At 40.8% G+C, this 142246-nt stretch overlaps 8 protein-coding genes across 10 annotated transcripts in view; 6 read left to right on the top strand and 2 right to left on the bottom strand.

Moving 5' to 3' along the window:
- Window positions 1-29212: 29212 nt before the first annotated feature.
- fsip1 (fibrous sheath interacting protein 1) lies at window positions 29213-80437 on the bottom strand. 3 transcript variants are annotated; one of them, XM_023298397.3, is made up of 10 exons: window positions 80142-80437; window positions 79999-80065; window positions 79751-79920; window positions 77640-77721; window positions 77437-77526; window positions 76652-76791; window positions 76309-76428; window positions 72674-72835; window positions 59667-59819; window positions 29213-49217 (listed from the first exon to the last, which is right to left on the bottom strand). In XM_023298397.3, the coding sequence occupies exons 1-10, from the start codon at window positions 80301-80303 to the stop codon at window positions 49110-49112; spliced, it is 1254 nt and encodes a 417-aa protein (XP_023154165.2). In that variant the 5' UTR covers window positions 80304-80437; the 3' UTR covers window positions 29213-49109. The 3 variants fall into 3 exon arrangements, with proteins under 3 accessions (XP_023154165.2, XP_054861869.1, XP_054861870.1); XM_055005894.1 differs by having other exon boundaries at window positions 77640-77718; XM_055005895.1 differs by lacking the exon at window positions 59667-59819.
- On the top strand, window positions 38324-45657 carry LOC111588169 (thrombospondin-1-like). The gene is made up of 22 exons (XM_023298375.3): window positions 38324-38484; window positions 38574-38657; window positions 38918-39477; window positions 39569-39647; window positions 39744-39833; window positions 39945-40054; window positions 40401-40526; window positions 40954-41050; window positions 41142-41315; window positions 41410-41586; window positions 41669-41842; window positions 41937-42217; window positions 42303-42521; window positions 42626-42733; window positions 43138-43297; window positions 43401-43519; window positions 43958-44192; window positions 44318-44545; window positions 44635-44906; window positions 44995-45092; window positions 45198-45337; window positions 45428-45657. The coding sequence occupies exons 2-22, from the start codon at window positions 38594-38596 to the stop codon at window positions 45433-45435; spliced, it is 3519 nt and encodes a 1172-aa protein (XP_023154143.2). The 5' UTR covers window positions 38324-38484; window positions 38574-38593; the 3' UTR covers window positions 45436-45657.
- Window positions 80438-80520: 83 nt separating the features above from the next.
- LOC111588179 (sushi domain-containing protein 4-like) lies at window positions 80521-91589 on the top strand. The gene is made up of 11 exons (XM_023298396.3): window positions 80521-80677; window positions 81945-82086; window positions 83411-83602; window positions 83851-84042; window positions 84397-84588; window positions 88187-88387; window positions 88635-88826; window positions 89245-89439; window positions 89514-89646; window positions 89772-90166; window positions 90253-91589. The coding sequence occupies exons 2-11, from the start codon at window positions 81969-81971 to the stop codon at window positions 90276-90278; spliced, it is 1836 nt and encodes a 611-aa protein (XP_023154164.1). The 5' UTR covers window positions 80521-80677; window positions 81945-81968; the 3' UTR covers window positions 90279-91589.
- A 128-nt stretch (window positions 91590-91717) lies between these two features.
- On the bottom strand, window positions 91718-98616 carry LOC111588196 (hepatic sodium/bile acid cotransporter-like). The gene is made up of 6 exons (XM_023298418.3): window positions 98377-98616; window positions 94832-95268; window positions 94512-94716; window positions 93886-94064; window positions 92228-92427; window positions 91718-92081 (listed from the first exon to the last, which is right to left on the bottom strand). Exons 2-6 carry the CDS (start codon window positions 95218-95220, stop codon window positions 92059-92061), a joined length of 996 nt encoding a protein of 331 aa, XP_023154186.2. The 5' UTR covers window positions 95221-95268; window positions 98377-98616; the 3' UTR covers window positions 91718-92058.
- Window positions 98617-103964: 5348 nt separating this feature from the next.
- Window positions 103965-110097, top strand: LOC111588183 (protein max-like). The gene is made up of 4 exons (XM_023298404.3): window positions 103965-104144; window positions 106732-106839; window positions 108333-108456; window positions 108764-110097. Exons 1-4 carry the CDS (start codon window positions 104109-104111, stop codon window positions 108946-108948), a joined length of 453 nt encoding a protein of 150 aa, XP_023154172.3. The 5' UTR covers window positions 103965-104108; the 3' UTR covers window positions 108949-110097.
- A 1201-nt stretch (window positions 110098-111298) lies between these two features.
- Window positions 111299-119508, top strand: LOC111588191 (ras-related protein Rab-15-like). The gene is made up of 7 exons (XM_023298413.3): window positions 111299-111508; window positions 115911-115971; window positions 116069-116129; window positions 116214-116291; window positions 116495-116584; window positions 118195-118260; window positions 118389-119508. Exons 1-7 carry the CDS (start codon window positions 111385-111387, stop codon window positions 118545-118547), a joined length of 639 nt encoding a protein of 212 aa, XP_023154181.1. The 5' UTR covers window positions 111299-111384; the 3' UTR covers window positions 118548-119508.
- Window positions 119509-119626: 118 nt separating this feature from the next.
- On the top strand, window positions 119627-121295 carry gpx2 (glutathione peroxidase 2). Its single transcript, XM_023298381.3, has 2 exons — window positions 119627-120088; window positions 120513-121295. Exons 1-2 carry the CDS (start codon window positions 119867-119869, stop codon window positions 120870-120872), a joined length of 582 nt encoding a protein of 193 aa, XP_023154149.2. The 5' UTR covers window positions 119627-119866; the 3' UTR covers window positions 120873-121295.
- A 2426-nt stretch (window positions 121296-123721) lies between these two features.
- LOC111588168 (signal-induced proliferation-associated 1-like protein 1) overlaps window positions 123722-142246 on the top strand; it is a 36221-nt gene continuing 17696 nt past the window's right edge. Inside the window, exons 1-2 of the mRNA XM_023298372.3 lie at window positions 123722-123986; window positions 140977-142246. The exon at window positions 140977-142246 is cut by the window's right edge and continues 418 nt beyond it. Coding sequence (XP_023154140.2) covers window positions 141173-142246 — 1074 coding nt within the window. The 5' untranslated portion in view covers window positions 123722-123986; window positions 140977-141172. The remainder of the gene's footprint in view (window positions 123987-140976) is intronic.

Below are 142246 nucleotides of genomic sequence, written 5' to 3'. Positions count from 1 at the left end.
CATATGATGAAATAATGTAAAGCAGGCTGTGAAAACACTATGGTAAGGTTTTCTTTGAAAAAAAAAATCATCATGAATTTTGGCCCAAAAAAAACGCCTTACTATACTATGTCGAAAAAAAAATGCGATTTTTCAACATGTTGTAAAAACGTGCCATATGATGAAATAATGTAAAGCAGGCTGTGAAAAAAACTCCAGAAAGGTTTTATTTGAAAAAAAAATCATCATGAATTTTGGCGCAAAAAAACGCCATAGTATACGATGTCGAAAAAAAAATTCAATTTTTCAACATGTTGTGAAAACGTGCCATGTGATGAAATAATGTAAAGGAGGCCGTGAAAACACTATGGTAAGCTTTTCTTTGAAAAAAAAATCATCATGAATTTTGGCCCAAAAAAAACGCCTTACTATACTATGTCGAAAAAAAAATGCGATTTTTCAACATGTTGTAAAAACGTGCCAAATGATGAAATAATGTAAAGCAGGCTGTGAAAACACTATGGTAAGGTTTTCTTTGAAAAAAAAATCATCATGAATTTTGGCCCAAAAAAACGCCTTACTATACTATGTCGAAAAAAAAATGCGATTTTTCAACATGTTGTAAAAACGTGCCATATGACGAAATAATGTAAAGGAGGCTTTGAAAAACACTCCAGAAAGGTTTTCTTTGAAAAAAAATCATCATGAATTTTGGCGCAAAAAAAACCCATAGTATACTATGTCGAAAAATGTCATTTTTAACATGTTGTAAAAACGTGCCATATGATGAAATAATGTAAAGGAGGCCGTGAAAACACTATGGTAAGGTTTTCTTTGAAAAAAAAAATCATCATGAATTTTGGCGCAAAAAAACGCCATAGTACACTATGTCGGAAAAAAAAATGCGATTTTTCAACATGTTGTGAAAACATGCCATATGATGAAATAATGTAAAGGAGGCCGTGAAAACACTATGGTTAGCTTTTCTTTGAAAAAAAAATCATCATGAATTTTGGCCCAAAAAAAAACGCCTTACCATACTATGTCGAAAAAAAATGCAATTTTTCAACATGTTGTAAAAACGTGCCATATGATGAAATAATGTAAAGCAGGCTGTGAAAACACTATGGTAAGGTTTTCTTTGAAAAAAAATCATCATGAATTTTGGCGCAAAAAAATCGCCTTACTATACTACGTCGAAACATGTCATTTTAAACATGTTGTAAAAACGTGCCATATGATGAAATAATGTAAAGGAGGCCGTGAAAAACACTCCAGAAAGGTTTTCTTTGAAAAAAAAATCATCATGAATTTTGGCGCAAAAAAACGCTATAGTATACTATGTCGGAAAAAAAATGCGATTTTTCAACATGTTGTAAAAACGTGCCATATGATGAAATAATGCAAAGTAGGCTGTGAAAAACACTATGTTAAAGTTTTCTTTAAAAAAAACTAAAAAATCATCATGAATTTTGGCAAAAAAAACCAAAAAACGCCATAGTATACTACGTCGAAAAAGAAATGCAATTTTTCAACATTTTGTACAAACGTGCCATATGATGAAAGAATGTAAAGTAGGCCGTGAAAAACACTATGGTAAGCTTTTCTTTGAAAGAAAAATCATCATGAATTTTGGCGCAAAAAAACGCCATAGTATACTATGTCGAAAAAAAATGCAATTTTTCAACATGTTGTAAAAACGTGCCATATGATGAAATAATGTAAAGGAGGCCGTGAAAAACACTCCAGAAAGGTTTTCTTTGAAAAAAAAATCCTCATGAATTTTGGCGCAAAAAAACGCCATAGTATACTATGTCTAAAAAAAAAATGCGATTTTTAAACATTTTGTAAAAACGTGCCATATGATGAAAGAATGTAAAGTAGGCCGTGAAAAACACTATGGTAAGCTTTTCTTTGAAAGAAAAATCATCATGAATTTTGGCGCAAAAAAACGCCATAGTATACTATGTCGAAAAAAAATGCAATTTTTCAACATGTTGTAAAAACGTGCCATATGATGAAATAATGTAAAGGAGGCCGTGAAAAACACTCCAGAAAGGTTTTCTTTGAAAAAAAATCCTCATGAATTTTGGCGCAAAAAAACGCCATAGTATACTATGTCTAAAAAAAAAAATGCGATTTTTAAACATATTGTAAAAACGTGCCATATGATGAAATAATGTAAAGGAGGCCGTGAAAAAGACCCCAGAAAGGTTTTCTTTGAAAAAAAATCATCATGAATTTTGGCGCAAAAAACGCCATAGTATAGCATGTCGAAAAAAAATGCGATGTTTCAACATGTTGTAAAAACGTGCCATATGATGAAATAATGTAAAGGAGGCCGTGAAAAACACTATGTTAAGGTTTTCTTTAAAAAAAAAAAAATCATCATGAGCGACATGCTATACTATGACGTTTTTAAAGCGACATGCTAAACTAGGACGTTTTTAGAGCGACATGCTATACTATAATGTTTTTAGAGCGACATGCTATACCATGATGTTTTTTGGACGACATGCTATACTATGACATTTTTTGGGTGACATGCTATACTATGACGTTTTTAGAGCGACATGCTATACTATGACATTTTTAGAGCGACATGCTATACTATGACGTTTCTAGAGCGACATGCTAAACTATGACGTTTTTAGAGCGACATGCTACACTATGACGTTTTTAAAGCGACATGCTAAACGATGACGTTTTTAGAGCGACATGCTAAACTATGACGTTTTTAGAGCGACATGCTATACAATGACGTTTTTAGAGCGACATGCTATACAATGACGTTTTTAGAGCGACATGCTATACTATGACCTTTTTAGAGCAACATGCTATACTATGACGTTTTTAGAGCGACATGCTATACTATAATGTTTTTAGAGCAACATGCTATACCATGATGTTTTTTGGACGACATGCTATACTATGACATTTTTTGGGTGACATGCTATACTATGACGTTTTTAGAGGGACATGCTGTACGATGACATTTTTAGAGCGACATGCTATACTATGACGTTTGTTGGGCGACATGCTACACTATGACGTTTTTAGAGCGACATGCGACAATTTTTTAAATTGACATATTACTATGACTTTTTTTGTTTTAGTTTTTTTTGTTTTTTAGCAACATATAACAATTTTAACAGTTTTGAAAATTACTATACTTTTACTTGTTCAATGAAATATTCTTTTATGGCATTTTTTTAGACAACATACTCTGATGTTTTCTTGAAAAACATACTATTTTGACAATATGCTGCACTATGACATTTTTTGAACCACATATCATACATGACAATTTTAAGCAACATCCTATCATTTTGCACTTTTTAAACCACATAATAATCAGTTGGGTTTTTTGCCGACATGCTATACTATGAACTACAGGCCATACTATGTTATTCTTGAAAAGTATACTATACTTTGACATTTTCTGATCTACATCCTATACTATGGCATTATACACAGAGTGCTTTGGTTACATGTTGATTTATAATCTAGATTTTTTTTCTGTTTTGTTTTTTGACGGGATTACCATAGACCTGACCATGAACACCATTGACACCCACCTGAGGGAGACGCTGCCTAAGATCTCAAGGCTGCTTGGTCGTGGTCTTTCTGGTCCTGCTCCAGAACGCCTTCATCAATTACGTCTTCTTTTGAAGAGGCCCTCAGATGCTGCAATATCTGACCTTAAGGAGGAACTGCTACTTTCACTCTGTAACGAGACGGCGGTTATTTTAAAGACCCAGCTCCTGGCGGCTTTGAGTGAAAGTTTAACACCCATCAAAACGGAACTACAGACAGTTAAATCTGAGCTGTCAGTTAGTATTTCAAACATCAAGCCCGACCTGGCTGCCCTAAAGCACGCTGTGGGTGAAACGGAAACTTCACTCTCCACATCACCGACAACATCATCACACTCCAAAGCAGAGCACCTGAACAGATGTGATCAGAAAGAAGTCATTTTCTTTTTTCTTTTCTTTCTGGTTGACTTGATGCTGTCAGATGCAGATGTTGGAGCTGATTCTGATCTTTCAGGATAAAAAAGCTGCTCTTCCTTCACAGACTTTTCAGGAAATTATTCTCTCAGGTTTTCTCTGCTATTTATATTTTTATTATCTGTGATTATTTCATTATTTCTGTATTGTAAAAATAAAGTTGGAGGCATAAAGACTAATTTAGTTATTTTAATCCTGAAATCTTTCATGTAGCAGAATTAAACTTCCATTTTCCTTCTTGTACTTCTGATACTAGAACTAAACGTATCTTCAACATGGATCATTCAGCAGCAACATCACAACAACAAATGAGACAATTTTCAACAAATTAATGAAACTGATGTCATTTAAAACTATCAGTCTGTTTTAGTGTCAAATTAAAGCTGATTACTGACAACTAGAACATTAACGTTACTGTTTTAATCACATTTAAGTTTCCTGAACGTTACATTAATGTCAACCAGCCACAGTTTTATGAACTTAATGAACCACATTACAGGAACACAACACACTTCAGCTGTTTACATGAAACTCAACATATTAGCTTGATGCTACGTTAGCTTTAATCAGGCTACGACTGAACAGCTAGCTCGGCTAACATTAAAGCTAATATTTACTATGCTAACTTTCTTCTCTGGTCAACACACACTGAAACAAACTCCACCAACATCTGGAGTGCATGGAACACATTACATCCGACACTAAAGCTGCATATAAAGTGCATTAAAAGCGGCACCGATACGAAAATAAACATTTACTTACCGAACTATCAGAGTCCTTTCAGTGTCTGCTGGTAGAATCAGCCGTAGAAAACTCGTTAAAACAAGCCAACGGGCAGGAAAACTGTCTGTGGAAAATGTTGTGCTGCTCCACCGATAAATAAACCAACAGTTATTATATCAGAGTTAGTCCAAACGAGGAGAGCAGAGTCTCTGCTGCCTCCTCCATAGGACCTGTCAATCATTCCAGACCGGACTGTCAATCAAGTAGTCCCGCCCCCTGGTTTCGCAAAACTTTAACGCGCTATAAAAAAAATCAATATTGATTTATTTAAAGATCGGCCACCTGATCTCTCATTTTGACCATGAAAACTAACGAAAAAAAAATGTATATACAGTCTATGCACCGTACTCAGTTTGGCTCCACACTTGCTGATGACCACTTCCGGTCTCAGAAAATGAAAAAACGGACCTTTTTTCGTTTCTGTGTCTTACTGATTTTACTTTCTTGTTATTCTAAACATAAAACGAAAATCAAAGCATTTTTTAAAAAAATCGTATATCCCTTTTTGATCATGAAAAGGAAAAACGCCTTGTATTTCAATTTTAATTTTTGTATTTTAAAACGAAAATCAAATAACCACTCTTTTTTTTCAATACCCGTTTCAGAACGGAAAATCCAATTACCAGATCTGTACACGGACCATGGTGGATGTCTGGTGTGTGTGTGGGCTGTGTGTCTGAATGTTTTTGTAAAAAAAAAAAAAAAAAAAAAAGTGGGACTGAAACGAGTGAGAGCATCTGTGTAGGCTACAGCCGAAGTTGCCGAAGTAGTTGTCGGCTGAAAAACTACAATTCCCGGCAACAACGTCACTTCCTGTTGATGGGGACGGGAGCCTCTCGGGTATGGACACATAAGAATCATGTGACAGGTCATGGGCACAACTTGATTACGCTTATTTCAACGTAAGAAGTCCTCCAAATACCGGTGGTCTGGATTATAAAGAGTTTTGTTGTGTGCGCTTTATTGTTTATTTTTACAAACCCATCACTGCAACGAAAAAGCACCCTGAGACCTGGCGAATGTGTGAAATGTTAGTGTAACTCCCCAGATTTTATATGCAAAAAGAATTATCGATCTATCTTATCTGGTTTAAAATCTACAGCCAATCAAAAATCAATATGCAAAACGTAGCGCCGGCGCTACGCTGGGTTCTAAAGGGTTAATAGACAGTGAATAATTTGGATGTTGATGAGTGGAACATTTTCTCAAATTCTGATGTGTTTATGGCTGCCCCCCTCTTCCTCTTATTAATATAATGGATGCAGTCATCCTCTGGGGGAAAAGGCCAAACCACAGGGCTGTTCATTCACATGCTCAAACCTCACTATAAATGTTCACGTCTGCAGTGTCTCAAATGACTGGATATTATGAGTTATTAATCAGTAAAAATAGGTTTATACGAGGAGGGTGGAGAGCGACATTTTTCAGCATCAAAAATTCGAACATCTATAAAATAGTTATATTTCTTTACCATTCTAAAGAAGTTGCTTCTAATGAATTTAGTGGGGAATATTTCATTTATTTCATTGAATGTTACAATGATAATTAATTATTAACCAGCATCACCTTTTAAATATTCATTTATTAGAGTCTTTTTGGTCATTTTGGTGCAGACTCAGATGCAGGTTTTATATTTGACATCAAAAGGCTATAATTAAACCTTCAGTTTGTTGCTTTTGTCTCCCCCTTCTGGCAGTGAGAGTAACGACACAAACACTGTCAACATGTTTTTTGGATGTATGCCATGTTTCGCTGTAATCTCACCTCTGACATCTGAGTTTCTTTTTTATTCGGAACATCAGAGGCTTTTCTTGGATGCTTTCTAGTTTTTTTTACAATCGTCCTAGTTGCTTATTTTGCCTCTATTGCTTTGGTTGATAAACTCTTCAAACCAGTCTCTGCTAGTTGAATTTAAATGCATTGCTACTGATGCTCAGGTGTGGGAATATTACCTCAGACACCAGGTGTTTTCTGGGTACAGGTGAAGAGAAGCAAGAAAGGCGGAAGAGAGAGAGGGGATGTTGCAGCTCTTTAAAAAGATGAGTCAGACTAAACCAAATTGGTAGCAACAAAACCAGAACAATGAATTGAAACACACTAAAATGTTCTATAGAGTTCTGTAGAAACTTCAGTATCTGGAGGTGAATCTGTGAGAATGATGCTACTTTCATTTTATGTCCATTTTGTTTATAAAATATTTATTATCACAGTTTTATTGATGCTCCTGTCATCCTCAAAGATGTGCAGGTTAGGAGTAACATGAGGTCAATGGCTTTACCATCATAATATCTGCTGTGGTTAAGGTGAAATGTGCTAAACATAGAACATCGGATTCACAGAAGTAGGCGAAAGGCAACGTGCCGTCCTCTGTGAATGAGCTGATCAATGAAACACATGTTGTTTTGTTAGCGAGGAATGGAATAACTGATATGTAGCCATCAGTTGTGATCTGGACCTGAGTGTGTATTGAAATGTGATTTCCTTTTGACTCGTGATATTATTGAGACAACAGATGGGGAACAATAGTCTCCCTTGATTTGCTTCGTGTGGTGTCTTGTATCAAGATCCTGTTATATGAACCACAAAATAAAGCATTACCAGCCAGGTTTGGTTTGAGGTTGAATGGTTACTTCAAGCAAACTCACAAACAGCCACAGCGAAGTAATCTGTGAACCTCAGACATGACGTGTTGGAAGCAGATTATCCATTGAGAAAGCTATGGATGTTTATTAATGAGCCTGTCAGACTCACCACAATTATGCTGCTGGATGCTTAAAAAGACATGATCTAATTCTGTAAACTTCTTAAGCACGTCAGATTACAGCTTTACTCTTCCCTACACCGCCTGCAGATCAGTTTGGAATGCCGTATAAGATGGTATTGTCACAGACGTTAATCGTCATAATAGATTGGGAGTATTTGAGAATGAGGTAGTGGTGACATTCACTGAGTTCTCCTGGCCTGCTGAGGAAGTTGTGTTGGAAATATTAACATGATGGTGAGGCCAAATGCAAGTCAAAATCATTAACGGTCCAATACCCAGCATTTGCGGTATGGATATCTCTTTCTCTGCGTCTCAAGAGCGAGATCAACGCAAAGGCAGCAAAGCTATCGGAGCACTAAGTGATTCAGCAGAAGGAAATTGGTTGTCTAATGTCTACAGAGAGGTTTGTGCAGAGGTATGCTCGCAAGTTTTCCATGATTACATGTTCAAATCACAATAAATATCCCTCTCTGTTGAGCTACTGAGTCAAAGGTAAAATGTTCTGTTCCCCTGCCACATGCAATTGCCATTTGGAGAGCCTGGCGAAGTGCTCACAGTGTAAAATACCTGCAGCGGTGCTTACTGCTCTCACCACTAGGGGGGGAGGAGGGGGGGTCTGGGATCTGGATGCAGAGCCGAGAGAGCTGATTCATTCTGAGGCCGAATTTTTATGAGCACTGTCTGCTCGGTGAACCACACCAAAGCGTTATCCCCCACACATCAGCCATAACATTAAAACCACTGACAAGTGAAATTACAATAACATTGATCATCTTGTGAACAGGTGGTTCTTGAAGTTGGTGTGCTGGAAGCAGGGAAAAATGGACAAGTGCAAAGATTTGAGTGACTCTGAGAAGGGCCAATGTGGGATGGCTGGACTACCGAGTCAGATCATCTTCAAAGTTGGAGATCTTGTCGGGGGTTCCTGGTATGCAGTGGTTAGTGTTTACTAAAAGTGGACCAAGGAAAGACAGCCGGTTAATCAGTGACAGGGATATGGGCATGTAAAACTCACTGAGGAGGGAAAGCAAAGGCTTGCCTATGTGGTTTGGTCCCACAGAAAAGCTTCGGAAAACCTTATTACTGCTATGATAGAAAGGTGGTAGAACACGTGAATCGCAGCTTGCTCCATTTTGAGCGACATAGCACCAGATCAGTCAGTGTCCAAGTTAAACCCCTACCAACCACCAAAAGTAATTACAATTAGCACACGAACGTCAGAACTGGACAATGAGGCAATGGAAAAAGATGGGATGCTCAGATATGTTATGTTTTTACAACATTTGGATGGATGCGGGTGTTGTTTACTTGGGGAAGACATGGCAGCAAGATGTACTATGGGAACAAGACAGGCTGGTAGATGCAATGTGGTGCTCTGAGCAATGTTCTGCCCAAAATCCTTGGATTCTTGTATTTATGTGGATGTTACTTTGACGTCACCTACCTAAACACTGGTGCCAACCACGTATACCCCTTCATAGCAACAGTATTGCCTGATCACAGTGGTCTCATTCAGCAGGATAAAGCTCTCTATTGCATTGCAAACATTGTTCAGGAATGGTGGAGGAACATAACAAAGACTTCAAGGTGTTGGCTTGGCCCCCAGTTCTTCCTATCTCAATATGGAACAAGTTGAACTCATGGAGGCCACAATAAGCAACAGGGTTTGGTTGGGTCTGATAGTGCACGACACCTTCAGAAGTCTTCTGCAGTCAGAGCTGTTTGGCATGAGTGGCTAAGTACAATATCAGACAGGTGGTTTTGTTGTTTTGGCTAATTGATGTGTATACATTATGCAGAAAAGTTCACAAACAGTGCAGGCATGTTTCCTCTAATCTGGAGGAAGTAGGTAAATATCTCCATTTTAAGCTTCCATTTATTTAGCTTGCTCTCTCCATGTTCTCATAACGAAACAACAGGAGAATTTTCCTCACTCTGCAAGAACCGTGTCATAAACTCAGCCTGACGGTAAATGATATCATCGGAATAAAGACGGAAACGAGGTACGAAAACGGTTCATAGCAGTCTTCAAATTCTTTTTGCTGTAGATAATTTGCAGTGCAGACAGACACCATATGGAATTGTGTTTGTGGGGCTATAATTTCAACACAGCTACCACAGAAAAAAAACCAGTAAACTTTTGCAGTTTTGACTTTGTGGATAAGATGGAGACCAGAGAACACTTTGGTTCAGTTTAAATTTTTGCTTGGAGGACCCATGAGGTCAACAAAACAAGAGAAAAGAGCTGGACACAGGAGGCTGCTCTCAACGTGCTAATCCCAGAACTTTCCAGAAGACTTTTTTTCAGCTCGGTTGAGTAGACTTTTGGCTGTTAGGTTCTCTATTACTGCAGAGGTATAGACACAATCAGTTTTTCCATGTGGTGGACATTCCAGACCACATCTGCTTTCAATATACGCACATGTCCAGCTGTTTCAGCCCTATAGGCTACCAGTCTTTTCCCAGTCAGTCCGCTCAAGCTTTATATGTGAATGGCATCACTATTCTACAAATGCATGCACTGTTGTGTCGTCATTGTAAGAATGGAAAGTAAGCAATAAAATACTGTATATAATACTGTATTGGGAGCATGCACAGTAGGATGTCTGGTCTGCTAACTGCAGCCACATGATTTTGATGAATTTTTGACATCTTGCATTTGAACCAAAGCGTCTGTAGCTGCTGTAAAATGTGGCCATAATAAGCACAGCATCAAGAATTAATATATTTTGCTGTTTACATCTTACTCAACACCATAACCATTTTGTTTTTGAAGTGGTATCCTGAGGATTGTCATGTGCTTACAGACGTCTGAGAAATTACAGCTCTCTGTGGAGGAGGAGAGCCTACATCCTACAGAAACATCTGCCAAGGATGTACATTTTAAATCAAAAGGAACAACCATGTCTTTGCTTTTCTGACCACAGCTCCGTGACCAACATCAATGTGTTATTTCCTTCGTCTGCACGTGCACTGCAACTGCACTGCAACTGCACTGCAACTGTACTGCGACAGAGCTGTGGGGAAGGGTTAAACTCTGAATCAGATAACAGGGGCTTCAGGCTGACATCTCTCCAAAGTTAAACTGCATGGAGACGAGGCATGAGCATATAAAATGAACAATTTCATTAAGATTCGGAGGCCTACAGGGGAGTTTTTGCTCATCTTTATCTGTATACAGCCATCAGGACCAACGGTGTTTATTTGAAGTCACCATGTACTTGAAAATGTCTCTTTCATATCATTACCCCTTTTAAGTTGGATGTTTGGCTTCATTGTCTGAATTGATATATGTGGAGAGTTTACAGAAAAAGGATGTTTTCACAGTCATCTGCTGATGTTTATCTGTGGTCACCGTAGCCCTGTTTTGGATTGTCTCATCCTCTGTGTGGGAGTCACTGCAGAATGGCTTCCAAATAAAAGCTCTTTATCAGAGGTGAAGACATTAACCAGCCAACATGTCAGTCTCCCTGTTGTATAACCCACAAAATTCCTGATTAAAAAGAGATAAATCTCGCCTTAATGTCACTTTGTACAAGTTTTTTTTACCCGTGGGCCTCTTCTTGGGCCTAGAAACCTTTGAAATAAACAGTATATGCAAATTTATAGATTTCATTTATAATTTATCCATGAGGTGGAAAGAATAAATAGAATTTTTGAATTTTAAATAAGAAATGTGACTTTTTGTGGAAAATTTGTATTTAAGTAGAAACAGACAGCTTTTCAACATTTCAACATTTGAGTGTTTCCAAGAGGTATTACTGTTGGCGCCACTGTCACAAAGACTGGACTGCTTTGTTTTCCTCAGAGCCTCGCAACTACCAACTCCTGGTTCATTATCTGGCTGCAAGCAGCAGCATTAGCAACATGGCTGCTGCTCACAGCATGGCTAACGTCCAAAGCAAGAAACAACTCAGAACTAAGAGTCACAATTTTAAAAAGATTCCCTGATCTCATTGCTATGAAAAAGAAACAGTTTTGACAAAGGAAGTTTTGTTACCTAATGATCTAGTAAAAATAATGCCAATAATGTTAGCTAACCCACTGCTATGGCTATATTAAGAATGCTATCCGAGGTTCACTCTTGTGTTGCCATTTGCACCTCAATTGCGCTCTTTTTCTTTTGCAAAGTAGAGTTTCCACAGTTACCCCATTTGATTTTTAACTGTAAATCAAGTCTCAATTTTTCAGGGAGATTTTGAACACTGTAGCATGATAAGATGAAGATAAAAAACTTCTCTATAACCACTTTTAATACAAATTATTATCAAGTGAGTCCAATTATAAGCTATACAGCAATTCTATGTGGGGGATCTTTGATAGTTTAAAGCTAAAGTGGGCAAAAAACAATGCAGAATTTGAGAATACATCCTAACAAGCCAAAAATTAACATTTGCTTGTGACTTTGCACCAGATTTCAACCCAGCTCTAAAATGCCATTCAGCCACCAGGTCCTGCATCCAATGTCACTTTATGCTGTTTCTGATCTGGCTCAAAAGATCCCTTGTTTCCTAAAGCCTGAAAATGCAGTCAAGAGGAGGTCCAGAAGTCTACTTTCTTTTCACACTAAATGAATTACAGTATGCCTAGACATTATTATGGATTTTTTGCACAATGACACTAAAAAAATGCAGCCTACTCCAGCTTTGTATGCTGTGTTTTGTTTCCCATAATGTCTGAAAGTGGGTTATGAACCTTTTATGACAAAATTCATGATTCCAGCGTTCCTAAAAGAATTTTCCAAGAACGAGGTTTTATGTAGATGTAAAGTTAGAGCATTAAAAGATGCTTTGATGCATCAGATCTGAGCGCCAAAGTCCTGTTTTAGTCTTGCACCACTACCCCTCTGGTCGGACCCAGAGGAGCATCTCCGATGATTTGTTACACACTGCTTTAGACGAAGGTAAACACCATGAACAGAAATTTGATGGTTGTTCAGCCGGTGCATTTTAAAAATAAAATGAAATCACATGTTTCCACTTTCCCTGACTGGTTAATATGTGAATTCATGTAATGTGTGTTTTACTGTGTCCCTGTCTGATCTTTGCACTGACTGTCAGGCAGCTATTTCCTCCCAACATCAACTTAAAATAGCCCTTTGCTACTTTCCATCACAGACTTGAGAGTTCATGCAGTGATAGTCTGGACTCATCTGACCCTGGTTTTCATCTGGACTTTGGAAGTGTGTCAAGCTGCCCTGGAGGGGAGCTGCGAAGGCCTTTGCAAAGGCCCTTTCCTGGGGTGCTGCAGAGGGACTACAGCCAGTAGTTCTTTAGCTGTTTATTTGTCTTTTCTCTTCCAGCAATCTTTCACACATTCCTTGACTTTTCCCATGTATTTTTGTGTTTGGTTGTTCAAGATAAGACAAATTATTACATAGTTCTGCCTATTGCACAAATGGCTGGTTTTAATCATCTGGTGGTCAAATTAAATCACACAAGCCTCAGTCCAGGGACCCGATGTCTGATTTACAGTAGTAGACAAGCTCTGCAAGTGCACATCCAACCACGTAAGTCAGTAATGTCTTGATCTGCTTCCAGCATTGCCTCCCTAATGTTAAGCCGATTCACAGATGAGAAGCACAATGCTTGCTTCTTTGTATATAAATTTGCCCCCTGCAGCAGCGTAAGCATTTTCAAGTTGACAGCTGATGCACACAGGTCAAGTTCTCTGGTGTGTTGAGAATGTTTGCTTTCAATCAAAGGGGTCAGTCTCCTCGCTGAGCCCTCAGGCTGCAGCTTCCACTGGTCAGTGAACATGTGAGGTTTTCACAACATGAAGTTTTCACCCAAGAGGCTTGATGTGTTGTAGACATAATAAAGTTTAACTGTAAGTCAAATGGATTTAAAATAATGTTTCAGGGATGAAACGGACACACACAGAACCGAAAGCGCACTTTATTGCACTCTACTCCAGTGCATTTTATACTCAGATGATTTTCAAAGATTAGGGTAGACAATAGATGTAAAGGGTTTTCAGCTGGAGAGACGTTTTAAAGTAAAGCAGAAGAACCGTAAAGCAGCTGCTGTGTCAGCACTTTAGAATCTGAATTCCAGATAAAGAGTACTCCCATCAGGAAGGAAATTTCCAGCTTGGAAGCTACTTGCTTTTGGCTCATTAAAGTGCTTGTAAGTCTAGAAGGATGTACAGCATCACTGTTTTCTTACTCTGCAAGGTGTACAGATAGAAACTGCTCCCATTAAAATGTAGGGTAAAATGAGGTAAAAGCTGTAGAGCAGTGCTCTGCAATAATAATGAAAGATGACTGAGTGTGGTTGACACTTCCATAAGCCATAAACAAAATATTTACTAAATTACAGGTTTTCAGACATTCTTGGCCTAGATTTGCCATCCAGGCTCTAAACAAAGTGTTATGTTGTTTTTTCTTTTCAAATATCTGTTCCTCCACTCCAAATACTGTCCTAGATATTCTTCCACTGTTCCATTTATGTGCAGTTTTGCAGAATCCATGCCAATACACAAGGATCGATAGCTAGACTCTTCTCTTCCGGTTCCCCGGTGGTGGAACGAGTTACCAAACTCTGCTGGATCTGCACAGTCCCTCTCAATCTTTAAGAAAAGGCTAAAAATCCAGCTCTTCACTGAACACCTTTGCAATTGACAGACTGAAAAAATAAATCAATAAAAAATCGTATTACGTCTGCACTGCCTGTAGACACCAGAGCCCTGTTATCACACTTGAACTTGTTTCATCTCTTATGGTTGGCTCTTTTAGCTCTTATCCAGGTTGCTTTCTCCTGACTAGGTCCTTGCTTGTGTTGTATCTACTCTGAGACGTATGTTGCTTTGGATAAAAGTGTCCGCTAAATAAAACTGTAGAATTGTAGACCATCAGAATCATAAAGATCAGTGTTCAGTGGCATGAGGACTCCTGCAGCCTCAATCCCAACTAGGGGTCGACTGATTTTGTTTTAGTAATCAAGAATTCAAATAACTAATATGTGGAATCAATACATGTTTGCAGTAAAAATGAAAATCCTCATGTCAAAATTTAGAATAACACAAATCCTCTTCAGAATGTCTTTGTTGATTTATGTTTTACACAAGTTTACATACTAGAGAATTTTTTATTTTTCAGTGCTGAAAGGTTTTTAGCAGTGACGGATAGTGGTGTGTGTGGGGCAATGCTCAAGACCATAGAATGATTGCAGATAGAGGAAGATGACTGCATCAGCTGGTGCATTTTTAAATAAATTTTACTGAGAATCGGCTAAAAATGATCAGAAAATTACAGACTGTTGGATCCAGTAATCAGCTAATCTCTAATCTCTACTTCAGGGAGTCAGTCTGTGATAACTGAAAGACACTGAAAACACTAAGATCACCTAAATCTATGGAAGAATGATGACTTCTCCAAGTCAGGAGTCAACCAGAGGAGAACTTGTGCTGCTTTAAAGGCAAAGGGTGGTCACACCAAATAATGATTTCATGTAGAATTTTGCTCACTTAGTGCTTAAAACTTTTGCAAAGCAATATACCTCTGTGGAGATGATCAAAGGTATTTACAAAAATCTCTTACTGGTCCTCAAAAACCCCTCAGCTTAAAAGATGAAGCTTGTATCAGAGTATCTTTTTCTTGTGTGAAGCAATCCCATGATGCAAAAAAGTATTTGTCTATATAGTTTTATATTTAAGAAAGATGAAATCATTTTATGAAACACTACAGAATGTATACACTGATCTAGTGAGCATTTACAACTTTATGGCAATATATAAATGAAAATAAATATAATAAATAAGCCACAGTGTTTGTGTTCATTGTACTGAAGGAACATGACACATTGTAATATAATTAATACAAATTTAATAGGTTTTGAATAGTGTTGTTTTTGTGTTTTTTGCTATTAAGTTAAAAAAATAAATAAATAAATAAATAAAATAAATTTTGGCAACCATATCCTTTAAACACAGAAATGCACTCGTGGTGAAGTTAAAACTGTCTTGTCATCCTTTCTGTCAGCACCTTATAATGTTTCCAGGACCGTTTGTAATTCATCATTTTGTGATTGCTATCCTGACACTGGCACTGAAATACGAACCGACCCAGCTATCATCCAAACTGGAATGTCCAGAACTCCAATAATTTCCAGTTTGGAAAATTAAAGGACTAAAGCCACATAAAATCCCATCCCTGTATTTCTACAGTTGCATAAAAATATCACTCACTCTTGACCACAATTCCTAAAACAATATTATGATGGAAACTGAGCAATACTGCTCAGTCTAAATTTGAGACTTGAAGGCTATGAATTTTAGGGTGACGTTCTCCAGTCCCACCAACCCGTTGTTCCTTTCACTTATTACAACCCAACTTAAATTATTCGTACATAGCCATACATTTCAAACCGCATTCGCATACCGGTGGATATTTTGGCAGATTGGAAGCTCAGTTTATCCGCCAAAGCTCACCTCATCAAACTTATGCTAAAGTTCAAGCACTTCTCACATCTGCCGGATGTGTTGCTCAGTGTTAACAGAACGAAGATCAGAAACTGGAGTTAAGACACAGTAAAAGAGCAGCTATTTTCTGATAGTAACAGATGTTAAAGTGATCTAAGTGCTGATCAGGGATGTGAAGTACATTTATTTGTCCTTTGTATGTCTGCAGTGTGATGCCTTCATCAGGCCTCTGTCCTGCCGGATAGCTGACATTCCTTTCTGTCTCTCAGATCTTGGATCAGTCAGACAGGATCTGCTCACACACAAAGCTACTCTCCCTTAAGAGGACCAGCAGGCCTTTTGTGTTAAGGTTTTTATTTTATTTTATAATGTGCTCATGGTCATGGAACATTTCCTGCCTTCTGAGCTTCTCAATGATACAAAATCCCTTTGTGATGTCTGGAAAACCTTCACTTCTTTTTTGTGGAGAGTGAAATCAAAGGAGCCAAAATCAGACAGTACTTGAGTGATTCTGGATTAATATTTAAACATACCTGACACTGTTTATTTTGTAACCACTTACAAGCTCCATGCTGACAAAACTCTATCGTATCTATGTGTGAAACCCAACTATAGTAAAGGAAAACCGCATGATGTGCTTAATGTTGCAGAATTTTTTTTAGATGATTTCAAATCAAAGATACATGAAATCTAAGTATTTAAAAGAACGATAAATCAGATGTTGAATCTGAATTCTAGAGTCAAGAATATTTCCAGGTTCCGTATTTGAACATATAATATCTGTTTATGCAGACCAGACAATCTTCTATACACATGGCTCTTCTCCAACACAAACTCAGGGTTTTCCCAAATGTAGAAAGACTTCAGCTTCAGAATGAATGCAAAAGCAACAGTGAAAGTTAAACAGACAGGCGGCTTGATCTCAAATAGAAGGGGAAGCTGGCAATAAGACTGATATGCCAATCAACAATAAGAGTCTGAATGAAAGTTTGTGTGATTGGTGTATGACAGACGCTCATCCAAGCTAATCAAACAACGCACAACATATTTCTCTGTACTGTTACAACTACTGGCTCTGATAAGGAGCTTCCAAGCTGTCGATGAAGTAAGCCTCGACAAAGAATGAACTTCATGAACTTTTTTATTTGGGAGTCATTTTTGTGGATTTTAATATCAGTGAAAGCTGATACAAAGAAGATAAATGCAATGCAGCCAATTTGTTAAGTAAAAAACTGCTAACCTACCTACATAGACATTTATGAAGTGAATCTTAACCACTATCACCTCCCAGAACTGCAGACTTTATATAAACGATATAGACGAAGCCTTGAGATCAAAAAGAAAAAAAAAGTATGTTTAAATGGCCTAAACCTACAGTTTTTCTATTGGCCAGCAGGGGACGACTAATTTGATTTCAAAACAAAATCTGACTGCATAGAACTCTATGAAAAAATGATTCTACTTCTCACTCGATTTGTTCTTGCAGTAAATGTTTTCCTAATCAGTTTATGGTCTCAGTTGCTATTATAAAATCTGTCTCAACACAGCATGGTGTTATTTTTTAAAAATTCTGATCCCATATGGAACAAGAAAAACACTCAGAGAGCGCAGTACTCTACCAAGGCTGCTCAGTTGTCATATTGTTTCCCATGGCTGAAATCTTAAAATATACGATAATGCCTAGTGCACTTTAGGGCATGGCTATTCACTGCTGCACTGTGTCCTTCAGTTTTTAGTCAGATCCACCTCTCATTTGTCACATCCACTTTCAGAAAACCAACATAGTGACGGCCAAGTTCCAAACTCAGGGTCCTCAAAATAGTAGTCTACAGTCTTCGTCATGGTGGCTACATCCATCTTTTATGTATAGTTTTATCCTGGAGTCGAGAGTTTTATCCTGGAGTCGAGTCAAGCTCTGTGAAAACTTCAGGAAAACCCTGCAAGCTAGGTCTAGATAACAGTACAGCCTGTAATGTTTTATGTCAGGCACACATAACCTCCAGCTGATTCTTAAGAAGAAAGTCCTTAGTCTCAAGAAGAAGTATTACAATAGTTAAACTAATTCAGCCAGTCAATGATTCATCCGTGCTTTGTGCTTCTTTGTTAGGCTCTTATATAACTTAGGGTGGTGGAAATTTTCACAAGCTAATACACGATTCCTTGGTATTCAAAGGGGTAAATACTCAGCAAAGCAACACAGGATGTCTGAACACTTAAACACCTGACTGGATGTGAAGAACTTAGCAAGTTCTCTGGGTGATAAAAAGAATATATGAAAAATTAGCAGGTGTTGTTTAAATGACTTAAAAGAAAAAACAGACTAAATGGACTCAAATAAATGAAGCTGAAGTTCTCTGATAGAAGTAAAAAATGGTATCTAGAACAAAATGACTGCAAAATGATATGAAAAGCAGAATTCATGCTTATCTAGACTGGTGAGTTTTAGATGTCTCTTTGAAATAGTACAAATAAATTACATAGATGATGTGATAAAAGGCATGTTTCATCTTTTGATTCTCACAAAGCATGAATCTGTGCATTAGCTGGTGGTGTACTTGTCTAAGTCAGCTTCCGTGGTGGGCCACACTCAGGGGCCTCACGTCTTATCTACGTCCATCAGGCTCCATTTCACCCAGAGGGTCTGTGAAGCATGCATTCTCTACAACACAACCTGAGACAGGGTGCATGCTGCTTGAGAAGTTGACAAAAAAGGCAAGACAGATAAGTGTAAATAAACTCCTTTTTACAATCAGTGAACAGCATTACACAGAAGTGACTCAGTGAGGGAGGTGTTGGCAACAGGTCTGCCAGAATACTCAGCATGTTACTCAGAGCACAGCTGCCAAGATCCACTGTCCAAGTCCTTAAAAAACAAGTTACAAAACAACAATACACTTGTAAGGATTATTTAATTTATTAAATGTAATGTCATCATTCATCTTCTGAGCTAGATTATTGTATTAGTATATTACTAGCAGCAGCAGTTTTACTGCGACTGTCATTATAAAAAGAAGCAACTACATGTATTGACCCAATATCACTGTCCTAAGAGATATTATATTTGGAACTTTTTGCTCAAAGGTAAAATTTTACACATTTCTGGCCTTGCAAGTTTAAAAAAAGCTGCAGCAGATACACGCTCCTCGAGGTTGAGGTTGTTAGTGTTGCTGAGGTGTACAGTAGCGGCAGTGCTGTACGGCGGCTGGATGGGAAACGTGAGAGCCCCTCAGGAGGAAAATGGGATTCTAATAAATCCTTCAGCCGGGGGAGAGGGAGCTCTATAAAAACTGCCCTCCACTAAAAACACTCAGCTGTCATGGCTTGTCTTTGTACTCAGCACTGAGTGATTTCACTGTCAGCCTCTGTGCTGCTGCTGCTGCTTTTTCAGGAGCAAAAATGAATAGGGGAATTAAAATGCCTATTTGTTTAGGCAGTACTAATGCACACTTTGGGCAGCGTGGCTAGTTATATAATTCCATGTGATCAACCTAAGGAAATTAGCTCCATATTTCTGTCTATAAAGTGAAATATTTATATGTGAGGTGAATTTGGAGACACATAGCACTTACATAAAGCTTGTGATACAAGGACGCCTGAAGTTAAAGAATTGTCAAACACTCAAGAGACATCTGGTCACACTAGAGGGTTTGTTGCTGTAAGATTATAGCCATAAGGGCTAGTTAGAACATGCTATGTAATTATTCAGTATTTAGTCACAATAGTGCACTAAACTGCTGCTTTCTGTTTTCTTATGATAGGGTTCTGGCTGCCTATCCTAAATGTAGCTTACAAAACGAGCGTTACAGACTGAAAGCTCTTTTGAAGCACATCTCCATGGGCCTGTATAAGGAAAGCAGCAGAAGTCTATACTATCTGCATTCAGGCCAAGCAGCAACCACCGCAGTTAAAAAATAAAGCCAACATGAAAGTTCCAAAACTGCAGTTCCCCAAATGGCCAATCGAGGCTGGCTGCAAAAGGGAGTCAATTTACATAGAACTCCATGTTAAAATTCCCAAAAAACACAACATAAAAAACATGTTTATGGACTAGTAGAAAAAAAGGCTTTGGTCTCTTTAGCTAATTTTCCGATTCATGAGAACTGGACAGTAGGTGAATCTTTGTATAAATTGCCCGTTTAAATTCTATTAAAGCTTAAAATGATGTATAGTTGAGGCAGTGTCAGGAAGTGACAGGAGGGTACTGTCACTGTACAGTCAGGGGTCCAGTTTAGTTTACATCTCCTGTCCAGCTCCACTCATGCTCCACCTCTTTGCTCATTTTTGGATTAGCTGGGAGTTAAACATTGATCGTGCTGCCCTGCAGGTGCAGACATAGCTGCAGACCCACGCTGCCATCTCATATGTTTATACTCTACTGGAGTCCGCTTGGAGGATTCTGCACCATACAAGCACAGCAGGTCATATCTATACATTCCATGCATGCACAATATTGCTAAGCACACTATTGTCCTTTGTAGCATGGTCGCTGCATGAACGCAATTTTGGGCTGCACGTGAACGTGTGCAGAGCAGAGGGATCTGTGCAGATTCCCACGGAGATGAGAAAATTTACATCATGTGGACCACAGCGGACTGTCACGTGCTCGTAAAGTATAACACTGGCCTTAGAAGGAGTTGGGCTCAACCAGCTCGAGCCACCACACTGAGCTTCAAAACCACTGTTCAGGAAACCTCTGGGTGACTTCATAGAGAGTTTGCCCATATTTATAAACAGCCAGGGATATTGTAGACAGTAGGTCACCAACATTTCAGCCGCACACAGAGCCTAATGCAGAAGAAAATAGATTTAAAGCATAAAAATGTGAGTGACTATGTAATTAATTATATATTACAATCGTGACACAAGACATAAAACAGAAAGGCAGCACTTCCAAATAATTGCTGTGTAGAATTGCTGAAAGCGAAACTTTCTATGCTGAACTGTTATTCGATTTCACTCAAAATTTGTCCAAAAAATAGACCTTTGAGTGATCAGATCTTGTTTTGTATGAATAAACCTTTAAGCGATTGCATTCCAATTGTCTTGAGACATGACAGAGGCAACAGTTTAGAAGCTCTTGAGCTTCACGTGATCCTCCTGATGTTTGAAACCACAAACATGAGTTTTATTTTAGACTGGTCAGCCAGAACATGGGTTTAGAGCTGTTCTGGATTTTCGACCACATTAAATGTCACCTATTGAAGTGCTGAGATCGAATTGCAACATCACACGTGCTGTTTCCTAAGAAAACCTGCTCTTTATGTCAGTTGTCATCTCTCTGCATCCCGTTGTCAGTTTTCTAAATTGCTTTCTCAGTAATTTGTCACAATCATCCAGTAAAGCCTCCAGGTGATGAGCTTCAGTAGCTGGAAAGTAACCACGCAGTCCTGTCTAAAGACTGGGCCTACTTTTCTTTGATGGACATTTTTAAGTTCACATTTACTTCAGGACACAGTTTACTAATGTGTTGTCGCTATAGTAACCCATTATTCAACCTCACATTCCCCAGTGGCACTGAAATGGTCAGTTTTAATTACAGGCTTTCTGGGATACGTCAGCCAGGAAAGCAACATGTACTAAAATATTATGAAACCTGGTAATGAGATTACAGTGATTTATAGAAACTAATTGGGTTCTGTTGCTATTATTACGGACTAAGTCTCCATGATACATTGACTTCTTGACATCTGCATAACTTGGTCAGTGGGCTTGTGTGTCGAGGCCTTATGAGTGACTAACTAGAAGTATTTTTTGTATGACTCATTAATAAAGTATATGATTATTCCTGTTATTATTTCCAGAATTGCCACTTTCCACTTAATATGGTTACATCATTTCCAACAAGTCAGCATCAGGGTTCAGTATTGTGTCAGCTCTATGTGTTTATGACTGGATTATTAATTCAGGAAATGCTCTATTAAACTTAATTACAATCTTTAAAAAACAAACTCAGTTGTGCTATTCTTACTCCTACATTAATCTTGCAGAAATGGAAAATTTAAAAAAAAAAATAAAAAATCATGAAAACAGAATAATATAGGACCTTTGTTTTTTTTCTGCCGAGCATCTCAGCCCTCCCAGCAGCTTTTCTTGGCTCTGTCTGCCTCCTGATGGAGTCTGGAAAACATATATCCCTGCACGAGGCTCCACTAGATGCTGCTGCTCATTGCTGCAGCCCAGCAGGCAGCGCACCCCCGTATTATGCCTCCCAATGGGAGCACCGCCGGAAAGTGTCAGTCACAAGACTTTGGCATCTGCAACCTGAGGGAAGCAAAACACTTAAGTTCTGTTTCTCCACTTCTCCTGACACAGCACATTGCCAGAGGCATGTGCCCAACTGTGCAGGACCTCCAATGGAGTGTCACACGCCATGCACATCGTAGGGAAACGCTGCTGGGAGCTGGATGTGAGTAAGTTGGTAAGTTTGAGACCGGCTCCTTTGGAGAAACTTCCCTGTGTCCTGTCATATTCAAAGTCTCATCTATCATCAGCCTCAGTTGGCTCGTGCCACGTCTCCTTTCAGCAGATGACAAAATACCCTCCTAGGGCCAATACTCACAGGCCCCGCTGTCTGTGAACACAACACTGGAACCACTGCATAATAGGAGTGTCAGCTTCACTGTTTCTTTGAGCCACACAGAGCTGGTATCTCTGACCTCTCCTGGAGCTGCGGTGTTGGTTCTGGTGCGCAGCGTGGAAAGCCTCCCAGCCTTTTGATGTGAATATCAAAATTAAACTGACATTTCAGAGGAAATATCCTGAATAAATGACAGGACACGGGGGTGAGATATTTCCTGGCGCACTTGTTGTCAAATCAGTGCTGCTGAGTAAAGTCGTCAGGAAAACAAAAGGTCTTCAGTGCAGGAGTGCAGCTCAGTGCAATCTCTGATTGATTCGGCAGTTCGTATTCATCAGCATTTAGAGGAGTTTGATGAAAGGTGCTCTGACCTTTCTTTCTTCCTCTGATTTGGAACATTACTCATCCCTTGCCATTTCTTAAAGCTTTAGATGGAGGCTTCTCTTCTCTTCTGTCTGGAGTCATCTGCTAAAGAAATATCTCTTTAGACTTCTGGAAATGGTTTTGGTTGGTGAAGCTGGACAAGGACGTGCCACAGGACCTTAACTGAGACAGAAAACAGAGATACACTTTGTCCTACTGTTCAATGCAAAATATTCAGTGAAATAAGGACCATTCATTTAAACAAGTTTGAGTTTCAGATTCCAACCCTGCCATTGTGCACTCTTCAAATATTTGGACAAATTACATCTTCATGCTTTGGCGACATTGTTTCCTGAAACATTTTATGCTAGCAAAGCCTTTTAAATTGAAATGAATACATTTTGCAGATCTGACAAACTAAAAATAAACTGTACAGTAGCTGCTGCATACTATAGCTCAATAAGCCCAAATAAACCTAAGGATTCAGCTTTTACAACCAGCAGGAAACAGTGGGGCAAATGCAGGAATGTGTCTGAGCATATGTCTTTGTTTAGTTGCTCTATCAGCTTTAAAAAAAAAAAAAGGACAAGGATTACACTGATTCCTGTCCTGCTCCTCATCTACGTCCAGTGTCAACCTGCATCAAAATCCAACTGAATAAATGCACATGCAGCTCTCTGATGTGTTCACTGCCTTTTAAGTGGGTTCATGTTTATGTTGTACAGCCAAAGCTCCTGGGTGGAAAATGTTGCATGCAGCTTTCGTGGTGACTGGTCACAGCGTTCCCCACATGCAGAACGAATCACACAGCAAAATAAGGTTCCTAGCGTTTGTTTTTGGCAGTTCATCAGACATTATCTGATTGCCAATAGGAACTGCTGTGCTGCAAGTTGAGATCTGTGCAGATAAAGTGTCACAAAGAACATGGGCATATTTCCACTTCACACTTTGAAAAAAGAACTTGTTACACACTGTACAGAAGCTGTAACATTCTATAAGCTGAAATGTATTTATGCTATGGTATGCAGTATAATCATATGCAGCTGCAACAGTACTGCAGAGACGACAGTGTTCGAAACTCTTTTTTCTCTTCAGGGAAAGCCTTTCTGTCCAGACTGACGCCCACTCTCACCTGACTTCAAAACAGACAGGCAAAAAAAAAATGAGGAGTCTACATTTGGTCCCCAGAGACATGGCTCGAGCATGCTTCAGCTTTACCGTAAATACTCAGACATGACAGCAAGAGTTACAACTTTACCAGCGGAGGGAACCTCCGATTTGAGGGGGCACGGAAATAATGTGTGGGAGAGGGGTTCCCGTCACTCTTAAAGGGTGATGACCTGACATTTTATCCCCTTTTCTGAGAAGTTACCATCTTTTGCTCGTCAGTGAGAGGAAAAACCCTGAAAATGTGTGGGAAATTCCTCAGATTCTTGGTTGTTCTAGGAACTCTGGCTGAGTGTTCAGTGTGTTCCTCTATTCTCAACTCTTTTTATAGCACACGTGGTGTTTGTTTCCAAAAAAATCTCCTGCCACACAATTATGATACAAAGGCTTGATAAATCTCTTGAAGGTATTTATTGACTGATTACTGAGGTAATCCACCATGCATGTGGTGAACACATGGAGAGGGAGTTAATCACCACCAAACCTGTAAAGAAATGAAATGACTCTTGATGCAAATATTTACGACTGATCCCATTAAAAAATTAATAGATTATAGTTATGATTAAAAGGATATTTTGTAAATATTTAACAAAATCGCCCTGACATTACCCCAGTTAGTCTGTTGTGATGTACATGACGTACGTAAATTACAGCTTTGACTCTTCCAGTGAACATCTGCAAGTTCTGGCGTGTCCAACATTACAAGTGACTGGAAGTGATGCACACTCCCTCTGAGACCTGCAAAAAATAAAACTTTGTTGGACCTTAGAATTCATTTGTTTTCACAATATGCGCGTTGCCCAGATTGCAGCCGGTAACCGAGTCATCTCTATGGCTCGAAGCATAACCTACAATTCCAACTAACTATGTACTTTTATGGATGTGGGGTTAAGATTAGTCAGAAAATAGCAGCTCCACGGGACGCTTCACGAAGAAAAGTAACGCAATGTCCTGTTGCAGGTAGCACCTGTTATTGCTGCCGTGTGGAATTTCCGAAAATATTTACCCTGCTAAATGGATTTATTCTATCCCAGGATTTCAAACAGAAGCCATTTTAAATAGTTTGGCAGTGAAAAAAGCGACTATATATTAATTATTCTCCACACATGTCTGAAACTTTGTATTAAATGACCATTGGCAGAGAACATGAGAAGAAAATACAACATGCTACACTTTATTTTTCAACTGAACATGACTGATTACCCAATAGTCATGCTCGGCGCTATATTTATTGCACTGCCGTATTTTAAACACAGTGTGGCGGTTCACTGATGTTGAACCACAAGAAAAATAATCTGTCATGGTCTGTTTTAGTGCCCTCCTGAGCAACCGGGACAACATGAGGCTCAACTCGGACCCCAGACTGCTGCTGAACAGGACTCATGTTTAGATGAGTTATTGTATGGGAGCTGTTCAACAGCTGAGCCTGGCATTGCAATAAATCACCCACATTTTGACTATGTTGATCATAACAATGAGAGGGGTCATCTTTTACGGTATATATTTAACCCATTTTGCTCAGCAGTCGATGAGATGCTGGAGTCACGCTAAACTGCTTGCAAAGCGTCTCTTTTTCATCCTTGTTGTACAATAAAACGAGTTAAATGACTGTGTTTACAGTACCAAGCTAAAATGAATTAAATGGTGCCCTAAAAACTGCTGTAGTAACTCATCTTTATGTATTCTTGATGCCTATAGATGGGAACCTTCAGCTCTCAGCGACCCCCTGCAGCTACGGCTTGAAGAAACAATGCAGTGATTGATTTTCAAGATGTAGGGACTGCAAACAGTAGTCAGCATTTTCTCTAAGTGCTCTCCAAGCTGTTAGAGGCCCTTGAAGGCAGAGTTTAAAATTAAATAAAATTTTAGTCAAGAAAATTTCTGTGTTTGGGCGCGTTATTCCACACCATTCCCAGACACCAGCAGCAGAAAGTCGGAGACAGTGCTGACAAATGAAAGATTGTCAAAGCAGCTGATTGACGAAAAGAACAAAAGGTGGTATATGGAACAGATGAAATATAGTCAGAATCTTGTTTGAATCAAGAACTGCACCCATGCCACATAGCAGAAGAATCTTGTTGAGTTAAACATCCCATATGGTGAGAATCCATTTTCCTTTTGTTTTATAAGCTTTATAAAGTTGAAGGTGTAAAATAAAAGCTGAGAAACATGGAGACATGTACTACTGCCATTCTTCTAGCAACTCCCCACATAGACACACAGCTTTACAAGTTAGGAAGAATCTATATCTAGTTTCTACATAATAAATGAGGAACGAATAGCCATTCACCTTAAAATGTGTATAATCATGCCCCCTCACAGTCCACTGCTGCTAGGTGAGGTATTCAGAATGAGCAGGTTGCAGTATGCCAAGTTTAGTTACTTTCTAATGCTGCCTATGCTAACTCAAAAATGAAGAAATCACACCAAATGTTCTGCTGTTGGCTGCAAGAGTAACGCAAGAGTCTTCGTGGACTCCTACCATATGAGGAACTGAAGAACCAGTTGATTACCTTTATTTTAGAGGGTCATTTCATCAAAACAATAGAAAAGTCATAATGTGATCAACGCTACCATTAGCTTTGATCATATATTCACAGGTCAGAGCTCTGTAAAAGGCTTAGGGTTACAATCAGAGATGCTGGAAACTTGAAGGCCAGTGTTTTCAGTTGCCTGTTGTGCTTCAGTGCAACTCAGCCAGTGTTTGCTTCTCTCCTGCTCTCTGTGCTCACATATGCTGCATTTTAAAAACAGCCAAATTCCCCTCAAAGCTGCTATCATGTATTTAACTTTATCTGTCTTTGTTGTCAGACAATGAAATTAGCATGAAATAGGAACTGAAATGTGCCCATCAAAGGGTTATGATGCATAACATGGGCCAAAAGTAACCCATATTCAATGAAAAATGAGTATCTCTTGACCCATGTTGTGCATCAAAGGGTTAAGACTACATGCTAACCAGCAGTCACTTCGGTGCTATTTCCAAGCTGCAGCTCTGTAGCCTTTAGATACAGATTTTATAACTACAATGTTGTCTTACAATCTCAGCATAAACATGAGTAAAAACATTCGCTGCCGTGAGTTTAGCAATATTTCCATGTAAAATGATTGGCCATTGAGACAGGTAGTAGCGACAGAAAGTCCCACGCACGCATTCATGTCTATGTCGGCTGCTGTGTTTTGCTCTGTACTGTTGATCATAAATGCAGAGAGAGTCTTATTCTTTAATAGGATGTGGACAGCAGCAATTTAGCTTCATTCAAAGTTTCAGATTCTGAAACAGCCAGTTTTAAGCAGGGATACAAATAGGGTTATGTAGTCAAGGTAAAATTGACCATATTTTCAGTATTTTGAGCTAAAAACTGAAAGATGGGGATGAGGACATTCAATAAGTGTGGTGAAAAAAGGTGCACAACATGGGACCTTTAAAGCTGGCGTCTTTGATACTTTGCCTGTTAGACTAGGCAGACATGTTGCCACTGACTGGAAGAAGCAGCACAAGCAACAATAAATTCTTTATCAAGCACAAAGATGATAATAAAAGAAACTACTGCCATTAATTAGTTTCTCCACTGTGACCCCGACAGACTCTGTTGATTGGTTTCCAGGAGAGGAGCACTGGAATGACTCTAGATGGCAAACTCCCCGGAACACAGTGGACACTTAGTCTACGCAACCAACTGTTCTGAGTCAGCAGTAAATACTCCATGGTACATTTACAGACCTTAAAAGTGATGCCAAATGGGGGAAAAAACTCAAAGTAAATGCAGCAAATCTGCATGCAATGAAATGCAGAGACAAGGACAACAAACACGAAAGGTTAATATTTTTGCGATGTGTATATTTTTTTTTATATATATATATATATATATATATATATATATATAGATAGATAGATAGATAGATAGATAGATAGATAGATAGATAGATAGATAGATAGATAGATAGATAGATAGATAGATAGATAGATAGATAGATACAAACTGCATTCAAAACTATATACTTTTTTATGAGGTGTTTGAGGCTATAAATTGTGCAGTGAGAGGTTAACTGATTGTGTGCAGCACGAGTTGGGAATTCCGGGACAAATCAAGCTGAAATGTATAACCTATAGCTTAAGGCAAATCTGTGCAATAAGGCTACTGGAAAATATTAAAATCCCACCTGGTTCTACTCAGCAAAAACATCTGTAAGAATGTAAAGAATTCCAAAGATAGGGCAGTTTTTGCCTGAAAACCCAGCGTTTGACATCATAAAAAAGATTTTAATTTGTGTCTAGCATACACAGACACTATTTATCTGTGGTGTGACTCATGCAGAGCACCCCAGAAATTGCAGACGATGACAGCATTGCATTTTTAGAATTTTATTTATTTAGGTCAAAAATGAAAATATAGCGTTTCTGTACATGTGCAGCACAGCAAAGGAACTTTTGTTTCTCTTGTGTACAAAGTAGGTCAGGCATGTGCCACGGTTCGTAAAAGGAACGTGAATGACACATTTACCTCCGAATGTTCCCGATTGCACTGAGGGGTGAAGCGAAGGAGATTCATGTCTCAAACTTGGCCTCTCGGGGGGATTCTCTCTGATCATGTTCTCAACTTGATTTTCACGCTGTGCTCTCTCAATGCACACGTGAGTAAGTCTTTACACCTGGGATGAAAAGTGAGTCTCCGAATCTGGTGCCCAGGATTGCAACATGTATGTACAGCTACTCAGCAAACTGGCATGTGATCTATGAATGCATGCCTTGAAATGCAATTATTTTTTCTTGAATTATCTCCAAATTTGTTGCTAGGAAGTTGTATATTTCTTTGCTACAGATTCAAACTGTATGCCAAAACATAAGTGTGCACTAGTTTTGAAATGACACAGAAACCTCTTAAAGGTTCTTTGACCTTTTGAGTTTCCTTTAGGCTACATTAAAACTTCAAGAATCGAATCATTGCAATGAATGCACAGTGTTTTAGCATGTTTCAGCTCATTGCTTTGGCTTTCTAGCAAGCACCTTAACTGTTTTGCCAGCAGCTGTTTTTAATAAAAAAGTTGTATACACATTTTAAGCCAACAGACAAGCACCAATTGACAGGGGCAACATTATGAACTCTCTAATGACCACAAAGCAACAGTGCATTCAGCAGCTGAAGGTCAAGGTTAAGGTTAAGGTCTCTTTATTAGTCTCCCTTGGGAGAAATTTGTCTTGGACAGATGGGGTCTGCTGCACAGACAACACATACCACTCTTTCAATAATAAAATAACAACCACCCAGAATAAAAAATAATAATAAGTGAAATCAAGAGGATGTTTGCTCACATTGTAAGGAGATGAATGCATCAAAGCTGTGTTTACAGCTTGTTGCACTGACCCTGTGTGACCACAAGAATATGCAAATGGAGATAAAGTTCAAATTCTAATTTCAATTGATATGAGCAGAAAGTGGTGAAATTTAGCCAATTGTACACAAAATAGTTTTGAACTATTCAGATGCTGACAAATTCTCAACCACTGAGTTAATTAACACTGCCGTCATATGTGGCTTTAAAGGACGATGACCAGAACAAAGACACTCCTTTAATCAGCTTAAACTGCAGCTTTATTCAAGTAACATGATGCCACAGATGACAAGAGAAAGACGACAAAGGCCTGTTGGCTTCTTGGAGCTGGCATGGTCCTATTTCCCAAAATAGGCTCCAATTTCACCAAGCGCTTCAGAAAGAGTCAGACAAAATTCCACAAGCAGCATCAGCAACCTAATTTATGCCATGTGTCACAGATGTGTGATTTGTTACTAATTTGTGATTTCTGCTCTATGACTCCGCTCTGTATCTGCCCATTATCATTCCCCATATAATGCATACTTGGTTGTTTCATGACGTCCATTCTGTTGTAGAGATGCCATGTACTGCAACAATAAACACTTATTCCATCCATCTATCCATTATCTATGCACCACTAAATCCTCATTAGGGTCACAGGGGGCTGGAGTCTATCCCAGCTGACTTAGTGCGAAGGCAGGGGACACCTGGACAGGTCTCCAGTCTGTCACAGAGACAAAAAATCACACACATTCACACCTACGGATAGTTTAGACTCACTAGTTAACCTCAGCATCATTTTAGACTGTGAGAAGAAAATCTAGTGCTACACAGGGAGAACATGCAAACTCCACACCGAAAGATCCCAGGCTGGGACATGAACCTGGGACCTTCTAGCTGTGAGGCGACAGTGCTGACCACCGAGCGACTGTGCACCCATTACACTTAGTACCCCATGTTAAAAAGAATGGATAGCTTTTTCTAAGATATAACATTCTGCAGTTTTATATGATGCTTCTTGTGCATCACATTCTACATATTTACATGTCATAGATGTCTTTGGAAACCCTGGGACCTCCAGGAGAATTTAAAGATTAGATTGGATTTAGCTGCACAGCGTGATGTTGGAAAATTTTTAGGATTCCTTACTTAAAAATTAATTAGTCTGTCAAAAACGTATGCAATATTAGCCAACATCAGCACGTTGTGCAGTAAGTAGGTCAAGGGTCACTCAGTTCAGTTTGTCTAAGCTCAGTTTTCTTGTAAAAACTCAAATAAAAAGCCCTGGAAGTGTTTAAAGTTGCACTGTAGCAGCACTGAGCAGCTGGGCTCCCTGTGGGTTTATGTCCAACTCTGTTCAGTTATTTTGACAGAATTAGACCCCATGCATCATCGCAGACCCATGATGTCATGGGAAAGATGCAAAGTGGCACACTGCGCTGTGCTGTAAATGGCTTTACAGTATCTGGGGAGGTAAATGGCAGCGTGGAGGCCTCACCTGGCTGCCATCACCGAAGGTTGTTTCACTGGAAGTTTAATATCCTTCAGGGTCGACATGCCGAGAACACACTTCCGAAAATCTGTGTGGAGAGGGCCAAGAAAAGCATAGCAAACTGAACTGGAAGTGTGCATGTGTGCGTGGGAGGATGAAATACTGCTCTTAACTTTTCGTTTGTTCTGTACAGGCCTATGCAGAAATACCATCAATGAAATATTTTCTTTCTTCATTTTCTACTGTGGAATCGTGGGAGAGACAGGCTCCAGTGGTGCTCTGCTAAAAGACCAGGTTCTCCTCTCATTAACATCACAAACCATTTCCATGTAATGTTGAAATTACAGTGAGGTCACATGAACCAAAACCTCATCCACAGTTCCCTGGTGGTCCTTCCGAAGTACTTCCAAAAGAACAATAATACAATACAAAGTATTTTTAGTGAAATCTTTTGCAATGGTACAATGGAAGTGATAATTTTTTTTTGTTTTTGACAGTAAAACAAATGTTACATCACTGACTGTCTTGGACTGAATGTTCAGGTCTCTTACTGAAGAGACGAGAAGTGACTCACTGAATTGTCATCGAGCTAAAACCTGGAGCTGCTCCACTTGTTCTTGTGGACTTTTGGGTTTTTACACACAGATGCATGTAATTTCCATAGACTACAAATATGTTCTTTAAGGCGTATGTCAACATTCTGGGAAAACATTTTTTTGTGTGCTTGCTGAGAGACAAATGAGCAGATACTACTCCTATATCTATAAAATAAATATGAAGCAAACTTTACAGAAAGTTACCTTAGGTTAGCATTAAGGCTGGAAACAGGTGGAAACAAACAACCAAAAAACATAAACCCCACAAAGTACAAGTGAGCTTTCAATGTGCAGATAGGTACACCTTTTTCGACTTATTTTTTAACCTTTAGAAATGCTAGCTGTGGGTGTGATATTCATGGACAGTATCTCAAGGCGCTGCCGGGGTAAAAGGCGCCCAAAAGTCACGTCTCTCCTTTTTGCAGATGATATGGTTCTTTTGGCTTCATCAAGCCATGGCTGTCAGTGTGCACTGGGGGTGGTTGGCAATCAAGTGTGAAGCGGGAAAAGACTCAGCACCTCCAAGTCTGAGGCCACAGTTTTCTGCCAGAAATTGGTGGAATGCTCCCTCTTGGTTTGGGGTGAGCTGCTGCCCCACACAAAGGATCTTAATCGTGAGTGACTGGAAAACGGAACTTGAAATGGACTAACGGATTGGTGCAGCGTCAGCAGAAATGCAGACATTGTACCTAACCATCTTGGTGAAGATGTAGCTTTTAAAAAGCTTTTAATTTACCAGCTGGTATATGTCCCAACTCTCACTTATGCTCCTGTGACAGAAAGAACAAGATTATGAACACAAGGGGATTCTCTCAGTTGGACATGCCCAAAGCCCAACAAAGGACGGCACCCAAGAGGTATCATAATCAGATCCCCAAAACCACCTTAGCAGATGCCTTTGGAATGAGGTTTTGGGAATATCCCACTGCCTAAAGGGCAAATCCAGACCCTGCAAGAGGGATTACAAATGTAATTTGCCTGGTAACATCTTGGGATACCCCAGGAGGAAGTGGAAAACATCTCTGGGGCACGGGATCTCAGGAATTCTATGAGCACTCCGGTGCCACTGCAACTCGACCCCAGTTATGTGGAAGAAAATGATGGATGGATGGAAATGCTAGCTGTCAGAATGTGGCAGACGACATACTAACTATCTGGTAAAAATTGGTACTTAATGAAAGTCAGCAACTAGTGCAGTAGAGATTTTGGTCAGTTAACAGTCAGATATCCTCATCACTAGTTGGTGAAGACCAAATCAGAGGAACTAGAGAGTGAAACCTGACTCCAACTGACTACTGCAACTCTGTATCTGCTGGATGTGTAAATAAGCAACTGTTTGCTGAAATGCTGTCCATAACAGATCTACAAGCCATTATCACCCTCCACAAAATCTCAATAAATAACCTCTTGACAATGCAGCTGCTGCAAGTTTCCACTCTTTTTTACTTTCCTCTCTCTTTTTTTAAAGGTCTAACATTAATCATCTAAATCAAGCAAACAATACTTCCTCAGTGTTGTCTTAAGGTGGACTTTTCCTCAAAAATTATGCAGTTCAACTACTTGTCGAAGTACTTGGACACACTTTCCCAAAAGTCATTATCCACTTGTGTGGTCATCAGGAACTCCAGTGCGATGAGCCTCAGCTCTTTCACAAACCAAACACTGTCTTGTTCTTCTCTCAGAAAGACCCTTAACATTCCTGGGTACAGTTCTTACAGCTGAGTGGCGTGTGGTCCGTCAGCTCATTAGTCAAAGGTGAGCATTTAGCAGCAGAAACGTCACAGCACAGCAGTGAGCATTTACCGCCATCACTCACTAAACCTAAGGGGCTTTATGCTTGTACAACTGGCATGCAAGGAGCACCACGGCTGACTTGGTGCCTGTCTGGAAACGGTAAGTAAAGACGAGTTTTCGGAGCTCATGTCCAACATAATCAGACTCTGACATCACTTGCCGGAATCGAGCAGACTCGCTGCAACCAATTAATCATGTTCTTCCATGCATACATCCAAGGATGAGCTAGCTAAATGCCACAAAGAGAATATTTAATCCCTCTCTGCTTCTTTGCAGTGACAGTTTTTCACTAACTAGATTCCCTGAAAGTGAAATTAATTTTTGCACATGCAGCTAAATGTCTACTGTATATATATCAAAAATATTGATTAATGGTGCATTAGAATGAGAGGAGAATATTGGAAAATGCTTACATGGAGAATTTTCTCAGACTGCATTTTACCACAGACAGAGAAAGCCTCATATAATAGTGTTTCACAGAACATCATCTTCGCCAAGCTGCGCCAGCTCCAAAGCTACCGGTAATATCCATATTTCCCTCTTTCATCCCTCCGAGGCCAAGCATGGATTACGATCAATGATTTACAACTGCCAACGGTTCCAAGTCATTTTAATGTTCTGGCATGTGCCGAAGACAAAACAGCTGAAAGAATTAAAAAAATAGTTTAGTCTGGCAACACTCTGCATTCATTCTTTTCATAAATGATCTTTGATTTCCAATTTTCCTTGGAACAGTATTTTGCTAGATAATATCATTTAGTACTGTTGCATACAAGGTTATACAACACACACCTGACCAGGCAGGATTTAAGGATTATTGCCAGCACTTTAACATGACACAAGAACTGTTTCCAAACTGAAAAATGACCAGTGACCATTTCACCAGTAACCACATTTTCTAACCTAATCAGTGACTCATGTTGTTCTTTGTGTGACTTCTGGTGTCTTACTCACACTTTCCACTATCCTTCTCCAGCTTTGTTCCCCTAAAAAATGACTTACACACCCTCATGCCCCTGGGCATGTTTTCAGACTGATAAAGTGAAGAATGATGCCTCCTAGCAAGGTCTGCTTGCCAAGTAAAAAGTTGTCAATACATGCTAGCCTTTTACGCACCGTCCTTGTTTTAAAAAAATATGATTTATTCTGCAGTAAAAAAATATACCTGTAGGTGATATCATCCATCCACATTGATGGATTAGTCAGAGTGAATTTCTAGAGAAAGTCTCAATCAATGTAAAGCCAGTGACTTGCTGCGTCATACATTGTGTAATAACAATCCTATAAACTGCCCATCATCAGATGTTTGGCATGCTGTTGCCATACAGTCATAAACAGAACTGATGCCACTTTGCAGATGGAAAAACCCCACATCAGCATGTTCAGCTTGGAGTGTCAAAAAACAAGGGAATTAAGCTTTTATTAAACCTCAAAGGAGCCCAGATTTAGCAATCAGCTTTTAGAAAACATAAAAAAATTGAGGATCAAATCCTGTCATGTTTGATTATTTTAGTTGTGTCGGATTTGCAGTTTTGTCCATAATAATGCAAATCACAACTGTGATATGCTGAACAAATACATGTAAGAGCTCAAATCTATTGAGGAAGCAGTTTCATTTCATTCCTTGGTCACAACAAGTGGTGCAAACAAGTACTGATATGGACAGACCATCTGAGGACACAGTAAATCCCATCTTACAGCTATAAGCTCATATTTCGGCTTCCTGATTTGTCTTTCATGTAGCTGCTTCAACCAGCTTAAGTACACTGTGATGCAAGACAGGTATGCTAAACACTGCACAATGATACCTTTTAATATCGGATATTCTCTACCTGTCATCACCTTCTACAGTGTAAATATAAAGTGCAGCTTTCACTGTTGTTTTGCAGATTGTTGCCATAGAGCGTCTGCATCATTCTGGATTTGTCTGGCTGCTGAGCTGTCGTCAGTTTCAAACCTATAGCAACTACTGAGGGTAATTGTATATCAGGCCCGCTGAATGACTATGCTCCTTGGTTGAACAGTGTCTGAGTATGATCTCTGCACGTCAGGATGAACTAACCTAATTCATCAATATTTGCTGCAACATACCTGCAATTAATAATATCTGTTATGTTAAAGATGGTGGTGCTTAGAGGAATACTTTGACATTTTGGGACATACTCTACATTGTATGTGTGAGACTCTATGAAAACTTTTACAGCACAGTCAGTGTAGCTGTTGCTGCTCATGCTGACTGCACTGGCTGGTTTCAAGTGGTTTTCTCATAAATCTCACACAAATCTCTGGACTGAACTTCCTGATGTTTTAAACATCTAAAACAAAAGTTTTAGTGAACTGGGTATAGTAAAAGGGTATCGCTGCAAAAAAAAAACAAAACAGATTGCAAAAACAGATTTATTTATGTGAATATGGCACCGGTTATTGTGCTATATTTACGTTAAACACGGCCTGGAACATAGCTTATCCAGCAAGGTAAAGAAACAGACTAAGCAATATGAGGTAATTAGTCTCCGTTAGCAGATGTTGTATCCGAATCCATGTAGGAAAGAGCAGGCAGATACTGTGATTGAGCACAAATGCACTCCCACCCACTGACACTGTATCTAAGCTCCCCCAGTTGGATAGAAATACTCGGGAACACGCTCAGAGTAAACACTTTGCTATCTATGGGCTGTTTCCGTTTTGGCTCCGTTCAGCGGGTATTCATCAGAACTTGGCAAGCCTCTTCACCTCCACACAGTCTTGTCCCACGCTGTGAGCTGACGGGCACGCCTTCACAGATATGTCCAGTCACACCTACCTATGATAGCTCCAAAAATCTTTTCCATGAAACCAGAGAGTCTTATCCCACCTCGATCCCATTTCACAACCCCGAGGCCATTTTCCGTTTGAGTAACAGTTTGACCTGTGAAGCTCAGTTAGTGCCTGATCACTTCCTGTGGGTTTATGTTTCACCAAGGTGAGCAGCACATGTTGTAAATCCTATATGTCACAGAAACTCTTGCGTTCCTGTGGTATGTATACACTGGCTGGAGAACAGGTATCCAGATGTTGTGGCTCAGCACAATTAGAACGCCACGATCTATCTTTAGACAGCTCCTCTATTTTAGAGTGTAAGTCATCACAGCATGCAGGCGCCTCGGTGTTCCCTCATTTTTCCAGAAGGCTTTCATCTCTGTCACATACTCACTCTTTTCCCTCAGCCTCCCTGTGCATCCACAAGTCCGCAAGCTGGCGTGATTCAGAAAGTCTGCCAACACTGATTTTCATTGGAAAAAGCCGAATGCATCTCTGGAGTGAGGTGAACTGAAGCAGGTCTGTGTCAAGATGAAGACACTCAGTGATGGTGTGGGAAGGAGGAGAGAGCGGGAAAAGCCCACAGGTTAAATGCTCAGCCATAAAGTTTAACCGTTAACTTAGCAGGAAGGAGAATTTGCTCAAAGGTAATGAGATTTTCATGTCTTGTCAGAAATAATTTGAAATAATCCACAACTGACTCCACTTCCTCGATTTAACATTGATTTGATTGCATTGTTGTACACAGATTAAGAGTTTAAAAAAAGCTAAAATACACATTATCGAACATTCAATATATGGTTCCAAATATTTGTAATTCTACAGGGGCAGTTTTTTACCTTTCAGAGCTCTTTAAATTGTAAGTAGTTCCTCATATGAGGGATTTTCCCATTAAAACTTCTCACAAACTTTCATTTAGTTGAATGGTAAAGGGTCAAAGAGGTCAAATTATCCATCATTCTGCAACGAAAATGTCCAAACAAGGACTAAAAAGTTTCATAGCAGGACTTCCTTCTTCTTCATTCCTGACTCATTCATCATCTAATGACTGCTCAGATTTATTTTCCCAAGCCAAAGTATATATAAAATTGTTTAAACCAGCTACACCTCCACTAAGAACCATAGTAAAATGTTTTTTCCCCCATTGCTGCAGTAGTATTACCAAACTAATCATGTTGTATATAATATTATTTCAGACATATGCAACATTTTCTGTCAGTTCCAATACTTATGGTAAAGTACAGTACATTTTACTTATACTATTTCTGACATTCCTGTAATATCTGTACATGAGTATATTGGTACGTTTCCTTAAATAAAAGATCTGAGTGCTTCTGCCACCACTGTGAAGTAAAATCTGTCCAAACAAGTTAGAAAACAATGAAAGAGGGCATGAAATAATTGTTCAGAATAGCACCTCATTTTTGCATTTTGCAGCACATGGGTACAATTAAATAGATAAGCAACTACATAGTTCATTTATGTTTGTAGAATCACTCTTAATTTGGACTCTCTCCTATTCAGTTTTGGCCTTTTTATGCTTAGATTATTGATGTATTGTGTAATTAGTATGCAATAAACATTTAAACACATGCTTGAGTTGGGCATCTGTTTAGATTGTTAAAAATACGCATTATTGGTCAAGAGAAATCCAGAGACCAGGTTCTGTCATCTCTCTGACTCTCACACACACAGAACACTTTATTCGTTACCCACTGAGTCCCCTGGTGGCCACCACAGTCATAACAAAACATGAAGCACTGCATAAACCTTCAAGTTTCCCTCTCTATGCCATAAATATGAGCTTGCATTCAGACATAAGTGTGACTTATGGAATACACTTTATTCTTTTATGTGACTTTTAAACCCACTCATAATTGGTTTTGTGTTACCAATCTACTGGATTAATTGGGCCACATATTTTGGATCTTATTAAAAAATCAAAACCTATATATTAATCAAAAATGACAGCAGAATAGATTGAAGCTTATTTGGCTGAATAATTAAACTTTTATTTGATCGGAAACGATCGAGTCTTGGCGTCGGTGCGTGTATGAAATATTTGTCCGGTGATGGAAATTCGGCTCAGGAATGCATTTTTTCCCCTCGGTGCGTCTCGGATATTCCTCTGACTGGCTGTGAGGTAAGAAAACAAGTCCGTCCCTCTCTGCTGCAGCAGCCTCATTGGTTCAGGGCCGACCTGAGGAATGTCCTTCAACTGTTTAAATAGCTCTTATATCTGAGGGATAAGTCAGTAGAATCAGTGGAAGCATCGGAATAACCGGGAGCTCACAGAGACTTCAGCAGCTGAGCTTCTGTCAGAGCAAAAAGACGAGAAAAGGGGATAAATAATCAGACGCAAGGACTTTTTATCCTCATATATTACTTTTTTTTATAATCCAGAGGGGATTTTCATTTTAAAGGTTTGTAGAGGGTTTTTTTTTTATTTAAGATGCTGAGATTTCACTTGGATGTGTTTAGTGGTCTAACTGTTGTTCTTTGGTTGCTGTAGGGTTCACTTGAGATTCGGAGATGATGCTGTGCGGCATCTTTTTGCTGTTGATGCTTTGGAGTTGTGAGGGCGCACGGTTGGCAGGTGAGGATGGAATATATTTATTAAGAGTTTTATGTTTTTAACATGTTTAACTCATTTTTTGTGGCTTTTAGACTCACTGTTAGAGTTTTGAAGTTACTTATATTGAAGTCTACAAAGGCAAAATCGTAACTTTTATAGAAAATTACGCACAGCTGTTATAGAAAATTACGCACGGTTTCTATGTGGTTTTCTTTGTTTCTCGTGCACTCTCTGTGAGAAAAAAGAAGAATAACCGGTGCCTTTGTTTCCTCTGACCGCAGAGAGCAGAGATGATAACAGTGTGTATGACTTGTTCGATCTGGCCCGGGTAAACAAGAGGCACAACGGAGTGAGTTTGGTCAAAGGCGCAGATCCCAACAGCCCCGCGTACAAGGTCCTGAACGCAGACCTGATCCCCCACGTCCCCGACAGCTCCTTCAGGGACCTGCTCGACTCCATCCAGGCCGAGCGGGGCTTCCTCCTCCTGGTGAACCTGAAGCAGTTCAAGAAGAACAGGGGCAGCCTGTTGACCATCGAGAAGGATGACGGATCCGGACCCGTTTTCGAGGTCATTTCCAACGGCAAGGCGAACACCCTGGATGTGGTGTACTCCACCGAGAGCCAGCAGCAGGTCGTGTCCATCGAGGATGCAAATTTGGCAACTGGACACTGGAAGAACATCACGCTGTTCGTTCAGGATGACCGTGCGCAACTTTACGTGGGCTGCGAGGAGATCAACGTGTCAGAGATGGATGTGCCCATCCAGACGGTGCTGGCCAGGGAGGTGGCAGACATTGCCAAGCTCAGGATTGGAAAGGGAGCTGTGAAGGAAAAATTTATGGTAAGTATCTGTAGTTTTTTTGGCTCAGGAGTGAATCAAATAATTTAATAGCATGAGGGTCTAATTTATCTCTTTATCAATTACTTTTCAGGGAGTGCTTCAGAATGTGCGCTTTGTCTTTGGTACCACTCTGGATGCCATACTGAGAAATAAGGGATGCCACAGTGGAGGTATGGAACAGATGATATCTGCACAAGGATGCAAATAGATTTCCTCAGTGTGTGAACAGAAGGTAATTTGTCTTCTCTCCTCTTCCCCCCCTGCAGCTGCCTTAACGGATGTCATGACCCTGGACAACCCAGTCAATGGCTCCAGCCCTGCCATTAGGACTGATTACACTGGCCACAAAGCCAAAGGTGAGCCCCCTCCTCCCTCCAAAGAGTTACATTTGTGCCTCTGTTCTCCTTATTCAGCTGTGCGCTTTCAGAGTGCAGATAATTTATTGGAGTCTTCTCTCTTCTATCCAGATCTGCAGTCTGTCTGCGGCTTCTCCTGTGAGGACATAGCCAGCATGTTCAGGGAGCTCAAAGGACTCAATGTGGTGGTTAAGCAGCTGTCAAACGAGCTCCAGAAAGTGGTAAGCTCGAAGGGCCATCAGGGTCTGCTCTTTGTCATCATTCACTCCCTCTTTTCCCCTCTCTCCTCCCCATCTTTCCCTCTGCTTCCAGTTAACGCATTCCCAGTACGTAGCCACTTGTCGCTGTAATGGCAGTCCCCCAGCCAAGTCCTTAATGAGACCCATGTGAATACACAAATATGTTTGGCTGTCGGTCGCATTTGCACTGCTTCGCTAGATTCCAGCAATGTCTTAATCACAGTGTCGGTCGGTGATTCATTTGTATTGGAACCTTGGCAAAGTGAAAGTTTTCCATCCTCCATACTGAGCAGCCCCCTTCTCTGTGTGTCTCTCTCTCTTCCCTCAGTCTCAGGAAAGTATATCCCTAAAAAATTACATGAACATCCACAGTGGAGTTTGCATCCACAATGGCATCGTGCACCAAGACAAAGAGGAATGGACCGTGGACGGCTGCACGGAGTGCACCTGCCAGGTAAGCGTCATCACACCAGCTGGAATGCAACCTTTGAACAAGCTGTCCAAGGAAAGCGGTACTTCCTCTACCCCTGCTGCAGCAAAGTCATAATAGTGTTTACCTTTACACCTCCATTTATAATCACCTTCACATCAACACTCTGTCTGCAACTATCAACCAAGCAGCATGGGGCTTTTTTTCTTTTATTTCTAGCAATAATCTAGTACAGAGTGTTTATGTGTTGTGTAATTATTTGGATTTTAGTGGGGGAGTGTTAGCAAAGATTATGCTTTCAACACAGCAGGAGTGCCATGTCCCTGATAAGATCATTCCATTGGGAAATTTAGCGATTAGGCTTGGAGCAGTACCAACAAAGCCTTGTTTCTTGTGTAGCCTGTCAGCTAACTCATTATTCTTGTACTCATTAAACTGTTCCTCTGTCCAGAACTCCGCTACTGTGTGTCGCAAAATCTCCTGCCCTGTGGTATCATGTGCTAACGCCACTGTGCCCGATGGAGAGTGCTGCCCTCGCTGTGGAAATCGTAAGTTTCCTTTGAGATTTTTATCTAAATTTCATCCTTGATCACTTTCCCCCAAAGAAACGAGTCCAACACTTTTTCTCTACCCCTCCAGAACGCGATCCAGAAGAGGACGCTTGGTCCGCATGGTCTGAATGGACCCAGTGTTCGGTGACTTGTGGCCGTGGCATCCAGCAGCGTGGACGCTCCTGCGACCGCATCAACAGCAAGTGTGAGGGCACCTCTGTCCAGACCCGTGATTGCTACCCACAGGAATGTGACAAACGCTGTAAGTCACTAAATATTCTTGACACTGCCATTGTGACAATACATTCTCTCTGCTTGAGGGCATTCTGAATTAATTGTGTATTTATTACTCACAGTCAAACAGGATGGAGGCTGGAGCCACTGGTCACCCTGGTCTTCATGCTCTGTGACCTGTGGTGAGGGGGTCATCACCCAAATCCGCCTCTGCAACTCCCCCACACCCCAGATGGGTGGTAGAGACTGCCAGGGAGTGGGACGTCAAACTAAAGTCTGCCGGAAGTCACCCTGTCCTAGTAAGTTAAATATCTGCTTCAAGTTAATGATAGAGCGTATGTATTCAGGGCAAAATAGTAAATACTGTTTTTTACTTTTAAGTCAATGGAGGTTGGGGACCTTGGTCACCATGGGACACCTGCAGTGCTACCTGCAATGGAGGAATCCAGAACCGTAAACGTCTCTGCTCTGACCCTGCTCCTAAATATGGTGGAAAAGACTGTGTTGGTGATGCTACTATGTCTCAAATTTGCAACAAACAGGAGTGCCCCATTGGTAAGCATCTAAGCTTTACTAGTTACTAAAACACATTTTTCCAGTCACAGCAGACTTTTTTTTTTAAAATAGTGCTAATTCTTTCTATCCACAGATGGCTGTCTCTCCAACCCATGTTTCTCTGGAACAAAGTGCACCAGCTTCCCCGATGGCTCTTACAAGTGTGGCAGATGTCCACTTGGCTACACTGGAAATGGCATCACCTGCAAAGACATCGATGAATGTAAAGAGGTCCCTGATGCTTGCCATACTCATAACGGAGTCCATCGCTGTGAGAACACTGAGCCAGGTTACAACTGCCTGCCCTGCCCTGCACGTTTCTCTGGTCCTCAGCCCTTTGGAAGAGGAGTGGAAGAGGCAACAGCTAAAAAACAGGTTTAGATTATTACTTATTTGCTGTGTTTGTGGCTAGTACGTTAGCAGTTTGCAATTTTTTTAAACCCTATGTAATTTTCTATAGGTTTGCGCTCCCCGTAATCCTTGCCAAGACGGTAGCCACAACTGTCATAAAAATGCAAACTGCATCTACTTGGGCGTCTTCTCCGAGTCCATGTTCCGGTGCGAGTGCAAGCCAGGGTATGCCGGGAATGGCCGTATTTGCGGAGAGGACAGTGACTTGGATGGATGGCCCAACACTGACCTGCTGTGTGTGGAGAACGCCACCTATCACTGCAAGAAGGTAGCCACCCCCCACATGGACAAAATCCACAAGGCTGTTATAATCCATCTGCACTCCATTATTGTGATAACTGCCTCCTTAACCATTCCTTTGTTTCTTTACAGGATAACTGCCCCAACCTTCCCAATTCTGGCCAGGAAGATCATGACAAAGATGGTCTGGGTGATGAATGTGACCATGATGATGACAATGATGGGATCCCCGATGACAGGGTGAGTAATCACAGCAGCTTTTTTAGCCCAAAATTGTGCTTTCCTCAGAGACCAGACATAGCAATCAGCTGTAGCCATCCTTCCTCTGGGCTGCAGGAATGTAAAGTCTTCATGGTTGTGTGCTTTCACCAGCGAGTTAAAGTGGAAAGACAGTAGCACAGAAATAGGGTAATATAATTTCTGCATAAACCCAGAATTGAGGACAAGGTGGCTTGTTGCCCATAATTCTTAGTGTGGACTTGGAAAGTTGGGCAAGAAAAATGCAGTGGTAAGAATATCCCATTCCAGCTAAAGGAAGAAAAAAACAAGCCTGGAAAAGCAAAGTTTTGTACCTATAAATATCTCTTCAAGCTATGACCCATTTTAGTAATCAAACTCATATTTCTCTTTTTATATTTCTTTAGGACAACTGCCCAAGAGTGTACAACCCTGCCCAGTATGACGCAGACAGAGACGATGTTGGGGATCGTTGTGACAACTGCATATTTGAAGCCAACACTGATCAAACCGACACTGACAACAATGGAGAGGGTGATGCCTGTGCTGTTGACATTGATGGGGATGGTAAGTCATTTCTTCATATTCAATCCAAGATCTTTTTTTTCTTGGCCTTATAAAGTATTTCCACAGTCATGAAGGCTAAAATACATATGTTTTCTCTCAACAGGCATTCTGAATGAGAACGACAACTGCCCCTATGTTTACAACGTGGACCAGAGAGACACTGACAGGGATGGGGTGGGAGATCATTGTGATAACTGCCCTCTGGAGCACAACCCTGATCAGGTAACCACAGATGTCACATTTCACCTTTACATTTCAGCTACCATGATTGATAAAGCTTAATCTGACATGTGACTGTGTAGAAGTTCCCAGTGTCAAGGCCACAAACTGCATCTGCTTTAATGAAAGAGAGGAATGTGACAGCTTTGAGGAAAACGAGTACAATGCTCCCTCTTCTCTTCTTTTCTCCTACTTTTGAAAAAAAATATGAATGTGTAATTTTGCTGAGGTGCAAGGACACTGAACATTTGTCTGGAGGGACATTGCTTGCATACCTGAAAACAAGGGGCTGCATTTAAATCATATCCAGAGTAGCACCTCTCATATCGAAGCTGGTGAAAAACAGTGGAGGGAGTTATTTGAAGTGAGGACAAGCGTCTTACAGTGCACAGTGTTGGTCTTTGGAAAATCTCATCCTAAAGAAATTCTGTTCTTTCACAGATCGACTCTGACTCAGATCGCATTGGAGACAAGTGCGACAACAACCAGGACATTGACGAGGATGGTCACCAGAACAACTTGGACAACTGCCCCTACATCCCTAATGCCAACCAGGCTGATCATGACAAGGACGGCAAGGGTGACGCCTGTGACCACGATGACGACAATGATGGCATTCCTGATGACAAAGACAACTGCAGACTGGCCTTTAACCCTGATCAAGTGGACTCTGATGGTGAGTCTGTCTATCAGTGTGATCCTACAGAACCCTGGTGCCATTTTTCCAGTGGATTATCATTTTATAGCATCTTGTTCACAGTATTAATCGTTATGATTTCCATGCACATATTTTCCTCTCAGGTGATGGCCGTGGTGATGTGTGCAAGGACGATTTTGACCAAGACAATGTTTTGGACATCTATGATGTTTGCCCGGAGAACTTTGCTATCAGTGAAACCGACTTCCGCAGATTCCAGATGGTTCCTCTGGACCCCAAGGGCACCTCTCAGATTGACCCCAACTGGGTGGTTCGGCATCAGGGCAAAGAGTTGGTGCAGACTGTCAACTGTGACCCTGGCATTGCTGTCGGTATGTAACACACAGACGTTTTGCTGCAAGAACATATACACAAAGGAGGAAAGGTGAAGTGATTCTAAACCATGTCTTTTTCACCTCAGGTTATGATGAGTTCAGTGCAGTGGATTTCAGTGGAACGTTCTTCATCAACACTGACAGAGATGACGACTACGCTGGGTTCGTGTTTGGCTACCAGTCCAGCTCTCGCTTTTACACAGTCATGTGGAAACAGATCACACAGACGTACTGGTCCCACACACCCACAAGAGCTCAGGGCTACTCTGGCTTGTCAATCAAAGTGGTCAACTCCACCACTGGGCCTGGCGAACATCTGAGGAACGCTCTGTGGCACACTGGAGACACCCCAGGACAGGTGAGCATAGAATAGATGATTTAGGATTTGACACATAATTTAAGAAAGTACTTTTCTTATTTTAACCGCTGGAATTCATCATTTCCAGGTCCGCACTCTGTGGCACGACCCCAAGAACATTGGCTGGAAGGACTTCACAGCCTACAGATGGCATCTGACCCATAGACCCAAGACTGGACTTATTAGGTAAGTTCAAAACCTCAGAAGCATGCTCCTTCATTCAAATACAAATCTGCATACTTTATGTTAAAATGGCTATGAACTCATGTGATTACATTTTCTCTTTTTTAGAGTGGTCATGTATGAAGGCAAGAGAATCATGGCTGATTCTGGAAACATCTTTGACAAGACATATGCTGGTGGGCGACTAGGCTTGTACGTCTTTTCTCAGGAGATGGTTTACTTCTCAGACCTCAAATATGAATGCAGAGGTAAGCACATAAGTGACTGTTAGTCAAAAAACATTTTTCATTACTTTCGACTTCATTTGTAACATGTTTTCTGTCTGTAATTTCTTTCAGATTCATAATTGGACCACAGAGTCTTCTAGAAGAATGTATCAATATGAATCTTTAACACAAGACCTGGATCGATTTCTATTTAACTTTTTCCTTAGAGAAATGCACATCGGAGGTATGTCGAGCAAGTGACCTAACATGAGGTAAAGAGACCTCAGGAGTTAAAGCCAAATGAAAGTTCAACGATAAATCTGCACCAAACTCAAATTGCGAGCGCAGCACTGCTCAGAAGACATTGGCTCTCTCATTCTGTTTGCTCCAATCTGCATTGAAAGAGGGCCACATTTTATTGCTTTGCACACCTGAACTGTTGGCGGTATTCCTCTGTGGAGGAGGGATCAAAGAGAAGAGTGTTTTTAAACTTTTTTATTATTTTTGAGCATTAATATACATCTGCTGTGGACTCAAAGATACTTGTTACAGTATGAAGAAAGCAGTAGGAGAACTTTCTTAGACTGGGGTGAAAAAGAACCCTTTGAAGGAACTGTTGAGGGACCGTGGACAGTATGGACGGACTGTTACTATCAAAGAGAGTGAATGTCGTTTGTGTGTTTGTGCATGTGTGCCACCCAGTAAGCATAGTTACGAAGACAGCTGAGTCAAAATTTGATTTAAATTCTTCTGATGACCCCTCACACCACTCTCATAGACATGTATATATGAGGTCTTGTATTTAGCCCAGGCTTAGGGCTGGCCCAAAACATTAGTCTTCTCAGGAAAGAGCACTAGAAGAAACAAGGAGCACAAAATTCAGGACAGCACAGGGCCCCAAAGCAGGCACGCTACACTGCTTTGGAACAGTAATAATAGCAAATATTATGTTAATATCTCTAATCTTTATGGAATGTGTCAAGGGACATAAACAGCAAGGGCCAGTCTATTTCCTCAGATTACTGCAAGTATGGCTGTGTGTATTTACTTTTTCATTATAGAAGCTTTAATTCTCGCTCATCTCTGCATCCTACCATCGTTAAGTGTTTTCAGCAACCCAGTTCCAATTGACAAAAATCAAGATCCTCTAAAGATAGAACAACTGCCTCTGACCAAAACAGTAAAATGTAAAAAAAATAGGCATCACTTATATCTAAATATTCTGCTTCTGCACAGTGTGCATGACTTGTGTGCCTGAGCTTGTGTGTACATTTCTGACAAGGGAAAAAAGGAAACCCTTTATGTACAAATATTACCTCATTAATTCTTTTTGTATTGAGGACAGCAATACACAAGAATCACTTGTCTTAGCAACAGAGTGTACATTGGTTGGCTTCTTTTTTTTAAGCAAGACTTTAGTATCATTTATATTCTGTATATAAGATATTTTTGTAGCAAAAAGAAGCCCGAACAGGAAAGGATTAAAGAAATGTTGTCTTGAGTATGTATTGCGATATGTATTTCCTGTGCAGTTTTGATAAATTATTATGTTTGTGTCATGTCGAGGTTATTTCATTTGTGTAGATATATGCTATTTAAATAATTTATCTAGAAGCGTAGCCTCATATGGAAGCGTTTCTGTCTGTATAAACTTATTTGCACACTGACATGAGGATGTCTTTGTTATTTTGTCTTTTTTTGTATGTGTCTTTTTTTAATTATTAGTGAAGCTTTTCTATAAACATTTGTATCATAGTTTCTACCCAAAGTGCTGTTTATACTCCTGTTATTTTGTATTGTCAAATGAATAATAAACTCTTCAACAAAAAACTTTCAGGGTTTCTTGGTGTGTTTTTTCTGGCCAAACAGTTAAGCATTTGAACCTCATATCTACTTTGATTGAGGTCTTCTCCCTGGAAAAGCAAAAGGAGCCAGACGCTTGCTGTGTCAAGCGACTGGAATCTATTAGTTGAGTCTAGTGAAGCCTTGGAGAAAGGGAGGATCCTTGGGAGTCAACAGCAGGAAAACTCAACATGAAGTATAGCCCACTTAAGCAGCACATCCATATAGATCTGATTACACGTTACACAGGCATCTCCTTACACCTTCAAACGGCAGCGGCCCACGTGAGCAGTAGACATACGGAATTTTACGCCCCAGAGGAATAAATTCACAAACTTTGGGGAAGTGAACTTAAGTTATGTATGTGGTCCACGTGGGACTGTAGGAATGTGCACTGAAATTCCATAGTTTTCATAAAAACGTCTAAATATAACTTAATCGATAAGTACCTACCCATAGACGTCTCACCGACTTACGCTATAAGAAACTCCACAAGTATATATCATCTGCAAACGGAAATCAGATTACTAACTTAAATCTTTCACAGGGTCAGAGAGAGTTGTAATCTAAGGCACCAGTGCCAGAGAAGCCAGACAGTCTCAGTATGCCACAGGTCTCTTTACATTAGAAGTGACCTCATTCTAACCATAATGAGCTCACTGTGTTTCCATTACCCCAAGTGAGCACTATATCTTCCCCTCTGAAAATATATTGTGTCAGTCACATACATGGTATTTGGAAAACAGACAAAAATGCAGCATGTGCAGAAGTATCTATGGAATCATTATAAAATGTATGACAATGGTAAAAGAAATAAGTTTAATCTAATGCAGTCAGTCTAAAAAGTGTTTGAATGTCAGGCCTGTGCTGAGGTGTCTGCTCAGATTCCTGGGCAGATACTGCAGCTAAGCTCACCGATAGCAGGGCTCTCAATGGGATTTGACCTTGGAGCTTCACCTGGCCAACGTGTTTTCAGTCCAGAGGAATGTGAGATAACTCCTGCCGCTTAGATGGGGTCAGAACGTGTGGCCGAGGTGAAGAGCGAGATGAACAGGCCTGTAGGTGTCCTGTGCCAGGAGAGGAGAAAGGCACGGCCTCTGGGTCGAGGTCAGCCAGGTGCAGACAAGCTACTCACGCTGTGCAAGCTGCAGCAAATAGGAACCATGTCAACGGCTTTCACAAATCTCTCAAACAAACCAAAAACCATTCTCAAAGCTCAAAGCTGGCATCCTTTTGTCAGCGGAATCCTCTTATTTAAATGAAAATTAAGCTTAGAAAGAGGTCACACAGGGTCTCATTTCAGAAGATCCTACTAATCTGACCCACTCTGAAGCTGATCACCTATAGAGGCAGGAATGACTGGAATGCTCGGAGCTGGACAATCACTCCACATCATCCCTCTGTCCTCATTAGCAGCCATGTCGGATGCACATTACTACCACATACACATGACATTTCATAAGAGAGGGCTTAACTTCAAAACATGGTAGCGTTCAGGCTTCAGCCCACGGAGACTGCTACTATCAGCTAATGTTTTTGTGTGCAGGAGAACATTCTGCGGCAGCCGTACCCAGTTATTAGACTTAATGACAGCAATTTTCTGTTCTCATGTATGATACTTGGGTTAATACAAAGAGTGGCCCCGCTGCTCTGTTTCCTCACGGAGAAACATGAACAAATAAAAGCAATGGGTTGCAACCCAGCTGCGTATTGAAAACACTGACACCAATTAGGACAAAAATAACAGCTTTCATTTTTAGTCAACAAAATCGTAGGACTACATTTTTTCTGCTATAGTCACATTATGTAAAATGTTCAGAAGTTTGTATCAGTGTGTAAATGACAGGGTCATTATAACAGCTTTATCAATCTAAAAGCTTCACAGCTTCTCTACGAGAATTCATAGAAAGATTCTAGAAATTGTGCATTTTGAAAGCAGGGCTTCAGGTTGAGTCCAGTCTTTTTGAACGTCTCACGGCGCTGCGTGATTCGTCTGGAGGTCCTGGCTGCATCTCTCAGTCAGCTCACATTCATCCAGCAGGCTAAGTAACTGCTCTTCAGTAAGATCTGGTAAACGATCCTACAAGAAAACATAAATATATTAATCATATCCTTGATAAAAAAACCAAAAAAAAAAAAACCTCAAGGATGAATTCATGGAAAAATAAATCCCAGAGCATGTGTGTGTCTGGATGTCACCATATCCACTTCACATGTGGCTAATATTAAGAAGTGACGACAGAATATCATCTTCCTAATGTCCTCCCTAAATTTTTTCCCATTACAAATATCCTTTACTGGGCTTCAAACTCAGTTTTTGACAAATCCAGACAATGTGTTGTATTAATACACGACCTGCACAACAGTGGCACTTCATAATAACATGCTGCGCTGCTGCGGCCGTCCCTGGTGCTTAGCTGGAAGCTGTCTGAAAAAACACTTCCAGTTGGATGTGAGTATTGTTTTCCTGCAGATAAGCCAGACTCATTGCAGGCGTCCCGGAGCAACATGTGAGTCCAGGGATTAAAGCCAACCTTTTTAAACTAGGTTATGAAGAAAAAAAGTATTTAAAGTGAAATAAATGTCACTATCTATTCCTGGGAGTGATGTGTAATCTGGCAACTGTCAGATCAGATTTTTTAATGAATTGGCCGCGTAAGCCTCTAATTCCTTGATAGTGATGTGAGGTGAAACAGACTAATTTACCTGTGCACGAGTGCATCACAGACAGTTGCCATCTCTTGGTGCGTTGTTCTTTGTTTAGACAGCTGCAACTCAACAGTCAGTTTGTTCCAATAATATCAAGTTGTTGCCTTTCATGACATGAGCAGATTGCCAAAAACATGTCGAGAAGAGCCAAATGTTAAATCTCTGAGATGAATGGTAATTGTTGTCATCATACTCCCAGCATGTGCGCTCGTGTTTGTAGCCGTCATTTCTCATCGATCAGAATGTCCCTGGCCGTAGTTATTCTGACCCTAATACTGATCCAAGTCTTCAGGCAGCATTAATTGTGTCTCTCTTTTTTTTGCCATTTAGGGTCAGTGGAACACGCAAGGAATACAATCTTGACATATTATAACCTCCTAAAAGGTATGTAGTGTTATAAAACCGTGGCAGCTTTTAGATGCACAGATAGAAAAACAACCCTAAAGTGTAACAAAATCAGGTATCAGGATAAAAGAGCACAGTGTGACCCATCACCACGCACTCTGTCCTGACAAAATAGTTGTTTTCACCTCATCGTCTTCCCACTGAGTCACCCCAGACAAAATCACATTCCTGTGTCTCATCTAACTGCTCTAGCTGGAGCAAACGCTCTTCATCGATCATCTGTTGACCAGACCACCCTCTGAAACCCTCCAGCTTCTCGCCAGGACCCAGTTGCTGATAGATATCTCCACCAGACGATGCTGTCCAAGTTCAAAGTCCTCCAGATTGTAATGACACCCTTTAGGTCATGGCCGTTTGGGCCGCGTTACTCATTTAAGACTCCCGCGACGACCCTCGCAATTACCCGGACCGTATCATCTTCTATCAATGGCCACGAGACCAAAGGCATCTCGGACACATTCCAACCATGGTGCCTCCTGCGGCCTTTGACATGCATGTAGCAAGACTTGGCCATTTGCCTGTGGACTTGACCTTCACCTCTAAACTTAAAGAGGGACAAGAAAAGATCCCACATGCTTGATAACTATTAGTGCCTAGGTATTTTAGATCCACTTCTCCTCCCTTTCATGTTTATTTTGCTTTTAAAGGTATAGTAAACATGCTCAAAAAGCAATTATCTGCTTGTAATGGCAACTACAACACACATTTTTACAAACGTAAGTGAGCCATTACTGCAACTTGAGACATGAGGCACAAAAAAACTCACTGGTCAGTTACAGGCATCTCAGTATTTTCAGTCTACACGAGTGAGGCAATAAAAAGTGCCCCACTGGCTGGATACTAATAGTCAGAAATGCCTTTAACTAATACCAGCCATCTTGGAAATGAGAACTGCAAGACTTTCCAACAGAATGGAGGGAAATAGAGAGCGAGGACAGAAAGCGGGATTTTTTTACTGCTGTGACAAAATGCTATGACTCTTTAAAAGCGGTTGACCTCAGGTGCCCTCGGTAGTGGGGAGGCCAAGGGTGCCTGTGGTTGACTGATGTGTGCTTTCCTGTCTGACTATCTGTCTACTCGCTATCTGCCAGTCAAGCTCCTTCACTTCTCTTCGGTCAAGGGCTTCAGCTGCCCGGTGCGCACCAAACTCATTTTGGGAGAGAAAATTGCTGCGATTACAGGAAAGCTGTCCAAAGAAAATATATGATAATTCCAAAGGAGTATCCTTCTCCTTCCACTGGGTTATCACTGAGACAGGAACAACAGTGTTACGCTTGGTTGAAAGCTCATAAACACAACATTCACTTATCAGAGCGATTCCGCAAGAGCAGAAAAAGATAAAAGTTTTGTTTTGAAGCAGTCTTGGGTGGCTTCTGTGCACACATCCAACACACTGTAAGAAAAGATGTAAATGCATCAATGTAAGTCTCCAGTCAGAGGAAGAGGAGATGTGTGAGCCGCTACACTTGTGGCTGATGTTGAAGTTTTTCCCAGCCATGCATCCTCTGACATAAACATGTGAAATACAAGCTGGAGGTGGAGAATCTATAGAATCACTTAGCACTGACAATTCCTCCGAGGGGAAAGTTATGGTCCTTTGACAGTTTTATGAAAAGACAGCACACTATCTCCTCTGCTTACCTGACACTGACTTATTGAAGACTACTCAGAAATAGCAGTGAAAGAATGACATCATATTTGTTAGCTTTTTGACTGTGGTGTTGTCTTCTATCATCACGTTTGATTAAAGTGTATCCAAACATTGCTACAGTTTTAAACTCTCACTCATTTTCCCGCCTCACTGGCTCACTGCTGCTTCTGAAAGGTGCCACAACTTCAGTTGTAACACGTCAATGAGGAAACAGCGTTGGCGTTAAATAGGTACCCATTATTCCATGAAAAATAAGAACAGGTGCTGACCTGGTCGCGTTGCAAGAAGCCAGTCAAAACATTCATCACAACTGACTCATCTCTAAAACACACATTTGGAGCCTTAAAGTTAAATGTGTCAGGTGGTTGTTGCCAGTAATTCCGCTGCAGATATGTCATGCTGCTTCCTTTCCTCTTGCTCAAAGGAAAACTTCTGTCCATGATCTGTTTAACAATTCTTGACAGCGTATTTGTTGCCTTTAATGTCATTTGTACGGTGGCCGAGAGGTGCAAACCAAATTTACATAATGCAAAACACTTTTACAACCTTCAAGACAAATTTACAAGCAACAAAACACTTTTACAAATCCAAATTTAACCGGAAAGGGAATGTCCCAACTCCGGGGTTGAACCGGAAGTGACGACAAGGAGCGGCTAATGCACTCTGTCGGTCTGATCTGCGCCATTTAAACACTCTAAAGACCGACCACACGAAAAACAAAACTGCGTCAATTAGTTCATATGTTCCCCACAAAACGGGCAAAACATCACCCGCTCGCTTGGTTCACCATCAACAACAACCAAAAGTTGCATTAGCCGCTCCTCGTTGTCAATTCTGGTTCAACCCCGGAGTTGGGACATTTCCTTTCCGGTTAAATTTGGATTTGTAAAAGTGTTTTTGGACTTGTAAAAGTGTTTTGTCGCTTGTAAATTTGTCTTGGAGGTTGTAAAAGTGTTTTGCATTATGTAAATTTGGTTTGCACCTCTCGGCCACCGTACATTTGTCATCTTCGGCTTTTGCATTTGAATGGCAGCAAAATCATGACGAATAAAACGCGTTTTCTGCCCTCCAGACTCTTCTGATATACAATAGCAAGACAGGTGAGCTTCAGGCCTCTGGTAAAAGATTCTTGGTCACTCTACGGTATCAGTTTCCCACCAGGAGAGGAATCTGACAAAGACAGAGTTGTTCAGCCCTCTGGCTATCTGTCCTGCAATGGACCACCACCTCAGTGCAGCTCACTGCTGGCTGCTGTACACACAGGATGCAGGTCCATGTTTACTACAAGCGTGGGCTGCTCAGTTTTCAAGGTCACCGACTTCAGTCACATACCTGAGCTTTATCAGCCGCAGAGCCAGAGGCCAGTTCTCCACTAATACAAAGAGGAATTCTATTCATTACACTGCTATTCAGATGTGGAGACTGACTCACGAGGCACGCCTGCAGTACTTGCTGCTATAGTATACCTATGACATCACTGTGTGTGCATCATGTCAAATGTCAGATAATGTGGATAATACAGATAATAACTCACCTCAGGGACTTTCTGGGCAAACTGATTAAAGTCTGTCTAATGTAGTGATTACTGGCTGAATCCCAATATCCTCACGTTACCCTGTCATCTCACACAAGACACCCAGCACATGAACTGAGTGAAAATAAAGTGCATTTGGACACATCACTGATGTCTTTGTGCACGTGACTCACAGTTCATCTGAAGTATGTTCATTTGTCAAATGCTCGTGGTTTATTGTTTCGTGCTTTATTAAATATCTATAGCTATTTTTGTATGAATATACATATGAAAATAAATTAATCACTCCCCTGCTCAGTTAGTGTCAGCATACCAGCAGAGCAGGTGACAAATTAAAGGAAAAATCTGAACTCTTCTCCCTACGGTCAGTGGTTCTATTGTGTTGTGGGAGATATTTTGATGGCATGGTTTGGGTCCAGTTAAAGAGATAAGAGGGAAGGACTGCTGCAGATCTATACAATGTAGTTCTGAGTGATCACTTTTATCATTTAATGAAACATTTCTATCCTGATGGCAGTGGCATGGCACGAGGCGTCTCTGAATGGGTTGATGAGTATGACAGTGAAGAAAATCTTATGCTACTGCCTTCATAGTCACCAGATCTCAAGTAATTAAACACCTACTGATACTGAGGACTGAAATGTTAAACAGTGCTCTCCACCACCATCAATGAAGCACCAACTGAGGGATTATCTTTTGGGAGAACAGTGCTCATCCCTCCTATAACTTGAGAATCAATGCCAAAGTGCAATAAAGCTGCTCTCAAGGCATGTGGTGACCCCACATCTTACTAAAGCATTTGTGTTTCCGTTAATTTGCCACCTGTCTATACATAGGCCTACATTAGTTTTGTGTTTTACCTGTAAGACCCATATGTCAGTTCCTTTGTTCATCGCAGTCACTCAAGCACACTTTGGATGGTAGTAGAAAGAGGCTTTTAGCAGCAACAGGTTCAAAATGTTGTTTTTCCTATATCACTTTGTGTACAGTGACTGAAGACATGGATTTTTAGAGAGCAGTCCCATTGGTGGCTGGGCCAATTTTGTTATATTTTGCTCAGTCCAATATGTGATTCAACACTACAAATGTTTTTCTATGACAGGTGAAAGTATTGAGGTCACAGGACAATTTGTTGCTGTGAGTTTTGACTTTGTTGGCATCAGCACAGCTGGATCAAGGTGGCTAACACTAGCTAGACCATTGTTCTTTGTAAATGAGCACTGAAGGTGAGAGAGCTGCTAATGAATCAGCAAATGTTCAACATGAACAAAAGATATCGTCTAGTGGGAATCAGTGACTGAGTTAGCAGGTTAGGAGAATCACCTTTCACTTTCTGAGCTTGCTGAGTAACACACAGCCTAAATCTATGACTGTACATAAGCACTTCAGCATTCAAAGACCACACAGGCTAAGATGTGCTCCATAAATGAAACTATGTGAGAGCTGACAGAGCCCAACACCAAATGTCAGTTGGCGGCTGCCAGGTTAAATGCCATCGGAAAATTAGACGCCGTTTCCACAAGTATGTCCACAAACAGCGTCACCTTTCATTAAGGAATTGATCACATTATTTATGGATAGCTGCAGTATCATCACAGGGAAGAATTCGAATATTTGAGTTTTTAAATTGTGCCTATCGGAGAGAAGAGGTTTCACATTAGCAGCTTTAGGTCCTGCGGTAAAGACACTTGTGTATAGAGAATGGTTTAATCCTGCCAGTTCATTCATCATGAATACCAGCTATATAATATCTATGGACAGGAGCAGGAGTACCTTTGCATAGAGGCAATGATGCCAACAAATCTGAGACTTTTGTTAAGATGCCTTTACTTAGACAGTCTCAGTTTCAGTAGTGGACAACTGGAGCAAACAGTGTGATAAGCTGTATGCAACAAAGCAGAGGAGGTTAAGAAAGATGCTGAGAGAGAAAACCCTGTTTTACCATAGCTCATCTTTTCTGGCCATCCTTGGCAGAATTTTATGGATTAAAAAGTCATGAAACTGCAGAGCTGGCAGAACCTGAGCAATGAATCTAACATATTCAGGCCAGCTGTGGCCTGGAATGGCAGCTGTGTGTCCGTCATAACCCTGAGATGATGTAGATGTGTGTTCATGCAACACCCTGCTCTGCTCAACATCTTCCAGCTAAACTCTGATTACAACTTTGATTTTTACACTTCAGAGCGCCGTTGTCTTAAGTCACACCAAAGAACACTGTACTGGCTAATGTAAGAGAGAAAACATGATTGATAGTGTTGGCCTGATTAGAACAAAACTGCAACGGTGGAGTTATCCTGCTTTACAGTAAATGCTGGGACTGTCCTTCCTTTTGCAGTTGATCTAGGAGTGCAGCCAAATGAGCCTGCAGGAAAACTAGCACCATATCAGCTGTCTAATATCACAGAAATGTATCATTAGCACAAAACAATGGCAGTCGTACAAATAATGAATTGTATCAGGAAAGGCCAAGGCCCTGCTGCACAAGCAAATATTATTAACAATGAAAACTAAAAAAATCAAAGGTGAGAGGAGAGAGATTTTTCTTTGGCAAAGAGGAGAATTTCTCTGGAAAGGGACGTGTTTGGATTGAAAGTCAGGAGAAGCAGAGATGAAGCACAAAATTCTTAAGAAGTCTCAGATCTGAATCCAAGTCAACACCGCTTTTGATAAAATAAATCACTGCAAAAAAAGGTAGCTCAGATAGATCTCGAAACTAACACTTAAATTCTTAACATCACATGCTGGAATCAGTCAAACTCATAGAGAAGGAAACCTGTCGTCACCCGAACATGTAGGAGACAAAATAGTCGATATTCAGGTCATTAAGATAGTTTGTAGATATGCTAGCCAAAATGTTTTTACATCAAACATGTTATTAAAATACATTCTCTCACTGCAACTAAACAAAATAACTCTATTTCTCAAAAGGGGACAAAGCTTTATCTCAGCCACAGTGACCATTATTGTACATAAATACAGTTTGCTTAAAGAATAATTGTCATAAAGAGACTTTAGTCTTACAGTAGAATTTTGCTTCAGTGCAGTTTTCATTTAAAAACCTCATACAAATGAAATGATATTTAAAATGTGTAATTGTACATGTTCTTAGAGAATAACATGCTGCTAAATAAAAGTATGCCTTTTAAAGGGAAATGCAATATGGCAGATGTAGAATCATTTTATGCTTGTGGTTAAATAGTCAAAAAATGACATCCTCGTCTTGACTTAACTTTTCCCTGATCTTGATGGAAAACCTGATGAGGTGAAGGAAAGATCAGAGGTAGAATTCATAAGACCTACAACTACAGTGCTAAGAGAATCTGACTACACTTAATCTTGGCTACAGAACTGTATAGATATTATGATGATGGGGGTTTGCATTGGTTAAACTACAATGTTCAGATTGACTACTAAAGTCTTGGAGACTTCACTCCATACATTCTTATCATGTTGTTTCATGCAAGGTATAAAAAAAACAGACAACCCCATCAAAAATAAAACTTCATTACCACGGTTAAAATCAAATTGAAAAGGGAATACAGGCTACAGTTCTCAGAAATTACATCCAATGGTTCTCATATTGACAATGTTTCTCACATTCATCCTCCTTTATACTTATACTGGAATGAATCACATTTTTTTTAAGTACGATTGTATGAAGAAAACTGTTCATTTCTGCAATAGGACTTACATACAAGCCTGCCGATCTATTATTATTTATTATTCCACCAAGGAACGCGGCGGAGTTATGTGATGATCGCTGTTGGTTTGTCTGTTTGTCTGTCTGTTTGCAACATTACTCAAAAACGGACCAATGGATTTTGATAAAATTTTCAGGGAAGGTCAGAAATGACACAAGGACCAAGTGAGCAGATTTTGGCAGTGATGCGTTTTAAAGTCTGGATCCACAGATTTGTTAAGAATTTCCGTATCATAGCGAGATAGCGTCACAGCGTCACTGTAACTATGACAACAAGTGAACACTCCGTCAGCTACCTACTGACGATCGCATGATTGTGATCCTACTGCAAATCAACTGCTGCAGACCACGAATTGTTTAAAGATTTCATCTGTTGAAAATCATACAATGACTGAGCAGCCTTGGTGGAGTACTCCACTCTCTGACTGCTTTTCTTGTTTTTCTCATGTTTCAACCATGCTGAATGAAGAACATCATTTAGACAAAAGCCTCTTATAACTCCTCTGTGCCATGGTTAATAAGCTGATTCTGATGTGATTTTAAGCCTACACATGAGACGACAAAAATCGCAACACACAACACAGTAAACACCTTAAAAATCTGATATGATTGTGCTTTGAAGTAGTTATGGTTGACAGAGGCTCTGACTCTGTAGGCTGACAGGACAGCTGAATCCCCAGAGATATTTCTATCATCGTCAAGTGTCCAATGTGACTGTACTCAATGAATGGCCGGATGACGTGTTGCTTTAATGTTGCTGCCGGTATTATCTCCCTTCCTTTCATAAAGAATGGTCCAGTGTATCTTATGCTAAAGGAGATAAGAAAGGAAACACTTTTTCTCGGCATGTACAAAATCTGTTCTGCTCTTATCATGGCTGCCACTTACTATAGACATTTCTGTGTCATGTCACTTATTTAGGAACTTTCCAAAGCAAAGAAAAGACTTTGGACCACAGCCTCTGTCTCCTGATTGGCGATTACAATCTGAACAAGTGATAAATTCTGAGTTTTTCAACATAGCAATTTCTTATTTAGAACAGTGTGTCTTATTGTTCACACATAGGAAAATCTTTTTTAGTCTTGTTAGCACTTTCTTAAAAGCGTAACTCTTAGGAGTTTGATAGACACAGGCCCTGATCTCCTCTTAGTTATCATGCTCTCATATTTCAGACAACACCAAACTATGCACAAAGTCTGCATAGCTAATAAACACTTCAGGTGCAAAAACACTGTGTGAGAGCATTTGAGTTATGGATGCTATACAAATCAACTTTATGAGAATACTGCAGCTGTGTGGAGCTGTTTAAGAATGTCCTCCCAGACAAATTCTGCACAAATAAATCTTTGCTAACCACAAAACAAGCCCGGTGGCACTAAGAATACACGCTGTGAGTGTACATTGAAGTCACTTAGTCACTTAGTGACACTATATAAATTGCAGTGACACGCAGCTAAATGCAAAGAGTGGGTTGTAGCACCAGTAGTTAAGAGATTGGTGGGTTTGATGTTTTGTGATTATCATGAAAGAACAGTTTCCTCAAACGGAGCTTGGCCTAATTAGCAAAAAATTCCATCTGTATCTCCTAAATTAGGCCTCCGTTGCATGGCATGATGTCTTGTGATGTATGGGTGTGGCTCCCAGTGTTTTTATTACCACACCAAAAACGGCATCTTTTATGTTTAAATTAGGCATATATACATCATGCTGTGGTTCATCAGTGTGAGAACCGATGTCTAAGGCAATATATTTGCAGCCGTGAGGAAGCAAACAGAGGGTTTATTCCGCAGGACCGGGAGTAGCTATCTGTTTGAACAATGACAAAGTTAAAGCACAAAATTTATCTTGAATGTTTTCCTTTCCTTGCACACAAAACTTCATCAATGTCAGAGAAAGCAGAAATCAGGCCCATCCACCTTTGTTCTTGAACATTCTTGCATTGTGCCTTTAGCTACAAGGTTTGGCAAAAGAGGGACAGTTCCCTGGTTGTAACTCTGCAGAGGCTCCTAAAACCAGACGGAGCTAAATAAACGGTTTCTAGGAAACGCTCTGAAGTGAGGACATCGCATCTCAGTGAAGAATGTTAGAAAGCAATGAAACCTGGTGAAGGACATTACAACCATCTCCGTCCTCAGATCAACCCAATTACAAAGAAAAGTTGAGCAAGACATCTAACTGCGCAGTAAAAAAAAGAAAAAAGATATCAAAACATATTAAAACGATTCTGTAAGAAAATGTAAACTGTGAAGAGAGCTTGTTGTTGATGCAAAGAAAGAGAAGAAAAAATGTAAGAAATAAGGAAAAAATATGGGTCTGCAGAGACGGGAATATTGCATGTGATTTAATCGTCCCTCTGTGAGAATGACAGAGAAAGAGCTGTGTGCTTGTAATAATTTGTCACACACGTCTACAGACGAACTCTGAGTAGTGCAACACAGACACCGCGTGGATGTAAGCACTTGTGTGAATGCGAGCATGTGTTCTCCTGTGTGTGTGTCTGTGTAAATGAACAGAGCTGCTTTGAACTCACAGTCATCTCCTGGCCTTGGCCCAGGATCTCCAGCTGCTGTTGGATCTCTCTGAGCCGCCTCTCCTGCCCTCTCCTCTCCTTTATATCCTGCAGGACCTTCTCTCCTGGCTGCAGGTCCCCAAAGCACTTCCAGCCAACCCTCGAGCCAGGGCCCTGATACACAACAGACATGATTGGTTCTCACGGGGCAGAAACAACTCATTTCACATGGGTACCCTTCAAGAGCTCTACTCACAGCTCGAGGAGGTCACTTGGAAGCATTTAGACAGGGATAAAACTATACAACAGCTCTCAATAATTAATTTATGTGAAGTTTTCCATTCCTACAGGACTCCTAAAGATTCGGAGATGAATATAAACCAATGGTTCTTACCGACTTTTGACAGGCATCGCAGCGTAAAATCGGGTTCTCATTATAAGACCTGAGAAAGCGCAATACCTCAGCTACAGTCCACATGGGGTCCAACATAAATCACACATTTATGGCGTACACGTGCACTGGGTCGACACAATGAACCACAGGCTGCGTCCAAAGCAAACTTTTAAAACGAGTCAGGAGGAAACAGGAGAGTCATGCCTGGAGGACCATCAACGGACAGCTGATAAGTGAGAAGCTTTTCTTTCCGACCAGCACTGGATCTTTTTCTTTGGGCCTCGGTCAACAGCGACACAACTATCCCAATTAAAGTTAGTACATCCAAATGACACAGATTAAGATGTCAGGCTCCTTACAAATTTTTAGCACTGATGCTGAGGTCACGATGGAAGAACAGCTTGTGCAGCTGCGGCACGAGGAACAGTAGGCGCTGCAAAGGGTTCTTCCCCATGCCGCCCACAATTTATTTCTTTATAACTTCAAATGGAAAAAATGCTGCAGACAATGACCAGTCAGTGACCTGCATGAGGGTCATATTTTGACTCTATAAAAACAGCAGCTAGGTCAAAAAAATTGTTGGGTCTGAGAGGATGTTGCCAACCACAGGACTGTTTTGGAGTGTCGGTCCAGCGCCATGTGGTTGAAATCTGCATCTCTCTCGGTTACTCTGGATGGCAGACAGGCGTGTGTATGATCTAATAATGGTGAAATTGATGGATATTTTATAAAACGTCGACATCTCAATAGGGACTTGCGTACGGCGAAATGGTAGGTTACTGCAGACAGCGGGACGGAGCAGAAATTATGAACTTAAACATCAAGTTACTAAATCTGCTGTGACACATTTATGATAGGATGTAATCTTAGTTAAACCCAGGGTAACAGGGGAGTGCAGTAAAGTTGAGCCAGCCCATTGAGATGAATGAATGCTTCTGTCCTTGTTAATAAGCAAAACAGACTACTGCCTGCTCAGCTAATGTCATGTGTTGCATTTACACAACTTTCAGGCAACCTATTGGTACCAGTGTAATTTAACTTTAATATTCAAATCTTGGCAAAAACAAAAATCCTCTAAAATTTTTCCTAAGTGTGTGTGGCCTCACCTAGCAGTGCCCTCTGTCTCCTTATAGGGAAATAATGACAGCTTCTATCTGAAGCCTCTTTTAAGTGGTCGTTACCAGAGCCCTTCAGTTAAGACTCACTCATCCTAGACTACAAAAGCCGGGACCACGACGGATCAGACTCCTGTCATGCACCAGAGTGAGAAACACAACATTCCAACCAGGAAAAATAAAAATTAAAGTCTAGCTTTACCACCATCCTTACACCACTAAATGCACGTTGCTAAAAAAGCCCAAATCTTTGGGAGAAACAGTTTATTTAATCTGGAAACGACAGCTGCCCTACTTTTCAAAAACTATAGACTGTAAAGTTTAACAATGATAAAGCCATCACTGGCCGCTTCCAATGACTCTGGCATGTTTGTTACATATTTTTATACTAAACCAATTGTCTCTGGTTAAATTAACACCCTATAAATTCTGGTGACTGTTAGGGGAAAGCCAAAAGTCTGTTTATAAACCTTACTAATCTGACCCTAATTACAGCAAAGAAGCACCATTTTTCTTAGCTTTCAACCCCTTGTTACGTCTGTGTCCTGGATCTTGTCTCACAGTAGTGTTGTAAGAGATGTAACAACAGTAAATCAAGCTGATCTGAGGGTTTACAGAGTTCATTGCAGACACAATGAACCTAATAAGATCCAACAAACAAAATTAACAAGGTTAGATCTTTTTTATTCCAGAGAGACTTCAGTCCCACTAGCAGCTCTGTGAGGCTGAAGTTAGGGTTTTAAAAATTGCAATACCACAGGTGACCACTGGGAAAAATTGGCAGCAAGGCTGATTGGCAGTGCCGTAGTCTGATTTACTGGATGTAGACTGTGGGTATAAGCTTAAAATGTCTTGTCCTTTTCCCCTTCACTTGCTCTTTCTATGCATTACTGTTTCAAAATCCCCTTCACTACAGAAAATAGTAACCACCTCCAGCCAAGCAACCTGCCACACTGAGAAATTCAAGTTTTTCAAAGATTTTTAACCAGCAATAAGGCAGCCCTGCCAGATTTTTTGGGTGAAATGCCCATTTTATAATAGGCAAATATTCCATCAAAAATAATTCCCCTGCCACTGTTTTGAGGGGACAACACTATTATATCTCTGGCTTAGCTCCACCCTAGGTGACTGTGATTGGTTTATAGAAATACAAACAACTCCAGAGCGTTTTTGCCCCTTATAGATTGATAATGAGGTGCAGCCAGACCATTCTGCAGCACAGAACTAGCGTTGCCATATCAAACCCTTTCCAGATTAGGTATGATAAATCTATACCATGCCTGAGAACACCACATTACATCTTGTTCTAAGCACTTTGCTGTTGTTTATACTGTCTCTTCTGACTGGTGCGAAGCCCTGTAATTGGCTAAAATCTTCCATCATGGACCAGATTTTCTAAAGTCTGAAAACAGAGCCAAGACACGGGATAATAACAATATGATAAAATTTAGAGTGGTATTTTTATTATTTTTTTTTTACCTATCACGCAAAAAAATTACATGCAAATACATTAACACTTGTGCTGCAAACAGTAAACATTCAAGCAAACGTGCAGCAAACTTGACCTACATTTTCCACAAAGTTGGCCAGATTTTCATCTCAGCGTATCAAAAATTTAATTCACATATAAAAGTATGATCTTGCTGCAAATCAGTAGCAACGTTGCCAAAGGTTAACTACAACCACTGGCCTGAAATCTAAACTTTCTGTAAGGGAGAACCAAACAGGCTGACATTTCCCTGTCCTCGATCCATCCCATTTGCATTGCATAAAAAAACCAACTGTAATTCACCAGTGTCATAAAAGGTTTATCTGGACAGATCAGTTCTTATTCTTGAAACGAAACAGTAAATTCAAACAGATTTGAAATTGTTGGAAACCCTAAAATGTCAATATATGCTTGCTTTGACAAGTGATACTTGACAACTGTGTGAAATCATAACTGTTTGGCTGATACTGAGTTCATTTCAGTTCAATATATGCTCTATTTTTGCAATGTTTTGCTGGCAATGTTTCCAAGAATGCAGCTGATAGAGCAGTTCTAATAAACAAGAGTAACAAGCCCTGATCCATTTCAAAAGCACTGGCAAGGACAAACAATAAACTAGTCTTTGCTCTTGTGCCAGTCAAATTGTAGTAATGATTCATTTCTTGGAGAACACTAGGCAAATAATGCTTCTTCACCTCAGCAGTCTCCAGCTATTGTTCCAATACATTACAGGATTTGTGCGTCTTCCTCTGGAATGTGTGATAGTTTTAAATGAATATGAGGTTAGACTGAGTGACTACCAGACAGAGCAGGGAAGAGAGACTGAGGTTCGGCTTATCTGAACATCAGTAAAATACTAGCAATTGGCCCTCAGAGTAGCCACTTGACATGACGTTCAAAATCTCCAATAATCACATCATCTATCTGGGTCACAAGATTGCTGGGAGGCCACAAAGACCTGGACTTTGTTTTCTTTAAGAATGAAAAACATGTCCAACATAATTGGCTTGTTAGATAAAAGTATGTCAGCCTACCGATGAAATATCAAATGAATTCCACCGACTCTGACTCTGTATTAGTGTCAGGAGTTGATATAAAGTGCACCTTTGTAAAACTGGGAGTATAACTCTGACTGCCAAGTGCACCTTCAATCAGAAAGCAAATGTTACTAAAAGAGGGAAAAAAATCATTCACGCGAGATGTGACGACTCCTGAGACGTTGTCCTAGTTTAACCTAAAGGTTCTGAATTTGCTTTGCCACAGCATGAAAAGAGAAGCAAAACCTCACGTGCAGTAAGTGATTATTAATATTCTGTGATCAATTTTCTGATCTCAAATAGAAACAATACATTCCATTCAGAGGCTGTCATGCAGCTTCAGTGTGAAACAGCTGCAGCATTTGATGGATGATCTGCTGTTGTCCAAAGTGACGGAATAGGACAAATAGTGGGGTCTATATCATGCCAGACACTTCACTTCAAATTGAGTGTGCTGCACATTGATGCTCCCATTAAAGGAGCATATAATTGCATCATGTCAATCATATCAGTTTTTGTTAGTGGAGGGAGCCTCTGGGATTGGTAGTCTGGTGCAACTTTCTCCGCTCCAACGTGGGCTGCATCTGTAGCGCCCCTCGCCAAATACAACAGCTGGATCCTCTCATGGAGATGCAATGTCAGATACATCTCATCAACACTAGGCAAGTATTTAGGTCACCATCATGTATTAGTGTTTTCATGAATCCTGCAGCAGTATGCATGTTTTTTTTGCAACAACATGTTAACTGCAGGTTCTTCCTCACACTTGGTGTTAAGGTTGACTGCCTGAAGAAAGACCGAAAACCACTGTGACAGCTTGATAATCTCGTTGACACGCTAAACACAAGCTAAACAGGGACAGCGTGCTCTGAGGCAGCTAATCCAAGGAAGTGTCAATGGTGAAATCGTGAAAGCTACCGCGCGCTGCAATGTAATTTGTGCAATGTGTGGCCTTTCCAATCAACTTCATCATACCTTGTAGAGGTGGGGAAGCTACATGTCAGAAAGACTTCAGGGCATTTTGTAAATATAATGCAAAGAGTCACAAAAATCAGTCAAAGGAAAAAATACTCCCTGGGTTTTTCCTTCCGAGGCGTGATGTGGACGCTCGCCAACATTTCAAATAGCAGTTTGTTTTAGCATGCAGTAGCCACAAAATAGCTTATTGGCCTTGACTCTCGGCTCTTTGTTATATTAAAAATGTCTGTTGGTCACATTAAGTCACTCAGTCATTAAAAAACAGGCTACACAAATAATGAAAGCAGCATGTTTTTGTTATACTCTCAGTTACCAGTTTATTAGGCAAAATGGAGTGCAGTCCAGTGCAATAACGCTGCTGTAATTTCTATCTTTTCTAAGCATATAACTGAAGTATTGTTTCAAGTCTACAATATGCGGTGATTTTTTTTAGACTCAGTTAGTGGCGGAGTGTGGTTACATTGGACTGCATAATTAGTGGATAAAATTTTACCCACATCTGTGAACCAAACACTTCAGTACAATACAAAGGTCTAGATCCAGCCTGAGAGGTACAAAATAACTGAGACACTACTTCAACAGAACTGACAAGGCCCCCCAATTATCAGTAACTCACTGCAACTCCTTATTATACACTGATAGAATACGACTAATTAATTCCTGCTGATTGGAAAACACACTCCTCTGCATTTGCGAACAATTCGTCTTGTTAATGACTCCACTTCAAACGGAAAGTGCTGCGATGATGAGAGAAAGCCGAAGAAAGCTGACTCACACCGAGACGCCTGGTGTTGTTCAGGACAGCACACTCCTTTCTTTCTCTTTCGGTGTCTCTCTGTTTTCTCTCCCTCTGTATCTCCTCAAGTCTGAAGCATAGAAGGAGCTCTGGCTGTGCCACGTGGACCCCGGCTACCTGCCAAGTCCTGTCCACATGTCTTGCCACGAGCGCTCCCTGTGAGAGCTCGGGAGAAAGCTGTTCGGAAGCTATGGCTGAGAGTCTCTTTACTTCTCTCTGTCTCTTGTATTTCTTTCTCTGTCTCTCAGGGCTGACATTTTGCCCAGCTATGACCTGTTCTCAGACAGAGGTGCTGCCACACAGCTGCATGCCATATATTGTCTACTGCTGTCACTTTGGTAAGCAATGCAAACAAATGTTTACAACCCTGCAGCACTCGCCTCATACAAAGACATAGTCTAACATAGTTCTTTCCCCTCCCTACTCTATAAAGCTACACTCTAAATCACTCTAATACTGCTCCATAAGAGATAATGTGAGTATTTGTATATCACCATCTTAAAAATGCCCTAGATATGAAATTTGTTTGCCTCCAAGCTGTCGTTTCTCCCTCCAGAGGTCATGTTTTACATCAGCATTTTGGATGACTTGGTGATTGGTGAACATTCCTGAGCTATTAGAAGATTCACTTGTGGGTCATCTGGACTTTATATTTGCTTTCTTTTTCAGAACTGAGGGTGGTCTGGAGCAATCATCGTTGCATAGATCAAAACCTCCTGATGCGTCCTACAATCAAAAAAGCATGTTGAACCTGATACCGTGTTAAAATATCCGCACCACCTGTGCCTTCTCAGTAAATCGGCATAATCCAAAGAGCAATCAAAGTTCAAAAAAGTGTCTGATCTGCTTGAAGAGTTTCAGATTGTGGAAGACACTGTTGCATCTGCAGTCCCTCCAAACTATTGTAAATACTTCACAGTCTATTGCCTTTACTGTTAAAGAGATACTCATGGGGTCATCTCCGCCCACGTTGCTAACATAGAAGTAATTTTAATGTTTGCCAAATAATGACACAGATGAAATAAATTTGAACTTGAGCTAAAGAAGCAGCCCTAGTTCAATATTTATCAATAGCATCTGGAAGGGGGAAAAAAATCCTTTCTGCAGTTCTTGTTTGCCAGTGACAAATGCTGTATGTTATCAAGTGCAATGCTACAATTCACATGCAAGCAGTTATGCACAATGAGCTGGAACTTCTTCAGTTGAGAAAATAAAAATATAGGACTGTGAGAATTGACTGTGCAATGCTTAAAGTCTCTTTTAGTCATTGACTAAACATCTTGAAATGCATTTCAGTGTATAGAATAGAGATTTTTTTTCCCAAGAGAAGAGACTTCTTGCCTTAAAATGACCTATAGTGGTGGAAGAAAGGTTTCGGACACCCTTGAAATTTTACACAATCTCAAATATTATCATGAAATATTTGTGGAAACAAATACAAATGATATTTTTTAAGTTTTTATTGGCTTTTTTTGGATTTGTTTAGTATTTTGGCTGTGACTGTCCTAAAAGAAATTGCACTTGAAGACATAAGCGTAATTCTTAATGCAATATTTCACAAATGCATGGGGTGTCCGAAAAATTTTTTTCCACCACTGTAAACACTGTTACTGTGTAAATCTATGAATTCCCACCTCTATCCATCCACTTCTCCACATTTGCTGCAGCTCGAGCACACCAGCTCACCTACAACTGTGTTCAAACACTATAAAAACTACTCCACACTACACAATGGCAAGTTGTAAATTGGAGTAATTCAGCCAGACTTTTTGGAACTGGACACTGATTCTGAATTACACTAATACGGAAACACCAGCCTGGATGATGACAGGATTGGTTTCTTAGATTTGTTGCATATGAAAACCATCATCATCTGGACACTGCAGTTTCAAGGTGGAAATGCTCAGTCTTGATGGACACTGCTTATCTCACTTGTGCTGTGTCGCCCAGCATATATAAAACAACATATCCACATGTTAATAAGGTGAAAAACTTGATTTTCATTAGAGGGTTTTAAAAAAGAATATCATGCAAGCCAACATCAACAGGTATGTTCTGATATATGGTACGCCAGAAAAAGATGATAATGTCTCAATACATAACATGCCAAATGTAGTACCCCAAAAATACCTGCATGCGCTACTACATCTGGTTGGGTTTTGCAGTCTGCAAGGCAGTACACTATTCTGACCATTTCAACCCACAATCCTCTACACAGTTACGTCACATATGTCATGGTTTCTTGCGTGGCTATAAACAAGCTTGAACCAGACAGACAGATGACAGCTCACTTTGCATAACAGACTATGGCTGGCAAATTTTAAGGCACATTGTTACGATGAAGTAGTTTTTTTCCCAACTGTATGTATACTGAGCAGCTGTAGCACGCACCTTAAGGAAAAAGAAAAGGTTGATGATTTGGAATGCAGCCACTGTCATGTCATTGCTGCACAAGAGTTCTGCACAGTTCTGTATGAAAACATAAACCGCAGCAGGTTGTGAGTTGGATCACAGCATATTAGCGAATATACTGTATAAAGATTTGGTTATTGTTAACAGATGACTATGTGACAAAATTATCCACCACGGGGAGCCACAACGAGTGGAACAGTCAAAAGTTAGATCTCAACCATGACAAGGAAAAACTCCTCTAAACCACTTAACACAACTGCTGCTGTGGAGAACACCAGTGGGAGAGGCGTTTATAAGAAGACAATAAACTGTTTCTCATGGGAATTATAGGGTGGGGAAGGGTGGGGAGTCTATTCTTTTTAGCCAAGTTAACCTTGTGAAAAACACCAAGCATGCCACATGACAACCCTGACACCTCAGTTCCCACAATGCAGCTGTCCAACCGCCAGAGCAATATGTAAGCATAGACCATATTAGATGTGTCATATTAGCACACGCAAAGACTGAAAATGGATATATTGCAGTGTTTTCATGCTAATGAACCATAAAAAACACACCCAGTCACTGCCAAGTTGATTGATAAACTTCAGCTGCTGGAAAGGGAAAAACAGTGTTGCATAATTTTCTGTTGTGAATTGGCTGATTTTAATTTTCTCAGCAGGGACATGAACATCATATTCTGGAGAGGACAGTTTCTTCCTTAGTTAAGAGGACACAATGTCTTTTACGGCTGCCATCACAATTAAAAAGAAACACTTTCACTTTCCAGTTGTATTTTGAAGCCAAGGCTCATGTCTATTGCATCTGTATATTTCTAAACATTATGAAAATGTTGAGGTCAGCTGGTGTCCTGACTGACTAAGCTTCATTTTTGATGAATATAACACAAATGGAGTTTTTCCACAGCTTTAATTATATGACCGGCCCAAGTAAGATCAATTTGCAATCTACACACTGACCACATTGTGCTGGTCAAAAGGGCGTTCTCTGTCCCAAGCTCTGCTCTCTCACTTAACATCTGCCGTAGTTAAAATCATGGGTGCTCATCAGCAACCACACAATGTGACCTCATAGTCTCGCATCAAAATATAGCCGAGCGATGCACAACAAAAACACAGCTGGGGTTACCAAGCAAATACAGAAGGAGCCGAAACCCTGCTGATTACGAGAGGGATTCAGTGCAAGCAAACTGTGACAGTGACTGAAAACCATGACAACATTCGTTAATTTTCATTGCAACCACACTTTCAAAAAGCCCACATTTAACAGGGACAACATGTGTAATTCTGATCTGTGAAGCACACACACAGATACACACACAACAAACACACACAACACTTAACACACCCAAGTCACCAAACAGCAGACAACACCTAATTCTCATGACAGAATGGGCTCGGCTGGCTTTAAGCTGTGGGTGGTGCAGGCATTACCACACAGTGGTACAGTAGGAGGGGTGTACTGTACATTTATCTCACGTGCCAACAGATGTTTTCAATGATAGAAAGGCAATTTCAGCCGAAGCCTGAGAAAATGGGAGAAGAACGCAAAAGGAGCGATGCTGTCATAAGCACAATATTGATGGTGTCCAAGGAAAACAGTTTAGAGATGTGTTTTGATTCTGTTGAATCCAGGTCATTAATAGAGAGTTTTTTAGCTACCTGACCTTTTTCCTATCGTCAGAGATCTTCAGGATAGAGCCAGAGGCAATGAAAACAAGACTTTTTCCATCAAGACATTCACCATGACTCACTGCGTGACCTTGTGATGAATGATAGTGTGCTTCCACAAATACAGATGCTGTGGTTTATGACATGGAATTGCAATTTGGATTTTTTTAATGCCTTATCAATTAGTGAGTACAGTGTAATATGCACCTGTCACAGATGGAAAAGGAAAGACAAATCAGAGACCACTGATGTGTGTGTAATCCCAAAAATGCAATTCTAAAATCCACATGACCAGTTATGTTGTGTACAAAAAAAATTACAAAGTATGCTTTTTGTGCAAATACGTATTGCTGCAAAGATGATAGGCTGTAATACATGGCCAGTTGGTTTTACAGCGGACTTCATATGTAGTAAATCTTCCTGCATGTGTTAATATCTCCAAATGAAAGGGAAAGTCATGTTCCTTTCCTGGAGCTGGCACTCCTCCACCTCTACAAGTCTGTAATTATATTCTAATGGGGGGACAGACTCTCCTCTGCGGCAGCATCCCAGTCAGTGCCAGGCCTACAGACTGCATCCAACCTTATAGACTCACGTAGCCAGAGACAAGCAACTGCTAAGGTGAATCTGCAGGCATGGAAGAATATCAATCACAATATGTTGGGAAAGGACGCCACTAAGTTCTGAAGACACAGATTTAAGCGTTGGCAGATTCTTTATGAGGGAGTGCTCACTGGGGAGAGGTGAAAATCTCCTTCTTCCATGTAAAACGTGACAGACGATCGATCTGACACAGCCAAAAAACAAGAGACAATGGGAAACGTGGAAATCTAGATCATGATTTAATACCAGTGTGGAAAACCCGCTTTCGGCACAAACAGAGATGCAGTATGATGGTCCTTTTAAGTGTGCACTGAAGTCTGCGTTTGAATGAACATTCAAACAAGAAGGTTCCCGAACTGCTGTCCAAATGGTTTCAGTTAGGACCTCAAGCCACTACCGAGAAGAAAGGTAACTGCAAAACAAAGCCATATTTCCTTTTATTACCACCAAGGATTTATGGCCACTGATGTGAAATGAATGACTGGCTCTGAAAGAGATTTATTATACGGGCAGTTTATTTTTAATATATGCCACAACAGCAAGACAGGAGTGAAGCAGAGCAAGGAAACAGTTCCTTTCTAAGCTCTTCGGGTGTTGCAATCACCAACATTTCACTATTTTTCTAATACGTGGCATAAAAACATTCAAACACTGAAGTTTGAGAGCGGATCACCTGCAGTCATAAAGGTTTTGTGTCATTGTCTAATTCACATTTTACATCATTTGAAAAGGAATGCCTGCATTAGCCATTTCCGCACTAATGGAGAGCAGATGATGGATGGATGATGGGGAATTTTACATCTCCAAAAACCCTTTTGACCAGGCAAGATGATTAAAGGGTTAGAAGGGAGGGAAAGCAGGCTGCTAAGTAGTACAAGCAGCTGTCTAGTATTATCACAGTTTTGTACAACTGGCCAAAAGTCCACTGCACATCATGCTGGGAGAATCTTGCACAAGATTGCACTGAAGGGTATAATTCAAGGCAACAGTTACTATTAAGAAGGAATGACAGTGGTACAGTCATTCGCCCTCAGCACCTGTTTAGTGAATACAAGCAGTTACTAACTTATGAAATTTGGGAGTTTCAAGACGCAGCTGTGTCATCATCACCAAACGCATCTGGTGAGCTCAATCAATTCTCAGTGTGAAAACTAAAAACTTATAAGACTGAGTCACTGTCAGGCTATGGATTCATTTTTCACTTCAATCATCAGCTTCATTTTCTGAACTTCACACTGAAGCAGCCTTTGTGTGTCTCTCTGCATTGTTTCCTGCTACTATAGCTAGTTACTTTATTGATCAATCTGTCCAGATTCATTTTAAATATCAGTTTATCATCACAATCTCAAGCTAAGGTCTGCAAATCTCTTGTCTGTGTTTGAGATCTTAGAAAACTAAGAGAAGCAGCACATTTGAGACAATTAAACAACAAATAAGCTGATTGATTTTGTGTCCATGTCAAGCAAAATGTAAAAAATTAAACATATGCTTAGTCAAATCCCACTTAAAACAGGGGAAATACTAAAAATGCTTATCTCATATATCAGCGCACAGTAAATGACTTCAACTTCAAATGCAAAGCCTCATTTAACAGCCATATAAAATTAAACAAACGGCTGAAATATTCTGGAAATTATGACATACAGAGCTCAAGTGTTGTTCCAGCACTGGCATTCAGCTACTACAGTTTTTCCTTGTCTACATCCAGTACTGATAGTCGAAAAGGGCACCCTGCATTCGCAAAACTGACTTCAAAAACATCATTTTCCACTGACAGGTTACGCAAATGATGAGCATGCCATCTGGAATTGAAACTGGAGTGAGATATGGTCCTGAGATAACTCACTGAGCTCACGTCTAGGATGGGGCCCAAACCCAGGACCAAGGCCTGGAAAATTTTTACAGTTATAAATATCTTTTAAGTTGGTCCTCAAGTGTTTGATGTGGTGGCGATGTACAGATCATACTCGAGACTCAGTGAACAGCATTTAAAGGGTGCACATTACCAGCTGGTGTAATTCGAAATGTATTAAAAATATGCATGGAACCCTGCAGCTAGAAAATCAACTGCCTTTTTGATGCAATGATGGTTTTCTAAAGTCCTGATTATGTAAAAATGTTCCCTTGCTCATATGGAAATACCATAATCCTTTTAATAATAGGAGACAACAGCCGAAGTGAAATTTTTACATAGGTTTACTAGCAGCAAATAATGCATGAGAAGCTGTATAATATGGTCTTCATATGGAAACGTGGAAAACTGGATGGAAACATGAGGCGAACCTCAGTTCCAAAGTGCAGACGCTTACACAATACTATTTTTCCCCTTTGACAAACAGGGGTCTGACTTCCCGAGGGTCAATAACAAAAGATTTTACAAGATGTTTCCATCGGTGCCCTACTGAGCTGACCTTGCAATAAGACTTAATGACCTTGCCTCGTTGCAGTTCTGGATGGTGTCTGTAGGAATTACTGGCACACTATAGAAACCCATTGTTCTCATTATTAAGACAGTAGTGCTGTTGGATACATACCTGAGACATGCATAGGTCTGTGTAAGAGCTTGTGTAAGCGTGAAAATCGTTGTCAGGATGGAGATGGTGAATTTTGGAGTCGATGTCAATCAGCTGCTCCAGGTCGGAGGGCTCAGGGGTGTAACCCTGGTCTGTCAGGACTGACACAGCCCACATGGTCCCCTGGAAGAAAAGCGTCATTAGAATAAGTCATGGTCCACTGGGTATCAGCCTGCTTTATTTTGTGGCAACCTAAATAGGGAGCTGATAAACAATATCTCCCCATTGCTTACTTAGCAGCTTTGTAACAGGGAAGTCTGAAACAGGGAAGAGGTACAAGTCTGACTGTAGCTATTGGCATTCTCCTCTGGATGGATCAAGTGCCAAAAATGTGACATTGCCTATTCCTCACAGTGACTGTTCATCCCAGCGAGACTCCCATCATATCCTATGGGGAACAATGGGTGGATGGTGAGCTCATCACAGCACAGCAGTGAGATAAGACCTTTTAATGAGGCTGTCCTGCCAAAGAACATCATAACCGTACGAAACACACAGCTGCAATCTCTAAACACCAGGAAGGGGGTCCTGAAGGATACTGGCAGAAGAAAACAGCAAACACAGGGGTCTAGGTGGAGCACAACACAAAGCCAACAGTTAAAAAACCAGCACACAAATTTTATTGACATTGATTTGTGCTTCATATGTGGATCTATTCTGTTGTTTCAACCACCGCAGTGATTTACTTGGATGTGGCAGAATATCTCAAACCCAGACTTCAGGCAGACCTTGGTATGTCCTTTTTTTCACATGCACATTTTCCAACCCTTGCATGACAGAATGTGAGTTTTTCGACAGACACAACGTAAAAACGTCAAACGTAGAATGATTTAATCCTGCCATCACTTTCTATGGGATGCAGAAATCATAGACAAAATATAAAGCACAAGTTTAGAGAAGAGTTTTACTTTTATAGTTCACTAAGAATTCCTCTGAATTTGTCCCACTGATGGTTAAGTCATGGTAGATAATTTGGTATTTATTATGAGTGCGCAAAAAACACTTATCTGTGGAGGAAGCTCAACTAACACTGCATTTATTCATTTCAGAAAATACTTTTACTTTTCTTGCTGAAAGTTAAATACGAATTGACAAAATGTGACCAATATGTGCCACTTTTCTTCCTCAGTCAGAGAGAAGAAAGTGCTCTGCTTTCTGGTCTACCAAATAAAGCCAGATTAGCTACAAGCTACACAAAACGCAGCTGCCCATGTGCTGAGCAGGCCCAGAAGGTCAGCACATACTACATGTTTTAGAAACAGCACAGTGGTTACCTGCTAGTTGTAGAGTTCACAGTCAGACAGTGTTTTTTCTATTGGTCTGCACATTTCTAAATGATCTCACTGTTTGTCTAACATGGTTTTAAGACCAGATCCTCCAGGTACCTCTGCTAGCGTAGGCCAGGCTTATATTTTATTCCAATTTTGCCCTTCCCAACAACTAGAGAAGAAATCTGGCCCTGGGTGTTGGTCTGATTGGATGTTCAGCCCAGATTATTTGGTAGTATCTATAGATCCAGTCTTAAACCTCTTGAACCACCCACATAATATCAAACATGTTTAATATTTGCGATATGTACTCGTGTTTTTATTTCAACTTATAATTTTACTGTCATTTCTTATTCCTGTTTTTATATAGTTTTTAATTTTTAAATTTCAGTTTTGAAATTAAATTCATGCTCTTTAAACTCTTTTTATCTTTAGCACTTGGATTTGCATTTATTCCACAGTTGAATGCTACATAAATATCGTCTGTCTGATGATGGTAGATATCCCTCTCATACTTAAGTTACATATTCAAAAGTCGTTCTTTTTCCATTAAAATAATCTCTTCCTGAATTCAAGTGGCTTAGATGAAACTCTGTCCGACTGTTTCCTCCATAATGTGCAGATCTATGGAGTCCTCATCTCTTTCCGAACCCCACCCCGCCCTGTAAGATGACAGGATTGGTTCTTTAGGTTTGTCAAGAATGAAACTTTGGCTTTCTGAATCCTCCCTTTTTGAAACTGTCACCAACACATTGCAATTTCAAGGTGGAAATACGCAGCCATAGTATTGACAATTGCTTATTTTGCTGATGATGTGTCCTCCAGAATATAAAAAACACCATAAGGACATGTTAACCAGGTAAAAAAAAACTTGATTTACACTGCAGGGGGTCTTAAAATAGAACTGAAGAGTCATTTCTTCTTCCTAAAATGAAAGAGAACTGACTTTATTTCAGGCGGCATCAACCGAACACCACACGTAAGGGATAAAAGTCAATGCTCCTCTACTGCAGGCCCAAAATGTTCTGCGATTACTGACTACTTCTGATTTACTGCTTCAGGTTACCACAACTACACAGAACTGTGGAGCTTGTTAGGACGCGAGTCAGTAACATCACAAAAAAAAGAAGTGTGTGAGGCAAACAGCAGCATTTGGTTGAGGTTGATATGTCTCAAGGGATTCTGCCAAGAACTGGGTGATATGTTCAGAAGTGAAGATGCATCACTGCCAAAGTCCTGGTGACATAAATCATGTGCATGCTCTGTTATGGCCATTCATAATAGCACGCCTCACAATAACAGGAAGTCTTCCTCCAGCCAGTAAAGAACCCCAGAGCATCTGCACTCTCCTCGGTTTGGTATCTGCCACCACAATTACTGCCGTATTGTTCTAAAAGTCAAGGCAAACGTCATAAATAGAGCAGTAAGACATTAAAAAAAACCCTGGCAAGTTGTCCTACGGATGCAGAGCTGTCGGGGTCAAGCTAAATGGAACCGCATGTTAAAGGTAAGCATGTTTTTTTTCCCTCGCTTCCCAACAGGCTTCAACTCATGCGACTTCAAACCTGCCATACAGCTGCCAAAGAGGTTATTTAGGCAAATTAAAAGTGGAAATAAAAACATGTGAAGTTAGAATGGTGTAGGTGAAACACCGGACTGCTCCAGGTGGCAGTGTCTCCTAAGAATCCTCAAAGGAAAACAAAAGCTCTCATTCTCTTTAGCTCTGTCAGCACAGTCTCACTGTGCAGCTGGAGCCGAGAGTAGGAATATGTGAAAGATTCCAGCTTCTGAATTTTTGCTGAAACACAGCAGAGGGAATTGTTGAGAAAACGTGATTATAAAAATGAATCCGTAACATGCGGCATCCCACGTGAACCTCATATGGCATCTGACATCTGGTTCATAATCTGAGCTACTTTGAGGAGTCAGAATCTTCTGGCCTGAGGCTGGCTCAGCTGCCAGGCAGTCATCAAAACACGACTATATGACCAACCTACGTGCTGTTCTGAGGGTCAAAGTTTGGCTTAACAATGGGTTTCATAAAAGCATAATTCAGGCCAAATGTTAGACACATTTCAAGAAATAATATCATGAGAGAAGCAATTCATAATACTGTGACTTAACTCAGGAGGCATTATTTACTATAAAAACACAATATATATAAAAATGTAGTAAGTAGAAAAGATCAAAATGTTGGTAGCAGCAGCACTGGATGGGATGGCCCCCTCCATAAGACCTCTAGACATGAGGGGGAAGTATTAAGGAACTTGAAAAGGAGAGACTCATCCTGCAGCATATGTTGTCTGTTAGGGCTTCATGTCAGCCTACCTCGCTGTCTGCGCCTCTGGCACTGTCCTCTTCCTCTTCGTCTATTTCTTGGAGGAGCTCAGCCAGACGCTCTTTCTCTGCCTGGGTCAAAAACACTTGACCCCCTTCACCATTTACTAACTATTCCATCAGAGAACATTTGGAAAACAAGATATTAAAAGTCATTAGTTGCATAGCATTTCTACTCTTTTCAGTGATGCTCCATTAGGTTTAAAATATGTCTTTTTTCTTTAACTAGAGACAAATATTTTCCCTACTGGAAAAACAAACAGTTGAGAGACTTGTTCCAAGTCATGCGATACATCCCAACACTGCATTTGGCTCTAAGTGAACTTTGACATACCTCGATGTTTCTTTTGACAAAGTCCTTCTGTTTATTCATGCCTTTGGGAACACCACAGTGGCTGCTTTCAAACTGGTCTTCTGCTTTGTCTTTGTAGCCAACTTCAAATGAGCCTGTCAAGCTGTCTGGCTTCTTTTCACCTGTCAGGCAACGTACACATTATATTCCTGAAGGCAAATATTGAAAAAGTAAGTCAAAGCTCTAATAATAACCATCAGACAAAATATGATAAAATCACAGAATTTCTGTGGTTTGTGGAGTCACTTGACAAATATGTGTTCCTGTTCTGTCATATGAACCACATGAGGCAGCTGCCCAAATAACCTTGAAAAGGGCTGAAATATGAACACTTCATAAGGAAATAAGACCAATGATAACCCTGAAAAGCAACATAGCAGATAGAACAAGATGGCAATGTTTTAATCAAACTTTAAGAGATTCAATTCTCCATTGATAGCAAGTGGAGAATTCCTCACTGTTTCTGAGCTGGTGTGTTGGAGAAGAGTTTTTTTTATTCTTCCTTAGGGGATCAATATCATAAAAAGCCACAAGATTCTGATCAGGAAATTGTTCAAGAGTCACATAGTTGGCAAACTGTTATGAATTCACTTCTGGAAAACTTCTGTAATAACTCATTTTCTGCACTACTGTCTACAACTCCCTGTAATAGAGTGGAAACATACCAGCTCTGCTGCCTGAGCTTATGGCGCCATCAAGTGCACAACCCAGGCAGCAAGACAGAGAACATAAATTTGTTGGTTGGACATATATTCCCACAAGCTTACTTTGCTCCAAATGCTGGTTGTCTCTGTCATGTCCACATTCTGAAACCTGAGTTTCAAACACAGGTATAAAGTTGTCCTCTTTTTCTGTTCCTTTAGGAGAAAAAAATAAAAATAATAATAATTACAATGTTTAATGCCTCACAATGAGCACACATGAACTATTAAATGCTGTTGTTGATCTGTATACTGTGGCCTGTGCTTACCAGTGGGTGCTTCCAATGCCAAAAACAACTTTGTGTTTAAAGCTTCATGAGCACATTCAGAGTGACCTTCGGGTTTATTCTGCTGCAGAAAAATGTACATAATAACACCATAAGTGACAAGAGTGACCGCAGGATTAGCCATTTTAGTACTTAGACATCTGTAATGAAGGTCAACTTCATTACTAGCACGGAGTTCACATTCACAACATGAAACACAAGACAGTGGCTGTTTCATTGGTTTATTGAGTGTGGTTTTGAGGCTGGCATGTGCTGCCATGTGCTGTGTGGTGGCTTCTCCTAGTAGCACTGGGTGAAAATGCTGGTGAGGCCTACAGGAAAGCAAATAATAGTTTAGTATAATGGTTAAGTAATTGACTTAACTTACAACTGCATGCCAGTTTGAAGTGGATCTGGGACACTGTTTTAAGAAGGTATCAAGTGAAAAGTATGTTATCACACCTCTCTGTTGTCACCACAGGTGTTGCAGCCAAAAGAGTCCCCTTGGGCTGGAACACCTTTTTAAGGTTCTGGGAGGAACCAAGCGTAGGTGAGGAGAGGGAGAGAATAAAGCTCATCGAGTGATGAAATAAATACATTGCTAGATGAGGATGTTAATAGTTACTTTTAGGAAATGGATATGTAGTTTTAATGTTCGCTGTTACAGTTAAAATTATCTACATTATATTTTTATGAAATTCCTGTGTTTGATTATTTTTGATTAACCCTTATGTTGGTAGGCCTGATGGGTTGATTAGGGAGAGGCCTATAAAAGACTGGCAGTTGAGAGAGAGGGAGTGCCACAACATGCCAGTCACCACCTTCTGCTGTTTGTGTATTTTTTTTTACTGTTACATTGGTGAATAAATGCCAGGTTGACCTGCATCTGATCTTGCCTCAAGCCTCCTCTCTTATCCAACCACGAAACGGTCATCCTAACAACATCCATCCATCCATTATCTATACACCACTTAATCCTCATTGGGGTCGTGGTAGGCCTGGACCCTGTCCTGGCTGACTTAGGGCGAAGGCAGGGGACACCCTCGACAGGTCACCAGTCTATAACAGGGCTACATATATAGACAAACAATCACACTCACATTCACACCTACGGATAATTTAGAGTAACCAATTAACCTCATCATGTTTTTGGACTGTGGGAGAAAGCCGGAGTACCTGCAGAAAACCCACACATGCACAGGGAGAACATGCAAACTCCACGCAGAAAGATGCCAGGAAGGCCAGGACACGAACCAGGGATCTTCTAGCTGCAAGGTGAAAGTGCTAACCAAGTACTTAGACAGCTGAGGGAATTTAGAATTTCTCTAAAGGTCCTTAGGACTTTCTACACTGAAATGGTGAAGATGGCACTTTGAACATCACCCAGTGGTACAGGAACAGCACTACTCATGATCAGAGGGCCTTGCAGAGGGTTTTGGGCACACCAATCCCAATCCTCCATGACATCTACACAAGGAGGAGCATGTTCATGGCAAACAGCATCATGGGAGACCTCCACCACCCCAGCAGCAGACTGTTTGAGGGGCTACACTCTGGCCAGCACCTGAGCAACATCAAGGTGAACACAGAGAGACTCAGGAGGAGCTTCTTCCTTCATGCTGTCAGAACTGTGAACCCTGACCTCAGGTCTAAAATCATCATCCAAAATCATAGCACCTCATCTCAAACAGCAACAGCACACTGACACAATGCAAATATGTATCCAAAATATAGATGTACACACACACACACACACACACACACACACACACACACACACACACACACACACACACACACACACACACACACACACACACACACACACACACACACACACACACACACACATTCTTATAGATAAACAAAACATAGACATACGCAGATGACTGTACATCTGGCACAATGTACACTACACTTCAGTTTCTCTTTACTCCTCATTATTTACAACAATTTGTTTTCTTCTTTTAAAGGATGTTTTTATCGTCTTGCTGCTATTGCAATCTTGTGGAACTGTCGCTTTGCATTTCACTGCCCATAAACACATGACCAATAACAACTTTTGAACCTTGAATCAGTTTAGTAAACAGAATGGAAACAAAGATTGTGCCTACCAGGAGCTCTTGCCAGAGTTTTGCTTGAAGTTCTTTCCTCTGACATTGGATTTCTTTTTCTCTGCAGATTTTTGCATACAGTATTTCATCAAGCCGTCTCATTTCTTCAATAGCTCTCTGCAGCTTGGAATCTTCATCCTCTTCCTCAGTAGTGACAGCCTGACACTCGTCTGAAAGAAACACAGTTATTTTATACAGGAAAACTAGACAATTGTACTACTCCATAGTATTTGATATTGAACACTTACCTTTGCCAGGATCTCTCACTGATGAGTTGGGGCTAGATGCTGCAGATTCTTTAGAGCTGCTGTGAATCTACAGAAAATTGTTATCTGAAATTATATAATTTCCAGCCACGAGTTTTTGCAGTGCTAATTTGTTGCTCCCTTACCTGAATATCAGCAGCATCACTGGACAAAACAACAAGGGAAAATGGAGTTGTAGGACAGATTCTGTCTCTATGAGGCAATGATACACTAGACACGCGGCTACCTGTTTGTTCACTTGATGCAGGGCGGGATATGTTGTCTAAACTACCTCTGATAATTTCCATATTTTCAAACTAAAAGCGACAAGAACGTATTTGTAGTCATTACTTGTCAACACAGCCGGACCTTTTTCCGCCAAATGTTTGGTAACTATGGACGCAAACGTTCCCGGATGTTGTAGCTATGGACATTTGTTACTATGACTACCGAACGGAATCGAGGGAGCTCAGCTGACGCTTCAATCAATGCAGCTAGCTAGCGTAGCGGTCAAGCTAGGAGCTAGCTAGCGGTTAGCTGGGGTAGTGCCGCTCGGCTCGTTAAATCATATTTTTGTGGTTTGCGCAGTATCGTAAATGCCTTCGGCGTAGCTCAGATACTGTCGATAAATGTCTGCAGTGTGACGCAGGGACGGTGGAGGTTTTGAGGCCGTGTTTTTGTGGTAGGTAACGTTAAGCAACGAGACATGTCAACGTTTAGCTAGCGTTAGCAAACTAAGGAGGCTAATGTTGATTACCCTGGTACCCAGTTAAGCCTAACAATGAAAACCTGTAATGATTTGCTCTGTAGCATATACATTTGTTTTATGTGTGATAGCACAGATGCTAACTACTTATCACCACCATTGTGTGCTCGGTTTGTAAATGTTGGTATCTATTGTTTGGGCCTTGTGTTCTGTAACGCGATCAAAGTAAGCTAGCTAATAAGGAACCCCTGAAAATGGATGTGTAGCTGCTGAGAAGTAACCATCTCTAAACAGAGTTATACATTATGTGACGGGGATGTAATTTTCCTAAGCCACTGCTCCCCCTAATACTGACAAATAACGACACACTAGAGAGGAATTGGTTTTATGTTGCATTTGCCGCTGTCTTACCAAATGCTTACACCGTTACCACAACGGTTTTCCTCTCAGTCCTGTCATTGTAGCAACAATCACACCCATTTCACTGGCAGCTGTCCAAGCTGCAGTGTACCTGCTCCAGGCAGGTGTCATCATAAGGAGGCTGTGGAGGATTGCCTTTTCATTACTACACATTTATACCTTTCCAGGGCTCCAGACTGAGACGCATTTGCGACCTTTTTTCGAGCGTATGCGAGTTGAAATTTCAACTGGTCGCATTCGTGCGTGGGAATCATGATCATTAAGCTGTATTGGTGTCACTGTATTACTGTTATAGCTACAGTGGCTCTGTCAGTCTGTCCCTGCCTGGTGCGTAAAGCAAGCTGTTTAGTTGATGTGTGCTTAAAAAGATAAAGTGATATGTAGCTGATTATTTAAAAAGAAGATGAGGGAACAGGAGGCGGACAAAGAGAGGTCCGACACAGACACACCTGATGAGTAGAGGGCAGGTGGAGGCAGGAAGATACTGAACCAGAGATGTTTTCTGCTCATAGAAATTTCTACATTGCTGCCTGTAGAAAAGAATCACTCAGTTTCATCTGGGACATATCTGACATTTGAAAGTCCTACTTCACTCTTTTCTAGGTCATTTTTGGTCAGACACCTGTCTGAGCGCCGCGGCCACCCAGCAGCAGCTACAGCAGCCTACAGTGTGGGGGGTTTAAAGAACATCTGTAAATGTAGTGTCTATTGATGAGCAGATGTTCAACAAGTGATGTGTTTTGACTGTGACAAGATGGTGCTACCAGTGAAAAGTTAGTCTGGAGCCCTGCTTTCTAACTATTCATTTTTCTGATCATACCAGGTTGAGTTGACTCTGAAGGGGAAGATGTGCAATGGAATGATAGAGTCAGTATCAAAAGCCTTTTGGGCCCACACCTCAGCCACTAAATGGTCCTTCTTGTTGCTGGTGGTGCTGACTGTAGTTTCCACTGGGCAAGGGTCAGGTAAGAGGCGGAATTTACAGTTGCATATTAACACAGCACAAACATTTGTGGGTTATGCCTGTATTATACCTTTCTTTTCTCTGAGGCAACTGCATCAAATCAGCTTTGTCAGCACACACACCAAATGAGTAAATGTCGTGGGGTCTTGACACTGAGAGGATTTTGTAGCTTTTACTCCCGCACAGTGAAGACTTATTAATCAGCTGCCTTTTTAACATTGATTTTAACAAATGGAAGATTACCCCAGCTAATTTCTTAGCAATAATAGCGTATCTCTTGTATAACAGCCCTGTAAGTAACTGACACAATGACAAAATCCATATCCTGTCAGTGACTTGTTATTCGTTAGTATACTTTACATATTAACTATGTAATTCAACTACATAGTTGTGGAAAACATAAAAGTTTTGTTTACCCATTTGAATCTGTAAGACATTTTACAGCTGTCCAAAACAGGAAAAATATCTTGCTATGTCAAAAATGTCACCCAGAATAGATAAAACAAGTCATCCCCCTGACTAGTATATAATCAGACTATGTTGGTTTTGCAGCCAAATAGACAATAAAAACTTACACTGCTTTAATTTGTACAGTTAAACTAGCTTTTCTGTAAACAGCTGGGGTTACAGCACTAAAGGAAACACCAGAGATGCAGGTGTCTGATTTGCTGTACTAGTATCTGTGTTGTATTCCTGTCGGCATTGTCATTCCCCTAAGTGGCTCAGATTTTGCCCTTTCCAAGGTTTCACAGATTTTCCATGAAATTACCTTAACATTTGTTGTGTTCATCTTCTGAATTCTCTCTAAAGTATTTAACTGTAACCCACTGGCCTTTCCTGACACACTGCTCACACACAGTGGTATGGTATTTGTAGGAGAATTGCCATGATATTAATTTCCTTCAGATGAAAAGCTACAGTTTATTGACCCCATGACCCTTTCTATATTGCTTTAATAAGGTACCACCCTATCAATAAGACTATAATAATTCTGCTTTTGGCACTGCTCAATTAATATACATTAAAACCAACATTGATATAAAACAGCATTTAACATTGGCTTTGGTTTTCTCCTTAATATGTTTTTTTTGGAATGTAAATGACAAATGACATATACGAGTAGAATTCAAATAGTGTGTTATGTAAGATGTCAGATGTAAAAAAATTTATGTCTTCTCTATGGAGTGTCGTATATACACTTACCATAGGTCATTCTGTGTCTGTATTAGACAATCTAGGCTCAAATATTTGTAGCCTTAATAATTCTTCTGAAATACTGAGCAGTTTGACAGATTTTTTTTTTCCCTTTGTTGTCCTTTTCTTAGGATGCGTGAGGCCATACATGGTCCAGAACAGCTGGGTAAACCTCACAGAATCCAACAGGGGATCCTTCCCTGTAGGTACAGTATTGCAGTACAGCTGTGACCCGGGTTACCTGCCAGATGGACCCGACATCCTCACCTGCACCACACTGGGACGATGGACCTCCGACCCTCCTCACTGTATACGCAGTGGAGGTAAGATGCTTTGTCCAACATTCTCTTTTTTGATCTGTTTTGTCAGGAGCAGTTGTTGCTGTTGTATTGGTTTCATTGTCAGCAACTAGCCAAACGTGTCTTTCATAAGTGAAAACATCTTCAGTTATTTTCAAATTTGGATTCTGTCTCACCTGAGTTTCTCACAAACAAATAGCCAGTTTTCCTCACACATACACAACGTTTACAGTTGGTCTGGTGCTTTATGTCTTGTGTTTTTTCCCCATCAGCTTGTCTGCCCTTCTCCAAACTCGAGAATGGAGGCTACACCTGCCACCCGTCCCCGTGTCGAATGTTTTCTCATGGCACTGTGATTGAATTATTCTGTAATGAGGGCTTTGTTCTCAGTGAAGACTACAATTACCTGACCTGTCAGGATGGACAGTGGGATGGCCCCATGCATATCAGCTGTGTAAGCCAAGGTTGGTCAGTCCTCAAATTCAGACATGTTAAGAGGTTAATATATTGTCTTAAACATGCACTCTTCAGCAAAATAATCCCAGAAAATGTTGGATTTTTCTGGACAAAACAGTACATTAAAGGATAGTCTGAACACTGTCTGCAGCCTCAGCTGTGGAGTCGTCTTCATTGGAATTCAAGACAAATTTTCACACTATTTTATCTGTTATAAAACATTTTGCTCTCTTGCTCGCTCTGTTAAACGGCATTTACCAGTAAAGCACTTTGTGTTGGTGTTTCTAAAAGTATTTTTTATATATAAACAAAATCTTGTGAATGATATGAGCTGCATTTTTTGTTATTGTCCTCTTTTAAAGGTTGCATTAGACCCTCCATGTTGCAGCATGGCTCAACTAATCTGACAGACACCAACAGTAACACGTTCCCAGTCGGCACAGTACTGCAGTACAGCTGTGATCCTGGTTACCTGCCAGCCGGACGCAGCATCCTCACCTGCACCACACGAGGAGACTGGTCTTCTGAACTTCCTCGCTGTATACGTAGTGATGGTAAAGACAAACCTCTTTCTACCAACATAACAACATAGGACAGATTTAAATGGTAAAATAATTCACAGCTAAAAATAGCAGAAGTGCAGACATGAGAATCATAGATTAAACAATTATCTAAAAAGGACCTTAAAATATTTTGTTCTCATGTTAGATTTACAAGTGGTTAGAGTTCAGGCTAGTTGAACATCAGCTGGAAGGTTATTCCAGATCAGTGCTGCATGTTAACAAAAGGCAGCTTCTCAATGTTTGGTTGTAACTCTTGGAAGGCTCAGGTGGCCAGCCACAGATATCCTCAGGGTCTGAGAGGGTTCGTATGTTACACGCATGTAAAAGATCTATTTTGGCGCTGAGCTATACATTGATTATACACACAAGTAGTAAGATGTACCAGTGTAAGGATTTTATAACTTTTGTATAGTGTTGTCATATTTCCTAGATTTTGTCAGAAGCAAAGAAGCAGCATTCTGAATATGTTGAAGTTGTCTGTTTTGAAATACCTATGAGGAGACCATTGCAGTAGTCTGATCTACTGGAAATATGGACATGGGTTACTATTTCAAAGTCTTGCTCTGACATCGTTCCTCATGGCAATGTTTTTAAATGATAGAAAGCTAATAAAGTTATTGATTTGATGTGTTAATGTAAATTTAAATAATAGTCCAGGATAACACCAAGATTTCTTTCTCTCTCAGTGACAAGAGAGAGGTTGACTGTCTTCATTCATCTCAAAGACAGTTACGTCAGTTTTATCTCCATTTAGTCAAAGGTTTAATACAGTGATGCAGAGACTCAACGGGTCCATAGTCACCTGGTAAAGGTGATTCCATGATGCCTTATGTTTAATTCTGATCAGTTTGAAATGAGCAGAAGCAATGGCATTGATCATGTTCATAATTTTACAAGTGCAGGAATTTGATTTACTTTTATTTAAAGTACACATGGTAGTGCTTTTAGTACACGCATCTGATAATACTAACTGCTAGTTTTAGGTTTGTTGAAGCTGGCACTGGAAATACTTTGCCTTCAGGAAATGTGAATTTGCTTTGTCGAATTTTATTATCACCCCAATAGTTGATCTTTGCTTTGAGACTGAAACACTTGCTAAATGTTGGACTGTCAGTTCTGGAACAACAGAGGACCAGTGTTTACTAGCGAATAGGACACCCTGGTCCTCTGCTGTTTTGGAACAGCAGAGGACCAGGGTGTCCTGTTTGCTAGTGAACACTGATAGTGGATGCTGTGGTGCTGTTTAAGGGCTTCAAAGCCAGTAGTCTGGGTGTGGGTCCATTTGGATGTGGTGGTCTAATGTGGGGGGTTGAGGAGAGTGGGATGGTGCATCTGGGGAGCACTGGGCATTATAGTTTGGGACCCTTTGAAGATGTTTAGTTTCCTTTGAAGACGTCATGTTCCCAGAACAGGTTGAAGTTATCAATAAAGTTTATTCTATGATAGTCACAGGCATTTGAATTTATTTACCATTCTGTCAATAATTTAGAGAGCTGCACTGATAAATGATTGTATTTTTAGCTTGTGTAGTCTCTCAAAAAGTTTAGAGAAATTTAGTTTTAAAAGTTCTGATTTCCTTTTCCTATGTCAACAGCTGCTACATGCAGGCTAATTTGTTTAATTCTTTTGTGGTTCATCGTTTTCTGGAAGAAGGCCCTTGTTATATCACTGACCATGACACTTGGATAGCTGCATGAGGATAATACCACTGTGTACAGCACTGGTAGCACTGTCTCCCAACAAGCAGCACATCTTTGTCCTTCATGTCTGGCACACCTTCTACAAACTTATGTGCATTGTACTCCTTTGGTGTTTTTACATTTCTCTTTGTGAGTGAGATTACTTTTCAATTCCTCATTTCTCAATCATGCAAGTCCTTCCTAACTTCAGAAAGTGAGCCATACAGGTGGCGAAGCTACACTGCCGTTCAAACGTTTGTGTTCATCCCCCGACAATTTCATGTTTTCAATGAAAACTCATATTTTTATTCTGTGCTAGCATAATTGCACACAGGTTTTCTAATCATCAATTAGCCTTTCAACATGATTAGCTAACTCAATGCAGCATTAGAACACAGGAGTGATGGTTGCTGGAAATGTTCCTCTGTACCTCTATGTAGATATTCCATTAAAAATCAGCTCTTTCCAGCTAGAATAGTCATTTACCTCATTAACAATGTCTAGACTGGATTTCTGATTAATTTAATGTTACCGTCACTGAAAAAAACTGATTTCCTTTCAAAAATAGGGACATTTCTAGGTGGCCCCAAACTTTTGAACGGTAGTGTATATTTCCTCGTTTTCCTTTCTATTGTTTTTTTTTTTTTTTTATTCTGTGTTGTTTTGGCTTCTCACAAAGTCTCTTACAGGCGACCGTGCTATCATTCTGATTGACCTCCACTTTAGCAAGTTTAGGAAAGACACAGTGTCACCCCAGTTTGGGACATCAGTGGTAGCAACATGGTTAATATTGGTTTAGTGGTAGTTGTACCTGTCTTACCAGTAGTTGCCATGATGAGCATCTCATAAAGTACCGTCTCAGCTTCCAGAGTGAAAAGCTTTGCCTGAGGCACAGCAGTTTCTTGTCGCCCCATCATAACTTCTGCAGGATTTGAAACACTTGGACTGTGGTGCGTAATTAAAATTGACGGGGCTCTCCAGGCCACCGAGGCAACACAACTGCACTCCAGTCACTCAGCAGTCAAGCTGCTGAAATCCAAATGTCAGATGGTGTATCGTAAAACTGTTAGATAAAAGTTGTCAGTGAGCAAAACCGAAGCAGGAGCAGAAAAGGAGCAGAAAAGCATCTGCATACAGTAAGAGCAATGTTGTGACTCAGTCTGCATGCTAAGGGTCAGTGATGATCAGGCAGCTTTGTCATAAACATATAGTCAAAAATCAATTCTGGATCAAAACTTGGAGTCTTCAAAAAGTTTTCAAGAAAGAGTCTTCAAGCAGTCTTCAGAGACTGATGCGAATAATGTTTTTTCAATACAGAGGCGGTAAGAACAAACATGAGCAAAATCTAGAGATTTTAACTGACTACACAAAGTGTTACATCGTTTTATATACCTTCTCCTAAACACTCCTCTTACGTTCCGGAAGCCACAACTCATCGTCTTAACACCCAATCAGAATACACATGAAGTAATCGTATCAAAAGTTAGACCACCTCCTCCTTTTTATTTCTGCTAGGTTGGCATTATTTCTGCTTAACTCAGCGTGCCCTAGGTTTCAACTCACAAGTCCAGACGTAGAGAGGGCATGAACTTCCTGTCTTATGCCTTATATGGGCTCCATAGGCTTCAGTTGGATTGCTTTGGTGTACTTATAACTTCAGTTGACACGTTAGGCCTCCCCATCTTATCTTTGTTAGCTCTTAACGTTGATTTACACATCCCATTTGTCTAATTTCATCATTTGTTCAATCATAAAATACCACAACAGCAAGACGTTGCGTAAATAGCATGGATGCAACAAAGCAAGTTTTGATTACAACATCAAGATGAGTCACAATGGCACCTCTGGGGAACTATGTGCAGCACTGCTGTGTAGACACATTAACTGTATTTCTTTCTCTCCCTCTACAGTATGCCAGCCTCCATATCAACCAGAAAATGGAGGCTACACCTGCCATCCCTCCCCATGCAGAAGACTTTCTCACGGCATTGTGATTCAGTATTTCTGTGACGACGGTTACATTCTGAAGGGAGACTATAAATACCTTACCTGTCAGTATGGGAAATGGGACAACCCCATGCCAGTCAGCTGTGTCATGGAGCAAGGCAAAGGTAGATTAGATCTGAACTGTTACTTTCAGTATTTTAAGAAGTTTCTACAGACTGTCTCACAAGCCAAACTCTTATCGTATAATGTGTTCCCACTTAGTTTAACTATTAAAATTCCTGCTTAACTCTGTGGAGCGTTTTTTTCTTAATAACACGTCAATAATCCTGTATAAAAAAAGCCTATTTTTGATAGAAAAAGTGAATTACGGCAATGAACTGTACTTTCAGCTGTTGTCTCTCTTCTGTCAAGGTTGTGTAAGACCCTCTATGGTGCAGCATGGCTCAACTAATCTGACAGACACTAACAAGAGCCTGTTCCCAGTGAGCACAGTTCTGCAATACAGCTGCGACCCTGGTTACCTGCTGGATGGACCCAGCACCCTGACCTGCACCACACTGGGACACTGGTCCTCTGAACCTCCTCGCTGTATACGCAGTGACAGTAAGGCAGACTCCTCATTGTTCTGACTGTAATTCTGGTTCTGCCTTTAGGCAAAAAGGACCTTCCTGACACCTTTTACCAGTATATGTGCTGGAACCTGCATGCTGTCAGAGACATATTGGTGCTCAGAACACACAAAGCAAGGCCCTCGGAGGCCAGAGGCACGTTTTGTGTCTTAAAACAACTTCTAGTAACTCTGATGGAAAAAATATTGTTGATATTTTTAAGAAGCTTGCTTTGTAATTCACATAACATGACGATGAAAGTGTATACTAGAGACCACTGACTTTTAATTGTGATTTTTGCTTCAGAAGCAATTATTGCAGCTTTATCTTTGTTTTGCTTTTTTTTCCTGTTGCTATCACTGATTTGCTTCATCTAATATATGTTTTTGTGTTTTTTTTATTCTCTTTGAAAGTATGCCAGCCTCCATATCAGCCAGAGAATGGAGGCTACACCTGCCATCCCTCTCCATGTCGAAGACTTTCTCATGGCACTGTGATTGAATATTTCTGTGATGAAGGTTATATTCTGAAGGGAGATTATAAATACCTTACCTGTCAGTATGGGGAATGGGACAGCCAGATGAAGCTGAGCTGCGTCATGGAGCAAGGTAAAGATTAGATTAGATGGTGCATTTGAACTATTCGGTGTAACTTCAAAGTTAACTGTTTGTCTGTTTCACAGACCGCAACCCAACTTTGCCAATCGGGATGCCAGCCTTGTCTATAGTGGCGTCCACAGCGAGCTCAGTGGCTTTCATCCTGCTCCTTGTGGTGCTGTTTGTTCTTCTGCAGCCAAAACTCAAGTCTCTCCATCGGTGAGTCTGCGCTCAAAATCAATTGTTCACTGTCAACATCTTCTAATTGAAACCAGAGCCTATGGTTATATGGACTAGTCACAGAAGAAATAAGCTGACAGATTATTCTCTCGTCATCCACGTAGACGTGATCAGTTTGTGTCGGGCCAGCCTGTGTCGATCATGGTGGAGGGAGTCCAGGTGACTCTGCCTTCGTATGAGGAAGCTGTGAGCGGTGGTGGAGCCTCAGCCTCAGCTCTCAGCTCTGAGTCTCGAGTCCAGATCGTGCTGTCTGAGGGTCAACATGCCGCAACGCCAGAGGCTGGCCCCTCTGGGCCTCCATCCCTCAAACAGCAGCAGTCAGAGATGGCTGTGGTCCACCCTGTACCACCATCCTCATCTTCCTCATCACCATCATCCTCTACCTGGGTTCTGGATCATGCAGGTGCTGCAGGAGGCACCTCGTCTTTACAAAGAAGGCCGTCTGCAGGCAGCGACCAACACAGCCTGTCTCTAGACTCTGAGATGGACTACTCTGATGGTAAAGCTCATTTTATACACATTTTTATCTACTGTATTTAAAACCCTGACAGCATAGTAATGCAGGCTTTTATGTGTTGTCCACAGATATGCCATTACTGAAGGAGGCCTGAAACATGCTGCAGCCTTTGGACTTACATGAGACAACTAGCTTTGCTACTGACCTGTACTGGTGAGCAGGAGTTTGTTAACACAGCTGTCAACACAGATTGGCCCAACCACAGAGGCTCTGAGTGAAGCTGTGGGTCACTCACAATATTTCATCTGACCATCCCAAAGGAGAGCAAACAAAGGCTTCACATGTACATACATGCTTACATTTTTATGGTAATTCCCACACTATGTTTTTATGTCTCACATCTGTTAAATAAAACAGAGAGGAACGGCCACCTCTGGAGGAAGGTGTCTTAAAGGCTGTTGAAAAAAATGACTGATGGGTTTCAGTTGAATGAGCAAAGCTGCAAACTCATTTTGGGAGCTGATAATGTCATCTGTGTCTTGTTTACGGTTGTTTTTCTTAGACCAAACATCCTGCCATTTATTAAAACATTGGCAAAGATGCATGAAGGCCAGGTTACTAGGTTGTCGTCCAGTTTGTGTATGCTCACGACATTGTCTTGAAGAGTTTTTGTGATTCTAAATGAATACTTAATCATGACTCACATCATTCCACGTGTCACTGTACAGTATAAGGCTGCTTGTCCGTCCAAGAGTTCACTCTGCTGAGTTGAGGGCCTGCATTCAACATATTTCATCCCTCCGAACCGCTTCATATTCAAATAGATTTTCTTTGTCATACTCATACCCTTTTCCCCAATGGCCTTAGCTTTCCACTTCTATGCACAGGTATCTATAATATATGAAATAAGGAATTTTAAAAATGAATGTCAGTTAAATGCCTCCACCGCTTAGTGATATTATGTGGCTTTGTCAGACACGTCACTTGTACACCGGAAAATATTATCTTCTTAATTTATTCAGGCTGCTTTGGAATTCCTGTTTTACGTCTAAACGGGAAATTCAAATGTGTACTTAATTTATTTGTGCCCAGAATGCTGTTGATCAGCCATGGCTTTTTTTTTTTGATGCTTCCACAGCTCATGGAAACTTTAAAAAGTAGGTCTTTTCACTTTGCCGCTTCACTTTTAATTCTACTGCAGGCACGTTATATGTGACACTGTCAAAGTGGTTGGGAAGATCCAACACTAAAAAAGAGTTAGTGTACAGATTAGTGTAATGTCAGTGTTCACTTTGTTTGACTGTCCATGGAGTTTACTTTTGGACTGAGGAATGGATTTTTTTTGTTTGTTTTTGGTAAAGATGGGATTTTAATATATGTAAAAAAAAAACTGTTTTAAGTTATGTTTGCTCTGTATATATCATGATCGTTTTTGATTAAATATTATTTGAGGTGTTGAAACACATGGCCTGTATCCTTTTTTTTAAAATAGTGTTTTCGTATCTTTGACACATCCAAGGTTGAACTTCCTCTTATGACAGATTTTACTAACACACAGTTCTCCAGTGTTAAAAAGGCAAATGACGTCAATAATTTGTGATTTTGAGTTTATGAAATTAAAAAAAAAATAGCCAACGTAACATCTGCAACAACATTACTTACATCAGAACTTTTGTATGCAAATACAATATAAATACAAAATGTCATTATTTTAATAATTACTGTCCTATGTCAACATACTCCAATAGTAATTTACATTGTACAGGCTTGATTAAATAAACAATTGGTGATTACAAAAAACTTCGGCGATCTTTCAGTCCCTGTCAAAGGGCTGAGTGTTGAAAATGCAGATGACAGTGAGGGCCCTGAATGGATGCACTCCCAGGTTCTTCTTTGTATCCCTCTCTAGCGCTGTGTTGTCATCTGTGATGCTGTCATGGCTGCTTAACCAACGTATCTGTTTAAAAGAAGGCTGATATTAGACTCTTGCTTTGTTTGATCTGGATTCAAAAGCTACAACCGTGTGCAGCGAGTGCATGCGCATGTCCGACCGCTCTTCCCAGCACCGCTCTATGAAAACAAGCAGGCAGCTGTGACACTTACGCTCAGCATGTGGTTTGAAAGTTTGGTAACATCTGAAGCACAGTGCCAGGAACATGGCCTCAAGGCACTGGAATGTGATGTACAACAGGGGGAAGAGAAACAGGGGTCCAATGACCTGCGGAGGGAAGGCCACCTTTAAGATGGCAGAACACAGCTGGATGTTTTGACACCCCGTCTCCATGGAGATGGTTCTGCAGCATCTGTAAAGAGGTGAAATAAGTTTTTATTAGTTTATTGCACCATTTAAAGGTGACGTAGACATTTTTTTACTATGTATCCTGACATTAGCAAGATGGTTTGCCGAGTCCCCTGTGGTGTCTGACTGAACTTGTCATTCATATGCATATTAACAAATTATTGAAAGTCTTGGCTGAAATATTACAATGACATAGTATTTAGATAATTTACACGAGAAAAAGTAGCTTTACTGCAACTTTAAAAACTGCATTGCATTGAAATGTGCACTTCCTTCACTGTATAGCAACTAAAATGTACAAAACTTCAAATGCTCATAATGCAAAAAAAAAAAAATCTTAAGATTTTTTAACTGCACTTACATATGAAGTTGCAAAGCTAATTTTGACATTTTTTTTATACTGCTGGGTAGTTAAATCTTTGACAGTGCTTCATATTTCATAAACTCATAACATTGCAACACTTTAAATCTACAAATATCAGCCTTTTGTACAATATAAGTACAATATATCCCTCTGTAATTTCATAAAGTAGAGTTCATCTGGAACAATGAAGTCAAGTACACTATTTTAAATTTACCCTTGTACTATTTCAGTTGGTGTATTTATTTACATTTCAATACTACTGTGAGAAATGGGTTATCTCTGTCCCAATTCAACACAATACAAAATCTACACTGTAAATAGTGTCCTTGAGCTGCAGTGGAAGTCAAATACTTTTTCTTTCTTAGATGAAGTCTACTTTTATGGATTCTGTCAATTTGAAATTACAAAGTGCAAAACATTAGGCTTCCTAATCCTTTAGCATTGGATTACAGAGCAAAAGAAGTATAAGAGAGAAAAAAAAAACATGTTTTACGTTTTTCATTTAGGTAAAACAAATACTTAAGTTGAAAAAACTGGAAACTCCAAGTTTATTTTTCTTGAAATAAAGTTGCAACTGTGCAAACTGTTTATTTAAGAGGAATCAAATGAATGAAGTTAATCTAACTTAAACCAGTGCCATTAATAGCACTTGTTGACTCAATCTGAATAAATCTAGTTCAATTGTGTGTTGCCAAAGGCAGCAACTCATTTCAGTTGGTCTCTTTTTTCATTGTAAGCTGGTTTTGACTATGTATTGCATTCACACTGGAGACTGATCCAAAAATGTCAAATGTAAATAATTATCTCAAAAAGAAAACTCACTTACAGCTGCAAAGTTTAAACAATTGTAGGCCTTGGTGATCAATAATATTTGTGCTTCTCTGTGAAATTTCGTTCCAGATTTAGTTTCAGTTTGAAGTTTATTTGGTCATGTTTGCAATCCATCATTTCCAGTTGCACAAAGCATCAAAGGACATTGATTGTAGTGCAGAAACACAACAGTTTGAGAAAGAGAGTATAGCGCTGTGGCACTCTGTATACATGTAGTATGTTGTATGGCTGTAGACCTGCTTGTTGTGGACTTGTGTGTTCTCTTACTGTGGACTGAGTCTGCAGAGGACAGACATGACATATCCCAGCATGTAACCGATCATTGGCATCACAGCAGCCACAAAGATCATATCTGGCTCAAAGATCATCCATATTACATCTTTGACAAAAAAGCCGGACAGGATAGCAACTACGATGGTGGAGGCTGCCCAGATGCTGAGACCACCCTGTCAAGAAAACAAAACCATGTTACATTAGTCAATTTATTTCCTGTAAGTATAGCCACAGCAGCAAAAATCCTCCCTTCGTCCTTGTTTCCAAATGCATCATACAGCATCTGAAAGGTCTGGTTTAAATTCACAGTGAAACACTAATCATTTCCTGTGGCTCAAACTTTCCTGTTTATTTGAAGCACAAATTACACCCACACTATGTGATGAACACTTTTTGTAAATGCAACTTGTTGACAAATTCCACAAAAGACATATCGAAATGTCACAGCATGAAAGCACACAATAAAATTACAGATGACGAGTCACCATGTAGCTGCTTCATATTCAGAGTTCTGCTAGTCTTCATAACATCTGCAACACATACTTTTCCTTCTATAACAAGTCAAAGCTTGTATCAGATTTTCTGTTCTTCTGATGACTGTTTCATTCCAGTAATCTCACCTTTATGACTACTGATGTGTAGTTTGGTTTGTAGTGATTAATCAGAATGCCAATAGCACAGGGCACCAGGGTGAACACGAGAGCAGTAATGATGCCGACATATGGTACAGCCTTTTCCAGACCGTAGATGCCTTGGGAGAAGATATAGAGCAGCAAAGGCATCAGACCCAGGGCAGCGATGCTGGAGCAAGTGGTCATTATGATGCTGGGAGAGTATCAAAGACAAGAAGAAACTTTATTAGACTGATGTAAAACAATGCACTTTATTCGTATTTACTGACAGTCTGTGGTATGACACAGATGCATCAATGAGGGTTTACCTGAGGTTCATGTCACCCTTTAAGAGCAATGAAAACATGTTTGACAGGGTTCCTCCTGGACAGCAGCCACAAATGAGCACAGTCACAGCTTTAGTGGGATTCATGGACAGGGTCTTGGTCAGACAGAAAGCACTGAGGGGCATGATGCAGAACTGGGCCAGCAAGGCAATGGATACTCCTTTTGGCTTTAAAAGATGAGCCTGAATTTTGGAGATCTCCATCATGCAGCCGAGGGATATCATAGTGATGAAGAGGATGACAATGATTAAAACATTAAGGACTTGGTTAATGGGTGAGGAGAAGTCCGGCATCATCATGGTTCCATTGCCAGACACATTTCCTGCATTATACATGTTGGACATTCCTGTGTAGACTTCAGTCACGTTCATGTTGGCGCTGATCCCAATGCTGTGCTTTTGCTCTGCTGCCGCTTCCACCTGTCACGCAAAGCAAACAGAAAACATGGATGTTAGATTTTTGCTACTTGCAGGCAACAGTTGAATCTGGTGAAGATTTGATTAGTTGCATTTGTGTTTTTGATGACTTTACATTTGCACACATTAAAGTCCCTCACTGATCATTGATTCAAACCGTAAAAGCTCATCTCTTTGTACCCAAATTATATACACAGAATTCTACATACATAACACATACATCCTGTTGTCTTCATTTACGGGCATCAAAAAATATTGTTTCCTTGTCTGAAAAAAATATCCAAAAATTCAGCAAAAAAATTGCCCAATTTTCTGAAAATTTGCAAAACCTTCAGGAAGAAAATTTTAAATAATTCCTTAAAAGTTTCGCTTAAAAGTATATTTTAAAAAAAAGAAATTTGGCAAGAAAATTCTTGTGAATATTTTTCAAAAAATGAGTAAAAATCCCCCCAAAAAATCCTAAAAATATCTAAAGTGACTACATATGTATCAGTAAAACTTCTGATATTTTCTTTAAGAACATTCACATAAAAATCAATCAAGATCCAGCGAAATTTGCTGGATTTTGGTTAATTTTTTTGTGAATGTTCTTAAGAAACATTTATTTTGTTTCCGCCAAAAAATGTTCAAAAATTTCCCAAAAATGTTGGAAATGTGGACATCAGAAGTTTCACTGTGAAAATCTATTTTTTTCCACATTTTCAAACTTTGCAACAGGTCAGTTTTGACCTACAGGACAGCACAAGGGTTAAAAGTTTGTTTTCTATGAAAATAATCCCTTATTCTGGCTTACATGTAACACTGTTACTTCTGTCAGAATGTGCAGGTCTTGGGAGTCCCTCTCCCTTTCACCCCTTTGCCACTTGCTGTAGCTCAAGCACACCAGCTCACCTATGACTCTGCTCAAACAGTGTAAAACAATCCAAGTGTTTTTGAGACTGACATTAGTAAACTGCAGTTCTAAGGTGGAAATATTCAACCATGGCTGTAACTGCTTATTTCACTCATGATGCACCTTCTAGCATTTACAGAACCACCATATGAAAGCGTTAACGTAGACAACACCAATAAAAAACAAAACAAACAACAACAGGAAATACCACCATGCAGTTATAGGCCTCTGCCAGCCAGTCAAGTTGCAGCTTTACATCCAAAGTTCAATATGACCACAGTGTCCCCTTGTGTTCCTGAGCTATAGTTTTGCATGGCGGTCAGAAAGGGGTTTTTGAAGAACATTATGATCTATTATTATTAAGTAATTACCCAAGACATCTGGAAAATGTCGCTATTTGCAAATATCACTTAAAAAGGTGTAAACCCTGCATCTTTTGCAGACTAGTTTCAGCTGCTGACTTGGTCCACTAGTAAGTACTTAGAGTAACAGAACTGCGTTTGTGGGATTAATGTAAAATAAGCTACAGTGCCAATGAAAGAACATGTGTTTCTAACTTTATTTCATCTACAATCGAGGTCTGCAGCACAGAGGACCAGCTAGATCTGGCTTTAACTACACAGACAGTATTTTTGTTTGGATAACTTTATTTTTGGCTTTTGGATTTCCACTGTTACTGTGCAGAAAGTTCAGCCAACAAAAGAAACTTGGAGACATGTTCACAAGAAACACTTGGTATTCATGTCATGTCCTCTCCAGGGACAAAAACAAGCCATTATTTTACTATGTCCACAGTGAGTAGAAGTTGTGACAATCTAGAACAAAGGATTCAATTCCTTGAACAGTAGTGGAAAAACAACCCTAAATATTAAATCAAGTTTATTTACTATTTAATGGATTGTAAAGCAAACATATTATCTGGAGTTTAGGAGTTGGATAAAATGTAAAGCTGTATTTAGGCTTCCGGCTTTACTCTGAAAGAAATTCTTACTCGTTTTACCTCAATAGCAACTTGGACTGGGAGCATAATTTTTGGTAAGAGGAACCACCATGTGATTTATTATCTTTGGATCTTTGAAAGAAAACAGACATGTTCTGCTTCCTTTGCTGTTTTTCCCAATATGTTCCTGAATAACCTGCTATTCATTTAAAGAAATGTCACCATTTCGAGCCACTGTTATCTATTTTGCATGGAGGATTTTATGATGTCACATTTTACAGTTCCATTACGAGGCTGCCTTTACTCTAAACCCAACCTTTTCTGGATTGCTATCTATTTTTAGTGAGTTAGCAAAGCGTATCATTCTGTCAGTGAGTGTTAACACTGATGGATTAAAGTTCAGCAACTGAACAACATGTTGCATGCATGTTGTTCAGTTTGTCAACAGAAGAACATCATGTGTGACATCATGACTAAATATCACAGCTAGTCTGGAAGCCATGTAACTATACAACAACACACAATGTGTACACAATTTGTACGCATACATAATACAGTAAAGGAGTAGAAATAATCAGATTTTTTAACAATGTAACTGAACTTTTTGGAATTTCTCTCACTGAACATGAACTGCTGTTCCAAGCAGTACTTGTAAATGCCTTCAACACAGCTGATCTTCAAAAGAAAGATTTTTTTCTAAGTGACTTAGAGCAGTACTTCAATAGAAAAAGGAAAAACACTCTATGCCACAGAAAACATTTTTCCAACCTGAAAACCCCAAGCACACATGGTAAAAATGCTTTACAGCTGTTAACAAGTTATTAAGTTGTAAATTAGTACTGTATTTGCCTCAAGAAGGTCAAGTTAATAGTCAAGCTAATAAAGACTCTTTGTTCCAAACTGATACTGAAGCCTATAAAATGTCTGCTTCAAATGCTCCAAACTTATAAAAACGGGTTTCTCTTTGAAAAATAAAATGCTCCTCTTTAGAGGTAATGTGACGGATTTTGTATTTTATTGCAACTGGTAAATCTGCAGAAGAGACAAAACCAATTAGATTTACCATTTGTGTAGCCTCATCAACTTATCCATTCATGCCTAAACTAACAACTGCACACAAAAGAACCACACTGCCGCTCTACATGACAAATGCTTTGGTTTAGCACAACTTTATCCACAGTTTATCCACAGCTGTATTTCATATACAGTAGTGTCAGTCTTCCCCTTTGAATTCACAGATACTGTACTGGTTGGCTACTTCATAAAGACGCTCTCTTACCTCAGTGTCAGGCCAGTGGCTCCAGCTTCAAACAGTGCTCACCCACACTCTTGTCTCCTCGCATTCTTCTGTCGAACTCCTTTTCTCTGTGTTTCAACACGCTTGTCCTCCCCTTTCTGTCACATGGCCTAATCAGAACAAGCTAGGTATAAGCATTACAATCTGCCCCCCAAAAAGAAAGCAACCAATCACACATCATTCGGTGGATTGTGCAACTGTTTTCATCATCCTGTAGTGCACAGACTTCCAGAGAATCCAGGTTTTTAATGCTGTTACTGGAAGTTCCCCACTACCGACAGGGAGCTATTTCCCCCCAATTCTTTTAATCAGGAAACCGTGGGAAAGCCTGGCATCGGTTGGCTTGATAATGTGGAAAGAATGTAATTGTTTTTGTATACCTAAAGAGGCACTTTAATTATTTAGCCTCACAAGCTGTTAATTAATATTATGCAATCGGGCAGAGGGTAAGTTTGCTTGGCAGAGTTATCAGCCTGCTCAAAAGGGGGCCTTTTTAATTGTGAAACTGGGGTGCTTTCGTAAACACAAGGGACCAACTATGTAGCACAAGACTGAAATGTTGTTGCCCTAATCTCTAAAGTACGCTGGAGATTAGGTTGAAATTAAAGCGACTGCTTCTTAAAATTTCCATTTTATGGCTGCACTTCACATGCAGCCACTCAGCAGAGTCCTTTACAGATCCAATAGCCTCAGTTATGTTAACTTGCTTCTTTCACACACACAGATGATAAACAAGTGTTAAACCTATTATTATTACTCCGCCAAGGAGTGTGCCAGAGTTCTATGACGATCAGTATACATTTGTCCTTCTGTGAATCTGTGAATCCGTCCGTCTGTCTGTTTGCAACATTATTCAAAAACGGAATAACAGATTTAGATGAAATTTTCAGGGAAGGTCAGAAATTGCACAAGGACCATCTGATTACATTTTGGCAGTGATTTAATTCAGTTCAATTCAATTTTATTTATATAGCGCCAATTACAGGTCAAATTGTCTCAAGATGCTTTACAGAACCCACATGCCTGAACCCCAGAGCAGCCCTAAGATAAGATAAGATAGATAAGATAAAGATAAAGTTCTTTATTTCTCCCCACTCCAGGGGAAATTTACATTGTTACAGCAGTTTTATTTACAATATATACAAGGGTGGCAAAATTTTTAACAGAAAAAATAAAAATAAAAATAAAGTTTAAAAGTGCAAAGATGTGCAGTGCAAGAATGTCTGTGCAAATTTTATGGTTTGGGGTGGTAATGATATAGTCCAGTTTATGTTAACATCAGCCAGTGATGCTGATGTTGTAAAGTCTTATAGCAGATGGGATGAAGGACCTGCGATAGCGCTCTTTCTTGCAGGGTGGATGTCTCAGTCTGCTGCTGAAGGAGCTGCTTAAAGACCCCACAGTGTCATGCAGTGGGTGAGAGGGATTGTCCATGATGGATGTGAGCTTTGACAACATCCTCCTCTCACCCACCTCCTCTATGGAGTCCAGGGAACAGTCCAGGACAGAACCAGCCCTCCTGACCAGTCTGTTTAGGCGACAGTGGAAAGAAAAACACCCTTTTAACAGGGAAGAAACCTTGAGCAGAACCCGGCTTTTTGTGTGGGGGGACATCTGCCTGCTGGCCGACGGGTTGAGAGGGACAGAAGAGGTAGAGAGGTAGAGAGGTGGTGGGCTGCAGAGGTAGAAGGGTAGAGGGGAAGAGGGATAGATGAATGGGAGCAGAGGGGAACAAGGAACATATAACACACAGTTGGATTCTTGTGTGATAAGATAGATGATATGTACAAAGTACAAACTAACATTGAAATTGATTCATAGTTTACTGTTGGAATGGACAGTTCTGGCATTAAATATACTACATATATAGCTGCTAGTAAAATTCAAACAGTAAGTAAATGAGCATATCAAGTGTAGAGAGGGCAATGCAGAGGTGGAAATGGGCAGCAGGAAGCAATGGGCTGGAGGAAGGTCAGCAGCAGCATCTCACAGTGGACATGATGGAGACTAGGCCAGTTGGTGGGACAACAACCACACATCTGAAGCATCCAGCTCTGGGACCAGGGACACTCGGAGAAAGGACACAGGGAGAAACAGAGTTACTTAGAGTGATGTGGCTTATAGTCTGGATCCATGGATTTGTTAAGGATTTCTGTATCAGATAGCAGCACGGCGTCACTGTAACTATGACAACAAGTGAACACTACATCAGCTGCCTGCTGGCGATCACATGATTGCGAACCTACTGTAAATCGACCGGGACTTACCTGTCAGCAATGATGCAAGGGACAATTTTTTAAATTGTGAAGGTGTTTCCGAGCCAAATCAATTCCCGCCACCCGCTACATATTTAGGTCACGTGATTCGGTATCCGTACATAACATACATAGGCATAGCACACGGCTGTGCTCAAGGTCATTTCTTATTAAAGATTTCATCCGTCGGAATTGATACAAAGACTGAGCAGAAGTCTGAGTGCTTTGCTTGTAATTATTACGACATTCAAGTTGCAAACATGAACCAGCAAACCTCCATTAAACTCAATAGATTAATTATCTAATGAACATAACCAGGTCAAAGTTAAGGTTTTGGCAGGACTTTGTTGAACCTTCTAGATCCTTTTCTTGGGTGCGAGTTCACACAATACATAGTGGTAGGCTAAAACTTTATCTATATTTTTAATAAGTTATGGCAACAATATAATCACGCTCATTTCACTGTAAAATTCAATCTGGGATCATGGTGGTGGTGTTGATAGTGGGTTTTAGTCTTTTATATACGTAGCTAACGTGACACACTGATATCCAGTAAATTCTTGTGGTGTAATGCACTGGAGGTAAGATGTTCCAATGTTATCACTTAAAAAAATCTTTGAGTGGAGCAAAAAATTATAGGAATAAATTATATCAATGCTGTAACGTGAATGTGAAATGTGAATCATTGATTGTTGGTTTATTTTGGTTTTTTAACAGTCATAAAACCAGGACTGATACATTTGGGGTAAAGTGAACCATCTCTGCAGTATTTTTATGCCAGAAACTAGTAGGTGAGGTTAGCCGGTAGAAAAATGTTAAATCACTTAAAAAACAAAACAGCAACAAAAACATTTTTTTGTTAAATTCTAATTCACTTAATCTGACATTTCAGTTTATGCATGTGACAGAGTTTGTAGCTAATGCTTGTGGATGTTCGTACAAGGAGATGTTGGCTGAATGGCACCTTGAAAAGACAGATTTACTGCCCAACAGCTCCTGCCAAAATTTACAAATTAAACCTGTTCATCATCCTTTTGAGACTGTTGATTTTATTACTCTGCCAAAGAACACCACGGAATTATGTGACGATCAGTGTATGTTTGTTTGTCTGTGCACAATATTACTCAAAAATGGAATAACAGATTTGGATGAAATTTTCAGGGAAGGTCAGAAATGACACAAGGACCACCTCATTAGATTTTGGCAGTGATGCAGCTTATAGTCTGGATCCACGGACTTGTTAAGGATTTCCAAATCATTGTGAGATAGTGGCACAGCTTCACTGTAACTATGACAACAAGTGAACACTACGTCAGCTGCCTGCTGATGATCACATGATTGCGATCCTACTTCAAATCCACCGCTGTGGACTTATTGGTATTTATATGTTGGAAATGATACAAGGAACAATTGATTAAATTGTGGGGGTGTTTCCGAGTCCCATCAATTCCCACCACCCGCTACATATTTAGGTCACGCAGTTCGGTATCTGTACATAATGTACACATGCATTACACATGTCTGTGCTCAGAGCAAGGTCATTTTGTTCGTGGGTACATCTATAATAAATGGCCACATTCTATGTTGCCGTGATTTCTGATCATCAATGACAAATAAAGAAATGTTGCATTTCTACAAAAATATGATGCATTTCTGATGATGCTGTATGAGGGAATGAACAGCCTTGGCAGAGTACTGCGCTCTCTGAGTGCTTTTGTTGTTTAGTTTATGTGACCTTAATTAAACAATGTGATAACTAAATTGAAATTCTGATCTTATCTGCTTGAATCAGGTCATCTATTGTTGTATTTATTACCATCAGGTGTTTCTATTGATTACATATTGCACTGTATTTCTCTCCTCAAATCAGTTAAAGCAAGTTTTATTAACATATTATTATTATTATTTGTTGTTGTTATTGTTGTTGTTGAATATAAACATAGGAAGCCAATAAGACGAAACTATCTTGTCTGTAGACAAGATAAAATAATTGATTCAGGCAGGCTCTTCCTGGCCACAGTTGTGTTTATTTTTACGCAATCCTGGTGCCTTGATAAATGTTTTTTTTGTGGGAAAAAATGATGACAGAGAGACAAAGCTTGAATGCTTTGCAGAATATGTGGGACCATCTTTTAAATCTATTCATCAGAATCGCAGTCTGTTTTATTGCCAAGTAGGTTTTCACATACAAGGAAACTGATTTGGTGTTTTGGGTGTTTCACAATAAACAATGACAAGCACAAAATTTACAAGAGAATTTTTTTTTTTTTTTTAAAAAGCAAGTGTTGCTGGTAGAAAATGAAAATAAAAAAAATTGATATAAACATTGAATATTACAAGACAAACAGGACATATTACAAGTGAAATTAAAAGCAAGTGTAGCAAAACAAAGATATTAAAAAAGTAATAAAGCAATAAAAATATTTGCAATGTTATTTGAGTGGGACAGTTGTGTAGATTGTATAGAAATCTGCAAATTATTTGCCCAGAATGTGCAAAATCACACAGTATGTAGTTTAACAACTTGAAATGTTTAGTGTGTTATTGTAACATTGATCAGTGGCTGTGGTGGAATGTGGGGCCAGAGAGGCAATGTCATTTAGTTTTCTGGCTTTATTGATGAGGCCTGCATTTTTTATTTCCTTTTTTTTGTTTGTTTTGTCTGTTCCCCCGAATAATGCACATCTTTGCAGTTCTCCGGTAGGTTTATCAGCAGTGATATCTTGCTGCTGAATCTATTTCAAGGTCTTATGGAGGCAAATGAGCAGCGATGGATAGTAACTGGGGGGAGGGCAGCCGGAGTGAGCTGGGCCACCATCTGGCCTCATAATCATATGCTGGGAGAAGAGCAGGAGTGTAGATGTTGTAGCACACTGGACTGCTAACTAAACAGCAAAGTGTAGCACAATGCATTCAGGTCCTGTATGCTGCAGCATCATGTTTACACTGACAGTGTAATTACAGCCAACATGTGGCATCAGATAAGATGGTGCAGGTTTAATGCTTTGTAAAGATATCGATGTTAGAATGCAGATATTGTGTTTTCTCGTACAATTCATTACAGTACAATCTAGCATATCATAGTCCAGTAGAGAGGGAACAGGACGGTCCTGAGGCTGCTGTGTTTGCAACTTGAAGGAGATAACTGTCTATTTCAGTGGGCGCGTTCAACTTCGTAAACTACTGGGAACTGTAGTTTAATTTTCTGAAAGAACTCCAACGCAAACCGGTGCTAAATTACCGAGTTACCTCATTTCCCACAAGGCCTTGCTCTACCGCGCCTGCGCCGTGTGTGTTTTCCCGTCCATGTGTAGGCGAATCACGTGTAGAGCAACCGTTTATCGTCATGTCTCTGCTGTAGCAGGGCGCCGTGCTAGGTTTTATTATTTGCCTCCAGTTGTCGCTGCACTTTGTTTTGACAGCTGCTTGTTTTCTTTTCTCGTACATTTTTACCGAAGAATGAGTGAAAACGATGACATCGAAGTCGACAGCGATGTATGTGCTCTAGTTTCCTCTAGAAGTAGCTAGCCTGTTTGTTAGCCAGCCAGCAACTTTAACATTCCTGTCAACCTACGCTATCTGATTGTGCTAGCTAGTCAGCTAGCTAGCTAGCTAGCTGTGTTTCTCGGCCAGCACTAGATTTGGATAGAAATGGGGACGCAGAGGGTTAGAAGAAGACTTTTTTTGGACTTCTAGGTTGCTGGTTTATAAATAAAAGTTTAGCTCTCGGGCCTGGTGAATAAGTCGAGTTGGTTTAGCTGCGTAAAACTGGACGACATTGATTATAACTGTGAGACAGCTCAGCACAAGACAATTTGTTTACTAAATGTACAGTGCTACTCCTGGTCATGCATTCACTTAGAGCCAATAATTCAATAAAATGCTCTTGTTGCAGTTGGAGCTGCAGACATTGAAAAATCGATGCGACAATCATAAACAGGAGTTAAGCTGTTGCTGTAAGCAAGGTCAGCTCATCTGAGGTGAACGGCGAGGTGGTAGAGCAGGTTGTTCCTTATTCAGTAAACTGGGTTACACGCGTACAATATGATTTTCTTGATTATATTCAGCATAGTTTTATTATAAATACAGTGTCTGTTTACTTTATGTATGTAAAGGGTAATCCCTTCACGTTAGTCCAGCTATATTTAGCAGACTTGATGGGTAGCTAGCACGTTAAAATGCCCTACCTCCTCCATATTTGTTTATATCTCTAATTTGAATCGTATTTAAATCCTTCGTGCACATAGTTAATGCAGCAAACCAGGCATAAATTAGCCAGTGTTTTCCTCACGTACACATCGTATCCTTCGTATTCCCACACCTCCCTCCAATAGCTTGGCACTGCAGTTCCCTGGAACACAAATAAACCTGCAGAGAGGAGTGTTTTCGTGCTGCTGTATCGCCAGGCTCTTCCGTATTTTCCTGCACCTCTCTCTGGATGTTTTTAATAATGTTTTCCTACAACGAGAATCCAGTGCTGTAGGAGTTTTCACTGCATTAAAAAAAATACTGTGCAAATGAAATAACGACCTTACAGTGCACGCTAATTTAAATTCCCCATACTGTGAAAATCAGCTGCATTTCCCCCATTAAGTATACCATGGTGTTTTTATTGAGTATGCACCTGAAGTCATGTCAGATCCTCGGTATGGGAACATATTTCTCAGAACTATGGCTTCCCCTCCCCCCGTTCTATTAAGCTGGGCTCTCCAGATTTAGATCCTCATAGCCTCAGTATACATGCACTGTTAGGCCTGATGAAGCCCTGGTTGGTGAATGCATCCAGGGCTCCAGCATCATTTTTAGTAATTCTAGTTAAAACCCTCTCTGAAAGGAAGGCCGAGATACTAAATCCATATCTCCTTCCAGGAAAACATATGGTAATATCTCAAATAAAAAACATTTCTATCATTTGCCACGCAATACGTCATATACTAAATTTAATGTTTGACCTCAAGGTTTTTCCTGGATGGTGATTACTCAGGACATTAAGCATGACTGAACTCTAGAAAGTAAAGTCACTGGCTAAAATGTCATTTTGGGGAGGGTTGCCAAAATTCCTCTATGTTTTGTAAGTCTATGGAGCTATCTAATTGTTCTAATGAGGTCATGATAACTGTAAACATCATAAGAAATGTATTCAGGTTTACTTAAGTTTATTGGCTTCATAATAGAGATTGGACTGTGCAAAGTTGTATCTGAAATGTTTGAGCCATACTGAACAAATCTGTCTGTCTATAGTCAAGAATTTAAGGAAAACCTGTCTGTCTGCAGGTTCTAACCACAGTGACCACCAATTTTATAATTTATTGTGTTTTTTTCTTAATATTTAACAGTGCATTTATCAGCATCTTGTTTTGAGGCAGGAAAGGTATTGTTAGTTGTCTAAAATGTAACTTGGACAGCATCCTGTCTCAACCTACCTTCATAGATTTGCTCCCTTGAAGCAGCTTCTGGTCTGAGACTGAGCTAACTTACTTGTGTAAAGCTACAGCAGATGCTAAAGAATTTGACTTTAAATGTCTCTCCGCATCACACAGCATATTTTGGATAGTTTGTAGTTTACTATTGTGATTTTTTTTGTGGCCATATAGTGTCCAAACAAGCTGGACAGGCACCTGTGTTATTTTTCTGCAGAAGCTGCACGGCACAAAATGAGACTTTTTGGCGTCTCTTTGTTCAGCTCAGTTGTTATAAAAGAGCAAAGAGATGGCAGACATTAGAGTTGAACCTTAGCTCCTGTCAAGGACAGTTGTTGAGACTGTCAGAATATGCTGAGCCAACCCTTTAAGCAAATGAAAGCAAACAGATCACATTCTTGTAAACATACTTACACCACAGGTTCCTGCTGTGTTATGTCAGTAAAATGGGATAATCTCATGGTCGCACCATGACCTTTTAAAGCTGCAGTGTTGTTTATTGCAGCCTTAAATCACTGACTTTTTCTTTTGTTTAAAGAATCACATGAAACTCAGCTCATTTTCTTACATTATGGATTTTATCTTGTGCATTTTTTGTTCATTTTTGACCCTTTGTTGTATGAAACTTCAGACCAGTACAAACTTTGCTTGTCGCTTTGCAGGCGGACAAGCGAGCACATCACAACGCGCTGGAGCGCAAACGCAGGGACCACATTAAAGACAGCTTTCACAGTTTACGAGATTCTGTGCCTGCATTACAAGGGGAAAAGGTGAGAAGCAAGCAAAATAATGAACATGTTTTGTGTTTTGGTTCCTTAAGCCTGCTTGCAAAGAATATACAAGGTCTGAAGTTTAGATACAGGGCTGTCACCTTGGCTACGTGTCTCGGGGCTCAGCAGCCTTTTTCCAAATAAAAGTGCCAACTCAAAGTTCCTGCTGTTGTGTCACCTCATCATATTCCATATAAAATAAACAGTGACTTTTATACGATTACTAAAATAAGGCCTTGAGTGCATTACTTTTGCTTGTAGTAGAGTTTGTCTACAATGTTGTTTGGCTACTTTTGCATAAGGATCTGAGCAGTGCTTTCAATACTTTAAAAAGCTGAAAGCAAACAGATGCTCAGTATGAACCCACAGATCCTTATCTACTCAAAGGAACCCTCTTGACTCGAGGTCTCTGGTGCACACACAGTGCACATTTATATTTGTATGCTGAACACAGTCAGCAAATGCTGCATATAGTCCAGGAGACGGCTTCATTCTTCTGGTAGGTGAAAAGGCAGGCTTTCCATCTTGCAGTGTTGTTGCTGCTATATCACACTAAGTCACCCTGTAATTTAGACCTATTTTATATCATCAGCTACATTTCTAGGCTTCATATTTTTCAATCACAGAGATTCCAGTTGAAGCTTTCAAAGCCAGTAATGTCTATAGTAGGCAAGTTTCTTATATGTTGGTTATTCCATCTCAAATCACCAGATTTTTAGAGCAGTTTCTACACGTTTACTCACATTTAAATTTTCGGCTCCACCTTGTGACATTAGACTTAAAGGCTGAGGTTATTCTCAATGGATAAGCAAGAGAATCCGTTTTTATCCGATCAAACAGTTTCCACAGTGATGGTGAAAAGTTTCAAGAAAATCAGATGGTGGTTGAGCAGAAGGCCTCTGATGGTTTGAGATAGAATGACCTATGTCTGGACAAGATTTGTAAAGATAGCTAGTATATTATACAAGTGATGTATGTGTCCAACATGTTCACGACAGTGTGACTTTTATGATACAAGAGATGATTGCTTTGTCCTATAGTGGTAGGCCTAGTCATCTAGGCACTGAGTAGACAGCTCTATGAACTCTTCAGCTTACCCACCTAAATGATGAGTTAATTCTTATAATTGGTTTAAAAAAAAAAAAAAAAAAAAAAGCGAAACAGGCAGTGGTGTGACTTAGTATGCAGGTGTCACAGTGCTTCAACATACAAGGAAAAAATTTTTTTTGCTCGTGCCAGAAGCTATTGTGCAATATTCCATTGTTGGTATGGTTGTCCAAAGTGACTGAACTCTAGAATAGTACTTGTTAACCTTATTTTATAGTCCACACTCAGTCTAATTAGAGCATGCATGTGTAACACTGTGATCTGTGTCATTGTCTCCGTACACTTGATTAGACGAGAGAATAACATGTTCTGCCTGAACAAAGAAACATTGCCGCTTTGCCCCATGGCTCTGTGAAGTTTGTTGCTGACAGAATTCTGTTAAACAGGCTTCCCGAGCACAGATTCTTGACAAAGCCACGGAGTACATCCAGTACATGAGGCGAAAAAACCATACCCACCAGCAAGACATCGATGATTTAAAGAAGCAGAACGCACTGCTGGAGCAGCAGGGTAAGTAGAGGAAGATGCTGTCTTTTTTTCTTTTTTAAGTTAATTTTTTTTGGCCTTTTTTGGCTTTGTTAACAGGACAGTAGTGAGAGTAAGACAGGAAAATGGGGAGAAGAACGGGGAAATGACCTGCAGCAAAGGGCCAGGGGTTAGAATCGAACCCATTGCCGCTGTGTCGGGGACTATAGCCCCTGTTTAAGAGTCACCTGCTCAACCTGTTGAGCTACCGGAGCGCCCAGATGCTGTCTTTTAGGTACGATGTGCCGTATAATGCCACTGTGTTTTACATCTGGATCGTCTTTCTTTGCAGTTCGTTCACTGGAGAAGGCCAAGGGGAACACTCAGCTCCAGACAAACTACTCTTCTGACAGCAGCTTGTACACAAACCGCAAAGGGAGCGCTGTGTCCGCCTTCGACGGCGGGTCCGACTCCAGCTCTGAATCAGAGCCGGACGAGCCGCCCAACAGAAAGAAGCTGCGTGTGGAGCCCAGCTAGACTCAGGCGGCTTCCAGCTTTTGAGACAGACTCTTTTTACCCACCAGCCCCAGCTCCTCTTACCTGTCTGCACTGAGTCCTGCCTTCTTACGCCAGTCCAGGAGACACGGTGGTGACTGTGTGAGAGAGGTGCTGTTATGTATAAAACGCTTCTACCTTCCTTTATCCTCCTGGCAAGCATCCCGTCACTCCTTTTGTGGCCCAGCAACAACTTTTAAGATCCCCAAAGTGAGGCAGCTCTGCAGTTTTGAAGAACTTGATGCTTTTAAAACCTCATGGTATCCATTCGTAATCAAATGTGGAAATGACAAGGTATGAGGCTTTAGTAAAGCTACAAAAAATAACTTTTTCTTTGTTTTGGTTGTTTTGAACAACCTCTGCAATCTGTTAGAGTTGTGAAACTTTCCCGCCTTTGACAAATGCTAATTAGGGATAGTTTACCTTTTTAATATTCATATTTTTCCAGAAAAAGAATGTGAAGTTGCTTTTGAAAAAACTGTCTGTTATGCAAGATGCAACCCTCCTTATTCAGTGTAGGTGGCTGAAGTTTTTGTCTTTGAGATGTTTGTGTAATCAAATGAATCCCTCTATTTATAGTGTTGCACCAAAATTAATTTCTTACCCTTATATATATATATTCTTATGTCTGATCTCCATTACGTTTGGCTTGAGATTTTCCAGAGAACATGGGAGGATGAACGAGTTGACCTGCTGTTTTGGTGGATTTTCACAGGTTCAACAGTCCTCTATTTTTATTATTATTAAATAAAATGTGGGTATACAAAAAAAAATCCCCTAATGGATACTGAATGTTACACAATGCAGTTAAAGGGCAGTGATCTTTATTTTTGTTAATGGAAGTCCATTTCAGTGTGTAGTATATAACACTGTATACTCTTAAATGGTGTCAGTTCTGCAAAGAAAAAGCCTTCCCTTGAAATACTTGCCTGTACTGGGAACGTTTATCTTTCTTTTGTTCTTTTTTCCTTTTTGCAGAGGTAAATTAGTGTGTACGTAATCGATATTTGTTTGTTCCATTCCATGGAAATTACAGGTATGTTGTACATACTGCCAACGGTTGTCTTGCAAGTTAAGGCGTACCTTTATTATGAGACTATAAATAAAACTATTTTATCCTTTTTGGATGTATTTGTGACTCAACGTGTTTTCAATACATTTCACAAGGCATTGTTTGTATAGCAGCCTTAGGTTCTAAAAGGAAGTATTGAGTTAATATCCCTTTTTGGACATTAATTAAACACTAAAAACGCAGCTCTGTCCAAGTTAGGCATTTAGATCTTATTTTTTCCATTAAATAATCCCTTCCTATCTTAAAAGTCTTAGATATAGCTCTACATTGTTGCTTCTTTTAGCCGGGTCATTTTTGACCCACTTATGCATCTAAGGGTTAAGACAGTCATCGGTGCACTACAGTAGCAGAGTTGAAATGGTCCACCATGACAGGTCATCCAGCAAAGACAAGCCACCATATGGACATGTTAACAAGATTTAAAAAAAAAAAAAAAAAAACAACAACTTCAATTTGGAAGGGAGGAGTTCTTTAACTTGTTCCCAGGTCCCAGTTAATGAAATAATCTGGAATGTTACAATAACAATTAGAAACCTGCAAATAGAAGAGAGGCAATTGAGATGGAGCATTAATTAAAACACTGGGAGATATTAACCTTCTGAAGTGTTTCTATGTAGATCACTTTGTCTTACTCTGCTGAAATGAAACAGACAAAAGCATAGAAATGATGAAAATTGAAACAACCGCAATGCAAAGTATACCTAAAACAAGTGGGCCAACATACTCAATTATACAAAGAACACAGCGAAATATAGAAAGATATGAGCTTAAAAAATCTATTAAGAGAAGGGCTTATGATAGAAAGTTTTTAGCAATGTTTTAAAAGACGATGATATGTTGTCACTGTTTTATCATCATAAACAATAAGAGCATCATTAGAGATGTGTCTTTACTCAGGCTGTCATTGGGGCAGTAAATGACATGATTCTCTGGTTAAATATTGAATTTAGACTCAGCTCTGTCGGTGTGATGTGTCCTGACACTCCTGCTGCAGGAAGCAAGCAGCCTCTTCAAGGATGCAGGTGGTATGCTGCCTTCGAGGGCCGTAGGAAATTACAGGAACGAGGTATTAGAACGCGGAGGACCGTGAAGTACAACTCAAACAATTTATCAGAAGCAATATTATAATTTCAGTGCATAATAATAACACATGAATGAACCATAGAGAGACGGAAACAAATATACATTTTTTGTAAAATGCCGCGCTGCTGTGAGAACACACCCATGTCCGAGCCTAGAGTGATAATTTCCGAGGGGCAGTGAAGGCAGCATCAGAGCAGGGGACATCAGCCAGCCAGGAGCCGCATGAAACAGTCATGTTCTCTCCTATATGTTAGTGTTTGGACATGGCCAAACAGTACGACATCCTGTTCAGGCTCATCATGCTCGGAGACTCGGGGGTCGGAAAGACGTGCATGCTGCGCAGGTTCACGGAGAGTGAATTTGATCCTTCGCATATTTCCACCATCGGTAAGTCATCCAACAAGTTTCCAGCTGGCGCTTCTTTCTAAACTCACTATAAGGGCTGGTCTGGGAGCCACAGGTTGAACTAGATGAACACCACAGGGTACTTTCTGACAGCATGAAGGGAATTCTTTATTGAATTTTCAACACAGTTGAATGCAGGTTTCCTTTTTGTTCAGAGTGTAACAATTGGCCTAATCAGCCAGGAGGATTAGTGCAAACTGCCTCAGGTTATAACAGCCATGCAGTTGACTTGAAAGCTATACAAGAACAATTCCATTTTCTGAAAGGCAGTGCCATTCTGGAGAAAGTGACAGTGAAAGTAGATGACCAGTAGACTGGATGGAGGAGCCTTTATTTTCTCTGCTTCCTCCCACAGTGTAACTTATGGCTTGATGAGGAATTGGTGCTTCATATCACTGCTGCCTCTATTCCTGGCTCTGTCACAGACTAATGACTTTCAGGAAGGTGGTGGGGCTGGTTCACACAAAAGAGTACATATTTCCTCTTTAGAAAAAACAACGTCTTCAGCACATACCATAATGGCAGAATATAAATGGTAGGTGGCTGTGACTACAATAGAAAGCACTGTAGTGTGGAGTGGAGCATAATTCAGGGTCAAATCTCAGGAGAGTTTGCAGGGTCGGAGAGGCTTTGCAAAGGATTAAACCCAGTTATTTGAAAAAGTGCACTGTACATGAAATCTCCTTGCTTTCAGATCGGTGGAGTTGTGATTATTAGCAAGGCCATAGCCATAGAGTCGATGTAGGGGGGCACCAAATCTGCCAGGTGTTGTTCCCCTTCATAGAAAAATTTCAAATTCGAAGACTTATTTCCTGCCATTCTGCAAAGATGTCAACTTATACAGAATGTTCGTGCTGCTCTGAGTAAATTGTACAGATTTCTCTCCACTCAAATAGCTTACTGGTGTACAGAAAAACAACAACAAAAACCCATGTGTGGTAACAGTTCAGCTAGATGTTTTTTTTTTTTTTTTTAACACCAACAACAGAAAGTGTTGTGCTGTGAAGTTGCAAATCATAACTTCAGCTCTTACCACGTTTGTCATGGAATCAGTTTGGGATGTGTAAACATTGTCGTCTGTGGCTGTTTCTCTGATCTAGATTCTTTTGCTGTGGTTTAAATTTAAAATGTTTTGCATCATACCCACTAGACTCTGCATTGATGCCTCACTGACTCTACCAGGTGTGCGTGTGTGTGTTCTCCTTTTTTTCCCTATACAATGATGCAGTTAAACACCAGTTTTTGTTGGTTTTGTTCATGGACTGAACTTCTCTTTATAATATATACAGTGATCTGTAATTATGTATTACACTGCTGTAATTGTTGCAGTGCTCAGAATGCATAAGTTCCTCACTTGCTAACACACAGACTGTTTAACTTGTATTTAAATCAGATTGTATAGTACTCTATGAGAACATTTTTCTACTTCCCACATTATTTGCTACCTCACTAAGCATTTTCCTAATGAGTCAGTGGTCTCATCTCTTAGTTTCATGTGCCCTTCAATACAGCATTGTGTTCTTTTTGTGAATCATGCTCCCATTTACAGTCAAATAGAGTTGCTACTGTGTGAGCTGGCCTAGTGTCCTGGTTTCAGAGGACCAAAAGGGCGACTGCCAATTCCAAAGTCCAAAACAGCAGTCCACAAACCGGTGGATTTGTGACAGCAGCTACATCTGTCATTTATAGACCGTTTATTAGAAAGCCACACTGTGACTCTTAAACTGGTAGGAAAAATAAAGGCAGTTTGTTGAGTTTAGTTGTGACTATAACCACAACATTTTTGATGACGGCAGTGCGTGTTTGCCTGTTGTCACATTGCATTATTTTTTGATATCATTACTTTTTGAGCATGTTTAAATATTGAGAGTGACTTTTAGATCATGGCTTAAGGTCCTACAAGGCTGTCAAGAAGCCCCTGATCAATGAGAGACAGAGGTTAGCCCAGCATCGTTGGACCCAAGATTCTGTGGTCAGATGAGTCCAGTTTCCACCTTTATCTTCCTATTGCTAATGTGAGGGTACGCAGGAGGCCAGCTGAAGCATTATCTCCAGCATGTACAGTACCTACTGTCAAGCATGGTGGAGGCAGTATCATGGTGCTGCTGATGTTGGTCATCTCACTGTCTGTGATGGCACATTGAACTCTGCCAAGTATTGTGCCATTCTTCAAACTCATATGCTCCCTTCTGCATGTGCACTGTTCCATCAAGATCAAAACTGGATGTTTCAACCAGATAATGCCCCTTAAACACATCCAGGACCAGTAGAACTTGGTGCAGGAGCTCAGTGTCCACATCTTGGAGTGGCCAGCTCAATCTCGAGACATGAGCCCCATTGAAAATCTGTGACGGATTATCAGAAGGTCTGTTTCAAAACATAAACCGAAGAATTAAAAGCAGTAATTCAAGAAGAATCAGACAAGATTAGCCCTTAACAGTGTGAAAGGCTTGTAGGGAACGTGCCGGCCAGGATTAGAGTTCTACTGTGTGTTAATGGCAAGATTACTAAATGTAAATTTAATGATGTGATGGTTTATTTATTTTTACATTTACATATATTCAACATTCTCTGTTATTTGCTGATTTTGATACCGACAATGTTGAGAACTGACTTTCATTTTGTTTATTTTTCTTGCAAACAAAAAACATCTAATTTGTATTTGTTTGTGTCTGTCTAATGCAGCCACACCTTTTGAAACACAAAAAAGATTTTCCCCCAAATATTTCATGACAGCATTTGAGATTGTGGAAAATTTTAAGGCTGTCCACTGTTCATTCTCATTTCAACCCTGATTAAAACATCACATGATAAACATTAGTCAGCCTCAGCCATCCCTTTATATCTGCTTCAAGTAGTGACAGAGCTGTTAGAACAAGATGACACTGACATGCAGGCCAGACAGTCCGAGCATCCATGCTTTGCATATACAGCATAAACATACACAAATGAAGTCGGAGTGATAGACCTCATCATGGGGAGCTTGTGTCAGTGACCAGATGATAGAGAGGCTTTGTGTGTTTGAGGACAGAAGCTAGCAACTGTAACACTGCTGTTGTTGTAAGAGGGAAAATACGAACAGTGCAGCGTTGCTTTTAAAAAAGCATCAGCGACAGGCTGCAGTGATGATGTTGTCTGACAGCAAATTCAGGAGCAACTCACTCACTGACAGTGAACACAGCATCATTGCACTGGTTTGTTCAGGTATATTTTCTGACTCACTAAGAGGTCTTAACTGTCTCAAACAAAATCCTGCTTGCTAGTTGAGTCACTACTCCAGTGTCACATGTTCAACACAGTGTTTGAGATGGGATGAAGTTTTATTGATCCCACACAGGGACTATAAACTGTCGCAGCAGCAAAAGTCAACACGGATGTATGTGCAGTGTATTATGTTGTAGTTTGCTGTAGCGAAATCAAACAAGATGTCATGTCAACTAGTTGATGTGACGTGAAATAATCTGTTCATTTATCTTTTCTTGTGCGACATGTAACATGAGAAAAGACGGGTGTAACAGGCTGGATTCCATTTGGCTGCTTCAGTTTCAGGGTGTTGCTGATGCTGATTCACCATCACGCTGTCATGGTTTAATGGAATACTTGAACTGAATAATGTTATTAGTAACACCTGTTCTGTCAAGTCAAAGCATCTGCATTGAAAAGGCCTGCAATTAAGCCATTAAATTCATTTCATTTCTTAACGAAAATGCCAATAATTATCTCATTATGGCGCCTCAGTTCTCAGGATTTGCTGCTTTTTTTTGCTTAATGTGTTATTAAACTGTTTTTACAAAAGCTTTATTTATCTATTTTTCACCATTTACTGACATTCTTAATGGAATAATTAAAAAACAGAATTGGCAAATCAAGTACTAGCTGTTAATAGTAGGTGGAGCCATCTTTTTTCCAATGTTGGTGACACCTCTGAACACTTGGAAAAACATTGTGAAAACCATCACATATGTGCAGTATGTAACATAAAGAGTAGAAATAAATGTCTTCTTAGTGACTTGATGTTATTTTGTAGCATCCAGTGCTGTTCAGTCACATTTCTTCAGTTCTTTCTTCTGTCACCAAGCACTAGAAGAAAACATACCATAGTAGTTCACATCAGTTTGCACCCCCCTTTGTGAGGACACAGTGATTTAAAAGTGGACACTTTACATGGTGCTGCATGCTATTCATTAGAGATAATAGTGCCTCCAAGCAACACTCACAAACACACAGTAGTCCATATAAAGTACCACAAAGTGAGATTTTTCACCAGTTTGTCACAGTTGCTGAAGTGACCCCAGTTTGACTTTGTATTTGTGAAGGTGTTGTTGTGTTTTTGTTCTGTTCATGCTGCTCTCAGTGGAATGAAATGTGTTATTCCTGTTTTTAGGAGTTGATTTCAAGATGAAAACAGTTGAAATAGATGGAGTCAAGGTCCGAGTACAGATTTGGTATGTGGAAAAAGATGTATTTATAGATCATTTTAACACATTTCACATATGACATAGTATACCCACATGCACATGGTGTGATTTGTGTTTCTTGCAGGGACACGGCTGGTCAGGAACGTTACCAGACCATCACCAAACAGTACTACAGGAGGGCTCAGGTGTGAACAATCACCAGAACAAACTTACATTTATCTAATGCTGCTTGTGATCTTTAATCATTTCTTTTGCGGCTTCATGTGCAGGGTATCATCTTCGTATACGACATAACAAGCAAGGCGTCCTTTCAGCACATAGCGAAGTGGGCCAGCGATGTGGATGAAGTAAGGCAATAAGCGCTCTCATTACACTCCTTTGCACTCACCGCCCTTCATCGTCACCCAGTATTTGTATTCCGGCTTACTAAACATTCACTGCATGCTGCACACTCAGTGGCTTAGTGTGAGTGGCAAGATGAGGAAGTCCTTTATCCCTGTGCCGTTTTGTCTTCTCATTTTGTGTGTGTGTGTGTGTTGTTTTCCTGCAGAATGCTCTACACAAGGTGCAGACAATCTTGGTAGGAAACAAGTCTGATGAGGAGCACAGGAGAAAAGTGACAAAGGACCAAGGAAGCAAGGTTTGATGAAGCCTATTTTATGTATGAACAGATTGTGTTATTTAGCATTTAAATAGACCACCCAGGGCTGAATGATTTGGGAAAACATCTTATTGCAATTTGTCTGAATTTGACTTTTTTGATTTTTTAAGGTCAAGCCACTGTGTAACAGATTTAAAATATGTGATGTAGCATAAGCCCCTGAAATACCATCAATATACACTGCATGGCCAAAAAAAAGAGTCACCACCTGGATTTAACTAAGCAAATAGGTGAGAACCTTCCATTGGATAATTACTGCAGTGATGAATATGTTTGAGCTGTAACGACTTATTTAACCCTAGCTGATGTAGTGAGGAGCTTCTCATTTCTTAAACAACCATGTTGGAAGACATATCCTGTGGTCATGGAAAGGATGTTAATCTGTCTCAGAAGGGTCAAATTATTGGCCTGCATCAAGCAAAGAAAACAACTAAGGAGATTTCTGAAACTACTAAAATCATATTAAGAACCATCCAACACATTATTAAAACCTGAAGGATAGTGGTGAACCATCATCTACAAGGAACAAATGCGGTTGGTCATGTGGTCTGATGAGTCCAGATTTACCCTGTTCCAAAGTGATGGGGCATCAGGGTAAGAAGAGAGGCGAATGAATTGTTGCACTCATTGCTAGTGCCCACAACCCTGTGGGGGTTAGGGTTATGATCTGGGGTTGGTCAGGTTCAGAAACGTTATGTTCCCAAAGAATGAGGTCAGCTGACTACCTGAATATACTGAATGACCAGGTCTTCCCATCAATGGAGTTTTTCTTCTCTGATTTCATGGACATGTTCCAAGATGACGATGCCAGGGTTCATGGGGTTCACAGTGAGAATGAGTGGATCAGGGAACATGAGACATCATTTTCATGCATGGATTGGCCTCCACAGAGTCCAGACCTCAGCCCCACTGAGAATCTTTGGGTTTTGCTGGAGAAGACTTTGCGCAGCAGTCTGACTCTCCCATCATCAATATAAGATCTTGGTAGAAATTTAATGCATTTCTGGACAGAAATAAATGCTGTGACGTTGCAGAAGCTTATTGAAACAATGCCACAGTGAATGAGTGCCGTACTCAAAGCTGAAGGCAGTAGAGTGCGACTTTTAGAATGACTAAAAGCTGTGACTATGCTAAAGTAAAAACAAAACAATAAGAAGATAGTTGGACCTTTCTGTAGTGGGTCATCCTCTTATGGCTTAAAAGAACAGTGAAGTCCAGCTTTTCTTCAGGACTAATTTTCCCAGTGTTGTTTTGGGCTCAGTGGAGGCCATCTCTCTGCATCATAAATATGTTTCCCTGTTTAATGTTGGTGGACTACTTCGAATTGGTGAGCATGACTGTCACCTCATGAAACCAAGACAGTTTAAACAGTGGATGAGAAGCACTGCATAATCTAGAGCATAAATTGCAACCTTTATGATTTGCTAATTGCATTGTTTCAAAATGAGATTTTCATTTGAAATTGCTCAACCCTACCAACAATCCTCCTAAACCATATGCTTGCTTACTTGTAGAGAAAAAAGAAACACCAAAGCTACGAAACCCCCTTTGTCAACTTATTTCTAACTGTATCCATCTGAATCTAATAGCTGGCAGAAACCTATGGTATGGAGTTCTTTGAGACCAGCGCTTCCACCAGCAGTAATATCAGTGAGGTAGAGTAACTCTAAACAAACCCTCTGTCACATTAGAAATATGGACACATTTTGTGAGGAACATCCTGCAACATACTTCTTCAAAAATCTGTCTGTGCATTTATTTTTTCCTTTCCTTGTTCTTCCAGTCATTTCTTCGTGTGACAGAACTGGTGCTGCAGGCTCACAAGAGAGACATGGACAACTTGTTTGGCTCTCTGGATGATTATCTGGATAAGGCTGCTCAGGAGGAAGAGAACTGGAGTCAAGACAATGATGGAAACACTCGGAGGACCTGCACCTGTTAAAAACAAAGGACCTTCTCGGTGCTGTGACTCATAACTGAAGACGTGTGTCTGGATTTCTCCCTCTTTGACATTTTCACTCGTCCGTCATAGGGCACTGGATTGGTTTCACTTTTTGCAAGTTAATGAAATTCAGTGGTGATAGATGCAGTTTGCAGCAGCTACCAGCAGAGGGCCTACCCTGTGCAAAACCATCAATACACACACACTCTTCCTTTTTCCTTAAAATGCAGTTTTGCACTATACATCTACTCCATGAGTTACTGTTTTCCATCATGTGTGCTTTCTTGTACTTTTTTTCATTATGTGGTTGTTGCACAAAGTAAAGTATGGATTCATATCAACAAATCTTTTCATTGAGGTGACAAGACCACAGAGGCAACAGCACAGCAGCCCGAGGATAGAGCTGAATTATTTACATGTAGAAACTCAACTCGAGCAGGGATGGATTCATTTACACAATGCACTTATTTCCTCAAGGGAGACAGTGTTGTGCCATGCTCAGCGATGTGTCTGAATGCAGGACATGCTTATTCACCATTCTGAATGTAAATGTTTGTTTTATGAATGTGACCAGTGTTGCCTACCGTGTGCTGTGCATTGAAGCAGAGTTGCTGCTGCTTAAAATATGATATTCAGGTTCTGCTGAGGTGCCACAGATGTGTCAATTTTAATATAATATTTGCAAATGTGTGCAGGTTATTGCAAAAAAAATTAATAAATGTAAATTTTCACGTTTCAGACAAAGGAATTGTGTAACTGAGCTTTGCTGAGTCATTAAATTAGAACTGGAAGAGTGAAATTGGGTCCGTGGAGAGTTCACACTGTAGATTCATTTATTTTTCATTGCATGCTGTGAAGGACAGTGGATCAGATGTTGAATCTTTGATGACTAAGAAAATCGATACATGTCAAAGGGATTCGTTAAGGCCGAATACGTGCAGTGAAACATACTGGTTTCATCTCTAAAACACTTTTGACTTGAGTATTTAGAATCAAATACACTGTCAGGATAGTGATTGACAGCATGCGGCGTATACTTATTCAGAAAATATGAACACTTTTGAAAGTTCTTCCTAAATGGGATAACACACTTGTAAATCATGCAAAATACTTCATGTACCTGTGTGGTTTTACAATCAGTCACGTCCCTCTGTCTTGTGAATAGTATCGTGTGTCAGATGGAGATCAGTTTCCTGCAGCGTCATCTGACACCCCTGAAAGACAACTTTCTGCCCCGAGTGAGTCAGGTGACCAAGCGTTCGGATACAGTCGCACGTTGAGATCCCGTCTGCCTCCATTGTGGCAGCACAGTAGACAAGATGACGTTCATCGCCAAGACCTTCTACGACCTGAGGGCCACCACGCTGGAGGGAGACTCGGTGGACTTCAACGTGTTCAGGGGACGGGTGGTGCTCATAGAGAATGTGGCCTCGCTCTGAGGCACCACCACCCGGGACTTCAGCGAGCTCCACCAGCTGCAGAGCAAGTATCCCCATCGGCTGGTGGTCCTGGGTTTTCCCTGCAACCAGTTTGGATACCAGGTGAGCTGATGGTTTCCTGAGACAGTCTGGTCTTAATGTACTCTTCAAAAGAATTAAATTACTTCTCATACCTTTATGTTGGCATGTATCAAACCTACTTGTGGATTTAAAAGAATTTTTTTTCCAAATCAGAAGCTACATTTGAATTCCACTTGGTGCTCAAAAACAAGTCCAGTCCATTATTTGATCAGATCAAGTGTTGGATCTATTCCTATAACCCAGCTAGTCCAAGTTTCACTTCTGAGAATTGACTTTCTGCCACATTTGCCTCACTCAGTTAGAATGGCTCAATAAACTGAATCAAAAGAACAGCGGGGTTTAATAGCGTATAAACTGCATCTTGTACTTAAGCTCTGATACTGCAATAAGATTTTAAACATCTACCATAAATGCCCTCATGAAAGTGAATACTTGTGCTCTGCAGGAGAACTGTTCCAACAGTGAGATCCTGAACTCCCTGCATCACGTGCATCCCGGCAGTGGCTTCACGCCCAACTTCACCGTCTTTGAGAAGTGCGATGTCAACGGAACAAACACACATCCGGTCTTTGCCTATCTGAAAGACAAACTCCCCTATCCTGATGATGACCCCACCTCCCTCATGCAGGACCCCAAATTTCTGGTTTGGAGTCCCATCAGCAGGGCGGACGTATCCTGGAACTTTGAGAAGTTCCTCATCGGGCCGGAAGGAGAGCCCTTTAAAAGATACAGCAAGAAGTTCCCCACCATTGACATCGAGCCTGATATTCAAAGACTGTTGAGATTAACTAAGAGCAAAGAATAGCCTCTATCTCCTAATGACATTTCATCTATAACTGTCAGAGCTGGCACACTGTCCTCCACACTTTTAAGTCTTAGTACATGAGGGTGATATTCTGAAAATTTAAGGGAATATCATCTGAGGCCTTATAAGTGCTTAACAGTCGTGGATGAATAATTTCAGTGTATTTTCAAACTTTGTGGAAACATATTGTCATATAAAGACAACAGTAGTTTTATAGTACAGTTCAAGTTTAAATAAATGGGCTGTATTTAAGGAAAATGGTCACTTGGGTGTTTGCATATTCTTGTTCTATGCCAGGGTGGCCAGTAGATGGTGCAACTGATTAAACCGTGCAGGCGGAAAACTTCTGTTAAGCTTTTATTAACATTCACCACACATGCACTCACTAAATGTTTGCGCTGGAATAAAACCCTAAAAACTAAAGTGGTCTCTCACTGAAGTGTGTTTTTTAATTGGATCATATATATACTGCAAGGCGCCGAGCCACCATTAAGATGAGCTCCTCTGATGCAAGGTTGACAAAAATAGATTCGTCCTGTCTGAACCAGCTCAGTGTAGGCATAATAATGAGGCTTGAAATACAGCAAGAAGGATTTGGAATTATTTTAAACACCCTTTAAAATAACTCACAGGCTATTCCTCAGCATTATGCATGCTCCTGCCTGCTGATTCCTTCTTTATTCACTGGGGTCTTCTCTCTACAGTAATTCACTAGATGTACATTTCCAAGTAAAATGTGCTGATACCAGTAGGTCGTGCAGTTGCCGGCCGGAATGCTTTACTACCACAGTGACACCTGAAAATGAGTCCTAAATCATGCATTTAGGAAAGCATCGACCTGACTGTTGTGTGATGTGCTCTCATCCAGTTTTACTTTTTGATGCACTGCATGCATTGTTTGCAAGGTCTGCAGATTAGCACTGGATTTTCTGCACATCCGCTGATATTGGCTGATGATGTCAGAGCCAGAGGCTGCACAGGCCTGGCACTGCCCTAATGTCTTTGGCAGGTTGCTGTGGGAACATTACCAACAGCGAAACACTCAAATCACTGACATCTGACAACTTTCTATTTCACCTTGTAGCGGCTCTGGTGGTTGTAGCCAACTAACTGCCCTTGTGAATCAAATTTCAACATTTGCGTTGTAATGAAACATGAGGATATTTGATTAATATATTTCCCATTGGCCTTGCTGGTCTGTGTTTGGCTGTAAGAAGAGCAATGCTGCCTATTAGGAGAAGCAAATATTGGAGAAACAATACCAGGGGCCTCCCCTGCACCCTCTGCACTGCTCCCCTCAACACACAGCTTGCAGAAAAATATCATCAAAGATAGTTTGTATTCGAAAGATGAATCACTCAGTTCAATTAGTTAAGTTTGAACAACAGAATTAAACTTATCTTGCATAATGTCTTAATATATGTACAGCAGGTGCAGTCAGATCTTTCTACAGAATGATCAGGCTGCACGTCATTATCATTCTGCTCTAAGCGAGGGAACAAAACGCTCTGGCTTATTTGCATTTCTTTTATTCGGAAGAAGATTATCCATGAAATTGTACTTCACCGAATAGATGGGTTGCCTTATTGCACAATCCAAATCCTCTGCAAAAAAAATTCAGTGTGGTAAGTTGCTGCTCAGAGGTTGATGTTGATTTGTCTTTAGTGAAGGGGACTTTGAAACTAGTAAAATGTAGATAGTAAAAATGGAGGAGAAAGCTGTGTGAAATGTGTAGCCAATGGCATGCTTATACCTCCAATCTACATCTGGTGAATCAGACTTGAATAACACAAACAGCTATCCCATCACATGTTGCTCTCTGTAATATGCTACATACATATTATGAAGTAGTATTTGGACAAATGACCCAAACATGTAAACATCAACTCAGACAAAAAAGCATAATAGCCTATGTCAGATGTATTTAAAGGCAAAATTAATTTTGAGACAGAATAGCCTGACTCGCCGGATGTAGACTTGAGGTATAAGCCCGCCATTGGTCGTGCATTTCACGCAGCTTTCTCTTTACCTTTCACTGTCTGCATGTCACCATTTTCAAAATCTCCTTCATTTCAGGAAACAACTAAAACAGCAAACACCATGATGGGAATATTAAATTTTGCAGAGGATTTTGATCTTGCAATAATACAAAAGCAACTCTGCTAGTTTTATGAATTTATTTTTAAATGAACTAACCATTTTAATGACAGTTTTCATCTCCCTGCCTGCAAAGGTTCCATCAAAACAATCCCCCATCATCACCCAAGCCTTTGCTCAGCACTGCCCAAGACAACTGTAATTGGTTCACAGAATTATAAACAAACCAGACTGTTTTTCATAGCAGAATGATAATGAGGTGGAATCAGACCATTCTATTATTCAGAATCAACTGGCCAAGCTAGACTACCTAGCTTGAGAAAAGCTCAAAACAGAAGTAGAAATTAAAATCTAAATTTTGTTGAATGGTGTTATCAGGACATTGAATTAGCAACAGCAGGCCACTAGCACGTGGTTATACGTTGCTACTTAGGTGACCAAACATTCTGTGGGGAAAATTTAAGCAAAAAACTGAGAAACAAAGGAAGATACAGGCTAAACTTGAACTCAGTAAGACATAAAAAGTGTTTTAATTATACCCGAGTAAGCTGAAACTGAAAGCTGGAGGCCTTTAGCTGCCTAGCATTAGCTCACGCAGCTTTAAACCTGCGTTTCTAGCACAGAGTGGGAGCTCTTCGTTCCTCTCCTCTCGGTCTGCCCACTACAGGTGAGCGCTGTTGCCACGGTAACGTTTGCTTTTCCCCTCCAAGCCCTTCTCGCGAGACTCCGGGGCAGCGAGAGAGAGCGGAGAGAGGGGAGGCAGCCTGAATGATCTCATCCCTCCAGCAGCTGCATACCGCAGCGAGGCAAACCCGTAACTTTCTATCAAACTTCCAAGTTGCCTTTCGGAGGAGGACACCGGGGCATTTGGGGTCCGAACCGGAGCATTTCTCCCCCTCGAAGGCAGGGAAGAGAGCTGCGTAGTTTGTATCTCGGACTTCCAGCACCTTGTTACGAGTTGAGACAAAAGGAGGAAAACCCGCTTCGTGTTTGCGTGACATCCAGAAAGGAGAAAAGGTGAGTCGGGGAACGCCGTGCCGGTCATGTGCTGGGATCGGTGTCGGTGGCTCTAGGTGCCTGAACACATCTGTCGAGGAGGACAAAGCTCATCTTTGTGCTGGGTGAAGGTGCAGGGAGAAGCCAGTGCGCAGTCAGCGCCAGTGTCTTTTTTTCCTTTTTCTTTTTTTTTTTTGAACTAACAGGGCTGCTGGTAGTTAGAAGCGTTTGTTCCCGACTGTCAAAATCTATGCAACCGCTGCGTCGCCCTGTATGTCAAGGACATCGTTCCCTGCTCTGCTTTAGGGAGGCGTTTCACAGGTGGCATCCCTACATACAGCATGTGTGGATGTCACCACCACCCCGGGTTTTCAGCGTGCTCTGCCCCGTGCTGCTGCCACACCATCAGGCATGTCAGGGACCTGGTGATCTCCTGATGCCACATCTGTCTGACCCTGAGAGCTCTGGTTTGTTTACAGCCCGTCTGGCTCTTTATGTGGTTTAAACAGATTAGGCCACGCTGATGTGATGCATTGTGCTCTATTAATTGTTTATATTGCAATCAAAAATACTGAAGAGTTAAGCTGTAACTCCAGATCTATGAGTATTTGTAGTATGGGGAGGCCAGAGTTATGCCCCTTGGCTGCTCAAATCCACGTGGAACCCCCCAAAAGCCCATGTTCACTGCAGATCAATAACCAGTTAGTTCAAAATCTCCATCTCTGTTTGAGTTTCTGCATCATTATTGATTTATTCGAAAGCCTGAGCTCACGTATCAGACATATTTGTGGTTAAGCTGTTTATTATAGGGTAGAATAAATTAGCTAACCCACAGGAATTGTTGTAGCACATAAGTAATGGTTGATATCTGGGTCTCTGGTAGATGTGGGTGGATCCATACCCAATGTATAGGCAAGATACTACTATAATAAGCCTTTGATTTTGTATTGTGGCCTCAAAAACCACAATCAATACAGACTGATGTGTTCTTTACGATTATTTACTGCTAGTAATGAAACATCACTGCTGTTTTTCTCATGTCATGTGTAGTGGAGGCGTCAGTGAACTGGGGCCCAGCGGTAAATCTGTGCCCCAGGGCTCCCAAAAAAGTTAACCCGGCCATGTTTATGGTTTAAAGTGAGAACATCTCTTGCATAACAGTTTAGTTTACGAGCGTCATACCCTGGGTTCAATTTGTGCTCATCCATTTTCTCAAAAGTCTCCCCTGTGTTGGAGGTCTGGAGGAGATCCTGCACGGTGCAGTCGGCCACAGTCATTAAGCCCAATTGGAGTGTCGTGGAAAACTGCCAGCTTGGCCTGTTTTGAAATTCTGTACATGACAAGCAGTCATGGCTCTTACTGAATGCTCAACAAGATGCCATTTTGATCAGATGATCAGCTTCATGATTTATTTATGCTCAAAGTGTTGAATATACACAAAGACAGCCTTGTGCACTGTGGTCACATACGCTGTTACAGAATACATATCAGTGCAGTGGTGGCAACATGAGAGAAGAAAAAGGATGTAGCAATGCAGGAGGAAGTTTTGTTTTGACAGCAACACCCAGATCATGGTTCTAACCTTTAAAAGATTCTGTTGCATGCAATTTTGTATTCAAAGGGGCCATATTTACAAAATATCAAACTGTAACAAACCAATGAGATCTATGCAGGTTTTGTTTCTACATCAAGCATGTGAAGATCCTCCTGCAGAAAACGTTGAGCATCAAATACTTCATTTCCTGCTTTCTGGTTCATTTTATCTCCAACTTGTGCCTTCTTTGCAGAGATCTGTAATATTAGGTGATAGCAGGTTCTCACAGTAAATGCTCCTTTGAAGGCAGAGAATAAAGAGAATAAACACTGGCTGCCCTCGAAGTGAATCATAGCAGGGCTTGATCGCTTGGCATGAGTCAGGTGAAAAAAGGAAGCCTTGGAGTTTATCTTTGGGCAAGGATCAAGGATTTTTAGCATTCTTGATAGGCTTAGCTGACCTGCTGTGGCGGGCATGACTGATCACACAGCTCCACTTTTCCTGGTGAGTCTGATACCAGTTTTGTCCCGTTCGCCTTTCTCGAAATGACCAAACACCGGACAGCTCCCTGCTTTTTTTGACCGAATTCTCCTTTATAGAGGATAAATCTCGTCCAAATGCAGCAGCTTTATGTCACTATTGGGGAAAGAACGCTGGCTCTGTTTTAATCTGCTGACTACTGCGTGGGCCTACAACAGCTCATTTGGGGATGAGAGACTCGTTTGCAACCAAAGCAGCATGAGATATGAGTAACAGCAGGTTGATAAGATCAGTCCAGAGATTCTGGTGATACTGCTATTAGAATAAATCTAGATGCAAACTCGAGGCAACAAAACATCGCTCCTCGTGTTCTTTATCGGCATAAACAGTCCTCCCCCTGCTTTATTACTGAAGGACAGTGTTTCTATTTTCACTTTGCATCGTATCTCTCACACAATTGTTATTGTTCTTTATTCGTAGTAGAGTGTTTCTAACGTGCCCACACATTCACAGAAGGATGCTTCCTGTTGCTAAGTTGAGCTTATGTTTCTATTGTCTCCTGTGCATTGGCTCGAAGGGAATAGCTTGAGCAAAGATAAAAGGCAACAACAAGAGGAGCATTGTGCTGCTTTATAATTTGCCACTCTGGAATGTGTGGGCTGCAGTTATGCTAAGTGGCCATCATAAAATGCTTAAATTAACTGCGTACATTACGTAATGAATATTGTTATTTATTAATGCTCAAGGTCAAAGTGCGTTATTCTTTATCGGTTCAGTGCTCTTAATGATTAAAGTAGGTTTTGACTAAGCTCTTTTCATAGGGACGTGCTCCGTCTTCTCTAAAGTCACACTTTAAGGCTGTGTAAATTCTCAAACTTTTCAGGGTTTTTTCTAGTTCCGAATTTGGACGACTACACATGACGGTCAAACTGGTCTAAGTCTGAGTTACCTTAAACAAAATTCTTACATTTTCTCTTGTTTTGGACTATTTGATTAATAAATATGTGTGTCCCAATTAACTATATGAGTTAAAAGATATGTTTTCTCATTCTCATTTTGGCACTGTTGATTTTCCTTTGCCGCCGGCTAAAACCTCTTTGGGGGAGGCCTCCAAAATTCCTCCATGCAAGGAAAACCCAGCTCACCTTTAGGGAATGTGCAACACCACCCGAATGGCACCTGTGAATCCTGAGCCACCTCTCGCCACCTGTCACCGATGACAGACTGGACGAGAAGCCAAACAGACCTTGAGAAGTGGCCCTCGATGATCTGCTGTACCAACACGACCAATGTCAGCCGCAAAGCTAATTTCCCTCTTCGTGTTTATTCTATGACAGACACCAAAATGAGTCACATATTCCTGAGTTTTGACACAACCTTGAGCGACAACTTGAAATATAGCACCTTTTTTGGAGGAAAAAAACGGGAAGCTCCATCTAGTTTTAACATGACTGATGCGTCTGACCGATATTAGTCAGCTCATAGTCAGAAGTCAAATGACTTGATGGTAATATGGCCTCTGGTGGTTTTTTTCATGGCCTTTTCACTGGTGACTGAGAGAGTTGATGAGTTTGACTGTAATGAGGTGTGACTATGGGTCTGCGTTTCCTGCTTACTAAACTGTTGGAATGCTCTTTCTTTGTCTGGATTGGACAGTCCGCTGTATACCAACCGACGGAGGAAAGCAGAGGGCTCGGAAGCCACAATGGTGATGATGTAATCCCCCTTTCAGTGCTCTGTCACAGAGCAAATGCGTGCAGACAAAGGAAAATTCCCCTCCTCTTCACCCCACGTGCAATGAAATTTGGGGAATTTTGACCTTGCAAAAATGTACAGTATTCCGGACACTTTAATTATCTCTGTGGGAGACTGGCATTGGGAGTTGAGCAGTGGGGCAGGTGCAAAGTGCTGCTACTGACTGTGATCTTTGCCTGACTTATGGTTGGGTACCCTTGTCGGTGGTCTCTTACTTATATGTACACGAACTAAAGCAACAGGACTGGTTTCTCTCACTCTGTTTCCAGCTCTCAACCCTAAACCAAAACCCACAGTCATGCCGAGATCAGACGCTGTGTAATTCCCCTTTTCTGCTCCCATCAAACCTCACACATGCTGAAAATAGTCCGACATGGGACGGAGACCAGAAAACAGAGACGAGAAAGTGAAGAAAAAAAAGGAATAATTGGCAAACAACTACTTGAAAAAAAATGAAAGTGAGAGAAGGAAGAAAAAAAAGTTCCATAATGAAATCTGGGATTGTGATGATGATGTGTTGCTGCAGGCTATCTCCGCTGCCACACAGTGATGACGTGCTCGGTATTGTCTCGACATGTCTGCCAGTTGCTACACTGTCTCTCTGTGTTGGCCTGCACAGTCTCTTTGGAAAGGATTACAGAACTCTGCTCAGAGAAGAATCAAAACATCAAGCAGAGTTGCAGGCCCCCGGAGCCTCATGCAGAGCTCATGTGGGCAGCTTTGGAAAATAATTCCACATACAAAAACCACAGAGGTTTTGCCGTTGTCCCCTCCTGTGGACAGAAATCTGAGAAGCAGGCAGGAATGCGCGAGGGCTTGGTCATGGCTGATCTCAAAACAGATCTCAGTGCGTAGACAGGTCTGTTCAGCCTGTCCTCATTCCTGTTCATGCTTACAACTGTTTTCATGACTTTCAGGAACTGCTTTTCCCGTGTAACGTGCAGTAAGACAGGAATGCTGGCACGACAATGTGCTCCTGCATGAGGTTTTTCTCGACAAATCAGCTTAAAGCGCTCCCACAGAGTGAAAGCATTCTTGCTGTAGTTTGTGTTGTGCTTCCTTTCCTGTACTGAAACTCCCCAAAAATCCCTCTTCATATTGCTCAAAAATTCCACATCCTTTGCTTTGGAACCAGGGAATCCATTTCCACCCGGTGAGTTCCTGCCCTGCTCTAAGTAAAGCTCAGAGGGAAGAATGAGACCACTGTCGACCAAAGACTCCCTCTGTAAGATTCAGATGACTTTTTAAACAAATAGAAGTGTCAGGTGAACTGAGTGAAGTGTGGAGGAAAGCTCCCTGCTCACTTTTAGCGTAGTATATATATATATATATAAGTGTAGCTGTGTATTGTTACTATCTTAGTCATTCATTACAATGAAAAAGAAATAACTCAATATTTATGCTAATTCAATGAGTCTATACGGTGTGATAAATTAGGTCATAGTCTTTTTCCATGTTGCTCCAGGTGCAAAGGGCACATAGAGCCAGCTAATAACAAACATGGCTGCTTTCCCAGCCTTTCCTCTCTTGCTGCCTGTTTCCTGTGTATTTCATTGATGTATTCCTGGATGCCCGGCCTAGCTCTGCCGCACAAGAAGCACAGCCTAAACCGAACACGGTCTTGTAAATATGAAGCATGTGCTTGTATAATAGATGCATGTAGGTGCTCTTGGAGTTGAATATTTTACCTCATGCTAACCACCTCTTTCAGTCTTCCTGCGGCTTTGTGTAACAGACTCGGTGTTTAGTTCAGCAGTTATGATTACATTTAGGGAGGAGGCAAGGTGCTGTTGTTGCCATGCTTGTGTTTACATGCTACTCATACTTGACTTGAATGCTGATTAGGAGGAAGTCACCAGTGGCTGTTTGTTACTAGAAAGAGAAAACCTGCACCTGTGCACATTGCGTCCCGCTGTCCTCGATGTTCACCTTTTGCCTAATTTTCAACAGACCTTAGAAAACCCAAATCAGGTGTCGAAATGCCCAACAGTAACTAGACAAACATGGTGGAAGGTGCAAATGAGGAGCACACAAAAAGCTCCTGTTGACCGCTTCTGTGGTTTGTGGGGATGCAAAGGCCTGATTATTGCCAGCTGGAGTGGATAAATTAGGAACAATGGGACAACTGTCTGATATTGTCTGATTAACAAAGCAGATGTTCATTTGCTTGTATTTTGCTGTTATGTATTTTAGCGCGTTATTTATTTGTGTGTTTCGGGGAAAGAAAAGTATTCGAAAACCCAGTGTCCTCAACTGTAGCTTGGATTGAGATGTGGTTTGCGTGGAACTGGCTGGAGAGCATGTCAAACCACAGTTGCAGTGCTGGCTGGAGTGTGTGCCAGTAAGTGCAGTGCAGTACAAGCCAGCAGCATGCAGTGCAGGTTTGCACTATGATTTTCTGGCAGACTGTGATTTAGCAGGGCACCACTGTTATGCAACACTAGCTGACTTATCGCAGTCCAAATGACTGTATGAATTGATTAACTTTGCGGCCTGACTGTTTATAATTGGACTGGAAGTGCACTCGGCTTTGCACTGGACACGTGCCAAAATCAATGACTGGAAACAGTTTACGTGTGTTACTTTTGTTGTTGGATTTTGAGTCGTCGTCAAGCCTTCCCAGCTGCAGAACAGTGCAGTTAGAAGCTACCTGCTATTTCTAACATAAAATGCTGATTATTGAGGCACACCTGAGCTTTCCACTGACTCCTCCGTTTGGGAATTAAGCTGCCCTCTAAGCTGAAGGGGACAACATCGTAAGCCAGGCCTCTCCAGAGACACGGCAGAGAATCCCCTGAGGTTTTCTGCCTGGATAATGAGAGGGCCCTGCTTTGCTCCTCCTCCTTTACTGTGCTGGTCCTCGTGTCAACTCATGCCTAAGCTTTCTCCCTGTCCTCAGCACTGCAGCCCTCTGTGCTACCTTCTTAAAATGCTTACCTGAGCAAAAAGCAATCCTTAGCTTTCCTCCTCCCTGCAAACTTAAAGGGACTAATTACAAAATAATTGTGTACATCTTGTACTTCAGGTGCATAGTTAATATCTGGTAGCAGCAGAGGAGGTATTTGGCCAGTGTGAGGGGTTATTAATCAAGCTGTAACCTTGACTCTGGCATCCCACGATGGCTGCCTGTGCTTTCCTTGTGACTGCTTCTCTCTCAGCTCAGGATCCATTTGTTTCCTAGCAGCACTCTCATGCTCCTCTGTCACATGTTAGTCTGTGGGGAATCCACACAGTTGAAATGCATCCCATCATCTGTGTGTGTAATTCAATGATTTTATGTGCTTTACCTTGATTGCTGCAGAGATAAACTTATGGGCCGAGCAGCTGTTGATCGATCGAAATATCAGTTTGACTGATGATAATGAACTCCAAAGGATGAGCAGGGCAACTTATGATAGATTTGATTACATTCTCTATGGACCTTTTAAATCGCCTGTGGTCAGTGCTGCTGCTGCAGTGGAGCTCATGTTTCTCATGTTTGCTCACAGGGGTCCTGGCGTTTCCCAAACTGCTTAATCGAACCGTCCCAGCTGCTCGTTTTCCATAACAGCACTTTGCCACAACATGCCCATACAGCCCCGTAAAAATGAAGAACAAACCTACATGTTCCCTTCCAAGTATTTCATTCTTAAATTTCAATTTCCACCACCCTCTGAGTTTCTTTTGTGGGTTTAAATTTCTTTGAGAGCTATCTATTTGTTTGTGTTTTCATGCTTTTTTTCCCTATCAGGCTGTTATCTGATCTGAGCATTCAGTTAATGTGTCTGTGTTTTAGCAACAGATAAAATGTTGTTGCTGCGTGGGAACACACTGTAATTTTCTCTTTAGGAGCTTAGTGTTTTATTATTAAAATGTGCTTCACTTTACTGTGGTAAGAATGACCTAATCAGGATTCTTTCTTCGTAGCTCGCTGTGATTTGGCTTGTTTGCTACCTGTGTAATCAGCCGGAGGATGTGAGAGGACAGGGCAGTGGATGACTTCCAAACATTGCAGGCATCTGTCATATCAACACCTCTGCCGTGAGAATCTGTCAGGAAGCTATCGACTGACCTTGCTGCTCATGCACAGTTGCACACGAAAAATGCTTTCCCCCTCACCTCGTCCTCATCCCCAAATGCTCATAAATATGATCTCATTTACTTTTTGCATCTTGATTTAGGGTAATAAATATAGAAAATTGGATTTGCAAGCGGGATCCACACAACTCAATTTAATTTGGACCTGGAAGCGCACAAACCCCAGAAAATAGTAAAGGCAAGTTGAACAAGGCTTACGCCAAACAGTTTTGATCCGGTTTAATCAACTAACATCACCATCCTCAGAGCCCTTAGCTCTCATTAGCAGTGCCAACATTTTAACATTGATTAGTTTGTTTCCAACTGGAGCAAAGGGGCCACATGTTTGTTATCCCAGTATAGATTTGAATGTGTCATGCTTTATGTCTCTAAGCATGGTTATTTTCAGGAATATTATCGACCACCTCCATTTTATTGTTGCCGTTTAGTAGCCATGGGCCACCAGAGTAAATGGCTCTATTGGCCTGTGCCCAGCTGGGACACGCACTGGGCAAGTGACCAGTACTCACTTATGGGTCCACGCATGCACACAGCATGGTTCCCTGGCGTGCACTGTGTGTGACCACTGGATGCCCCCAGCCTCGAGCGGCCACCGGAGCACGCTGCGCTCTCATCTCCGGCACCAGAGATTGATGTCTCGTGACCCGCTCTGTTTAGCCCTGTTCAAACTTTCACACAGCTCCACAACTCTGCTGCCACTGATGGCGATGTGACACTGATCCAGTGCAGCAGTCGAAATGAATGCGAGCATGCTGGATACACAAGATGTGTGAGGAGCAAAGTGGGCTTCCTCTGATTTGTTTTGCTCACGAGTGGCTGTGATTGGAGAATGAAGTAATAGCAGGCTTGGAAGTGTTTGTCGGGCCCCCTGGCTGAGCCCCATCCCTGGTCTTCTGGCGCGTGGAGAGGCTGAATTATAGACAGCGAGCACACAAACTATTCACTCAGCCCTCCTCCTTGCATCAACACTGTTAATTATACTGCAGCTACTCTCCCATCCTTCTATTTTAATCCTCAACTGATGGAAACTGCTCCATCCCACCACATACACTTAAGCACAAGGACTTGCGTGTGCCAACCCCATGCTGAGCAAGGGAGTATTTGTCTGGTAACAAATAGGTTCAGCGCTTTTCAAATATTAAGAGAGGGAATTTACCTTTTGTAGGGAGACTAAAGGAAACACAGTTCTCTCATAAACACCTCCCCGGCTCGGCCCACACAGTCCTGTTTAACAAGGCACACTGCTGGGAAATGCTCTCATTGAATCGGTAGCCTGGTTGCTCAGTTCAGTAAGGCAAACACGAATAATATCTGCACTTTTACTATAGTGCAAAACATGCAGACATTGAAAAATAAGAGCAATGAAACTACAGCTGTTAAATTCCAATGCATTACTACAAAGGCGGGAGTCACTCTGCAGCCCCTTATAGTAACTGTCAAAGAGAAAGTGAAAGAGAGCTAAAGGTTAATTCTGAGATCCAAAGCTTTTTCTCTCAGTACATCACAGGGAAACTTTCCCATGTAAATCACTGATCTTGTTCGCTCAGAGGAAATGGTGCAGTAGGTTCCTGGGAAAAGGTACACTGTTGGCAGTTTGCCTGTGTGAAACTAGGTGTCTCTGTGTTTTCTGTGTGGAGCTGTACTGTCAAAGTAAATTTGTTAAGGTGTCTGTGAAGCCTCTGTTTTGGTTTTGCCATCTGATATCAAAGTATATTTGCCTTTAAGCAGGTTGATTTTCTGGATTTGTCGAAACTGCAGGCGGCCAAGGACAGATTCACTGTTTAGTTACAAGGCAGCATGGCCTTAAATGAACATTCACCTTTACTCTCAGATTAATATATAACCAGTTCTAGGTATAAACAAAAGCAGAAAATTGCTTGTACAATGTTAACTTGTTTTCAGTTTTGCACAGCTTTGCCTTCGCCCTGTATTCGTACTTGTGTTGTTCCATCGTTATAAATATAGTAGTAAGTTAATGGTCAATCACAATATAACACCATCAGAAATTATTGATCTAAAATGTGATCTGATTAGTTTTTGGATGGTTTTACTTGGGAGCCACAGACCAAATGTCAACAGTATTGTGCTTGTCAAGTACCTGCAGGTGAGCGTCTGGTTAGAGTTGACAGGGTGAACTTTGGCTTTCATCATCAGATACTGGCAACATGCCACCAGTCATATCAAGGTTTCCTGCAGTTATTTTTATGGTGCTCCACCAGTTTATAAAGCCCATCTGTGTTTCTGGCCACTGAACCTGCTAATAATCAACCTACAGTATGTCTGACCCATCCACATGTAACAGCTGTAACTCTGATCACAAGTGATCACACAAGACCTTTGTCTGCAGCTATACTTCACTGCACACTTCTACTACTCATGCCACTGATTTGTTCCCAATACTCACTAATACTAACATTACTACTGAACTGTAGAAGTATACTGAGACCCATTACAAATGAGCACTTCAGAATTTGTAATAGATAAAAACAGTGCACATATAGGGATATACTGCAGCTTTCTAGGATATAATTGGGTCATTTCATACACAGAAGACAGTCACATGACATGCAAAATTTTGCCTTCATAATATGAATACTTTGAAATTTATTCATTTACATACAAATAATTGCAACTAACAATTTAATTGCCTCCACCAAAATGTGTCCACAGTGGTCCTATGCTGTGAGTTTGCAGCTGACGTTAATATAAATTAGGAATCATTGAAATGCTGTTGATTCAGTATCTGATGTTTAGCGATTTGACTAAACCGTTGGTGCCATTAAACCACAGCAGAAGAAAGGGCACAAACAGTGAACAACAAAGTGGTAATAGTGACTGAAATCTGACATTTCCACAGCTGTTTTATACAGGTGAATGGAAACTATTCTAGAATATGATCGTGGTCAGCTCAAATAACTGCATTCAGACGTTTTTGTAATAATTGTGACTGGCCTATTTGTAATAGGAAGAGAGGCTGAGGAGACAAATTGAGTCCTGCAGTCCTTTTGGTTGTGACAGACTCTGCACAGACCATACCTTGCATTTCAAACATGAGATGTTAAAGAAAAGGTAGTTTGAGAACGGTTTTCCAGAAATGTCTTCTCAAGGAGCTGGCATGCGACAGACAAGGGCTGTTTTTGATGAAACAAAAAGTGGTTTGGTTTTAAAAATAGGTGTTGTGTAATGAGTTCCCATGAATTGTTCTCATTAACCAAATTGCCTGTTTCGTGTTGGTGTTGTTTCTGTACAGTTTGGTGATTTCTTTCATAGGTTTTGCTTTGTCATGTGCATGTGCGTGAGGCCCTTTGTCTCTGAATGTACCTGTCTATGTGCATCGGGAGCTCACTGTCTCTAATGGAGTCTTAGGGTTGGAGGCAGGCAGTCAGGGTTGGGAGAGGGAAAGTGCAGCCTAGAGCAGACTTCCACTTTTAAACCTCAGCTCCCAACCACCGCAGTTCAGCAGCTAGGCAGCCACCTCATTAGAATTTTTTACATTCCTCTTCAGGCAGCAGCCCACTGCTTCGTCTCCGTTGCTCTTTACAACCCCAGCTTTTAAATGCTGATGAGATTATATCTGAACCTTCTCAATAAAGTCAGCTCATCTATAACAGCGTGCCTAATAAACCGACTCTGGCTCAGTTTTTCCAGCTGAATGTACTTACGGACCATAAAGTTGTCAAGTAACTGCACAGAATGGTTTTGGTAGCATTATATGCTTTAAATCAATCAAATATAAACCTGTGGACCTTTTTTTATCTTTGTGTTTTGACAGGTTATCATCAGCATTGGAGTGCAAGACGTGGTAATTGTTCTCGACTCTGGTGAAGTAGACCACCTAAGCTGTTAGAAGCGCAGTTAGCATTTTTTTTCGAGGTAAATGGCCCTCAAGGAGTTGGACAAAAGCTTTCTTTGTCAAACTTGCAGTGCACCCAGATAATTGGAAATAGAATAGGTTTACTATTGCTAACTATAAACTATGTCAAGAGCTTCAAATGTCTATTTATTCTGCTGCCTCTCCCACATGAAACCCTGGCCGACCGATTTCTGAAGAAGAAGAGAGGAGGGATCGAGGACACCCTGCTGGAAATGATGGCAATGAGTATATTGCAGCGTTCCTCTAGAACTGTCTTCTCGTGTAAGGATATGAGTGAAATTCACTTTGTCAGTGGTTAGCTATGCCCATTACTCACTGAACTGTGTTCTAGTGATAGTGAGGGGCCCAGAGTTAGGGCAGAGCAGCAGCAGGAGCACAGAACAATGGACGTGATGAATGTCGATACACTGCCACCAGTTTTTGAAGTGCTCTAACTACCCGTGGTGTTTGGACTGCAATGCATTGTGTGGCCACTTGAACAATTCATTGATCCAGTTTCTCATTTCATTGTGGTGCTTTACTGCATCTGTAGCTGGTATCTTATCGATCAAAGTATAGAGATACAAGACAAGCCTGTAGTTGTTAAGTCATGGCAGAGTACCATAAAATGTGTTTTATAACTATCACTCTCACTTGGACAGCCAGTGTTGCACTTTCTTCTTCAGTATTTGCCCGAACATGCCCTACTTCTCTTCACCCCTCGCACAGACGTTCATCACTTCCTCCACCGAAATTGGTGGAATTCCAGGATCTCGGCTCGCGGTTGGATGATGCTTGTGTCGTTTGTCTGCCAGCAGGCCTGCCTGTTTTTCCCCCGAAGGTGTCAGGTTCTTTGGTTTGCTCAATCAGCCGGGCAGGTTTGTGCCTGGTCCTCAGCCAGATATACGAGCAGGGAGGAGGGAGCAGACAGGGAAAGAGTCAAAAAGAGCGAAGCAGACGGAGAGAGAGAGAGGAGTGGCGGAGATGCTTTGTTACTTCCTGTGCATCTGTTGTGCTTATGGGCGTCGATGGCTGGGCTGCACCTCAGTGGATGTGCGGAGACCTCGGTTTACCCCTCACTCCTTCACACTCCCTACATGACAGGAAATAGTGTTGTGTAGGAGTCAGTGGGTTTACTAGTATTACAGATTTTTTTCTCTTCTGAGGCTGTAATTCTGTCAGACTGGTGAATAAGCTTGTGGGCATGCCTGCTCATTCTGGAACAGGTTCTGCTTTAACTGCAGATCTGCCTTTAGCCTGTGTTTACGTGCTTCTTTTTGTCATTAATGTGACGTATATTCCCTGGAAACGTTTTTTCATGTTCTTCTTCAAATCTCAGTCATCTGTCAGTTAATGCATGTTGCAGCAGTGAGTCAGTGGATTACAGAACAGCTAACAGATCCTGACATTATTCCCAGACAGACACTCAGCACAGACAGTTTTCTGCTTTTTGTTGTGGGGCTTGTTGTTATTTTTCTGTCCAGGTGAACCATTCTTCTAGTTTCCCCAGCTTATTCCAAACGTATCCCCCGATTTCTCTGATGTGTTTGTTTCCAGATTCTGGCTCAGTGTTTGCTCCATCTCTATCTCTCCAGCTCTACTTGCATTTAATTCATCTGGTTTTCCTGGCAGGCCTCATATACACAACCATAGTGAGGTTCCAGTGCCAGGCCATTTTCAAAGACTTCACTGTGTTGGAATGGGGCCCCAGTTTTGCCCAAGCCAGGACAGAGGGACCTTTGTGCCTGCTGCCCAACAGCCCAGTCAGCCCTTAGAGCAGGGAAAGATTAGGAGACGGGGAGAACCAATGGACTAAATGGTAGGGTGCCTGTTTGAAAGGCAATGGTGTCAGGCAAACAGCCCTTTAGCCCCATTCAAGCACGCGGTAATTACAAGCTTGTAGGGCAATCCTTCGGCGTCTTTGTCTCGACTTTGGAAACACTTGCCCAGTGTACTGGGAAACTTCATTCCCTCTTCTGTTTGGAGACTCGGGATGAAGACTCTTTCAACTGTAGCATGTTGCCCTTTCTCTCAGGGACAGCAGCTAGCCAAGCCAGCTCAGCAAACAGGACTCTCCTTCAGAAGAACCTGGTTTAGCAGCCCAAACTGTGCTTTGATGATGACTCAGGAAAGGCTCACACTTGGAGGTTCATGTTTCTGATTCATCACATAATGCATCTGTCCTACTGGCTGACTGTTGGATGAGCATTCATGTTACACTGTCAGTCCTCTGTGTCTAATCTTTACAACCAGAACAACAAATTGTAGCTCTTCAGAGGTGTGTCATGACATCACCACCCCTATGTCTGCATCTGTGCCAACACTTTGCTCATCTTTTAGTAGGCCTTATAGGCAAGTAGAGCTTTAATTTATGAAAGTTAGCTTCTTTTAGTCAACAAGCTGGAGCTGTCTGGACATGACCTACTGACCTGTGAGGAAAAAAAAGTGCTAAATCAGTCATGGGCGGTTAGGATCGATTGGCAGAAGACTGTGGTATATTGCGGCTCTTATGTTTTTATCTTTGCTCTTAGTTTTTCCCCTGCCTTCAGCCAAACTCTCTGTCTGCCCTACAAACATACACAATCTCTCAGTCTCACTGCCATAGCCTTCCTTTTAATCTGACAAGACCACGAAGCCAGCCGTCTGTCTGCATGTCCGTCAGCATGGAGATTAAAGGCCTGCTTTCTGGGACGTGTGTGCGCGCACGTGTGTTATGTGTTGTTTCTCTGGTTCGTCTTATTGTCTCTGCGGACACTCAAGAGCATGAGAGAACGATGCCTCACCCTCTGGGACTGGACCTGCAGTTTAGCTTGCATTCTGTGACTATTTTCACTCTCATTCATGCCAAAGAAAGTGTTAGTGTGTTGGTGTTAGTAGGGCACGAATGAGGATTTCTAATTAATTAAAGAGTTTTTATTAATCTGCTCCAGACACTTAATATACTGCTGTGCCCTAAAGAATAGGTGCCCATTCATTTGAGCATACAGCGGGATATCTTTCTTGTGGAAGCTTATAGTAGAGATGTTTTCTTTCATCTTACTAGAATTTTCCCTGGAGATTTCAAAAGGTGAAGGTAACATAACGTCAACCAGGGCCATCTTGCTGAGAGTTGAGGCTTATACCTTCTAACCATGCAGCTCTTAGAGTTTGAATCTGAAAATGGCCATGCATGTTGCATTTGAGAGTCTTCTCCAAAAAATGGTCCTTTGCTTGATTTATTATCAATGTTCTAAGGTTCATAGGCTCCACATGCAACATTTTGCTTTTCTATTTCTTGAGCGAGGAGCTTGTTCGCTGTAATAGTTTGTAATTTTCAAATTTAAAATCAAATTTTATTGCAAATGAAATTATTTTGAGTTATGTCATTTGGGGAGCAAGAACTATGCCTGCAAGCTTTAATGCTGCTTGTTTTTGCACAGCATTGGACTAGCAGATGGGCAGTCTGCTGCATAATACCTACAGGTTCAAAGATTTGTTGTCAAAAAACGCTCTTCTGTTTTGAAGTAAGGCTGACTGGGGATGCTTTGCCTCAGGCTTTCTGAAAACTGAACCATCTGCAGAGCCTTGAGATTTTACACTTGCACTCTTTGCCTGACTTGTAAATTGATGTTGATATATCAAACAAACTGCGTTGTCAAGGGAACATTTGACCCATCTCTCAATTGACTGTTACTAATCACATGGTACTGCTTTTATAGAAAGATCTGCGTCGACATTTAAACCATCTGCCTCATAATTTGTGGCCGCAGAAGCTCTGTACTGTTGTTGCGCGACACGATGATGTTCATTGTTGATTGATCTCTCAATTATTTTCTTGATTAACTGTTTGGTCTATAAAATGGCACAAAATATTGAATAATGTTGGTTAGTGTTTCTCAAAGCCCAAGATAAAGTCTTCAGATGTGTTGTTTTGTCCATGACCCAAACATATTTAGTCATGAAGGAGTTAAGAAACAAAAAAATCTTAAAATTTGAGAAGCTGACATCAGAATCTTGTCTTTTTTCGAAAAGAAAATTACACAGAGTGACTAATCAATAATAGAAATACTTTGTACATCAACTTGATTAATCATTGCAGCTCAAATTGTGCCATGGTGATCAATGTTATACACTTTGACCTGTCAGTGGTTTTAATGTGGCTGATGTGTATTTTTTTTTTAAGCTGAACCTAATGCTGAATGTCCTCCTGTCTAGAGAACGAGTGAGTCTTAGTAAGCATAAAGTTGGTCCTGAGGTTTTGATGCAGTGTGAAGGTGGCTGTGCTGTAGGCCCGTCACAGTGCTCTCGTTGCTGGTGGCTAATGTGATCACAGCCACAGCCAGGCAGGGCCAAGTGAGAGTGGAGCCTTAATCTCCCCCAGTGTCTCACTGCCAAATTGGCCCGATTTGTCAGGCAGGGGATCATCACCCACTTTTCAGATGACTTTCAAAGGGCGCCTTTGCTTTTTGATGTGCAGCTTGGCGTATTTGATCTCGACAACTGCAACTCGGCAATACAAATCACTAATGTTTGCCTACTGAAGGGGCTCGCGAGGAGACGTCAGGGAAGTCACAAGCCAAGAGGCAGTGACAGGGTTGGAGAGTGGGTTTAGAGGTCTGCCAGATTAAGATTTAGAATTTCCGTGATAGATCCAGAAGATAGTTCTGTCACTTATATGTAACCTTGGTTTATTAAATTGTCAGCCAAGTCAGCTTCTATTTGGATAAATTAACTTATTAAGGAAAATGCATCACTTTGCTTCTACTTTCAAGGGAAAAAATGACATACATTGTTAACCTCATTTTTTAATTTGGCTGAATTTCCATGTTTCCCCTCAGTGCTTATGTTGAAATAGGTTTGAAAAGTAGGCTCTCTTATCTGAAATTGAACATGTCAGTGACTTTTCACTGGCTCATTAAGAGCCGTCACTGGAAAAAGAAGAAAAAAAGCATTCTGTTTTGCGAACAGGTTTGTGCATCCCACATACTGTACGTCACGCTTGCAAATATTTTGTGCATTTGTAAACATGTCCTTGCACATGAAATTACTGGTATCTACCCTCACACAAGAGCACACCCTCTTGTGTGAGGGTAGATACCAGAATTATTTTACTAGACTCACTAAAACCACAATATTGCTCAGATGTTTGCTGATAAGTTATAAATGTGAAGACTTTGCAGATTCGCACAAAGTGGTTTTCCCACAGCAAGATCTTATTTCAACAGCTTATTAATTTAAGACCTGCCACCCTGCTTGGTTTTACTTATTTGCACTCAAAGTGTTGTGAGTCATGAAGCAGTCTATGTATTAACTGGTTTCTCTGTCCTCTCCAGGGCTGTGTGAGAAAAATGCCCAGTGGTAGCGTCACCGCAGGAAGCAGTATGCAGGCTTGAGTGCTGAAGAGGTGGGCTTGCCTCTCCACTTCCTGATCCAGACAATCATATTGCTCATGAAGTCAGGGTGCAGCGTCCCATACCCGAAGCAGCCATGTCCACCTGCTAAGTGCCTTTAGCCTTTGGCACTGGTGTCATGACCAGCCTGAAGCGCCCGCCAATGGAGCGCACCGTTGGGGGTTCCATCCCCGCCACTGATGAGTTTTACACCCGCCACCTCCGTATGGCCAATGGAGGGGCTGTCCCCACCCGCACAGACAATGTCCATGCCACTGTGAGCACAGGAGTGCCTAAAATGGGTGTACGGGCTCGGGTGGCTGACTGGCCTCCAAGGAAAGACATTACAGGGGCTCTGTGGCACTCAACTACAGAATCAGACAACTGCTATGTGTCCTCAGCTGGAAAAAGTCACATTAAGTTAGGCTCTATTATGAGCCCTCAGGACTCATCAATGCTGCGTAACATCCACAATACTTTGAAGAATCGAACCCAGGCCCAGGCTAACAATTACAGCCCTGACACCCGTTATCTGGCCCCAGGAGACTACAAAGGTCCTGCACATAGAAACCCACGGCAGAGACGCATCCGTCAGCGCAGTAATAGTGACATGACTATCAGTGAAATGGAAGGCAGTGGAGACAGTGGAGAGGACTGGGGTCCATCACCGGGAGCCAAATGGCCCCCTCTTCACCGCGAATATGGCAGCACATCCTCTATAGATCAGCATGGAGTATCTGGAGAGAGCTTCTTTGAAATGCTTAAGGGCTACCAAGGAGACAAAGTTGACCAGCGTAGCCCTGCTCCAGAAAAACTAGAGGACATGCTGAATGTTGGGTCTAAGCAGGGCGTCATTGACCTTCAGGAGGATGTCACAGATGGCCAGCTTCCTAAAGCTAAGGACAGAGATAAACCTCCAAAGAGACGCACCAAGTCTGAGACAGGAGGTGAGTCTATATTCCGTAAACTTAGGAACGTGCGAGGTGAGTCGGATTCTCCCAGAGCGGGGTCTGATGCAGAGGACAGCCGGACAGATGACATGGGTCCCCCTCTCAAGCCCTGGGTGTGTCAGAAAGGGTTTGCGCACTATGATGTTCAGAGCATGCTCTTTGACCTCAACGAAGTAATTCAGTTGCGACAGACTGCAGGCAAGAGGAAGAACACCACCACGGGGGCATCTGCTGCTGCTGTAGCCTCAGCTACTTCCACGCTG

This window comes from Amphiprion ocellaris, chromosome 20 (assembly GCF_022539595.1).
Source record: "Amphiprion ocellaris isolate individual 3 ecotype Okinawa chromosome 20, ASM2253959v1, whole genome shotgun sequence".
In the NCBI taxonomy this organism is placed as follows: Eukaryota; Metazoa; Chordata; class Actinopteri; family Pomacentridae; genus Amphiprion; species Amphiprion ocellaris.
This window is presented reverse-complemented; position numbering and strand designations above follow the sequence as displayed.

Excerpts from the sequence above, each read along its gene's own strand:
- LOC111588169 (XM_023298375.3), top strand. The coding sequence starts at position 38,594 with ATGATGCTGTGCGGCATCTTTTTGCTGTTGATGCTTTGGAGTTGTGAG. Across the intron at positions 39,834-39,944 it reads CACTGGCCACAAAGCCAAAG|ATCTGCAGTCTGTCTGCGGC; the intron begins GTGAGCCCCCTC and ends TCTTCTATCCAG. Across the intron at positions 42,734-43,137 it reads ATGGGATCCCCGATGACAGG|GACAACTGCCCAAGAGTGTA; the intron begins GTGAGTAATCAC and ends ATATTTCTTTAG.
- fsip1 (XM_023298397.3), bottom strand. The coding sequence starts at position 80,303 with ATGGAAATTATCAGAGGTAGTTTAGACAACATATCCCGCCCTGCATCA. Across the intron at positions 77,722-79,750 it reads AACTCTGGCAAGAGCTCCTG|CAGAATAAACCCGAAGGTCA; the intron begins GTAGGCACAATC and ends ATTTTTCTGCAG. Across the intron at positions 77,527-77,639 it reads GGCATTGGAAGCACCCACTG|GAACAGAAAAAGAGGACAAC; the intron begins GTAAGCACAGGC and ends TTTCTCCTAAAG.
- LOC111588179 (XM_023298396.3), top strand. The coding sequence starts at position 81,969 with ATGTGCAATGGAATGATAGAGTCAGTATCAAAAGCCTTTTGGGCCCAC. Across the intron at positions 83,603-83,850 it reads TCACTGTATACGCAGTGGAG|CTTGTCTGCCCTTCTCCAAA; the intron begins GTAAGATGCTTT and ends TTTCCCCATCAG. Across the intron at positions 90,167-90,252 it reads TGAGATGGACTACTCTGATG|ATATGCCATTACTGAAGGAG; the intron begins GTAAAGCTCATT and ends TGTTGTCCACAG.
- LOC111588196 (XM_023298418.3), bottom strand. The coding sequence starts at position 95,220 with ATGAACGTGACTGAAGTCTACACAGGAATGTCCAACATGTATAATGCA. Across the intron at positions 94,717-94,831 it reads AAGGGTGACATGAACCTCAG|CATCATAATGACCACTTGCT; the intron begins GTAAACCCTCAT and ends ATACTCTCCCAG. Across the intron at positions 94,065-94,511 it reads ACACATCAGTAGTCATAAAG|GGTGGTCTCAGCATCTGGGC; the intron begins GTGAGATTACTG and ends TTTTCTTGACAG.
- LOC111588183 (XM_023298404.3), top strand. The coding sequence starts at position 104,109 with ATGAGTGAAAACGATGACATCGAAGTCGACAGCGAT. Across the intron at positions 104,145-106,731 it reads ACATCGAAGTCGACAGCGAT|GCGGACAAGCGAGCACATCA; the intron begins GTATGTGCTCTA and ends GTCGCTTTGCAG. Across the intron at positions 108,457-108,763 it reads CGCACTGCTGGAGCAGCAGG|TTCGTTCACTGGAGAAGGCC; the intron begins GTAAGTAGAGGA and ends CTTTCTTTGCAG.
- LOC111588191 (XM_023298413.3), top strand. The coding sequence starts at position 111,385 with ATGGCCAAACAGTACGACATCCTGTTCAGGCTCATCATGCTCGGAGAC. Across the intron at positions 115,972-116,068 it reads AAGGTCCGAGTACAGATTTG|GGACACGGCTGGTCAGGAAC; the intron begins GTATGTGGAAAA and ends TGTTTCTTGCAG. Across the intron at positions 116,130-116,213 it reads AGTACTACAGGAGGGCTCAG|GGTATCATCTTCGTATACGA; the intron begins GTGTGAACAATC and ends CTTCATGTGCAG.